The 144,179-nt window shown below is 35.6% G+C and overlaps 2 protein-coding genes across 3 annotated transcripts; one reads left to right on the forward strand and one right to left on the reverse strand.

Moving 5' to 3' along the window:
* The first annotated feature begins 11,916 nt into the window (after window positions 1-11,916).
* LOC127175112 (cytochrome P450 7A1) lies at window positions 11,917-14,833 on the forward strand. The gene is made up of 6 exons (XM_051125985.1): window positions 11,917-12,079; window positions 12,348-12,588; window positions 12,666-13,270; window positions 13,656-13,786; window positions 13,872-14,050; window positions 14,151-14,833. The coding sequence occupies exons 1-6, from the start codon at window positions 11,997-11,999 to the stop codon at window positions 14,448-14,450; spliced, it is 1,539 nt and encodes a 512-aa protein (XP_050981942.1). The 5' UTR covers window positions 11,917-11,996; the 3' UTR covers window positions 14,451-14,833.
* A 10,863-nt stretch (window positions 14,834-25,696) lies between these two features.
* Window positions 25,697-98,097, reverse strand: tox (thymocyte selection-associated high mobility group box). 2 transcript variants are annotated; one of them, XM_051134658.1, is made up of 10 exons: window positions 97,642-98,097; window positions 63,767-63,832; window positions 60,216-60,323; window positions 47,464-47,709; window positions 39,800-40,051; window positions 37,194-37,424; window positions 35,440-35,520; window positions 33,877-34,233; window positions 27,302-27,450; window positions 25,697-27,216 (listed from the first exon to the last, which is right to left on the reverse strand). In XM_051134658.1, exons 1-10 carry the CDS (start codon window positions 97,738-97,740, stop codon window positions 27,180-27,182), a joined length of 1,626 nt encoding a protein of 541 aa, XP_050990615.1. In that variant the 5' UTR covers window positions 97,741-98,097; the 3' UTR covers window positions 25,697-27,179. The 2 variants fall into 2 exon arrangements, with proteins under 2 accessions (XP_050990615.1, XP_050990607.1); XM_051134650.1 differs by having other exon boundaries at window positions 47,464-47,712.
* Between the last annotated feature and the right edge of the window lie 46,082 nt (window positions 98,098-144,179).

Below are 144,179 nucleotides of genomic sequence, written 5' to 3' on the forward strand. Positions count from 1 at the left end.
CTAATCGATATGTCCCGCCCTGTTTCAATTGAAATTATGTCACCACATAGAATAACGGTGCGTGTTTCAAGGCACTTCAGTGGACCTTTAAAGACATCTTATAGACGTCTATTTGACATCTGAGAGGAAATGTCACATAGATGTATTCCAGATGAGCAAACAAACACTAAAAAAAATACATCTTCCAGATATCTCTGTGATTTATGTATACTATCAGGGATATTACATTTCAAACAGTAAACTGTTGACAAACATGTTGCAGGGCAACAACTTACTGATGTAGGTCCATAAATGCAGTTGTGTTGTGCCCCTAAAATTCAAGATATTGAAGCGATAAAATGCCACGTATGAGTTTTTAAAAAGTACCACTAAAAAGTGGTATTTATTCATCTCCAGTTCAGTTCAGTTCAGTTCAATAACTGTGTAAAGTTCATTCATTATGAAACAAGTTCACGAATCGTGTGAACCAATGATTCGATAGCCATTCATGAAGAGAGCCATTTATGTAATTCCTGAATAAATCAGTCATTTGAATGAATTGAATGAAGAAATTAGTGATCCACTAATGGGGTGAAAAAACATTATTCAAAATATGTTATTTTGTGTTTCACAGAGGAAAGTAAGTGTAATGAAATAATTTTCATTCCTGGGTGAACTATTATTTTTATTTTATTTTTTTCTTCACTGCTGTTACTTTTATCATATTCATTTGTTTTAGATATAGGGTGCCCAAGTTTGGACCTGGAGGGCCTGTGTCCTGCAGAGTTTAGCCAAAACCAACAGAAGGCAAGCCTGCAACATTTAGCCAAAAAAAGCTTAACGCTAATGCAAACTCTTCCGGTTTGGGAAGAGTTGGTTTTTTTTTAATGGATGTAAATGGAGGAGAGGCTCCACTATGTTGAATAAACAGCTTTTTTTAGAGGAACAGCTTATCATTTATTGAATCGACAGCCTATTGGCTAAATTTCAACTTCAATAAAACTTTGGGGTTGAACTGAGTTTACAACGAAAAAAAAAATGCCGTTTTATAAGAGAAGTCAATAACTTTTTGCGACAGGTGGGATTCAGCTTACGCCATTTCCCATTCATTCCTATGGTATGCAGATTGAGTGTCGCACAGCTCTGACTGACTGAAACTCTGACGTCAAGGCTGTAATGTGATTGGTTATTAAGGCACACGCAATCCAAGTTGACCATTAGGCTTTCTCCAGGAGTAATGCTGCATTCAAGTCCACCTGGGACATTTACCTTTTCTACATAAACTTCAACTATTTTTTAAACTCTGCATCTACAAAATAATGAATAAAGAATGTGCATCATTGTGTTTTTGCTTTTTTCTGTTTTTATTCAATTTATGAAAGTGATGTAAACTGCATCATTATATATTCTATGGTAATTATACAATAATATAATATAATCCCCTTAGAATCATTTCTGTCCTTCCCACCATTATAATGACAGTCCTGCTGGAATGCAAGGGGATGTTGGCATGAAACTTTGCAGAGATTAAGCATGAACCATGTAACATCCAGAATGTGTATACTGTGTGCACAATTTATTAAGGCCTAGCCTTGACCTAAAGTGACAGATACACTAAAGTCTGTTGACTGATAATACTGTTGCTATAGGTAGCAATAAAAAATAATACAACACAGAGCAGCTATTAAGCTTATAAACAGTGTTTTTAACATTGGAATTACCACTCTGAAGGATGTCATACATTTTTGTTTAATTAAATACTTGTATTCTAATTCTCCTCTATTCAGTGCTCAAAAATGCATTTATGATCTTCTTGCCAACAGCTGGACTGTAAAATCAAAACACTATCATGAACGTCTGAGAAAATGAAAATTGCACATGACAGATGCAGTTTACTTTTAGATTTTAGCTCAAGATTGCGGTAAAGTGTGTCATGAGGGGTTCATTAATATAACCTGACAGCAACTGATGCATGATTGCAAATATCAGTAAAGTCGTCTGAGTTATCACTCATGTCCAAACTTGATTTAGCCCACAGACGAGTCAAGGAAACTTACAAAATAAAAATACAATCTGATAATTGCTGGGATGTGGCATGAGAAACACCAAAAATATTGGGATGTTCATATAATAATTATATAATAATTATCAGAATACGACAAGAAACCTTTACGTTTTGAGCTTTGAAGTTGAGTATTCTTTGAAAAGGTCAGGGTTTTCATTCACCTCTGTGCCTCATTTCATAGTTCAAACAGATAACAGTAGCCTGATGTATTTACTTGATCATGAAACCAACATACAACACTGGCCAGGAAAAATCAATGACTGGGCAGAAACTCAACTGTCTCTGTAGACTAGCGTGTCACAGAGTGCACTGAAATGCAAACTGACCTTAAACAGCTAAACATGACGTGGTCTGCACTAATAAAGAAAATTGTTTTTGAGGTGAAGTTTGTATTGGCGGTGCATTAAAAGTCTTTCTGTGCACGTGGCCACGCACTCAGAGACAGAGTGGAAAACAGATAAGCGAAGTATTCTATGGGCTTCCGCTGTGTGGCTAAACAGTCAAAAACACGCACAAAAATGTTAAAAAGCCGTTGTTGGTAAACATTAATGGAAACACAGTCGGTTGAGCGTAAACAGTTGGGAGATAATCACACGTGAGGTCTTAAAGTGACCGCATTCTAAATACCTGAAGCTGTCTATGTCATCTCAGTGTCCTTCTGCTGTCTGTCAATTGTGAAAATTCACTAATATCTGAAATGACTTATTGTGAAATAAGAATTTGGTCACATCAACCACCACTAATCGTATGATTTTGTCAGTAGCCAGTGTCAGCAGTGCACTGACAAACATCGCCATTCTCGCCATCCCAAGTTCGAATCCCAGCTTGAGGACCTTTCCCAATCCCGCCCCCCCTTGCTCTTCCACCTTACTTCCTGTCATCTCTACACTGTCCTATGCTACCTGATCTCATAACAAAAACATACCTGTGGGAACTTTTTTGCAAGACGCAAAATGCGTACCAATGAGTACATATGACTGCAGTTTCCACCAGAAATGAACACTAGAGGTGGTAAAACAGCGAGCAATTGTTTTTTTGTGTACAGTTATGATTACAGCTCCATTTATTTCACTTTCCAATGTTGTCCCCCGCCAGATTATTACCCCCTAGTATTGGTAGGTTTAGGATTAGGTGTGGATGAGGGGTTAGGATTAGGCAATCATATAGCAATTTCAACAAAAGAGGGTAATCATTTGGCAGGGAGTCGAAAATGGATGTTACTGGTCGGAACAAGCTGCTCGGTAGCACAGCCGGCACGGAACTGGACTTAAGCCGCCTTTCCACTGTCTCCGACATTTGAATACATTTGTTGCCTTTCTAGCGGCAGTCACACAGAACTTTCAAAGTGGTCGTGAAGCATCCATTACCCACCATGGTAAAATGAATGATTTTAATGAATATATCGACACAAAACAAATGACCCCCAAAGTAAAAACATAGTAGGTTTTAAGGGGTTAATCAACCTACATAATGATTTAATAATTATAAAATAATGATTTCTGTCATAATCATTCTAAAGCACCATTTTACAAATATAGTGTTTACAGAATAACATTAAAGTGGAAAAATATTGGTAACTCTGACTTCGTGCTTATAGTTTTGATTAGAATACATCACATCCGTTGCAGCTAATGCAAACGCTTCCAGTTTGGGAAAGGAGATCAGAGTTTTTTTAATGGATGTCAATGGAGGAGAGGCTACACTACGTTAAATAAACAGCTTTTGGGAACAGCTTATCATTTATTAAATCGACAGCCTTTTGGCTAAAGTTTATAATGAAAAAAATGCTTTTCTAAGAGAAGTCAATAACTTTTTGTGACAAGTGGGATTTAGCTCTGACTGACTGAAACTCTGATGTCAAGGCTGTAATGTCATAGGTTATTAAGCCACACGCAATCCAAGTTGACCGTAAATAATAGAGGGTATGCATTGACGTCACTTTCCCGCCGGGACACGCCCCCTCAGCCGGACTGAGTGGCAAAAGAGCCTTCACCGTGAATGGATTTAATAAGGAAGATGTGAAAACGCGATTAAAACAAACGATAATCAGTTTAAACTAAAAGTTGCTGAACTCGATATAATGTTCCTTACAACTTTAAATATCCAGTGTTAAATGGATATTGATTCAGCCAGGAATCATGTTTCTTAACATTTAATTGTGTCTGATTTTGACGTCGGGGAAAATAAATAAAGCAAATTTGCCTGTGAACTCATTTTGTAAATACAAAATAGATTGGTCTAAACCCCTGTGATCACTTATATCAATGTTATATATATCATCATATCGTCCAGCTGAAAAACGTATATAGTTTTTGTCAGTGTTTATTTAAAAACATCCAGTTATGCAGAATTTAAGATGGTAAATATTTAGTTGATGAGCTGTCAATACGATATACTATAATGCAATATATAGGATATGATTTTACTGCACTATTCAACATATTAACATGAAATGATAACTGCAAATCTGTGTTTCACTGCCTGGATTTGCCTTAATTTGCTTCTCGTTTCAGTAGCTTTCAGCAGTCTGTAAAAATATACCTCAGGTTTCTTGTCAAATCTATTTGTACAGTCAATTGCAAAGCTCGTTCTGCTTTTAGAGGTGTTTTGTGTGTTCTGTCGCAGCATTGACATTAAAACCAATGCTGCCACTCAGTGGGCGGAGCCGAAGACACTCCAGCTGACGGTGACGTCACCTGCATATCCTCTATAGAGACCATCTCATCTTCCAATAGTAAGACAGTCTATGGCTTAGCTCCAACCCCAATTAGACACACCTGAACCAGCTAATCAGGCTCTTACTAGGCAAACTTCCCAGCAGTTATAGCTCCATTAAAACTAGCTAAACTCAGTCACAAATAAGTCATCTATCATCTTCCATTCATTATATATATATTTTTACTTGTGTTGTAGCTTGCATTGTCTAATATTAATATAGCTTGTTTGATAAACTTATATCCTCCCCCCCTTTTTAAGATAAGGCAGACAAAGACAAGAGACAGACAAAACTCAAACCCAGGAGCAGTACGCTACCCACTGTGCCACAGTTCTGACAAACTCAAATGATTCTGCCTTCCTTCACCTCATCATATACAGAGCCTCAACTGTAGATTAGTTCTGTGTAAAGTAACATAAACATTGAATGAATTCTGCTGGATTCTACAGCACATCTAATGAAGTTGTGAATCCATTTATATTCCCACCACTATAAAGACAAAACCGCCATAAATAAATCTTTTAGTAAACGTGATTTTGATATTTCAAAATAATAGCGATTTTAAATTTTTGCTATAATAGAGCAGCCCTATATAATTTGCTGATGTATTAGTATGAAGAACAATAAGAGTGTTTACATTGGAAGTATCTTTTGGCTGTATTCGGCAGTGTATTTTAATAGACTGCAGTAAACAGCTGTCCTTTTATCTCTAAATTACCACTCCAGCTTCAAGGTTAGTTAAGAGTTTTGCTTTAATCTCATGATGTTTTTCTTTTATGGCACCGTGAGGGTCATAGTGCATTTGTGGATGCATGCTGACAGACACAAATGCCATAGTACATTAATATATATTCATCTGCCATATGCTTACATATCATATAAACTGATACTGATATTCAAGTAAGGCACAGAGGAAGCAACATATCATAAGAGCCAATGCAAGTTTAAAATATAAGATGATATAAAATGCATGAACTGAGAAAAAAAATATAGCTTAAATGCAATTTAAGTAACTTCGAATAAAAACATCTGCCAAATGCATAAATGTACATGCAAAAACATACAGGTGCTGGTCATATAATTAGAATATCTTTAAAAAGTTGATTTATTTCATTAATTCCATTCAAGAAGTGAAACTTGTATAATGTATACATTCATTCCACACAGACTGATATATTTCAAGTGTTTATTTCTTTTAATTTCGATGATTATAACTGACAACTAATGAAAACCCCAAATTCAGTATCTCAGAAAATTAGAATATTACTTAAGACCAATACAAAGAAAGGATTTTTAGAAATCTTGGCCAACTGAAAAGTATGAACATGAAAAGTATGAGCATGTACAGCACTCAATACTTAGTTGGGGCTCCTTTTGCCTGAATTACTGCAGCAACGCGGCGTGGCATGGAGTCGATCGGTCTGTGGCACTGCTCAGGTGTTATGAGAGCCCAGGCTGCTCTGATAGCGGCCTTCAGCTCTTCTGCATTGTTGGGTCTGGCATATCGCATCTTCCTCTTCACAATACCCCATAGATTTTCTATGGGGTTAAGGTCAGGCGAGTTTGCTGGCCAATTAAAAACAGGGATACCATGGTCCTTAAACCAGGTGCTGGTAGCTTTGGCACTGTGTGCAGGTGCCAAGTCCTGTTGGAAAATGAAATCTGCATCTCCATAAAGTTGGTCAGCAGCAGGAAGCATGAAGTGCTCTAAAACGTCCTGGTATACAGCTGCGTTGACCTTGGACCTCAGAAAACACAGTGCACCAACACCAGCAGATGACATGGCACCCCAAACCATCACTGACTGTGGAAACTTTACACTGGACCTCAAGCAACGTGGATTCTGTGCCTCTCCTCTCTTCCTCCAAACTCTGGGACCCTGATTTCCAAAGGAAATGCAAAATTTACTTTCATCAGAGAACATAACTTTGGACCACTCAGCAGCAGTCCAGTCCTTTTTGTCTTTAGCCCAGGCGAGACGCTTCTGACGCTGTCTGTTGTTCAAGAGTGGCTTGACACAAGGAATGCGACAGCTGAAACCCATGTCCCTGCATGGCAGTCATTCATTTAAAAGTGACCACGTTCAGAGTTTGTCTGGCTATCTCTCATCAAACACAGGTACAAAAGCTTATGCTTAGTACTAGGGGTGTGACGAGACACTAATCCCACGAGACTGGGTTCACGAGAACAAGAAGCGAAAAGATTTTTAAACTTTTCTTAAGAAATCCTCAATGATGACATATACAGGGAAAATAGTTTTTTATTCAATTGAAAAAGACAAAATGCAAATGTAGGTGCATTTTGAACTTTATGAACTTAAACTTTGAATTATATTCAGTAATAAACAACATTTAAACAAAAGCTAGATAGACTGAGATTCCCAGTTGTTTTTAATAAATTGGAGACCATGATTCAGGAGAAAAAAAGATTAGAAAACTAAACAAAATAATGTAATTTACTAGTGGTTCTAGCAAACTGTTAAAGTCTTTTAAAAACATATACTAATTCAAAAAAAAAAAAAAAAAAAAAAAAAGTCAGTGTCTCACCTCATTAAGACTTGTTTAACTATTGAAATCTCCTCATGCTCCACTGACACTCGCGATGTGAAACAATCCTAATAGACATAGCTAAATCGTTGTCATTCAGGAATAAGATCGCGTGGGTGTTTGAATGGAGATCTCGATATTTTAAGGATTAATCGTGCAGCTCTAATGCAAAAATGCAAAATGTTTTGGGAGGATATTGTCACGAGATCTCGCGAGACCAGTCGTATCTCGTCACATCCCTACTTGATACTAGAGAGACTTTGCTTTTTAGAAATATATTTTACGTGATTTCTTGCCCTATACATGCCACAAATAAAATTCAGATCACACTCTGCATGTAACTTCCGGTATATGAATAAATGTTTGTGCAAAACTACAGCAGACGTGTCATGCAGTAGTGTGTTATGCTTGTACCAGCTTGCACCAACTTAAGTTTGAACCAGTGGAATGTGTTTTTCCACACAAATTCAAAAGATGTTTCCGATGTATTATTTCCATCATTGTGTTCTCACTACTTCGCACTACTTTCTTGTCAGTTGCTGATTTGAATAGACATAGACTTCATGTTTGGGCCTGTATTTAAAAATACTGTATTAAAGCAATGTTTTATTCCAGGAAAGGCTTTACTTAGTCTTTGGGGTAATTTTATTTTCAAACAATCGCACAACTGGCACTACCAGAGGGATTTCACCCTTGTAGTTAATTTCTAATTGGTTAAAACAATGTTACAAATCATCTTGTTACAACACTCCCCAGTCTCTGGTTCATTGTCCCATGTTGTATAATGTTTGTGTATCCAGTCAAACTGCTTCGGAAAGTTGTTGCGACCCTCCTTTTTTTTTTCAATATGTAGGTAGAGAGCTTTTAGATGTTATATAACAAGATGTTTAAACAAGGCACCCTACTGATTCAGACAATATACATTCCTACATGGTCACAAATCACAAACCTGCATGAAATTTTAGGTCTTACCTCAAAGCAACTTTTTGTTCTGTGTTTTCCTTTTATATCGTTTTTTTAAATTTTATATTTTCACAAGAATCTTCCTTGTTGAAAAAACAGCATTTGCTATGTTTTAAAGCATGGCTGCTGGTTTAAGCTGGTTTAAGGTGGTCATGTGCTGGTCCTAAGCATCTAGCTCCTGCACAGGACCAGCTTAAACCAGCTAAGGACTAGTTTAAACCAGCTCAAATCAGCAGCCGTGCTTCAAAACATAAATATCCAGCATATGCTGTTTTTTTAAACAGGGTTATCTTCTAATCAAGTCAACTGTTTATTTTTATAGTGCTTTATACAAACAGATCATTTCAACACAGGTTCAACAGAAACAATGACGCAAATCTCAAAAATCATTCGTCTCAAATCAATGTTGATTCAGTTCAGTTCAATAACAGTGCTGTTGTTGCAAAATGAATTTATTATGGAAAAAAAGCTATAAAGCAGTAGTCTCTTATTCAGCTCTATTCAGTTTAAGTTTTGTTCTCATCCCACAGTGGTCAAATTAATGATGTTACTTATTATTAAATGTCATTTAAACCCCAACTAACAAGCCAACAGCAGCAAGAAGCCCAAACTTAGGTGACAGAAATGGTCACCTAAATGGGTAAACCAGGGGTTTTTAAACATTTCCTTATTTAACACAACTAGTTAAGGTCTCTTTTGAGTTTCTCAGTCAAAAGTTTTCTTTGCAAACTAATTAATTAAAATTGATTTTTAAAGTAGAAGTCCACTTCCAGAACAAAAATTTACAGATAATGTACTCACCCCCTTGTCATCCAAGATGTTCATGTCTTTCTTTCTTCAGTCGTAAAGAAATTATGTTTTTCAAAGAAAACATTTTAGGACTTTTCTCCATACAATGGACTGATATGATGCCCGAGTTTGAACTTCCAAAACGCAGTTTAAATGCGGCTTCATACGATCCCAAATGCGGTTTTAAACGATCCCAGCCGAAAAAGAAGGGTGTTATCTAGCGAAACGATCGGTTATTTTCTTAAAAAATTTAAATACTTTTTAATCTCAAATGAAATGATCTGTTATTTTCATTAAAAAAAATACAATTTAAATACTTATGCTCTGCCTGAACTCTGTGTTTTCTGAATCAAGACAGTTAGGGTATGTCGATTTTCTCCCTGAAAATCATTTCAAAATCATCCTACATTGCTGCAGAAGTATCGACCCAGTCTTTGCAAAGTGAACATGCAAAGAAGATTAAACACCCTTAACAAAAAAGGTAAAACAGTGATATAGGACGATTTTGAAGTTGAGGGAGAACATGAGATGGGAGTTTTTCGACATTCGACTGTCATGAACCGGAACAAAAACAGTGTTCAGACAGAGCAAGACAAGATAAGCGTTTGACATTAAAAAGTATATAAATTGTATTATTTTTCTGAAAATAACCGATCAATTTGCTAGATAAAACCCTTCTTCCTCGGCTGGGATCGTTTACAGCCGCATTTGGGATCGTTTGAAGACGCATTTAAACTACATTTTGGAAGTTCAAACTCGGGGCACCATATCAGTCCATTATATGGAGAAAAATGCTGAAATGTTTTCCTCAAAAAACATAATTTCTTTACGACTGAAGAAAGAAAGATATGAACATCTTGGATGACAAGAGGGTGAGTACATTATCTGTAAATTTTTGTTCTGGAAGTGGACTTCTCTTTTAATGGATTCGGCCTTATTAAACATCTATCAATTTCTTAAATAAAAAAATTAGTATTTTACCCTGTGTTCGTCCCCTTATAAGTGTTATACCATGGTATTTTTCAGGAAAAGTACGGTTTTAAAGGTATGTTTATTATGACCTTTTTGTATCATTCTTTATTCATATAAGATTGAGTATTTACCTAAAAATTTAAAGTCTTTTCAAGAATGTATTTCTTGGACAGTGTACTTTTATTGTTACCATTTCAGCAACACAAACTTTTAAAAAATCAAATCAAATCTTCAGATTTGAGTAACAGTAGAAAGACTATAAAAAGTTTTACAGTTACAGTTTGTTCTTCGAATGCATGTGAAAGTTACAGCAGCCATAAAACTTTATGAATACCTTTAGGGTGCTATAGGTGAACCCCCCTCACACATTTTATTGGCACGTCCATATGTTGCTAGATTTAACTTTTTTCAAATATTTTGTAACAGTTTGTGAGGTGAATAAACTATGTGGAAAGAGGCTTTTTGAGGATACAGTATAGAATGGTTTGATTGCAGCAGATTATTTGTTTTATCTGTAGTTTCAAGGTCAAATGAATGTCTTGCCATCACAGTGTTAATTATTAAAGTTGATGAACCTGGCCTTCATCTAAACCTTATCAATGGCGTTAACTCATTTCAGTAAGACACGTCACACGTATCGAGATTCAAACACCGCTATTGATAAGATCTGCAATAAATTGGTACTTAAAGCTGATTATTTATCCATTCAGTTGCGAATAGAATCTAAAAGAGCTTGTTGAATTAATTTTAAATCTAATTACATTGCACGGAAGTGTATTAAATTAAATGCCGAAAGGCAACAAAACAATGCTAGAAATTTCCATGTCTATGCTCGTGATTTGTGTGATGTATTTATTTATTTTTAAATCTTTTTTTAAAATGTTACTTATTCATGTCGGAGTTTCTAAACTGACTGAACTCACTGATTGCTTTTAGGTTTTGGCCAAAGCACCAGTTACCAGTGATCAATGACCATTTATCCAGAAGTGACCTTTCATATTCAGGTTAAAATAGTATAAACTTCTAGCAAATAAACACTTTGCCAATTCATACATGCTTTTGGACCTCTCCCCATCACGCAGTGAGGGAAATACTTAGAAAACCTCTGCTGAAAACATGACTAATCATTTGCTACGCTTGCTCATCTGACACAACGTACAGGATTTTGAATACAAAATAGTATTAAATATTATACAATAACTTTTGTTTAATATTCAAATAATGGATGCCGCTGGGTTTTTTTTTAAATTGTGACAATTCCAAATACTTCCCAGAATCCCTTTTTTGATGCTGATTGAACCTCAGCATTTTAGTCATCACTGTTTAGTCACTTTTAGAGATTTTGTCACAGTCAAAACATAATAAAGGTGCTTGTAGGGGGGTGCATTCATTGTTAAAGCCTAGTTTCATTTTGAGAAGTCTAAATGCTGCTGAAATATGAGTTGCCCCAGGTGCGTAATAAATTCATAGATAATACATACATAGTATAACTTTAGCATAAAAATCTACAGATAAAGGATAGGTCATTGTTTTTGTTTTTTTATAAATAAACATGCTTCAAATTTTTCAATGACTTTTTAGGGAGTTCAAACCCCCTACCCGCCCCCCAACCTAAAAATAATACATATCTAAGACCTTGAAGCTGTTTCCCAACTTTGCAATACTATCAAAGTACAGTCTACTGGTCGTCAGGTGGAGGTGTCCATGGACTCCGTTCAAGGACACACACATATACACACACACACTCACACACACACATACATATACCTATCCAGTTTTTTTTTTTTTAAAGGCATCTGGTACGTGTTCAGAAAAAAAATTGGGGGAGGAAGTCATTAGTTGTGGAGTTACGTCAAGGGATGTGGCTTGTGGTGAATCATATAAAAACTGCTAAAAGCACAATGAGTGCATCTTTAAGGATTACAGCCACGCTCTAGTTCCACCAGTTTTTGTCTCTCCAGCAGTCATGATCCTAAGCATTGCCCTCATTTGGGCCATAGTTGTTGGGCTATGTTGTTGTCTTTGGCTTGTCACAGGAATACGCAGCAGGTAAATACCCACAAATTTGACTAAAAGCTTCACAGGGATGATGGGATGATGGGATTGTAATGTTACAATAACTAATGATAAATGACTTATGTTACATCTTTTAAATTAAAGATGTATGATCTTTTTAGTTTTGTATGGTACTGATATGAATCTATAGTAATTTCTTTTGTTCTCTAAGAACTGAACTACATGACAGAACTTGTTTCTTGTTCTTAACGCCTGCTTTTACAAGCTGTTTTGTAACTGTTTGACACTGTGATTGTTTCAGACAACCTGGGGAACCTCCAGTAGAAAATGGCTGGATTCCTTACCTCGGATGTGCTCTTCAATTCGGGGCCAATCCTTTAGAGTTCCTTCGGAGTAGACAGAGAAAATACGGTCATATTTTTACATGCAAGATCGCTGGGCAGTATGTCCATTTCCTTTGTGATCCATTCTCCTACCACGCCGTCATCCGCCAGGGAAGGCATCTGGACTGGAAGAAATTTCACTTTGATGCCTCTGCGAAGGTAAATGAAATAGCTTTGATTATTCGAACAACACTTGAACAAAACTGGCATGTGATGACGTGTATGTGTTTTTGCAGGCATTTGGTCACGAGAGCTTGGATCCCAGTCAGGGTTACACCACCGAGAACATCCATCATACCTTCCTAAAGACCCTGCAAGGGGAGGCATTGTCTCCTCTCATTAAGACCATGATGGAAAACCTACAGAGCACCATGCTGCAGCCAGGTGTGCTCAAAGCCAAACCCTCTGAGTGGCAGAGTGATGGTATTTTTGCCTACTGCTACAAGATCATGTTTGAAGCAGGCTACCTGACCCTCTTTGGACAGGAATTGGATGGAGACCAGAGCATTGCACGGCAACAGGCCCAAAAAGCTCTGGTGCTCAATGCATTGGAGAACTTTAAAGAGTTTGATAAGATCTTTCCTGCTCTGATCGCCGGTCTCCCCATTCACGTTTTCAAGAGTGCCTACAGCGCTCGCGAAAACCTCGCCAAGACGATGCTCCACGAGAACCTCAGCAAGCGCGCCAATGTGTCTGACCTCATATGCTTGCGCATGCTCTTGAACGACACATTGTCTAATTTCAATGAGCTGAGCAAAGCCAGGACTCATGTGGCCATGCTGTGGGCTTCACAAGCCAACACCTTGCCTGCAACCTTCTGGACCTTGTTCTACATGATCAGGTACAACCAAGCAAGTGTAAAACTACACAGTAGTCACTCCCTAGGGTTATCAACCAACACAGATAAATATGTTAATTGTAGTGTTGGAGATAAGCATTACTTCAGTGTTCTTGGAAAAGTCTATGCTGTACCTGCATTTGGAAGCATTAAATTGTGAAATTGATCTACGCTATTGTAGAATGCCTTTCATTTACATTAAATTATAGTTTTCCTCTGATGCATCAGAGAATGCTAAGAAAGGGTGTAGAAATATTTTCACTCAAACATTTCTAGTGAATTTTGAAATGAATTACAAAGAAACAGCAAGTTCTGTATTTGCGTTATCTGTATTGATTCCCCCCATTGAACTTGTTCAACTGATGACACTACTTTTGCTTGTTTGCAGGTCGCCTGCAGCCATGAAAGCTGCTAGCGAGGAAGTGAGGCGAACATTTGAAAATTCTTATCAGCAAGTCGATCCCATGAATTCTCGACTTGTACTAACAAGGGAACAGTTGGACAACATGCCAATTCTAGGTGGGAAAATATTTAAACATTCATGTACTCAATATTATTATCATACCAAAATGACATGTTGACTAAAGCTTCCTTGTAATTTTAGACAGTATCATTAAAGAGGCGATGAGGCTGTCCAGTGCATCCCTGAATGTGAGAATAGCCAAGAGCAATTTCCTTCTTCACCTGGACAACAACGAGTCTTACCACATCCGGAAAGATGATGTAATAGCTCTGTACCCCCCGATGATTCACTTCGATCCTGAGATCTATGAAGATCCTCTGGTGAGTATTATGTTCTTTGCTGATGTTAAATCTGAATAAACGTATAAATTATGTGAGAATGTATCTCCTCATTAATATTTATGTGTCTTGCCACAAACAGACATATAAGTATGATAGATACCTCGACGAGAATGGACAAGAGAAGACCAGCTTTTACCGAAACGGACGCAAACTTCGTTACTACTACATGCCTTTCGGCTCTGGGGTGACCAAGTGTCCTGGCCGCTTCTTTGCCGTGCATGAGATCAAGCAGTTCCTGTCTCTGTTGCTAGCGTACTTTGAAATGGAACTTTTAGACCCTGATGTGAAAGAACCGCCGCTGGACCAGTCTCGAGCCGGACTGGGTGTTTTGCAGCCCACCTATGATGTTGACTTTCGATACAGACTCAAATCTCACTAGGAATCTCACACTTATTTATTGACTGTTGACTTAAACTGTAAATAATGTATATTTTGCATCATGACAAATGTGAATAGGTTTCAATTGTGTTTTCTTTCTACTCAGGTTGATTTGAGACAGGTCTCCTTTTAAAAAAATTCAGTAACATTTACTGCACTTATGCTATGTTTATACATAGTATTCTTCTTGGTTCTTAAAATATCTGGCAGTATTCTTGTACTTTCTTAGAAAATAATAATCACTGGTGGTTCACCGTTTTTGTAAAATGATATGTACTTTATAATTGTAAGTGAATTTTACTCTGAATGTACAGTGTAAATTTTTAAACAAAAGGTGCTTAAAGGTGCTGTAAGCAATTTTATATGGAATTAAATGCAGAAAACAATCCCTTTCCTTTAAAAATGTCAGTGTAATAATTGTCTTGATAAAGTATCATGCTGAACTCTGTAACAACCTCTTTAAACAATAGTCCTTTTTCACATTTCTGAGTTTCTTAGCAGCGGAAGTCGTCGTAGTTGGGTAAACTTCGAGAGCAGCGAACAGGTACTGTTCCACAAATATATTTTTTGCATTCCCATTTGCTAAAATAGCAAAAGATAAACTCCACATAGTGTTTTCACGACATTCAAAAAAAAAAAAATAAATAAATAAAAATTGTGAGAGACGGCAGTCAGAGTTTCCACCTTATTTTTCAATGCGGAAGTAAGCTGTTTTCTAATGTGTTAGATTTCCTGTTCATAATCTGCCATAGAGAAATAACGAGAAGGATATTGAAGTGCCGTAAACGGTAAAACAGTTTGCACTACAAACTATTGTGTTCATAGTTAAGATAATACATTAAAATAATATGGTAAGGCACATCAATTTGCAGTATTATAACAAAAGCAGCAAAACGAGCTGTTTTTTACAGATAAACATAGCTGGATGCGGATGAGACCGGAAGCCAGACAAACAGCCGCTCCCACTTTTACAGCAAAAATAAGGTGGATAGAATGATGTCTGTACGAAAGTTCAGTCCTTACCAAAATGAACCATGGTTTTTACTACAAATAAAGCCAAAAAAACATGGTTATATGTAGTTAAACCATGGTAACCACAAATTAACCATGGTCTTTATACACTAACTATAGTTTAAGCATGGTAGGCTATCTGTAGTAAAACTGATCTTATACAAATGGTAATCAATGTGCCAAAAAACATGGCTGCTATAATAAAACCATGGTTAATTTTTGTAACGAACATTTATCGTTGTGTTAAAAAACACCCTGGTATTAGTTAACTATTTTTTTTGTAATTTGATGCAAAGGTGACATAATACGAAGTATACTGTTATAATTGTACATACATTAAAAAAAAATCAAAATATAAAAAACTTTCGAGGATTTACGATACTGATGACCGTTAAAACGCATCGTCATTGTATTTTGAATTTTTGGTTTAGCCAATCAGAGGCGCCTAGTCCATATTTGGGAAGCCGGAAACTGAACGCGTGAAAGATGTATTTGCATCGCGTTTTTTTTTTTTTTTAAGTTTGGAAAAATTCGCGATTTATAGTAACGCGATTTCTGTTAATAACAGTGTACACAGCCAAACATCTTAAAGTTAATAGATGTACACCTAAAATAAAGAGACCAAAACTCGATGTGCACCAAAAAGAAGAAAAACAAGAGGCAACATTGCTAACAGTTACTCCTATTCGTCGTTAAGCGTTCAGCCCGTTTGAAAACAGACCCCGAGCTGGTTTGCTTCTGCTTGACAGGTAAAAATACGATGGTTACTAAAAAAAAAACACTTTTTAAACCAACATAAGCTGGTTTGGTTTGTCTGCCAACCCCCTGAGGATGGTTTTTTGGCTGGTTCAAGACCAACTTGTTTGGCCAACATCAAACATCAAAGTATATAATAGCTAACAGCAATGTTGTTGCAACAATTACAACAACAACTGTAACAACAATATTAATAATAATAACATAATCTTGCCGAAAGATTCAATCACAATCATATAATATATCATAAAATCATATAATATATATTCAATCACAATCATATAATGTATCATATAATCATATAATATATATTCAAAAGCCTACAATTCTTTTAGTAAGTCAATGTTTGTTACCCCCATTTACATTTTCCTTAACATCTGTTCATCACTGTCACTATCTAAGGATGCCAAATGGTCAAAAGTAATCCTGACAGACCTAAAAGTTGATAAACACATATATTGTGTCAGATAGATTGTGTCAAGGACACACGCTTAGCAACCACCTCTTCTGTTGATAAGCATGAGCACAAGGCAAGCAAATATTAAAGTGACTCTTAGTAAACCTGGGCAGCTGTCTTCACAATACAACGTGAAAGAGTGTACTCGTGTACACTGCTGTACACTTTGACCTTGAACTGTTCATGTAACAAACCTGCCAACATGAGCTACAATAGATCACTTGAGAAGTTTAGATTGAACTCAGCAAAAAATGTCTTAAATATTGAATTAACTGACGTACAGAAGTCTTTCGTAAAAGATATGATTCTATAATTCATAATAATGATTAACTTTCTTATAATTATGACTTGGTATCATTATATTGAGAACAATTTATAATGGTTTAGTATGAGAAAGTCAGTTATCTCATGATAATTTGAATTTTTCTTATAATAATCAGATAACGTCTTGTAATATTCTGTAAAAAATGTTAGATTTTTAATAATAATTGCAATTAAGAAAGCATCTTATGAGATACTGTAAGTCATTATTACATGAAAGTTTTTTATTATGAAAAAGTATCTCACTATTATTTAATATTATTTAAAAATTATTTTAATATTGTGAGATAAGTCTTTATTTTGAGATAGTATTTCATTAGCATGAGAAAATTAGTCATAATTACGAGACAGTTTTTCATTATTATCACAGTTATTGTTATGAAAAATGTTTTATGAGAAAGCTTCTCATTATTATGATGTCCAGAATCATATTTTTTACTCAGAAACGGATTTCCATACAGATCAGTGCATCAAAATCTTACGATAACTTTATGTGTCATATTTCAGATTGGGGTCGTCTCATATGTGATGCGCAGTAGTTAAATATGTGTTCAATTACATTTCTGAAGAACATTAGAGTTATATGCGGTTTAGTAAGGAACAGAGTCCAGTTGCATAAACTTAGCCTCTATGTTAAGACAGTGTCTTAAGTACTAGTCTGACCAACTAGCAGTTAACCAAAATGTAATCATTCTTATTCTTTGGATTCAACTTAGACTAATTGACATTTTTTTGTAACTGAATTTAAAAAATGATGACCAGTCTTACAGAAAAAAATAGCTGACTGACTTTTTAAGACTAGTCTAAACCTTTTATGTAGCCGGCCCCAGATGAGATAGATAAGAGTCAGGTTTTTTTTATTTTTGGGCCTTTTCCACAGAACCTGATCACAGTCAGGAAACAGATGCTGTTTGCCAGTGTAAATAATACATCTGAATTAGTTGTTTGCTTGTGAACTGGTTTGTCTTATCTTTTACATGATTGGAGTTGTTTGTGCAGGACAATAAAAGGGAAATGTCTGTCACAATATTGTAGATTATTGTAAGTCATGGTATAACTTGGTATGTTCCGTGTCAGCTTTAGGCATTTGGCTATACGATTTGGATGGAGTATCATTAATTGATATAAAAAGTATACGGCGGGTGTAATTGTAAAGTGAAGTAGTTCATTGCTTTATATTATCGTAACTGCTTCATAAAGATTATCTCAAGGCCATTGTCATTTAGGATATGGCATTCAGATATGAAAATGGACTATCTAGAAACAAAGTTTCTGCTGTAGCCCAAGGCTGGTGATTTTTTTTTTTTTTAATGGATTTACTCACCTCACTTTTTCAATGCCTGAAGTGACAGATAAATCATTAAGACTTAAACGGTCTGTGTGAAGTAGAATGTGTTGGAAAAAGGGATTTGAATGTTTGAGGAGAAATAGCAGTCTCTTCTGGCACTGGTACTGTTTAGAAAAAACAAGTATTTTAATTAGAACGCGTGAAAACAATGTTTTAATGACAATAGGTTACAGAATGGCAAAGAATATATTATTTGGTTTATGTTATGCTGACTATTATAGTCTGTTGTTACAGTTTTTATAGTATAACAAAAGTTACACAAAAGAAAACCTTTCACCTTGTCATTTGTCTTGTAACATCTAGAACTTGTATGAAAATCAGGTTTTGATTTTGATTGTTTTATAGGTCTAGATTAGATGTTAAATTAGTTCACCCAAAAATAAAAATTGTCATTAATGATTCACCCTTGTGTCGTTCCAAATCCATAAGACCTTTAATTTTAACTGAGATTTAAAACACAAATTAAGATATTTTTGATACAATCCAAAAGCTTTCTGACCCTGCATAGACAGCAATGCAACTACCACGTTCAAGGCCCAGAAAGGTAATAAGGACATTGTTAAAATAGTCCATGCGACATCAGTAGTTCAACTTTATTTTTATAAAGCTACGACAATATTTATGTTGCAAAGAAAACAACTTTATTCAACAATTTCTTCTCTTCCGTGTCAGTCTTCGCCGTGGGTTCATAAGAGTACCACAACACGTTCGTGGTGTGACTTTATGCTTGCTGAATGAAGCTGATACTGATACAGTCACACGATCCTTCAGAAATCAGTATGCTGATTTGCTTAAGAAACATGTTATTGATATCAATGTTGAAAACTGGTCTACTTGTGATACATGCCTTTTTTCAGGATGCTTTAATGAATAGTTTGAAAGAACAGCATTTATTTCATACTGTATGACTTAACAGGAAGTCCTCAAATGCAGTGTTTTTGATCATGTGGACTAATTGTTTTCACAATTAGTTTGCTATTTTCTTAATTTTAAAATTAAGTTTGTATCAATACCATAGGTTTACATATGCAGACTGTTTTTTTTTAATTTTCCATCTGTTGTATGTAATGATTGACAGGCAATGTTAAAAACCATGCTCATGTTCAGATTTATATTTAGTAAGAAAATACACAGCAAACTGCCATTTATCAGATGCTTTTATCTAGAGTGATGTTTATTACACTAATTACAGTGACAGGCCCCCTGGAGTAATCTAAGGGTTAGGTGCCTTTCTCACATTGGTTAATATTAGTGTTCATGAGTCCATCATCAGGAGCACACTTAACAACCATGGTATGAATGGCAGAGTTGCAAGAAGAAAGCCACACCTCTCCAAAAAACAAACAAACAACACAGCTGTCAGTCTGCAGTTTGCTAAAGATCATGTGAACAAGTATTGGTGAAATGTTTTGTGGATGGATGAGACCACAATAAAACTTGTTGGGTTTAAATGAGAAGTGTTATGTTTGAAAAAAGAAAAACACTTAATTCCAGCATAAGAACCTTATTCCATCTGTGAAACATGGTGGTAGTATCATGGTTTGGGCCTGCTTTGCTGCATCTTGGCCAGAATGGCTTGCCATCATTGATGGAACAATGAATTCTGAATTATACCAGCATATTCTAAAAGAAAATGTCAGGACATCTGTCCGAGAACTGAATCTTTTAGAAGAAAGTTGGTCATGCCACAAGACAATGACCACAAGCACACAAGTCATTATACCAAAAAAAAAAAAAAAAAATGGTTAAATAAAGGTAATATTTTGGAACGGCCTGAGTCAAAGTCTGGACCTTATTTCAATTTAAATGCTGTGGGAGGACCTGAAGGAAGCAGTTCTTAGGAGGAAACCCACCAATATCACAGGGTTCAAGTGTACTGAAGAATGGGCTAAAATTCCTACAAGCTGTTGCGCAGAACTGAGCAGTGGTTACAAAATACCTTACCAACAGTTATTGCTTCAGTAAGGGGTCACACCCATAGGCGGAGTTTCACTTTTATGCTTGGGGTGGGGCACCCCATATATGTTCTATATTTCATATATTCATGTAACAAAATTTATGTAATATATTCTACATTAGAATACATTTAGAATTAACAATGATTGCCGTACGAAAAGTTCAGATCAGATTTTATTTATCAGCGAGCAGAGTGACAAGCTGACTGACAAGGAGAGTGAGATCAGGCGAGACAGACAAGACGACGGTAGCAGTTTGGCAGTGTTTTTTATTTTTTTTATTTTTAAAAGCCTGTTGACACTTGCCATTTAAATTGTGGTTTTCGAAGTTTGTTTGAACATTCGTTTCTTATTTATTTAGTTCTACTGTGTTTGCTGATTTTTACTTTGTGTTCTTATTCGTTTTGCTAATAAACGTTCTACGTGTTTATCAATTTTCAGTTTTGTATGCTGTATGTAGGCCTAGCCTAAGTTATTTGCTATTTTATATTAGGCATAGCATGGTGTAAGCAATTTTTATTCGTTTTGTTAATAAAAGTTCCATGATTCATTTATAGGCTAAGTGAGTTTAACGTTGTATTTTGTTGTTGCTTGAATGGGATTGAAATTAAAATGTGCACTGCGCATTTACAAGCTATTTAAAAGCGAAGGAAAGCGAGTGAAAAGAGGAAAACTGAAGATATGTGCCACTGAAGTTCGAAACCAGTTTCTTACTTTCCTCATAACTGAGAAACTTGTTTCTGATGTAGCCAAACAGTTAACTTGCAAAAGCTGGAAAATGACGAAAATAGAGTCCTCTCTATCAAGACAAGTTGAGAATCATGAGTCGCAACTTGCGAGGATATGGGGCTTAAATTGAAATTAATTTATCCAAAATGTACTTATTCTGTCCACTAAAATAATAAGATAATATAAATAAAACAAAACAATATGAATTCTTTGATTTTTCATAGCTCAGAAAAAATCTTGATTGGCTCTCATCCAATGTTTATATATATATATATATATACACACTCACACGTACACACATCTAGCTGTGTAGATGAAAAGTAAATTCTATAATAATAGAAAATGTTATATTGTGGTACTGCTTATGAGTTAAGCTGACAGTGTTTTATTTCTAATAGTGGAAGTTGGTGCAAATGCTCTGATGAAGCAAGACATAAATGACTAAACATGCAGCTGCAAGCTCTGTTTTCACTTTTCAGTGCAATGACGAAAGTATTAATTGGGGAAGACACCAAGATAACAAAATGAGCAAGCTTAAACAGGTTGCTATGAGAAGATTCACCTATTGCAAAGCCAGTCAAGTAGAGGTCAGAACAATGGCTTTAGGTCTGTTTCTTTAAACATCAGACTCTGTTGACCTTGGCTGAATTGGTATTTTTAATTTCTAAACTACAGTACTCAGCAAAAGTCTTCTAGGCTACTAATATTTTCACTAGCTAAAAAATGATTTTAAGTCAGTTATTTTGATCCTTTTCAGTAGTGATAGTAGGAAATATCAGTTTACATTTCCAAACATACATTTTGCCATTAATTGTAATAATCCGGTGAGATTTTTGTTTGCACAAGGAGTCTGACAACAGCCAGTGCTCCACACAGAGATCTGATCTCATCATCATCCAGTCTGTCTGGAATGATGTGAAGAAACAGAACAAACTGAGACTAAATCCAGAAGAACCGTAACTGCAAGAAGAACTGCAAAGTTCTTCTCGTTTAAAAATGCTGTAAAATAAGGATGCTGCCAAAAATAATGTCGTAAACAGATTTTCTTTATCAATTAACTTTTATTAACTAAATTAAATCAACATTGGTGTGACCATCCTTTGCTTTTAAAATAGTTTTTGCCCTAGGTGCACTTGCGCATATTTTTTCAGGTAGCTTTGCAGGTAGGTTTCTTGAAGCAACTTGGAGATGTTGTCACAGTTCTTCTGGATTTAGTCAGTCTCAGTTTGTTCTGTTTCTTCATGTCATTCCAGACAGACTGGATGATGATGAGATCAGATGAAAAATCTCACTGGATTACAGTTAATGGCAAAACGTAAAAAAATGTAAACTGATATTTCCTTCTGATGCACTGCAGCGAAAGAGAAATAACTGACTTTAAACCATTTTTTTGTTGGCTGAAATACTAGTGGCCTAAGACTTTTGCACAGTACTATAGTTGTTTCTGCTACTGGAGTCGTGCAGCACTTCCAGAAACTCTGCTGGCTCGTTCTCCGAACACAGTACCATTTGTACTTTTAGGCTAATGATAGCTATTTTCATATAATTAACGCTAACCCTAAAGCACTACAGTAAAGTCTAGTAGTGTCATGTCTTTGGCATGTCTGTTATTCCCTTCATGGTTGAAGGTAATGCGAAATGTACTAGTAATGACCTTAATAAGGAATTATCATCTCAACACTATTGTGTAAATCTGTCACTGTGATTCTTTTTTTTCCTCAGAATTGTGATATAACAAATTGCTATACAGAGGCTCATAAAAACGTAAATAAACATTTAAATATAGTAAATATTGGTAAAGACTGTAAGACAAACATCTGTTTTGAAGGGAACAAAAGAAAATAATGCATTTTATTATGTGTAAGGTTAGGGAAAACATGATATTTTAATTTCAATAAATGCTAAATTAGCTACACTACTGTTCAAAAGTTTGTGCTCAGTAGGATTTTTTAATTGATACTTTTATTCAATAAGGATGCATTTAAAGGGAGTTCACTTCCAGAACAAAAATTTACATATAATTTACTCACCTCCTTGTCATCCAAGTTGTTCACGTCTTTTTTTTTTTTTTTTTTTTTTTTTTTTCACAATGTTTTTTGAGGACATCATTTCAGGATTTCAGGTGCCTGAGAGTTTGAACTTCCAAAATGCGGTTTAAATGCAGCTTCAAAGGGTTCTAAACAATCCGAGCCGAGGACGAAGAGTCTCATCTAGCGAAACAATTGTTTATTTATATATTTTTTTAATTAATAATTTTTTTTTTAATATACTTTTTAACCTCAAATGCTTGTCTTGTCTAGCTCTGCGTGTACTCTGTGTATTCCAGTTCAATACAGTTAGAGTAGGTAGAAAAACTCCCATCTCATTTTCTCCTCCAACTTCAAAATCGTCCTGCATTGCTGCAGAAGTACCGACCCAGTGTTTACAAAGTAAGCGTGCAAAGAAGATCAAACGCCCTTTACAAAAAAAGATAAAACAGGAAGATTTTGAACTTGGAGGAGAAAATGACATGGGAGTTTTTCGACCATACTGTTTTAGACCGGAATACACAGAGTTAAGATGCTAGACAAGACGAGCATTTGAGGTTAAAAAGTATATAAATTGCAATTTCTTTTAGAAAATGATTGTTCGTTTTGCCAAGACCCTTTAGAGCCTATTAATGCTGCATGTAAACTGCATTTTGGAAGTTCAAACTCACGGGCACCATAGCAGTCCACTATATGAGGAACATTCCTGAAATGTTTTCCTCAAAAAACACTTCTTTACGACTGAAGAAAGAAAGACATGAACATCTTGGATGACAAGGGGGTGAGTACATTATCTGTAAATTTTTGTTCTGGATGTGAACTTCTCCTTTAATTGCTCAAAAGTGACAATAAAGACAAGTAATCACACAGTAATTTTCTGTTTTGAATAAATGTGGTTCTTTCGAACATTCATTTAATCAAAGAAATCCTTAAAAATGGTTTCCGCAAGAATAATAAGCATTGATTTTAATTATGTCTTGAGCAGCAAATCAGCATATTAGAATGATTTCTGAAGGATCATGTGACACTAAAGACTGGAGTAATGATGCTGTAAATCTATCTTTTCCATCACAGGAATAAATTACATTTTAAAATATATTCAACAAGAAATCAGTTATTTTAAATTGTAATAATTTTCACAATAATACTGTTTTTGATCATGGTAAGGACATGAAAAACGTGAAAACCTTTACTGACCAAACTTTAGAATGATAGTGTATATATTTGTTCAGCATCCGATTAAATGTTTCCTGTTTGCTATATCAGTAAGTATGCAGGCACAAATGAATGTTTGCTGAATTTGCTGAAAAAATTAGGATTAATATGTCCAAAACTCTGATTGGGGGAGGTAATTATGGTTAGAACATACAGCTGCTCTTACTCCTTTTTTCTTTTTTTGGTGCTTAGACACTTTTTCAGCTGTTTTTGGATAGTAAGCAAGTAGGAAAGGGGGTGGTTTCAGGGCGAGGATTTCTGTTTTTCTTTTTTCACTCTTTGTTTTGGATGAAGCGATAAGGATCTGTACAATGGTAACATTAGTCACCTATTGCACCATCTGTTAACTCCGCATAGTCACCTTGGTAAATCACATTGTTACTCATAGAGACCATTTACCTGTCATATAAACAGGTTTACCTGAAATATGAATCATTTAATGGAAAAAAGAAAATCATATATGAATAATATTAGCTTTTGTCTGTCACGTCAACCAGTGTGATTCTTTTGTACACAGGCCATAGGCCTGCTGCTATTCTGCCTTTGGCCACTAGATGGCAATATTTTGCCATCACTAAAAATGAACTCAATGACAAGGAGCTGTAATTTTCAAAAACATCGAGGCAGTCAGAATAAAGATAGTCTATTAATCTGTCTTTAGCTTCTAGTGACACTCCAGTACAAAGTCCATTGAAGCTGGATATTGTCCAAATAGGGTTTTAGGTCAAAAGAAAGTTCCTTTCTGTTTACAAAACCAGACTTTAACCCCAAACTAACTAATAAAAAAACTATCAGCTGTTCATAATTGTTTTATGATTTTTCCTTCACAGTCCAGAAATTTTTAAATAAAGAACCCACTGTTTTAGGTCTGAGAGACCAACAATGAAAGATGGATGGATGATATTGTTGGGAGAGATGCTCACTCTTCTCATTATTCTACTGCAGTTTGCGTTGAGTATGCAGCAATAATGTTATATAGCTTGGGGAACATTGACATAAATTGGACAAAATTTAGATGTTCCTCTGTCATGCATAATGGAGAGTTTATAAAGACAGTTTGTGCCAGAAACCAGTGACTTAAATGACACTTAGGAAGCATTTAGAGGGAGATCAATATGTAAAACCCTTGGGTGAATCGGTCTGTGGCAGCTGTATGGCAGGGCAGGAATGTGCTCTTGACATTGGGAGGTTTATTTGTGCTGTGTTCATAGTTGGAAAATGGATTGTTATTATTACGCTCTGTATCAACAACACACTGTGACCCAGTTATGAGATATGAGTGAGGAAGAGAATTAGTGTTCATTATACATAAACTTAAGCTTGACCTTTTTCTGCCAGAGGAATTACGAGGTTATAAATGTCTCGCATAATATTCAATACAAATATTTAGCCCTGAATTCCTGGCAATGAAACACTCGTGACGCTGGCTGATTAATTACTGCACAAAAATGCAGGTTTGCCTTTATTTATTTTCAAACACAATAAAAACTAAATAAGAATTATTCACATTGTTGCCTGGATCAATTCTGTCAAAACAAATGAACAGAAAAACATCCCTGGAACTCTAACATAATTACTCAAAAAACACCTACAGTTATTTTTTTTTCCTTCATAAATAGGCGCAAACAAGTACCATAAAAAGATCTCATATAGACACAGTGTAGAGGAATAGTAAATGATCAGCCATATGCCAGGGTTATACAGCAACTCTCCAATCTGCCACTGTTTCTTCTAATTAACACCATATAAGCATCTGACAGTTTCATACACATAGTTTGGATGACATTAATCAATATGCCAGAAGTGATACAAAAGAAGTATTTTGCGTAATACAAAATAAACTTTTCTTTAGTACTTTCTTTAATGAATCGTTTCATGCTACCTCGCCGGTCGATGCCATCAACCTTCACGTTATTAAACTTGGGGGGAAAAAGAACACTATTTTAGTCTCTTTTGTCGGTCTAATCAACGGCGACGCCCGCTGCCAAGAAATTACCCCTCTTGGCTAATTATTCCGTTTTGAGTTTTAAACGAACTGGTGCGGTCCAATTCAAAATCACATTGTCACTAGAAAAAAAGTTGAATTCTTATACTCTAGGAGTAACACAGATTCTATTTACAGCTTGAAACGAGGGCTGCTTGAAACAAGCCGTCCGGCCGTTCATAACGTTCCTATGAGCGACTGTTTTATACTTACAACAGAACTCTGTTTCTAAGGCAGTTGAACTAGAAAAGAGTGATACGACGAAAAAGAGGAGTGGGGCGAGACGCAGGAGTCTGCATTCTTTTTTTTGTGGCTTTTTGTTTCTTTTTTCAGATTGCGATTTTCCTCTTTGTACAAAAAAAGAAGTTCTGTTTTGGTTTTCGTTCCGCCGCATTGTCAGCGAGAGCTTGGAGTCTCCGACACGTGGCGGTAAGTGCTTAGAAACCGATGGATTGACACGACCTTCCTGCGAGGCAAGTTGACCTACGCGACGTCTTAAAAACCACGAGCGATCTCCGATAAAACACACGTCTACAGGGGGTTTCCGTACACGGCCCCTTATTAGGTACGCGGCGGAACAATAGGAGGGCGTTAAAAGTCAATATCATTAGAGAGGTGATTGCATTTAAACAAATTTTAGCATACAATTTACATGTTCATGCTTGCGATGATTTCAACTCTATTTTAAAGATCCAAAATGTCTGAATGTCAGAAGCTAGAAGGAGATACAAATTCCAAAGCCACCACGGTAGGGTGCACTAAAGTGTGAGCCATGAGAAAGAAAACATTCAAACGTTGCTTTGCTGATGCGTGGATTGTGTCTAGTCTAAAAGAAGGCCTGAACAATCAGGCCCTGAATAGCTGTACTGGGATGAGGAACTGCCTTGGTCCTGTGAGCGTGAAGGAGCGGGAGGTCGGACATGTCGATCAGGTCAGGTACAGGGCTTTGTCCCTCTGCAGAGCTCTGTGATGGAAATATGAACATAAGGTCAAAATGGCTGCCACAGAAATCTGAGCGATGGTGATCGAGCTAGTTAGTGTCCGCTCACCCGTTGCCGCAGTAGTCAGGGGTCCAGTCCAGGCCCTGGGTCGGGCCGTTCCTGCAGCCGGTGCGGTAGTCCATTGAAGGGGACAGGCCGGGTCCGGCGGAGGATGTGACATTTACCATGCTCTGATACTCTGCCTGAAGGGGGAAACCCTGAGAGGGAGAGCAGATTACATATTAGATCATACATGCAGTAGGTCCCACAAAGTCAAGGCTTATAGTGAAGATAGGGATGCCCCTGAATAGTCGACTGACCGTCAATCAATGAGAAGAGGTCGACCAAAATTTTATTAGTCATTTAGTCACAGAAAAAAAAATTCCACAGGACGTGACGGACTGATCGTTAACGGCTGGTCTATGTGGTAATATAGTACATTGGGCAGGACACTCAAACTCAACTATCATTCATTGAATGGCTTTTCATCTGAAATATGTATGAAGAAACAACTTTACATAGTCGCTCAATCTAATAGTAACAGAAAAATGTGCGCTATTTAGCCTGAAGCTGAATAGAAGCGCACTCACTGCATGACAGATGGAGGCGCCGGTGCGATCATTTGCACTTAAAATACTCTGTCATTTTTGGTCATACAGATAAAAATTAATACATCTTTGAAATCTGTAAAGACTGTTTATTTGTGTGCATTCACAATAACAACGAAACATTGTGCTTTTGTAAAATAAAGCAAACAGGATGTACTTTCTGCCGTCTTGGTCTCTGTGTATAATTGCCTTACAGATAGGAAAAATATATCTATAGAGAGTGAAATGTCTACTTTTAAATGAAACAATTTAAATAGAAAACAAATATTCATACTGGCGCATCTACTACTGCGGAGATGATGAGTCAGTGTCGCAGACTTCATCTCTTAAGCCGAAAAAACAAAACAAGCGCTAGTTTATCGATAAAGTATTAAAACGTTAATGCAATTGTCTGCACTGATAGCCTTGTGGTTAGTGTGCCGACGTATATAGCGCAACTGTGCTTGTGGTGACCTGAGTTCGATTCCCGTCTCGAGGTCCTTTGCCGATCCATCCCTCTCTTGACCCAATACTTTCCTGTCTGTTCTCTACTGTCCTATCAAAAATAAAGGCAAAATCCCAAAAATATAACTTAATCCGCCCCCACCCCAAAAACGTTAAAATGTAGTCTACTTGCTGTTTTTCCCTGACACATTAAGAATTATTATATCTGCTGATGTGCTGTGGCAATCTTTTGTTGCATCCGTTTGAGCGCTTATGTAGGCAATTAAAGGCTCATTATGATTTATATGGTTTATTAATAAAAATGAGACTAATAGTCGACTAATGCTTAAAGAAACGACTACTAGTCGACCAGAAATATCTTTAGTTGAAGGTAGCCCTAATCTGTTATGTAATAATATAATTTGTGTGCCAGAATAAAGTATTGCAGCACAAAGGAATCATTCTGGCAAAAATGAAAACTCAAGCATCAGTTATTTATTTATTGTCATGCTGTTTTGTGGCATGCTGTTGTTTTTGTCAGGAAAACGCAAAAGTAGACATTTTTAGGTAATGGTTATGCAGCTCTTGTTGTATAAAACAGCTTGTAGTAACCAGTGGATGTTTAGGAGTTGTATTTACAGTGTTTTGAAGCCATACAATGGCTTTGTGTAGGGAACTTTAAATTTGTTATTCAAGTGGCTGAAAATTTAAGTAATATTAGGTTGTGCCAAAAAAAATCCAATGTAAAAATGCTGTTTTTGGGTCAGTAATACGTGTCGACCAATATGTGGAGTAGTAGTAGACCGATAACCGATATTTTGAAACGATATGTGCCTTGTGTAAAAATGATAATTAATGTCAAAATTAAGAATAACAAGGGCTCTGACAAAAACTTTTCTTTAAATTCTTTTAAGTTATTTTATCGACAAATCGTTTTTGAAAACGACCGATACCGATAACCATAAAAATGCTCATTATCGGCGCCGTCATTGACTACAAATATGCTTGGGATCGGGAGGACAGTAATATTGTGAAATATTATTACTCCAGTCTTCAGTGTCACACTTCATAAATCATTCTAATATGCTGATTTGCTGCTCAAGAAATATTTCTTGCTTAATATTTTTGTGAAATCCATGATACATTTTTATTTCAGGATTAGGAAAACTTTCCTACTGTAAATGTCTTTACTGTCACTTCTGATCAATATAATGCATATTTGCTGAATAAAAGTATTAATTTCTTGATCCCAAACTTGTGAACGGTAGTGTTAACTTAAAGGGAAGTGAATAAAGACTCAAATTTGTATCTATTCACACAAAAGAACACTTGTAATATAGTAAACAAATTGTATCGACTAATTTAATTCATTTGTCATTTTTGGTGCTTAACAAGTTGTACGGCAAGACCTCTGTAATGATTTTTCATAAATATTTACTTTTGAGTTCCACTCAGCAAATGGCTCTGGAACTACATAATTTTCTTTTCCGGGTGAACTGTCCCACTAAATAAATATTTTACCGCTGAGTTGTATTACAGTCTGGCATCAGAATGCTGAACTAGCCTTCCTGTTTTTTCTGAGAGAAACCAGAGCAAAGCAGCTCGTCCAATGTAATTCCAGCAAACATCCTACAGGATCTGAAGTGGACATGATGACAGTGTAACGCAAGCAGCCTCAAATGAGCATTAATGAGGAACTGCATTCGGTGGTCGGGGAGACCGGTGGGGGTAGGCGAAAAATAAACGAAGCAAGATATTCTAATTTGAAGACTTCTTCTCTGTTCTTAGCCTAAGAAAGACTGCATGTGAAAAGGAAGTTAATCTCAGTGGTACACAAGAGAATCTGCCTGAAAGAGCAAGACAGCAGGTGGCTGCGTTTTTTTTCCCCCTCCAGAGATTCTACCTATTCATGAATTGTTCCTCAAATTCTTCTCCTTCATTCGATCACAAAGGCTCCATCTGCCCCTTTGTGTCCCCCCTCCCCACCCCAACACCGCCTCACCTCCCCCCAGCCCGCCTCAGCTCACCGAAAAAGTTGAACCGCGCGGTTTTGTTTGCTCTCCACAAATATGCAAAAATGAACGAGGATTATTACTCCCCTTTGGATTTAAAAACTCTCCCATAAAGGCAGGATCTGCGGAACAGGCTTAAGAACTCCCCAAACGGAGGAGAGAAAAGCCAAGTTTAAGCATTCGTACTCTCCTCCAAAAGATTGACACAGCCATACAAGGAGCCCTGTGGTAATCTAAAATTGGACTTCAGACAAATTCACACTATAATCTGCATGAAAATTAGACACTTTTTTCGCCTTACGACGACGATCATCCACAGCAATAGTTAATTTTCCTGCCGAGGAGCGATAAAAAAAGAAGCACATGAAATTCAATCAAGTAGTTGCTCTTTTAAATACAACGTTTCCCAGAATTCCCAGCGGGCACAGGAAGAGAAACTTACAACAATAGGCCTTTCATATTCAGATGCGAACGGCGAACTTTTTTCTTCTTCGCCGCAACGTTTGAATCGGAAATATTTTTCAGTTTCTCCCCTGATGGAATCTATACGTCGCCGCGTTTCCTCCACGAATCCCACCGAAAACACAGCACGTCGCATCCCTCGGCGAAAGATCAAACCGCTGTCACTGGATAGCGTGTCACCTGTTCTCCTGACCACCTGATTCATCTCTCTTTATGAAGCTAATCCCTGTTTACCCCAAGACAATGCGATTCTCCGCCCTCTCCTTCTTTCCAGCCCCAGTCAGTCCTGCCTCCCAGCTGATGCTCATCTCTTAAAGAGCTTCCAGGCACAAGGGTGCTATTCATTAGGACCTCATTACAACCTCATCTCAATCCCACTGAAGTTCCAGGGCAACTCAAGGCTATTAAGACATGAAACGGATCAACACGGAACGTTTCTCGCCGTCGCCGCGAGTGCTTAAGGAGACTCGGGCTTCAAACCTCTCCTTAACCGCCTCTGTTTGAGATCTCTATTAGAGGAACGAGGGTTTAATTAGCACTGATGCTAATAATGAGGCTGAGTGTTAATGTAGGGCTGCGGTTCCTCCTCGCACGTTAAAGCAGGAGAGACGTTCTTTCGAAAGAGGTCGTTTTCTCTTTAATTAGATTTTTTGGGGGGTTTGAATGGGTAAAGGCTTTATTTGCTTTCTCTGCTTTGCTGTTGTCTACGTCCTCAAAAAGCAGCCTTCTCCTCCTATACGCTTTAGCGGAGAACTAATTTCATTTCCTTCGGCCCAGTCTGAAAAACTGTTTTCATCAGATAGCTGAGGCGTTTTGTCTTCCACACTGATGTATTCATCAATCTCAATGTGAGTTTTTTTGTGCAACCTTAAGTCACATCCAAATCCTAATGCATCTGTTTATTACAGAGAGAAAATTGAAAATCTGTCTGTGTGATACGCTGGGATTTTTTTTTTTTTTTGCACGGCATGGACATAAAACAAGCTGGCAGATATTAATGGTTCCTCTCTTGACCTCATTCGCCGGCGAGAGAGATAGGCTGAAGGGGCCGGAAATGATGAAAAATGAAACGGTGCTGCATCTGCTGCATAAACAGCACTTCCTCCACTCTCACATTCATATACACACACATATATATATGCTTTGCTATCTGCTCCACGATAATGTATAATGGAAATTGGAGAAGAATCAGACAAGGCGGGTTTTCCGAGAGGTTTATGGAAAATAGATTGGCGGGGGAGCGGATTCTTTAATTGGCCCGGCTTGGTGTCTGTCTTGCCTTTTTTTGCTCTAGTTTTAATAACAGTGAAAAGGCTGCTAATGTCTTGCTTGATTAAAGTCATCTTGAAATAGAGTTCACAATCCATTTTAGTTTTAGAATGTGGTAGATTTCACATTAAAAGAAGAAGAGGAATATAGGCAGAGGCTTGATGCTGTCCATTGGGAATTGATTGGATGGTGAAAAGTGCTTTCTGTAAAAGCAGGCTTTGGCTGGGAAGAATCGTTCACTTGAAGTCTAACAGAATATATTAAATAATTAAATGTAGGTCATCTTAGATTAATTACATTAAATTAGGCTGATTTCATGCTCATTTTAAGTTTGCGTAAAAGTATGAATTTAAATATGTATGGTTTTGGATGCAAGGACTAGTGGTCAGCTGATAAGGCACCGAATATTTTATGTATGTACAGTCATGAAAAATTAAATGAATATATTACATAAATATATTTTTGGTGCAATGGAATAAATATATACTGACCTCGAACTTTTGCAAGGCTGCGCTTATTTGATCAAAGTACAGTAAAAACATTACTAATGTGAAATATTTTTGTAATTTTAAATAATTGTTTCTTCTTTTATAATCTAAACTAAATTTACAGTCTTCAGTGAAATAAGATGCATCAGAAATCATTCTAATACGCTGATTTGCTGCTAAAAACATTTTTTGTTATTATCAATGTTTAACAACATGTCCTGCTTAATATTTTTTTGTGGAAGCAGTGCACTGTAAAAAAAAAAAAAAACTTAAAATAATTACCCTGGAGCCTTAAAATGTTAAGTTCAGTCAACTCAAATAAGTTTAGTCAACTTGAAATGTTAAGTTGTACAAAGTGAAAACTTAGAGATTTGAGTTGACTAAACAAACAATTTGGTTTGTAAAACTTGAAAACTGGGTTTGTTTCCCAGCTGCCTTAAAATTTTAAGTTGAATTAATTCAAATATCTAAGCTGTCACTTAGTAAAACTTAATTAATTAATGAATTAATCAAATGTATAAAAACACTGCATATTCTGCTATGTGTAAATTATATATTTTGTCTTATTAAAGGTACAAAAGTGATTTAGTCAAGAGCAGTGAGATTTTTTTTGTTGTTGTTTGATTAACATAAATGACAAAAGCAGGAATATTAGACTGCTGTCACTTTAAGAGCTGCTCGAATCCTGTATACTGTTACACGTGCTTTGTTTCTCAGCTGTTTGCTTACACTTAAAACCTAAATTACCGTGTTTATGAGGATACTTGCAAAGACAGGCATTTTGACACATAAAAGTGTGTGTATTTAACCATTTGAGGCCTATAAAGCGGCAAAAATAACTCAATCAATACTCCCACGCTGTCTACATGTGCCCCCACAAAACAGTCTGACAGCTCAGGCCTTGCGTGCATATAGTGAAATGAGTTCTCTTTCGCCGCTGATTGTGTTTCAGTGTCTTAAAATCACTTGTTTTTATACCACAATGGTTAACAACAAATGCAAACAGTAAGTTTTAGAGACCATGTAGCACAGCAACGTTATGTGCGTGTGTAACAGCAATACACTGTAAAAAACAAAAAAACACAATTTGTTGAGTCAACTTAAATTGAATCAACTCAAATATCTAAGTTGTCACTTAGTACAGCTTAACATTTCAAGTTGACTAAACTTTGAGTTGACTGAACTTAAAATTTTAAGGCAGTCGGGTAACAAATTATTTTAAGTTGACTCAAGAAGTAGTTTTTTACAGTGTAAAGACGTGTAAAATCTCAACCGGTTAACAAATTTCTACCAGTTAAGTCTACTGGTATATTGCCCACCCTTACTATTTAAAAAGCAAAATGTGCATTATTTATTGTGAAAACTATCAGTAGATGTCTCACCTGGGCCATGGATGGGGAATGCAGGGGCAGCGGGTGGCTGCTGAGCTGCTGTTGTTGCTGGTGGAGACTGAGGTGCTGGTGTAAGGGGGGGCTGATCTGCAGTGGAGGTGGGGATGAGCCCGTCATGCTACCCATGCTCACCGCTCCTGGCATAGGCGCGCTGGGCCGGGATGCACCACCTCGGGCTAGGCCCGGCTGCATCGGGGGCAGGTGGGGACTAAGTCCTGGCTGCTGGTGGTATGGAGGAGCCATGTAGAGACCTGGGTGAGACTGGCCTGCTCCAGAGAAAACTGGTGGCTTGGGTCCGAGCATCTGAGAGGCCTGTGATGCCTTCACGTCGCCAGGGTCATTGTAGCTCTAGAGAAAGTTAGAAAAGGGTTTTAGTTGTTGGTTGCATAAATGTGACGCTGGACCACAAAACAGGGTCAGTTTCTTGAAACTGAGATTAATAAGCTTTCTGACTAAGCTGAAAGCTAAATAAGGTTGCTATTGATGTATGGTTTGTTAGGATAGGAGAATATTTGGCTGAGATACAACTATTTGAAAATCTGGAATCTGATGGTGTAAAAAAAAAAAAGCTGAATATTTCAAATACCTTAAAGTTGTCCAAATGAAGTTCTTAGCAATAAATATTACTAATCAAAAATTATGTCTCGATATATTTACGGTAGGAAATTTGCAGTTTTTACATAATATTCTAATATTTTTTGGCATTTTTGACCCATACAATGTATTGTTGGCTATTGCTACAAATATACCTGTGATACTTATGACTGGTTTTGTGATCCATTAATCAAGTGGGGGTTATGACTGGTTATGTTCGGCTGTGATTGGTTTATATGATAAATCGCACCTCTTGTGCGTGTTCTGCGTTTGTGAATCAGTCTGAATAACCAATATAATGACATTAAGAATAATTTAAAATAAGTAAACAACTCACACACTTAGATATAACCACTTTGTTTACGTCAAAATAAGACTTAAAATGACATGAAAACATGATCTGTGGGAGTTTTTACTGAGTAATCAGCTTGGTAAAATGTAAAGTAAATCTCTATGTCTGACTGATGATCAGAAAAATTCAAAAATAGTTAAATTACTATTAAAAAGAATAGATGAACATAAGTTAACAAATAAAAAATATTGTTTAAATTGTTACTATCTTGAGTCATTTTTTTTCGAATAAGTGTATAAAATGCTTAAAGTTAGATAAAATATGTAAAATACAAATATATATTTTAATTTTGGATTTCTCTCTATATTATTTCTCTCTATATTCTCTTGCAGCATTTCCATTCAGGTTGTATAATGTAGATATTAAATATTGGATTTCTCGCAGGCTACGAAAATGTGAAATTTTTTTTTTTTTTTTTTTTTTTTTTTTTTTTTTCCACGCTCTCTTCTTAATATTTCCAGTTAGGTGTGTGAAGGGAGTTTTTGTTTATTACTCAAGCTGTCTCAAAAACATCTCTAAACTGCCAAACAGGAACATGTCGAAATGTCCCTTCTTAAACGTCAGCGTTTTAAAGCATGTACGCATCTCAATAGCCCAAAGTCATTTACCTGAGACACGAGGCTCGCTCTGTACGCGGCCAGCTGTTTGAGGTACTCCTTCTTTGCGGTTTCTGTTTTTTTCTTGTACACCTGCCATGATAAAACAAACAAACAAAGAAAAAAATATATTAAGAGGCCAAAGCTGTTCTTCATGTTCCTGTGCACAATTATTCTTAGAAATGGGATCTAATGGCAGTCCATTTATGAGCCATAATGCGTAATTGTTGTTGGAGCACTGAAATGGTGCTTGAGTGCAGCCCACTTTATCCATCGCTTGTTCTTCTGCCTTTATGGACTGTCCATATTTCCCCTTTCAGTTGGGGCATATGTGTAATTATTTGCCCATCAATACATCTGTGCTGTTATTACCTCAACCAATAGACCTCTACTAAAAAGACAAGAGCAGAAGAGAGATAGAGAAAGAAAAAAAACACACACAAACAGCAGAGAGACATGATGTTCTTTTATCAGGCAAACATCCTCTCCTGAGTAAAAGTACTTTTAAGTGTTTTCATCAGCCTCACCGGCTGAGTGTTTTACATAGTGAAAAGAGCACAAAATAAACGACTACACAAAAAATAAAACAGCTTTTTATGACTGTAGATGCTGTCTGGTGGCTTTGGTGAGAGAAATGGGTACTTTCAGTTCTGTTTATTCTGAAATCAGAACAGCTCTCGTATCGTGTCATTCTTCAAAACCTAAATTCACACCCTAAAAAACACTCTAGGTGTGAGCATAAGTGCTAATCCTTTTCATCGTCACTGCTTTCAATCTTAAAAGCCACCTTAATGAGGATATTAAACATTTACAAGGTACTACACAAGCTCTAATATAACACTTTGATATACACATTTGTTGTAATGCAGAGCAAATAAAAAGTAATTGTTATTTGACTGCATGATCTAATGTGTATCTTCAAAGTACTCAAACTGAAATCCTTGTGCGTTCCAGCATTTATTAATCTTAGCTAATGTTAATTTCGGCATTTACTGATACATCATTAATATCACAAGTTGTGTTTGTTAGTTAATGCACTGTGAACTAACATGAACAAGCAATGAATGACTTATTTATATTAACTAATGTTAACAAAGATCAATAAAAAGTGTAATGTATTGTTCACTGTTTGTTCATGTTAGTTAATACATTAACAAATCTTATTGTAAAGTCAGAATGCACTTTTGTATTAGTTTCTGGAAATGTTTTAAGTACTAGTTTGAGATCAAATAGTATTTTCAAGTACTTTTAAACTAGATCAGAATGCAGTGAAGTACAAAATGCGGTTGTGTACTATAATATAGACTGTATTTATGTCAAATGTGTACCGAAACTTGATAAAGTGATTAGTAGACCCCACAAAACCTTTGTTTGTTATGTTCCAATAAAAAAAAAATCATCTCACATATTGCACTGTTTTCACACCTGACTTTAAGACTTCCCCTACATGCACAACTGATGTTAGACCACAGCACCACCGCGGAGGCACTGTTATTCTCTGATTGCACAAGGGGAAATCAACAAATGTTCTGACCAACATGTGCGTCATCGCATCTGCTGTCATAACACATCGTTATGTGGATATACTATTGTATATATTCTAGATAATACCTTAGATAATAAACAAAACATGTGGTTTGTGTATAGAAATACACACTAATCCAATTCCTAAGGCATTACCTCAGTCTTTATGAGTCAGTTGCAAGATCGCAACAAGATAAAGGAACTTTTCATGTTTGCACGAGCAAAAGAGAGAAAAAAATCACCTGTTTCTGTTCCTCGCCCAGGCCGTCCCACATGGACGCCACTATTTTAGAAACCTCCCCAAATGTGGCATTCGGATTTTGGCCTTTGATAGCTGCCTGCGTGTCTCTGAAGAACAGGGCGTAGGCTGACACTGGCTTCTGAGGCTCGTTGGGGTCTTTCTTCTTCTTTTTCTTGGGGGTTTTGGGCTTCTTGGCCATGTCTGTGGCTGCTCTCTTCTCTGCACCGTTCATCTGAAAAGAAAGGGGCTCATTATTGTAAACAATAGATATCCAATTAGATTAAGCAATAATAACAGCTTTATGAATGAATCATCTTCCTAAAGCTAGTTAGTGAGCCTTGTCTCCAAAGCCTGGAGCTACTTTTTAAATTTTAATGACTTGTCGTGCATTATTCCTATATACCGGGTTCCCACGCATTTTCACCAATAATTTTCCATGACGTTTGCAGTTGTTTGTGATCACCAGATAACTATTTCTATAAAGACTGCAGTTGTGAGGAACAGACCTTTTCTAGACAGTGAAATATTCATTTTAACATAGAACATCTATAGGGCGTTGTGATTATGACATAATCGCCTGTTCACAGTTACTAATTTGTTCATTGATCTGTACACTTTAAAGGGCAATCAGATATGCTTTACTAAATAAGGGAATTTGAATTGCATGAAGAAATACCATAAAATGCACACTTGTAATTTTAGTATAGCAAATAGTCATTTTGCATTAAAAATGACAAGATATTTTAGTAACACTTTACAATAAAGTGTCATGTATTAACTAACAAACAATTAACAGTACATTAATTAATTAAACTGTAGTTAATAAAAATAGTTGTTTATGTTAGTTTACAGTGCATTTTAACAAACACAACTTGTGATATTAATAATGCATTAGTAAATGTTGAAATTAATATTAACTAAGATTAATAAATGCTGTGGATGTATTGTTCATGCTTAGTTCATGTTAACTAAAGTTGTTAACCAAGGTTAACTAATGAAACCTTATTCTAAAGTGTTACCAATGTTTTATTATATATATATATATATATATATATATATATATATATATATATATATATAGATATAGATATATATGTATATGTATTTTAACTATTATATGTGTCATTATTTATATCTAAATTAGTGCTGTCACATCAATTACTTGCGTGTATGTATGTGTATATATACATATATATATATATATATATATGTGTATATGTATGTATGTATGTGTATGTGTATATATATATATATATATATATACACACACACACAGTACACACATATATGTACACACATATATGTAAACTTTTATTTTGGATGCAATTAATCACGATTAATCGATTTGACAGCATAAATATAATTGTATATTACATATATTTCTTAAATATATACTTGTGTGTGTGTGTATTTATTACACATATATTATGTAAACTTTTATTCTGGATGCGATTAATCGTGATTAATTGATTTTACAGCATAAATATAAATACATATTATGTATATTTTTTATATATACTTTGTGTGTGTGTGTGTGTGTGTGTGTGTATTTATACATATAAATATACACAGTACACACATTATGCAAACTTTTATTTTGGATTAAATTAATTGCGATTAGTCGATTTGACAGCATAAATATAAATATATATTACATATATTTCTTAAATATAAACTTTTGTTTGTGTGTGTGTGTGTGTGTGTGTGCGTGTGTGTGTGCGTGTATATATATAAATAAACACACACACACACACACATATATAATGTCAACTCTTATTTTGGGTGCAATTAATCACAATTAATCGATTTAACAGCATAAATATAGAAATATATTACATTTATTTCTTAATTGTATACTTGTAATACTTGTAATATTTAGATTAGTGTCCTCAGATCAATTAATCGCGATAAACTGATTTGAGGACACTAATCTAAATATTAGGTTTTTTTTAGAAAGCCTTAACAGAAATCATAAAATTTATTTAATTTCCAAGTTCAGTGGAAAAAAAATATATATATACATTTCTTAAGGTGCATTTGTTGAGTTTCCACTTTAACACTGTAACTGTTAAATGATCTAAACAGACAGTTAATTAAATTACTTGTATGACAATTAGTCACCAGCTGAAAGCTTTATAATCATAACAGTCCTAACTATAAAAATTTCCTTGACATTTTAATTTAAGTGACTGCAATATCAGACTGTGACACTGTATATAAACACGAGTAGCTCGTAATCATGTATGTATAGAACTCTTGACTTTTTAATGCTGAACTGTGTCTTGTCTGTTAGGAAACAAGACACAAAAATATCTTAGCCGAGCACATAAACCACCAAACTTTCCAGAGGATGATTATTGATGTCGGTTTTGGAGAAAATGTGCTGTTTTTTGGCTGTGAAGAACAAACTTGAGACAGATCAGTGTCTTAGCAAATCTATGTTTAAGGAAACATGGCAGTACAACTTGCTGAAAGGTCAGCAGTGACTCATTCCTTTTAATACACTCTGTTTTGCCACAGTGCATAAAATAGTGTGAGAGGAAGATAAGCTTTTATATTCATGAGATCATAGAATGGTAACACTCTCGCTCTCTCTCTCTCTCTCACCTTGGCAGCATCATCTGCATCGTCCTCATGCACGGAGCTGGAGGGGGAGGGTGTGGCTGACTTGCTCTCTGGTGGAGATGGGGATCCATGGGTGCCATTGTTGTTATTCAGACCCAGCTGAGTATTGAGTTGTGACTGGTTGATCGTGGTCAGCTGACCTTGAGGAACCATGCCAGGTTGGACCCTGTGTCTGAGCGTGTCCACCTGAGGATGGCCACCGTAACGTGAGTCTGAGTTGACCATTTGCTGCATCTGGAAGATTAAAATAAAACGTTTAAAACAAAAATACATAGTGAATCTTTCAAATAAACTGAACCTCAAGGCATTCTGTGGGTTGCAAATTACAGGGGTAGTTCACCCAAAAATGAAAATTCTGTCAATAATTATTCACCCTCATGTCGTTCCAAACCAGTAAGACCTTCGTTCATCTTCTCAACACAATTTAAAATATTTTTAATGAAATCCAAGAGCTTTCTGACCCTGCATAGACAGCAGTGCAACTGACACGTTCAAGGTCCAGAAAGGAAGTAAGGACATTGTTAAAATAGTCCATGTGACATCAGTGGTTCAACCGTAATGTTACAAAATTACAAAAAAAAACACGAAAACAGCTGCTTTATTCAACAATTTGTTTTTTTCTGTGTCAATCTTCGACGTGCATACACATTTGACTATTTCAACAATGTCCTTACTACCTTTCCGGGCACTGAACGTGTCAGTTGCATCTATGCAGAGTCAGAAAGCTTTCAGATTTAATAAAAAATATCTCAATTTGAGATCTGAAGATGAACGAAGGTCTTACGGGTTTGGAATTACTTGAGGGTGAGTAATTAATGACAGAATTTTCATTTTCAGGTGAACTATCCCTTTTGTAGCACAGTGCTGTAGCAAAGTCAGAATGAATACTGCTTTATTTAAAAACAAAAAATAGAAAAAAAAAAACAAACAAACAAAAAATTAAAAAAATATATATATAAATATAAATGTATTTATTTATTTTTTTTTGTTTGTTAAAACTGCATTGTAGCTGTCAAAAACCAGTCATAAGGGTCAAGGGTCATAATTAAATTTAATCTATACAAAAATGTATACATAAGAATAAATAAGCTTTCCATTGATGTATGGTTTGTTAGGACAGGATAATATTTGGCTGAGATACAACTTTGATATTTGAATACCTGGAATCTGATAGTGCAAAAAAATCTAAATATTGAGAAAATCACCTTTGAAGTTGTCCAAATGAAGTTCTTATCAATGCGTATTACTAATAAAAAAATAAGTTTTGATATATTTACAGTAGAAAATATCTTCATGGAAATATCTTCATGGAACATGATGTTTACTTAATATCCTAATGATTTTGGCATCAAAGAAAAATTGATCATTTTGACTCATGCTGTGTATATACATATATACTTGTGCTACTGAACACTAGTTTTGTGGTTCAGAGTCACATTTTAGAGTTTATGAAACTGTCATGTTGATTGTAACTTTTCACTAAAGGGTTAGTGAATTGTGATTTCTTCACATTAGGATCATACTGTTTTTTCCTTGTGCCTATACTATTGAAATATTCACTTTTATTGTGACTCACTGTAATCCTTTTCAAATGATTCTAAAGACAAACTGAAATTATTATTTTTATTATTTTGTGGTAATTAACATTTCATTAATTTAAAATGTAAAAGGTACTAGTCTTAGTCAGTTGAACAAAACCGTTACAATAGAAATCCCCTAAAGCTCTACCTATACATACGAGCACTAGCACTAATGTCTCCATCCATATTTTATACATGCATGTTTGGATTTTCACCATCCTGCTGCTGTGAGTGCTAGTGGGTAGCAGGGTGTAGAAACATGGCTTTTGTACACTGTATCTGGGGGATAAATCACTTCCGACAAGGACAAGCCCTGTAGCTGTAGTCACCCGATACTGTCTGAAGCAACAGGTGACCTGAAATGTACCCCACGCCCACCATTGTACGCAACACAATGCCCCCGACAGGTGGAGCTTTGGGGTTAGAGGCCACGGGCATTTCTCTGAAGGACAGGTGACTCTGTGTCTCCCTCCCCGCATAAACACTTCAGACACACCGGACCCTCATTACTCAAAACACACTGAAATTGCTTTCTAACATCTCTTGTTTCCAAAAGAGCCTGTGAGAGCACTGCATAATGCTAATGCAAAGATTTCACATATTTCATACTGTCAGACGCTGACAGTCACACAGAAAAAACGTAGTGTGAGTAATATTTAAAAATGCATTACATGTTGTGCCATGCACACAATATGTAATGCATTTTTGAGTGGTGCTTGTCCATGCAAAAGTCACTGCCTTTGCGGTGTTACGGATGGTTGCCAGGTCTTTTTTACATTTCAACTAAGTGAAATATACTGTATATATTTTTAAATATATCTAATATTTTTATATGCTTAACTTGATTAATCAATTATTATGTCACGTCACAGAGGATCGGAAAGACTATTGATTTACGAGAATTCAGCACGTATCTGAAAGCAGTTCATTGGATGTACAAGACTAATGACTTGACAACATTACATAGCAATAGCAAGGAAATTCTCCAATCTGTGCGGTTTTAGCGGTTAACTGACTAATCATAAACCGACACCGGTTGAAAATGTCAAGTTCTCATGAAATGGCTGGAAAAAAAGATTGCAGTGGAAAACTGTTCAACTTTTCAGGGGGTTTAACCATTACAATGTTAATGGATAGAAGGAAGTTTCATTTTTCAACAAAATGCATTCACCTTCGTACACACCTCATTAATAAGCAGCGTTTTCAGTATTATACCACTTCCCACTCGATTTCTTGTGAAACATCTGTATTTTCTCGAGGGGGACTTTTCCGCTATTTAACCAGACAATACCCACCTTGTGTGGGTAATAAGACAATGTGGTCAGTACGTTTCAACTTAAAACCACGCATGCTGATAAAGGTCACCTTTCTATTTCTTGGTAAAACAAAACTTAAGAGGCAGGACAAGCATTCTAGCAGTAACTGAGAGTGAAATCAAAGTCGGACTGTTTAATCATACTGCAATAACTAGCGAAATTTCCCGACGAGTAAAAGTTAGCGGCGAACGGATCAACACGGCAGCTGAGAAAAACTCGAATTCGCGTTTGTCAGAGCGAGGTTGTGATGGTATTTATCATCTGAGCTCACCATTAATCTCCACTACACGGAGGACAAAGGCTTGCAGGGGATGAATAGAGGTCACGTGACGAGGTCACAGACAAAAGCCCTAAAGGTTGCCTGTTCTGCACTTTTTAAGTTTTAAATAACAAATGGCTGCCTGGGCTGGCTGTTTTTTCATCAGATCCACTGACCCGTGCTGCAGAGGAGGTCATACTCATTTGATATCAATTTCCTTTAAATCACAGGGCAAATTGTAATCACACGTACAGTAGGAGACTATTTGCATGCTTATCTTCCTATAGCGCGCGACAGAGACGTATGAAAGGGCCGAGAGAAGCCCAGCTTTCCATGGAGTCCAATGACATTTTAAAGGGAGGAAAATAATGTCTACTTTACTCCGGCTGTCACTTCAGGGGCACTTTCATGTCCTTCTGTTTCCATTAAAAAGGTATAAATAGCTTAAGTGCTGGACTAGATCAGAGCCAATTGTTTGCTCAGGGTAATAAAACCACAGCCCAATGATAAGGACTTTTTTCAGGCAGAGTAATGAGAGTGTATTTCATGTCCTTGTGTTACTGTAGATCTTTATAAGCTAAAAGACACGCTGGCTTTTTTGTTTACCCTTTTGATCATTTGAAATATATTCGGGCATAATCTCGGCTATTAATTTCTTAGCTCTCCAGTTAATCCGCTTCAAAATCGCTGTTATTTTTTGGCCAATAATAGCTTGTCAGAGTCTACATGAAGGGAAACACCCAATATTTATGACATGCAGTGAGGTAATTTGGAGTATAAAAGCTTAAAGCCGTATTACACCATCTGTCATTTGGACATGCCAGAGTTTAATTGCTCTCGCTCGAATTTTACACGAGCGCACGCAAATACCTGTCTCTTATTAAACTTGACTGTAAATGATCTATGCAAAAGCAGCCTAATAGAAGCGGCCTGTCTCGCTGCACTTTCAAGGTCTCCAGTGTGGCCGTTTTGCAAAGTGCTGCAAACTGTAGGCTTTGCTGCAAATTTACAATAAATGGAGATTTATGTCCATTACTGTTCCTTTTTTTTATTTAGGCCACTGCTGGATGAGGATTTAGTGGCTTTTGCGCTGATGATGGACGATCTCGCTGCTTTTTACTGCTCACGCCCTCTCTCTCTCCTCCGCTGTCAGCTCTGTTTAGATTTGCACATTTTACACACATCAACTTGTGCTTATTTAAGCGGACATGTGGCTTTCTGGAAAGCAAACCTTACCTGAGCGTTTCCAATAAATTCGTCACGTTTTACGCGAATCACCGAGCTCATCAGAACGGCCCGATGAGATCTCATCTCCCACATTATATGTTTAAAACCGAGCCTTCGCCGTTTCTCAGAACGAGGGGATCCATTTAGCCGTTCGGCGGCATTTACCTTCATTCTTTTTAATGGAACGAGCAGCGACGCTGAAACCTTATGAGATAATTTTCCTTTTAATCTAATACTTTTTAAGGTGAAGCACATTTCACTCAACTATCTCTGCTGGCTAAACAATGCAAGCTCTGAGACCTATAAAATGAATGCAAAATGTAAGAGGCACATAAATGCACTCTCTGTTCCACCAGAGAAGGCAGCTCCAACAGGCTAATGCCGAGAGAAAATTAATTCCATCAGCTAGCTCTTTCATTCTCCACTGCAGCTACAAGCTCTCTGTCCCGTTGCCTGGCAACCATAATTCATAGCCGCTCTAAATGGATGTTCTCCAAGCACTGAGAACATTAAGGTGAAAAGAACAAATGCCTTTGTGAATCTCAATATCTTTCAGTGTGCATGTCACTCTGTGTGTGAGTGTGTTTCTTTTTTAGCCACCCATGTGTATGTTAGTCTTTAAAAATCTTTTTGATGTAAGTTTAAGAGGGGCACTACGAAGGCACTGCATTTTTCTCAAAAGAGCAACAAAGGATTCAAAAATATTGTGTATACCAGTACTTCTCTTACAGCTGTCGTCGTTTCGCCTTCACACGCTCATTTCCGATAAAAAAGATGGAGAGTTTGTGCTTATATAATCGAACAAAGGTCAAGAAACAAAGTGTAATTAAGCAGGGTTCATCACACAAAAATAACGCTCAATATTCAGGTTTGTCCCCAAACATGGAGTATGTGGAAAACAATAGGTGAGAGATGAAGGGGAGAAGTTTCAGTTTGACTCAAGCGTCAGATTGCACATCTCGCATTCATCTTCAACCGCAGTTAGTCACAGCTCACCAGCACTTCATATGTGTCATAATCACATTATGAGGTTTCTTGCACTTAACCAAAATTTAAGGGTTGAGTTTCATTTCTCCAGAAGTAGTGGCGATTTGTAGATATTTGTGATCAATATTGACGTTTTAGAAAGCTAAGAGAAGGATAAAGTAATAATTAAAACAATAAGTTAACAAAAATATATGTATACATTTATTTGTTAATTCTTTACAATAAGGTGTTTTTTGTTAACGTTAATGTATTAACTAACATGAATGAACAATACATTTATTACACTATTTGTTAATCTTTGTTAATATTAGTTAATAAAAATACAGTCAGTCATTGTGCATGTTAGTTCACAGTGCATTAAATAATGTTAACAAATGCATTAGGAAAGGCTTAAATTAACATAAACTAAGATTTTTCTTAGTTCATGTTAACTAATATAGTTAACTAATGCAGCTTATTGCAAAATGTTATCTTATGTTTTTTGTTATCTTATGTTTATTTCGATTTGTTTTAAAGATTCAGTTGTAACATTTATTTTTAGTTTGCCCTTTGCTTTATTTTTTTCTATGATTCAAAAGTTTTTAAAATGCATCTACATTTTCTGAATGTACTGTACAACTATCTAGTACAGCTACATGGCAAGCAGAACGCATTAGGAGGAGTGCCTCGATGCTAAATTATATTTAATTAACTTAATCCAATGGGGAATTTGGCATTGTTTCACTGTGCGTTAAATCACATTAGCTCTCATTTGCTGGGTGCTATCTCAATCATTCTATATGCCGCTCCAACCTCTTATAATCTCTGTTGAGGTGTTTCATTTGTGTCAATTAAATCATTGTTTGGGCACTGAAACGACTTCAGTGTTGCATAATTCCGTCATGCGAAATGCATTAGTGACATCTCAAAGGAGAGCATGTGCGTCTTAAAGCGAACTTTCTTCCACGCAGAAAGAAACTGGGTTTCTGATAATTTTTCATACTAGATTATAGATTATATGGAAGCACATTTCTGTCTGTAACTGCAATTTTTGTCTCTCACAATATGACTCATTCCCAGACTGCAACTTTGTTTCAACCTTGAAGTCAAAAGTTTACATACACCCTGCAGAATCTGCAAAATGTTAATTATTTTACAAAATAAGAGGGATCATACAATATGCATGTTATTTTTTTATTTAGTACTGACCTGAATAAGATACTTCATATAAAAGATGTTTACATGTAGTCCACAAGAGTAAATAATATTTGAATTTATAAAAGGGACCACATTCAAAAGATTACATAAACTTCACATCCTTCAGGTCTCACAAATTCTTTGTTTTTTCAGCATTTTTGTGTATTTGAACCCTTTCCAACAATAACTGTATGGTTTTGAGATCCACTGAGGACAACTGAGGGACTCATATGCAACTATTACAGACGGTTCAAACACTCACTGATGCTTCAGAAGGAAGCACAAAGCATTAAGAGCCAGGGGTGAAAACTTTTGGAATTTGAAGATCAGGGTAAATTTAACTTATTTTGTCTTCTGTAGCTTCCGAAGGCCAATACTGGATGAGAAAAGTATGATATCTAGGCAAAATAAGAAAAATGTACACATCTTCACTCTGTTCAAAAGTTTACACGCCCTGGGTCTTAATGTATTGTGTTTCCTTCTGAAGCATCAGTGAGTGTTTGAACCTTCAGTAATAACTGCATACGAGTCCCTCAGTTGTCCTCCAAGTGAAAAAATTGATCTCAAAATCATACAGTCATTGTTGGAAAGGGTTCAAATACAAAAATAGCTGAAAAACCAAATAATTTGTGCGACCTGAATGATTTTCCTGAAAAACAGCGGGCAGTTTAACTGTGCAGGACAAACGAAAGACTCATGAACAACCATCATTAAACAAAAAAACACAGCTGTGGATCATTCATGTAACAACACAGTATTAAGAATCAAATGTATGTAAACTTTTGAACTGGGTCATTTTTATAAATTCAACTATTATTTTCTCTTGTGGACTATATGTAAATGTCTTATATGTGAGGTCAGTACTAAATAAAAAAAATAACATGCATTTTGTATGATCCCTCTTATTTTGGTAAAAAACATTTTGCACATTCTGCAAGGTGTATGAAAATTTTTGACTTCAACTGTGCAATTTCACAATTGCTGCTTTGTATCTTACAGTATCATTTTATAACTTAATATCTCACAATATTATATCCCATAATTAGTTGGAAACAGGTTTCCATCAGCCTTAGGTCTTAGACAGAGAGCACCAGTACTCACCACTGAGAGGGAGTTGGTGAGCAGGCTGCCATCTTGACCCAACATGTTGGGGACCGACATGCCCTGCAGGTCCATTCCTTGCAGGTGAAAGGGGTGCAGTCCATTCTGGGACACAGGGGGGCACAGAGGATGGTACGTTCCAGACTCAGACTCGGGCAAGTGTGCCAGCATGTGTTCGGGCAGGGTAGGGGGAGTGATAGGCGGGATGTTGAAGTCTTCGTCCCCAAGACTGGGCACGGGGTAGGACTGCTGGGATGAACAGAGACACAGAGGTTACGTGACCCGTCAGAACTCCAATCGGCTGATTACATAAGTGTGGCTGCATGACAAAACAGTGTTTTTTCAAAAGATGATTCATGACAGACTAGTCATTAGCGATGATGAATACGATGCTTTTTTCTCATCTATTATCAGAGGTAAATACAATAGAGTGAAAACCTCACAACAAAAAAGCACATTTCAACTTAAAATGAAAACGCGAGTGAATAGATGGTGAAATGCAATGAGCGTTCTTGTCAGAGCATCTCCAAAGGCAGCATGAAAAGGCTTTCCAAACAGTTAGTTTGAAATACTGCACAATGGGGGGTGAACCGTAGGCTAGAACAAGGACAGACTGTCCATTTGATACTTATAAATAAGAGAATGAAACGGGTTACGGCACGAACAGAAAAATCTTGTTGAAAACCAACATTCTTTGATGTTCTATATTCGGCCATCCAGCGACGGCCATGATTCACGCTGTATCAATAACAGAAAAAAGACTAATCACAACTATATACGCAGCAAATGAAATGCTGAATAAAGTACATCAAAGTGCGCTGCACATTACAGTGATTCATTCCTACTATTTGAGCCTTTGAGGAAGTAAAATTATATGCAAATGGTCAATCAATCTCATTAGACTATAACAAAAGGCTGCTTTTATGAGGCTGAACAGTCACTTGCGCTTGGCTGTGAAGTTTGCTTTGGCTGCTTTAAAACAGCCCGTCCCGCGCGCTGCCTCCTCCAGCCCCTGTCAGTTTAGACTGTGATGAAAAAGATGTAAAGCAGATAAGGAGATGAAAGGCTGTACAAATCCAAGCAAAATCATAAATTATTCTGTAAACACTCCCTTGGAGTAACATACTGTAGAAAAATATATACAGTTATCAGAAGGCAGAGAGTTTATTATGTGCGCATGTCGTGGTGAACGCTTCACGAAACGCTAACCACCAATATGCCTCAGCCTCTGATTCGACTCGAAACGACTCGAACGATCCCGCTCTCTCTCTCTTTTTTTTTTTATTTTTTTTTACCTTCAAAGGGGCTCCTCTTTTCTGCTGCTTTATTATCTCTAATACATAGCTTTTATTTGCAGCAAACTAAATGAACCTGTCAGACAGCCAACTACAGGCAATTAGGTATGAAATTGGTTCCAAATTCAAACTCAACTCAAATAACGGTCCAACTGTTACTTTTAAGGATTGCAATAATCGTTTTAATGAGCTTCCTACTTCTGCCTCTAAAAGCCAATGTATCATGCTCATTTGCATATTTGATTGTGTTGTGCCTCACAGATGTCTGCGTTTGTTTGCGGGAAATATGCTGGCATAATTCATACAGTAAGGCCCTTAGAGGAATGATTTTACTGCCAAATTAAAAAAAATAAATCACATAAAACAAGACGACTGTTTGCGGCGGCTTACATTGCTGTTGATACATGCGAGCAGTGTACTTATTCGTGTAATTATCGTCGAAAGAAGAGGAAGAAAAGGAAATTATTACATTCAGGTGAAAATTAGACAAATAAATAAGAGCAGGAACGGTTTTGTGCGGCCATTATGTTTATGTGCTCTAACGGTTATATACGTGATGTTTCTTAGTATCCTGTCTTTCTTTTTTTACACGTTCCTTTTTTTGTGACACTGAGATGCATAAACAGGCAGCCAAGAAAGAGAACACAGGAAATAAATAAGCCTGTGCTGTGGTGTGTGGCTCTGAAAAAAAAAAAGTTTTTTTTTTAAGTGCATTGCAAACATTTCCTACATCTGTGTGTTTTTGTCGACTTTAGATGAGGCCAAACGTATCAAAACATTGTGACATCTGATGCAGACCTACTTATTTTACTAGAAACTGCTAAAATGTTCCAGCTAATCTGAATAAATACATTTTCTGAAGGTATATGTGCTATGAGTCAGATCATTTTTCCAATTACGATCTCTAGAATTACATACATTTAAAAAAAAAAGAAAAATCTTTCATTTCATTTCATCTTTTCTATCTGGAGTCATTGGTAATTGAAATATTTTTGTATCATCTTGAAAATGAAAAAAACCTCCAGGATCAGAAAGTTCTGATTTGAATCACGTAATATGAAATGAAGTAAATGAACTTTATGTATACATTGAGTCAGGGCTGTGGGAAATTACCCTCACAATATCTGTACCTTCAGTGTTTACTGTTCATAATCCAGTTACATTCAGATCGCTACGTATAATTTTAACATAATTTAGGTGTGCGGTTTTCCTTGAAAAGCATAGCTTTTCATTTAGCAATAAATGAAACATGGAAGAAAAACTACAATTTCTGTGTAAATCAGGACTTTGGATGACACATAGTTTCCCTCGTTCGCACTGCACGCAAAGGAAGGGAATTGAAAAAAAAAAAAAAACGACAGGTTTTGAGATCCACAACGTGACATCATTTCAACTGGACAACAAATCTCTCAGGGAGGTGATTGCCTGTCAAATAGCACAAGGGTAATGGGACTGGTGGGAGATGAATGGCAAATGAGCAGGAGAGTCATTTAAATCTACTATCAATTACTGATGATGGTCATGATGGCTGTATGGAATCATTGTCTATGGGCGACTTCACAGTCAGCAGTCAATCAAAGCTTCACAGTGGACGGGGAGAGGGGAATAAACCGGGGGAATAGTCATGTATCTGATGTGGTTTACACTGACAATAAGGAAAAACTGCGAGAGAGAGAGTGGAAAGATATGAGAAGAACGCTTGTGTTTTGAACATGGTGTAGTGAGTGAGTGGCAGAAATGCTTCAGCAGCAGAAATTACGCATTAAATTACTGCAGCCTCACAATGGAGATGTAGATTGTTTATAAGCCTTCCATCTTGACAGGCGTAAATCAGCTCGTCATTATAAAAGAAGTGCGCACATACTGAGATATGAGGTGGATGAGGAAACGTGCATTTTGAGATAAGAGATACGCCCCATCATTATGAAGCAAAATGCATTAAAACAAATTTAGGAGAGCTTTCTGGTAGAAAAACAATTTAGAAGATGTATCTCAGTAAAAGCTGTATCTCAGTAGCTATAAGGTTTTAAATCAAACGTGTTTTCATCTGTAGCTGTGGTTTGTATGTTCATTTCAAACAACTAGTTCAGAACCCTCTTCAGTTTTTAACAATTGTAGTAATACATTTCTAAACATGATAAATAAAAAAGAAAATACATAATAGAATAATAAATGTATTCTTCGTTTTTCATTATTCTTAATTATCTTAATAACATTACATTTTTAATTATTACTATTAATAGTAATCATTTTGAATCATTTTGAGGCAAGTTGTCACATGCTTTTTTTAAAGGGACATTGATTATTCAGTCATGTCCTTCGTTCATCTTCAGAACACAAATTAAGATATTTTTGATGAAATCTGAGAGCTTTCTGACTCTGCATAGCAAGCGTTGCACCTAACATGTTCAAGCCCCAGAAAGGTAGTAAGGACATCGTCAAAATAGTCCATGTGACATCATTGGTTCAACGTTAATTTTACGAAGCTACGAAAATACTTTTGTGCGTGAAGAAAACAAAAATAACGACTTCATTCAACAATTTCTTCTCTTCCGTGTCAGTTTTCGCCACTCCTTACTAGGGCTGGGAGATATGGCCAAATAATTATCGCGATAATATCAGTCAATATTGATAATTATCACAGTAAATGTTACATTTTTATTTCTTTAAAAGCAGATTTTTCTTTAGTGTGAAAGTTGTAAAACCAGACGGTTAATTGTGGCTTTAAACTATTTGTCACGCTCAGAACATGACAAACACTTCATGTTTTTTGAATTCTTTACACTTTTTTCAGTCATTTTTCTTTAACAAAATAAATCTTAATAGAAAAAAAAAATTCTTAGTTCTGCATGTTTTAATGAGTAATATCGTTTCAAATCAGGAAAAAGGTTTGTGTTGCCTGATAATATTAATAATAATAATAATATAACATTTTGTTATCTAGGTTTTGTCACCTAACCTTGAGTTAGAATGCAGAGGTAGATTTATGTTCATTATCAAAATCAGTAATATCTGTAAAAATTGTAGCAACCTCATTTTTATATGGTGAAATTTAATTATTCTGGTTGAGTTTTATTTTTTTAATTAACCATTGCTCTTCCATAGTGTCATCCATAGATCATGATAATAACAGTTAAAACCACACATGTAGCACCTCAATACCATGGTGGAAATATAATATGGTTTCTAGGTATTTGTATGGAAAACAACAAATACATGTCTATATACATTTAGTATAAATGCATAAACACTATAGCTTAATTCCAAAAAAAAAACCCCTGTGATTATATTCCATTACTCCTCCTTTAATGCATTTAATACATCTACATAAATAATATAATAAAATTTGACACAAATATATCCACATTTTTGACACAATAACACTGTGCAGTTAGTCCCACTACAGATGGTGATTTGTAGATTTAAAAAGCCTACTGATTTTATCGTTGCGCACACTGTAAAAACCAATTTGTTGATTCAACTTAAAATAATTTGTTACCCGGCTACCTTAAATTTTTAAGTTCAGCCAACTCAAAGTTTAATCAACTTAAACTTTAAAAAAGGTTAATTTGTACCTAGTGACAAGTTTTCACTAAGTACAACTTAACATTTCAAGTTGACTAAACTTATTTGAGTTGACTGAACTTAAAATTTTAAGTCTGCAGGGTGACAAATTATTTTAAGTTGACTCAACAAATTGTTTTTTTGTTTGTTTTTTGCAGTGCACAGTGTTTCTTCTGTTTGTTAGCATATTTTCATCTGGCTTTAAACTGATTGATTGGTGTTCTTCACTGAATTCAAGTGCTTCACACTGGATCTCACACTGCTGTTAATTTCTGTTATCGATTTATCGCACAGCCCTACTCCTTACTACCTTTCTGGACCTTGAACATGGTAGTTGTGTTGCTGTCTATGCAAGGTCAGAAAGCTCATAGATTTCATCAAAAATATCTTAATTTGTTTTCTGAAGATGAATGAAGGTCTTACCGGTTTGGAACAACATGAGGGTGGGTAATTAATGACAGAATTTGCATTTTCATTGTGAAAATTTACCCCATAGAGTGTGACAACCGTTTCAGTTTTGGGGCAAAAATGTCAATGAGTGTTAAACGAGCTGTGTCTTTCTTCTTAGCCATTAACAGTGCAACTCTTCAAAAGGTTTTTTTTCCTAGGCAACACTTTAAGGTATTTGCCTTTGCAGAAATTGACTTTCAGAAATAAACCTACTCTATTTAAATGATCACTCCAGGATTGGCTGTGGATCATTACCCAGAGCTCCATGCGGCACGAGGAGCGCTCCAACATGTTGTCATGCCCTTCCACCAATTAAATTGCCAAAGAACAGCAAAAGGAAGCGTAAACAACGGTAACCTGCGCCTGCAGATGAGGCGGCTTTTTCATAACGTAATTTTGAATAATGAAGATGTCAGGTTAAATGCTACAGTAGTTAAACTTAATAAGGTGCCCTGTTTTGTTTTTTTCAGCCAGCTTTTCATTTGCCATCTAGGCTGGGATTGTGTGCGAGAGGCAACGAAAGCAATTCAGCCTGTAATGAATACCTTTGGGACCCAGGGGCGGTGATCATTTGAATGCAACATTCTTTGGCCGGGCCCCCAAAACAACCTCGGACCCGCTGAGCTGCCGATTACTGTTGAGAGCTTCTGGATAAATGCAGAAGGGCTTGTCTGTCTTGTGCTAGCATCAAGGTCAAGCATTCTGGAGGAGGCTTTTACTTTGTCTAATGGAAGGGACACGAGGGCGTGTGAAGCCTCGTCTGACCTGGCGCGTCTTATAAACCGAACGGGATCAAAGCATACTGCCGCGGCCCACGAGCGACCACTCCCTGTCCGGCACGCTGCATCCTTAAGGCTCATGCATGCATGAATATGCAATTCATGAATATGTGAATAATGCATATTATGAGAAAAACAATGCTAGAAATAGTATTTAAGATCTGTTGAAATATGTTGTATATGAACATGGGTTTGGCTCAAGAGAACATTTTTTTTCTGTACCTGAAATACACTCAGAAACACATGTAAGAACGGGCCTCTTCGGTCCCAGGAGAGAGCACAAGGTTAGTTTATGCATGTTTAAAATGCACAGCTTTCTCCTGGTCCCACAAGAGCTCTGCAACATCTGGGGGGAAGGGGGTGGGGGATAGATACCAGCACCTCTATATAAACCCACACAGAAATCTGACAATCTGACTATATACATGTCAAACCATCACAGTGTGCAAATACATTCTGTGCAAGAAATAAATAACATATTGTATCTGTGTTGCTCTTATAGTATTAACATCAAATGCTCTGCCTGCATTGCATCTTCTATAACTGTATGTGATGTTAAACATCAGTCTTATCAGGTTTAAACGAAAACCAACAGTTGTTCGGTGAACATTGCTTGCTCTGTGAGTCAAAGCGGGCACTTTCACAAGTAGTGTCTTTGAGCGTAGTCCAGAAATATGAGAAGTGTGTATATTTTTAGTGTTCAGTGAGTGTATGCCTGTAGTCGGCTTTATCTAGCATCGCTGGCACACTCTACTTCATCTTGCTGCTGCATTAAAATAAATAAACGTTGATATAGAGCGCTTGTGGGCTTACATGCGCTCAGCACTCCGCCATTTTGGGTTAATAAATGTGGCTTTTATTTAATGGCCAAGAAACACATGGTTTGGGTTGGAAGAAGGAGGAATGAGACGAGATGGTAAGATAGGAGAGAACCTGTGTGCGGACAGACAGTGCTGAGGTGATGAATGCTCTGGGTATTTTAACATCTCATTGATTCAGTCTTTTTTTTTTTTCCTTCGTAGGCTGTTATTATTGTTATGTCTTTTAGAGAGGAATGGATCTCCACGTTCAGAGATGCTCAGATGGATAACAGTATCACATTTTGTCACTTCAAGCAGCTACGAGGCTTTCAAAAGTGTTGTCAGTCAGTGGGAATGTTTTGATGGCGAAAAGTCAGGCAGATTTCAACCAAGAGATTAACGGATGCTTTTAAATGTCATTTTAACACATGCCACACGTTTCCTTTAGAAAAAGTCCCTCTCATCACCAGCTCAGTTTGTAAGTTAAATTTCCGTAATATGAATAATTTCAGTAAATTCTGTCCTCCAAACTGAGAGTGAAGATACAAACACAATAAAACCATTGTCAAGCAGTCTGACAAGATTTAACTATATACTGAAGGTGGATTTTAACAGAAATTTTTAACTGTGTTCTTAATCCAAGGGTATATTCCATAAATAATATGGAAGGTGTCACATAATTTCAATTTAAAATTAATTTTAAAAGTAGTATTATTATGGTAATACTTTACAATGAGGTTCATTAATTGACTACTTTAGTTAACATGAATTAAAATGAACAATACTTTTACAGCATTTATTAATCTTTTAAGTTTAAGTTCAAATTATTTTTTAACATTTACTAATGCATTATTAAAATCACAAGTTGTGTTTAACATTAGTTAATGCACTGTGAATTAACATGAACTAACAATGAATGACGGAATTTTCATGATCTACGATTAATAAATAATGTAGTAAATGTTAATACAGCTAACATTAACTAATGGAACTTTATTGTAAAGTGCTACCATTATTATTATTATTATTATTATTATTATTTATTTATTATTATTATTAGTTCCTTTTAGTTTTATGCCTAATAACATCTGGCATAGGGACTACCAATGAAAATTAGCCTTTAGGCTAACGTGAGTACATTAACATTGATGAATGTTGATTAATGTACACTGTCCCTTAAATAAATAAATAAATAAATACATATTTTAAAATAAATACAATTTATTCACAGTTGTTTAGTTACTTTTTTCATGTTACCTTTTGCATTATTGCTGTTTCATTAATTGTTTTCATGATTTTTTTTTTTTATTACTGTTTCTGTTTTGCCGAACAGCATATAATTGGGCATTTAATGGCATATTCCATTGTGACAACTTACCCCATGTTTTGTGACAACATTGCCAACTATTGCACGATGAACTATACCTTTTTTCTGGGCAAAATCAAATTGTTTATTTATTTATTGTAAACTGAGACTTAAGTAATGTTTGAATACAAAAACTGACTTATTATTGACGACTAGGGCTGTCACTAACGATTATTTTGGTAATAAAGTAATCTGTCGATTATCTGACGATTAATCGAGTAATCGGATGATTATAATTTCTTTGTAGTAATAAAAACAGACCTAAGTGAGCAATACCTTTTAAAATGACATAAAATACATCTATAATAGTAATGAGACAGTAATACTTAGTTCAAATAAAGTGTCAAAAGCAAGTAATCATATGATTTTTTTGAACAAAACTGTGAAAATACATAATATATTAGAAACAATAAAGCTAACATACATTACGCATTATTACAAATGACTGCCGAGGGTGCCAACGGCCTGACAATTTTCTTTTACACTTTAATGCATGATCTAATCCTTGTTTAATATTGACTAAACAACATTCAAGTCAAATGTCCACTTAATCTTTAATATTTGGCCATTTCTTTATAACAGAAATGCTACAGCTACTGTAATTTGTGTGGACATCAAAACATGCAAACTCAGAATGAGGGTTTGAGCTTTTATTTTAAAATCGCGATGAACAGTTAGCATATTGAAAAAGATATTGATGTATTCTCTTGTGTTTGCGTAGGTTTATAAATGATTTACCTTATAAATCTCAAGAAATCGCGTTGTTAAGTCAACTTAAAATAATTTGTTATCCGGCTGCCTTAAAATTGTACGTTCAGTCAACTCAAAAAAAAGTTTATTGAACTTGAAATGTTAAGTTGTACTAAGTGACAACTTAAAATTTTAAGTTGAATCAACTCAAATATCTAAGGCAGCTGGGCTACTTACTCAGCTTTTAAGTTTAACAAACACAAATATCTAAGTTGTCACTTAGTACAACTTAACATTTCAAGTTGACTTTACTTATTTGAGTTGACTGAACTTAAAAATGTAAGGCAGCAGGGTAACACATTATTTTAAGCTGACTCCACAAATTGTGTTTTTTGTTTTTTACAGTGTAGATGAAGGATATAATAAACCCAAACTCAACAATATACAGAAATGGAGTTTGAGACGCTCCACATATAAATGATGAACAGTTTATTTGGAGCAGCATTTGGTTTTTCAGATTTATCAAGTACTCAAGAGTAAAACTGAAACTGGGCCAGAATGGTGTTTCACCACATTTGAAAGCAAAGAAAAACGGTTAAGCAGTTTATTTGTCTATCCATTCTATTTTTAATGATGATCCAATCTAGTTTTGGCCTGGTGCACTACACACATTTTGGCTCCATTTAGTAAGAGCAAAATAGCTCGTTCAAGTTCATTACAAAATCTTACGGTTCCCCCACCCTCCTCCAAAATCCCAATTTAAAAAATACTGTCCATGATGTTTTGCTCTTTCAACTGCAACCATCTGAAGAGCCACCTCTAGTTTCACTATCTCTGCACATAAATTACATCTGTAACGGTACACTCAACATCATTGATCTCACCAATCACTCTGAGGACGGCTTATGAAAGTAACGGTGTTGTCCACACCAGACAACGGGAGCCTTTACATCTTTAAAATCAACCTAAAAACGATCAGATCAAATCAAAAGTACTTCTCTAAGCATTCATATAAAAGCCATGATCCTAACACTTAGCCTTGGCCGCTCTCCAGGTTGCCTTTGGTTTGTATTATAAAGCTGATTAAAAGACACTATTGCAGTACATGTTTTGCCTTTAGCGCTGGAGCTGCGGACGCTTTTCAGCTTCAGTTTTAGCTTCCTGAGTGTGAAGTTTAAAATAGGCACAGGGGTACACTTCTCTCTAATTCGGTTAATGTGTGTTTAAAAGCAGGAGAAAGCTTTGTGGCTATGTACCACACACTGAGGTCAAGGTGAATTCAACTGTTGTTGCCAATAAAAGTAATTACCTGTTCCCAACAGAGAGAAAGAGAGAAGTCGAGAAAGAAAAAGAGAGAGAGAGAGAGAGAGAGAGATGCACGAAAACAGCAGAATGTAGAGACTGCAGCTCATAAGCAAGAGGAAGTAATATCTACAAAGGGAGTTTTAAGATTCAAAGGGAAACATAAAAGTAGTGCTAGACTCAAAGCAGCTCTAAGATTACAGCAATCCTATTCATACATGTGAAGTCAATGTGGAGCTCAATGGCAAATAAAAGTGTGATCTACACAACAATGGAGTGCAGGATGCAAGGACAGACATTGTCTAAAGACTGTATACAGCACAATGGACCCTTTTCACTTTTTCACTAGCTTTTTTTTTCCTCTCTCTTAATGTATAATTTAATGTATGTTTATGTGAGTGCCCTGTGTTAAATTACCTTGGAATTCATTTTAAAAAATCTAGCTAAGTAGTCTTAGGGCGTCGCTACACAACATTCTCTAAATTAGCATTAGCAATCAAGATTACTGATAACATTTCAATTGTAAAATAGATGGGTATGTTCCTTTACAAGACACTTCTCTTTAGTTAGTTAGCTAGCTAGTTTGTTTCATATTCATGTTGTGTAACTGTTAATATGCTAATATGCCATGTTATAGCATCATCACATACAGTTTTAAATACAGGAAGTTTCAAAAACATACCTACTCACTCTCATGTTGTTCCAAATCTGTATGACCAAATAAATATATTTTTGAAATCCAAGAGCTTTCTGACTCTGCATAGACAGCAACGCAACTACCACATTCAAGGCCCAGAAAGGTAGTTAAAATAGAATGTAAATACTGTTTGTATTCGCAGAAGAAATTGTTCAATAAAATTGTTATTTTTGTTTTCTTTGTGCACAAAAAGTATTCTCGTAGCTTCATAAAATTACGGTTGAACCACTGATGTCACATGGACCATTTTAACGATGTCCTTACTACGTTTCTGGGCCTTGAACATGGTAGTTGCAATACTGTCTATGCAGACTTCATCAAAAATATCTTAATTAGTGTTCCGAAGATTAAACAAAGGTCTTACTGATTTAGAAAACACAAGGGTGAGTAATTATGACATAATTTTCATATTTTAGTGAAAATCCATTTAAATCTTTTAGAAACTCAAGTATTAAAAAAATTTTCTATTGTGTTTGAAGTAGGGCTGTCACTAACGATTATTTTGATAATCGAGTAATCGGTAGATTATTCTGGCGATTAATCGAGTAATTGGATAATTATAATTATTTTTTTATAGTAATAAAAACAGAACTAAGTGAACAACAGCCTTTAAAATGACTTAAAATACATATATAATAGCAATGAAGCAGATAATTAGTTATTAGTTGAATAATTAGTTCAAATAAAGTATCGAAAGCAAAGAATCATATCGTTTTATGATTTAACAAAACTGTTGAAGTACATAATGTATTATAAACAATAGAGCTACCATACATTACGCATTATAAGAAATGCCTGCAGAGGGCGCAAACAGCCTAACGATTGTTTTTACACTTTATTGCGCAATCTAATTCTTGTTTAATATTGACTAAACAACATTTAATTCAAATGTCCACTTAATCTTTAACATTTGGCCATTTCTTTATGACAGAAATGCTACAACCACTGTCATTTTTTAAATATGTGGACACGAAAACGTGTAAACTCAGAGCGAGGCTTTAAAATTTTATTTTGAAATCGCAATGAACAGTTAGCATATTGACACTAATGTATTCTCCTGTGTTTGGGTAAGTTTATAAATTATTTACCTTATAAATCTGATGAAACGGTGCATGTTGTGTTTCCAGATGAATATTATAATAAACCCAAACTCATAGCAATATGCAGAGATGGAGTTTGAGATAAAAGATAAATGACACCTGTTTGTGTGGAGCAGCATTTATTGTGAACACAGGCACTCTGTATGTAACCTACATGCATGTAAATAATTGAAAGTGCATATATTAAACCTGCATCGCATATATTTATTAAATTAAATTGTAGCTGCAAAATGATCAGTTGTGATTAATCGTTTCAAAATAAGTTTGTCTCCATACTATATGTGTGTGTACATTTATTATGTGTATACAAATACACACATATACATGTGTTAAGGAATATGTTAGATTTATTTATATCATGACTGATCGTTTTGTAGCTGTATATTTAAATGGGTTTAATATGTCATGCAGCCTTGGAAAAGGGTCTAATAATGCATTTCATAGATTCTCGTCTGGGGAATACACCAAATCTGGTATTTTTCCATTAATCGCATGGGCAAAATGCAATCAAGGATTTTTTTAAATCGAGTAGTTGAACTGAATTAAAGAATCATGACACTGAAAGTGTTAGAGTTACATTAATAGTGTTAAAAATGTAAAAAGAGTCCATATGGATGAGACACACATACAGCACATAACACAAATAATGTAGGTTGGCGTTATTTTGCACTGATGGACGTCTGCTCGGCGTAGGTGTGGGGTTATTTACCCATGTCAGACGGGGGCCGTCCGTGTGTGTAGGGGTGTCTCTTTTCCAGTGGCCGCCGGCCTGTTTGTTGCTGTGCTGCGTCTGGCTGGGACTGGCAGGCACGCGGAACTACAGTGGGATGCAAGGCCAAGGGGTCAACTGACAGAGCAGGGTAACAAGAAACGATAGTACATGCAAGACTCCATTCAACTTTCATCACTCGTCAATCCTTTTTTTTTTTTTTTTTTTTTTGCTGCTTTAGATTCTCAATGCATCTTTCATCTCCACCAACATTAAAGCTGCAGCAAACATGCAGCGTGAGCACCTTAAACACAGTGGCTGGGAATGTACAATGCAGACAATGCACATTGTAAATCAATTTCAGGCTATGTAATGGGTGGCACAATAGGACTGTATGCAGCTTTTCCTGTTTAAAGAGGTATAAACTCCATGAAACAAAACAAGTGACCTGTAATTTAGTGCACTTTCCTTTACATTCTCCTGAATGCATTTGCTACAGTGCGCTGAATAATACATGAGTCAAATATCATTTATTTATTTTTCCTCTTGCTATTGAGAGTTGTAACGCCACTGGGCTTACTCTCTATAGCCTACAGGTTAGACTGTAATTCTCACTAATTCTCTATATCTCAACGCACTGTGAATGCTTACAGAAGAGCTTTTAGGACTCACATATGATTATGTATAGGTAATGTGTTTCTATGTATTTCAAGCACATAACCCAGAGTGAATCATGTGACTTCAACATGACATCATAATGACAGGCATTTGCATTTAAAACTGTGACTAGTTACAGTAGTTAAAGTAACAGCCTTTACTTTCTAAATTTATTGTCCACTGACATCTTACATTAAATCAGATTATGTTAGATTCGACTGAACAGTTTATATATATATATATATATATATATATATATATATATATATATATATATATATATTAGATTAGATTATAATAGATTATGTTAAATTAGATTAAATTAGACTGACTAGTTTCTTTTTTAAAAAAACAGTAATACTCTGACTGGCTAGTTGCTATGTTAAAAATAATACTAATGATGATAATAATGATAATAATAATAATTTATTGATGCTGTTGCTTATAATATATTAATTATATTATATTATGTTAGAATAATAGATTATAGATTAATAGATTATATTAATTTAAATGGTATATTTTCTGTTTTTATTGACCTTTTTATGACTATTTAATACTCTGGCTAGTTGCAATGTTAATAATAATAACAAAAATAATAGTAACAATAGTAATCATAATAGTAACAATAGTAATAATTTATTGTTGCTTATATTATATTTATTATATTACATATTATATTTCATTATATAATGAAAAATGTAGTTTGACTAATTTATTATATTATATTACATTATAATAGATTATAATTCTAGTCTAATTAGGTAAGATTGACTGATTTCTTTTTTGTATACATTATATTATATTATATTATATTATATTATATTATATTATATTATATTATATTGTATTATATGGTATTATATTAGATTAGATTAGATTAGATTAGATATTATGATATATTTCATTACATAATCCAAAAATGTAGTTTGACTAATTTATTAGATTATATTAGATTACATTATAATATATTAAATTAGATTAGACAGACTGATTTCTTTTTTGTATTATTATATTATATTATATTATATTATATTATATGGTATTAGATTAGATTAGATTAGATTAGATATTATGATATATTTCATTATATAATGAAAAAATGTGGTTTGACTAATTTATTAGATTATATTAAATTAGATTACATTATAATATATTATATTAAATTAGCTTAGACTGACTGATTTCTTTTTTGTATTATTATATTATATATTATATTATATTAATTATATTAGTTTATATTACATAAGACTAGTTTCTTTTTTTAATCAGTAATACTCTGATTGGCTAGTTGCAGTGTAAAATGTAATAATAATAATAATAATAATAATAATGTATTGTTGCTGTTGCTTATACTAGATTAGATAGTATTATGATAGACTTCATTATATTATGAAAAAAGTTTGTTTGACTAAATGACCTAATTAGTCAATTGATTGACATTCAAGAGCCATGTTTGACCAGGTCTGTCTCCTCTAACAAACTTTAAGATACTCGTGTCAGGTGCACAAAGAGCTACAACTTTGTCAAACCACAAGTGAATGTGTTCATGATTAAGTTTAAATATACAATTTTCGACATGCGTGAGAAAGGTGTGAATTGCACCTTCACACATTTCAGCAGACTGGAGACCTGTTAAACGTTACTTATGTCAAATCAAAAGACAGGAGATGTTTTGAGCAGGCTGCCAAACCATATGGACAGTTTTTTTTTTTTTTTTTTTTTTTTTTTTCTTCAAACGTGTTTCATTATTAAATTTACTTTTGCAAATGGAATAATTATTCATAACACTTTTTTAACTCATAATAAGAAAAACACAAGTGAGATAAGGAGGGAGGGGGTTATTTTAGAGCGGGAGCTGTTGCACATTACATCGTACATGTCTTACATTAAAGGCCAAACTCTGTGATCCACAAACAGATTGAATTCAGCGCATTCATTGTGTTTACTGCGTCAAGGCACTTCACAAGAAAACTTGTTTTTAACCTTGAGTAATATTTCAGCATCCTATTGTGTATAGCATTCAAAGTTTGAAATGTCAAAATGTAGCTTGCTTAAATTTCATGGAATGCAAGCACATAGTTCAGATCAATGCGTCTATAAAAACAGGCCAAACCCAAACAGCCCATGACAAAAGCAGGAAGGAAATGTTTTAATAGAGCAGCAACATCATATATAGCCTGCTGCAGGCTGATAAAAATTGCAGGGAGAAATACTGCGGGAAAAAATCCTGGTTACAATTTTGCACATGCACACTTGAACGGTCCGTCTACGGTGCGCCGGGCCGCCTGTCACATTCATTTCCATAAAGCAGAATGTGGCAGGTGTCCTGAGGGGCGCTAATTAACCTGTACCCTTAATTCATTAGCCAAACATGTAAAAGGTCCCCTAAGACGACCTGCTCTCCTCAAGCAAGCATGTTAACCCTTGACCTTAATGCACCGAATTGCATGCTTTACTTTAAAAATTTAATCAAGCTGTGCTTTTTATAGAACTATCTAGCTTGAGTCACTGATGAAACAGCCTTTTATCTCAGTTGTTCGAAGAAGCACAAGCATCCTGAAATAAACTTCCCTCGGTGAGTAACGGCCGTAACTAGAGGAGCATTGCTCAGAAACGCTGCAGCCTGCCTTTTATAGACCCGTGGCCTTGTTTGCAGTCCATACTGTGTTTAGTTTTTAATGAAAGTGTAAATGGAGGAAATGAAAGCCTACGACAATATGCATTAAAGCTTCATTTCATTAAGCTGAGACAAAGCTTTAAATGCTTTGTTTACATGTTATAATAGCCCCTGATTATGGTGGCGACTGATAGCGGCTCTAATTTGCGATGCGCTGGCTTAAATTTGTTTAATTACGACTTAAAACAAAAGGAGTGAGCAGTAATTAACCCACCTGGTTCCCTGGCACAAAGTCCTGGCTGGGCTCTGGCATACTCATGAACATGTTTTCACTGTCGTACTGCAAACAGACACAGAGAGGAGAAAAAAAAGCGATAAATAAACAGTCAGAAATGTTCAGTTGACACACAATATGAGCCACAGAACGTAACATGCGGTTGGTATTTCTGTTCAGTGCTTTCTTCCCAAAACGCAGGGCTCAAAGACAATTAGGCTTTGAAGTCCCTGCCGTATCAGATGGAGATGTCAGTGATTTGATGTAATTAGTACAGTGGTAATTAAAGTTGCTGGTTGAGGGGGATGAATGAAATGCTTTCATGTGCGCAGTGGAATAAAACAGAGGGAGCCGTGTGAGTTTGATGAGCCCACACAAGGATAGACCTGAGACTGCAGGACAGGCCCAGGTATCTCACCACAGATAGAAACTCCCAAAAACCTGTTAAATCTATGTATTTTACCATCAAAGGACCATTCAATCAGTGTGAAATGTGCTCACAGTATTGGCTGACAATTAAAAGGTACAAAGCTGTCACAGGGGTGGTTCAAAAGCTACATCTCTGCACCTTTTTTTTAACCTCTAAATGGAACATATTAGTACCTTTTGAAAGTGCATCACCACAGTTGCAGTTTTATAGCTTTTTTTTCAGATTTTATTATTGGCTAACCACAATCAGAATAAAATGAAGTGTGTCATTTTCTATACCACTAACACAGTGGTGTGTGGTGGTGTTCTGAAATGAGAAGGGAATTTTAAGAGGTAAATCAAATGTAAATTCATGCCCCAGTCACATTTTCTTGGTTAAATAAACATTACGTAAACTATCAGTAAAAACACACTGTTTTATATTTTTTATATTAACAATGTAATCAATATTCTACTACTTAAAGCCAAGTATGAATCTCATCAAGGTAGTGGAAACAGTGTTGGGAAAAGTTACTTTTAAAAATAATGCATAACAATATTGTGTCACTCCCTAAAAAAGTAACTAATTATGGTAGTTTTTATGGAAAGTAATGCGTTACATTACTTTTGCGTTACTTTCACAATACTTTTTAAATCTGGGCAGGGCTTGCTTGTTTTTAATATAAAATAATAGTTTAAATTTTAGCAAATGTAAAAGCCCTTTTACACCAAAAAGTGAAATTAATAAACCTCAGATTGAAGGAAAAGCAAATTCACATCTGTAGAACACAGAAGAAGAAAGTTCAACACTCTTCAGTAATAAAAAAAAACAATGAAGCACAAATGTTAGTTTATCTAAAGTCATTTTTCTTATTAGTATGGTTGAACTGGATCATCAAGAAATCGTTTTTTTTGTTTTGTTTTTTTGCAAGTGAGATGAATTTATGCATGTTCACATTTAGTTCTAGAACTACAGTAACATTATGTTTATGTTTCTGTACTTCCGATTTCTCTCAACATGAGGACAAGAGACTTGTCAGTCAATAAATTGGCAAACTTATTTGAAAAAGTAACTCAGATTTTTTTTTTTAAATTAAAAAGTAATGCGTTACTTTACTAGTTACTTGAAAAAAGGAACCTGATTACGTAACTCACGTTACTTGTAATGTGTTACCCCCAACACTGCAGAGATTTACTTTAAAATTCAAAAACCAAGCTGATTACTCACTAAAAACTCACACAGATCATGTTTTCATGCCATTTTAAGTCTTATTTTGAGCAAAGTGGTTATATCTAAATGTGCGAGTTATTTACTTACTTTTTAAAATTAGTTTCCCATTAACTGTTTAATAACAACTTGTTATATTGTTCATTCAGATTGATTCGCAAATGTGCAAGAACACAAGAGGCGGGATTTATTTGCATGAACCAATCACAGGCGAACATAATCAGTCATATCCAATCATATCCCCCATTTACTCTCAATTATTCTCAAACTCACGGCACGCTTTAGGGGGTCTGTTAAAACTCAACAGGCTCAGGGGAGCCAGGAGATACGCGGACACCTGCTGTAACTTTACCTACTGGTGTCGCTGCTGGACAATGTTTCTGTAGAAAAATGGGTTTGTACACTTTTTAACATTGGCTTTTTTCCTTCCAGCAATCTGGCTCTATTCTAGCATTTAACCTGCATGTAAATGAATTCCAGATGGATAAAATCAAGCTCATTGAATATCCTGTTTCACTCAGAAATACGTCAGATTACAGAAGTAAAATGGGTTGCACATGGTATTTCATGTTGACTTTAAAGTTTTAAGAAAAAATGTTTATGAAACCAGAACTGTTCATGCATCTACTCGACCTGCGTGACGAACAGAAATCCATCAGATCAGAAGCAGGGTGTCTTTTACAGTAAACATGCAGCTTGTGCATTCACCTGCTGAAGATGCTCAAAACAGCTTCAGCTGAGTCAGTGCAGGTTAACTGTGTGATGAAGGAGAATGAGCCTGTGACCCAGCTGTGCAGCACACCTGGGAAATTACAGCAGCCCACACTGGCTGCCTACTACAGTCCACTCAGCAACACACACACACACACACACACACACACACACACAGAGATTCTGCTGACACGCCTGCCTGACAAATACCCGACAATTTACATCTGCTCCACTTCCTTAAAAACCCATGAAAAATGACTGATTAATATCAAAAGCAGAAATCAGATATGTTTTAAGTTGTGGCTGTGAGAGAATGGCTTTCTCAGCAATCGGTCCTGGACAGGGTTGTCATTAACACAGATCCATGACACTTATTTGAGTGTTACGAAAGAATGAGAGAGGGTGTCGCGAAGGAGAAGAGACCGAGTGAGTGAGAGAGAGAGAAACTCGCGGCTGACGCCTGTCACTGGCTGAATGTTTGTATTTCTGTTCATCCGAGCAGCACATCTCATTTCATTATGCCTGCTCGAGATAATTCTATGGAAATGAAATGGCAATAATCCTAATGAAAGCCTATCACATTGCGACCTTTTAAGTGTGCGAGTTGATGGGCCGATCTGATTGGTTTTTGCACACGGATGACAGTTAATTTCATGCTAGCTTATTGATTGTGATTAATGTGATCAGGCTGATCTAAGATGTGGCTATTCTTAAACTATGAAATGTGCTGTTTTCTCAAACACCACTACAACCTTTAAACCCTTATTCATAATGAGAAAATGTTGAAAAAGCATATAATTTTTCAGCTATGCTGCAGATATTGGTTTTAGATTTAGTAAGTCCTGCCTTCTAATTTAAAGAGCCAAATGCCAATTGAAATCCCATAGAAATAGTCAGTGTCCTGAGACTTGCACTTTGCTTTGCATATGCACCGACTTGAAAAATATGCTTTTTGAGCATAAAAACAACATATGAGACCCTGGACTACAAAACCAGTCATAAGGGTCAATTTTTTTTAAATTGAGATTTATACGCCATCTGAAAGCTGAAATAAATAAGCTTTCCATTGATGTATGGTATGTTAGGATAGAACAATATTTGGCCAAGACACAACTAAATTTGGAATCTGAAGGTGCAAAAAAATCTAAATATTGAGAAAATTGCCTTGTTCAAGTGAAGTTCTTAACAATGCATATTATTAATCAAAACTTAAGTTTTGATATATTTATGGTAGGGCATTTACAAAATATCTTTATTAAACATGATATTTACTTAGTATCCTATAGAAATATTGATAATTTTGACCCATACAATGTATTGTTGGCTATTGCTACAAATATACCCATGTTACTTATGACTGTTGTTTTGGTCCAGGGTCACATTTATGGACGGTTCATGTCAGATTTTATAAGCAGTTTTGAGATTTCAGTATGTTTCTATTCTCAGTACTCTAATAAGCATAAAAGTAAAAAATGTAAGTAAAAATACAGGTATAGGTACTTTTTGCAGTGCATTATGGGATTAGATTTGGGCCAAAAAAAAATATTTTTTTAGATACACTTTCATATCAGTATAGTGTGCCTTGAAATGCTGCCTAAATAGGGAGCTCGCTAGGTTTTAGAACACAACCAACATCTCTCAGGCACAGAACAGCATTAGAACAAGTGCATGATTTTGAAACACTAAGCTTAACAGTAAATACAGCTGGCAAAACTGCTTGTGTCTGGTTCTACTCCTGCTTATGTTGATTAATAAAACTTCATTCCTCATTTCAACACCACTGTCTCCCACTCACATGGCGGCCCGTTATTTATAACAGAAGGTTCTAGACGCAGTCGTTCACACCATATCCGTTTTTCTAAAGATTCTCTCTAGTTTGTCACTGCCGTGACCTTTCACATGTCTCTCTCGGTGTCCGTGCGCTGTTCTATCTGCTTAGCTCTTACCCTCTATCAGACACTATTTGCATATGAATGTGCCAGTGGAAAGTGTGAGGCGGCCTTAGCTGAAAAAGTGAAACCTCAGAGCTAAACCCATCAAACTGACACCAAATCCATCCAGCAACAGTTGGCCAACACCCTCCCTAACCTACACGCCGAAAGCGCTTTCAGAGCAAAACCCCGAATGTGCGAACTCTATTTCGCGAACCGTACGGGCCGATTACGACTGAGGTTTTCCTTAATTTGTGTGAACTAGCGTTTCTCAATCTTGTGGCAAGCTGGGAGCCATTTTGTGTCACTGTAGCTTTTCTTTCAGAGCCTGAGGTGCCATTACATGACCAATAAAACCACAGCCAGTGTAGATTGCTTTTCCAAAATCTGACAGCTCGACTGCATACGCTACTCACGCAAATGATTGCATTATTAGCAAAAAAACGCCACAAGAGTCCATCATCAAACTACAGGGCCACAGGCATGAGCTACATCCTAAAATAAACAACCGTTTCAGTGTGAAAAGCAAGAAAGTATCTGTGCAAGCAGGTCAACAAACGACTACAATGTGCGTTCGGCAGCTGCCGCGCTGATGCAAATGAGCTATCAAATAACAAAAACAACAAAAACAAAACAGGGCCTAATGGCTGCGGGACTGTAAATCGATCCCTTCCACACTCCGCCCCGAGCGTCTGGCAGCTTCATAGGAAGCTTAGGTAAAAGAAATTGATCCCAACTGACATGACCACATGCTAACAAATTCCTCATTATGATTAATAGGAAGTGTTCCTCAGGGGGAGGAGGGTAATGACATGCTAGTGTTCTCCCAGAATAATATTAGAAAGTCTGTGGCAACACTTATTAGCTCTGTAATTAAACTGTTCATCCTTAAATGACTCCCCTGGTTCAGAACGACGAGGCCTACGGGCCAAAGTGTGTGTGCGGGGACTGAACTGTGGCCAGGGATGTGTTCATTCGCTAATGCCCATATTTATCTTACAAGGGGTTTTCTGTTAATTTATTCTAATTAGTGTCACTCCGGGGTCTCTGCGTTGACGCTCGATCAGAACGAGGTGTTTAAGAGAGCTGCGTTTGATTCCAATCTGACACTAGCTTCAAAGTTTCCTCGATCAATTAGCGTGTGTGATTTAGGCCAACATGAGCATTTTATGTGTTAATTTCACATGAATTCGTACAAATTTTGCAAAAAATGATTTTTAGGGAAAAGTTAAATATAGAAGGCCCACACCTAACCCACTCTTAAAGGGATAGCTCATCTATAAATGAAAATTCTGTCATTAATTACTCACCCTCATTTCATTCCAAACCTGTAAGACCGTCGTTCATCTTCAGAACACAAATTAAGATATTTTTAATGAAATCCGAGAGCTTTCTGAGCTTCTTTTGTGTGCAAAGAAAACAATACAACTACTTTATTCAGCAATTTCTTCTCTTCTGTATCAGTCTCTGCCATGCTGACACAGACAACAGAACGTCCATCTCTCTTAGTTCATCGTCTGTATATTCTGGTTCAAATAAGTAAGGCTGGGCAAAAAAATGCAAGTCATCCTCTCTGTTGACATCTTCAAACATGTTTACGGAGACTGTTTAATGTACAGCATGTGTCTTTTTCTGCTTGTAAACATGGTGCAGAGCATCCGGGCCAGAATGCTGGTTCACGTAAGATAAGACAAGATAAGATTTTTTAATAAAATCATTATTTATTTATTATTTTGGCACACATAGACTATTTTAACAATGTCCTTACTACCTTTCTGGGCCTTGAAGATGTGAGTTTTGTTGCTGTCTATGCAGGGTCAGAAAGCTGTCAGATTTCATCAAAAATATCCTAATTTGTGTTGAACAAAGGTCTTACAGGTTTGGAACAACATGAGGGTGAGTAATTAATGAATTTTCATTTTTGGGTGAACTATCACTTTAAGCATGGAGCATAAGCAGACTGTACAGAAACATACAAATGAACCACCAATTTGCTGAATTGCTATGAAATTGTGCTAATTAGGTTGTTTCAGAAATAGTGCAAGGTTGGCATTCTTATTCAGAACTGGCTTTATTTTTTTTTTTATTTAAATACCAAAACTAAGTACCACAAGTGGTTTCTCTGTTAGTAAAACTGCTAATGTGGTCAGGTCACAGTACTAAAACACTCAGCTGGTGTATCTCAATCAGCTCATGAATCAACATGACTTTGTAAAGGACCCTGGCAAACTACACATTGGGATAGTGATCACATAGTTTCCAGTGATGTGACAACTCACTCGCATTGTAAAATGTCACCACTATTTACATGTTCATTCAGCAGAAGTATTTATCCAAAGCGACTTAGTGACTATAGATGACCGTAAGCAATTGTTCACAGAGCAAACAAAATTTGCAGTATACAATAATTGTTAGATTGGTAGATTAGGAAACAAGCTAAAGCAGAGAAGAAATGCATAGAAGAGAAATAAAATGCTTAGTTTTTTGTTTTTTTTTTACAAGTAAACTGCTGGTGTATCTTCAGCTGCTTCTTAAAGGTTAAGTTCACCCAAAAATACAAATTAGCCCATTATTTACTCACACTCATGGCATCCTATACATATATGACTTCCTTCTTTAAGACAAATCCAAATGGAGTTATGTTAAAAAATGTCCTGGCTCTTTCAAGTTTTATCAGGGCAATAGGCAAGTGCTTCTCTTCAACAGGTCAAAACAAGTCCAATACAGTGCATCCATCCATAATAAAAAGTGCCTCACACAGCTCCAGGGGGTGAATAAAGGCCTCCTGTAGGGAATCGATGCATTTTTGTAAGAAAAATATCCATATTTAAACTGCAATAATCACTTTAATCTAGCTTGAGCTCACTGTTGTACATGAAAGCAGCTCCGGGCGGATGACGTAGGACATCGGCGTTGCGCACACGCCACTCAAAAGTGACGAACGCGGACGCGCAGTGGAGACCAAAACAAAATAACCATCACAAATTAGCTTCCTTTGCTCCTGTAAACAAACGTTGGTTTTCACAAGACTCACAGGCGCATCGCTGACATCCTACGTCATCTGCTCGGAGCTGCTTCCATGTACAACAGTGAGCACAAGCTAAATTAAAATGATTATTATGTTTTAAATATGGATATTTTTTCTTACAAAAATGCATCGATTCACTACAGGAGGCCTTTATTCAGCCCCCGGAGCCGTGTGGAGCACTTTTTATTATGGATGGATGCACTTCATTGGACTTGTTTTGACCTGTTGATGAGAAACACCTGTCTATGCCATTCTAAAGCTTGGATAATTTTTAATATAACTCTGATTGCATTTGTCTGAAAGAAGGAAGTCATATACACCTCGGACGCCATGAGGGTGAGTAAATAATGGGCTAATTTTCATTTTTGGGTGAACTAACCCTTTAAACAATCTATCTATATCTTTCTAGCTTCATTTTTGTTTAAAAAAACATTTAAAAGATAATAAAGATGGATATATAGATACTCCCATGTTTTTGGTTTATTGTGGGGTTTTTTTGTAGAAAGTGGACGTTCTAGTGCAAGGATTTTGCGATTGTCGCAGCTCTTAAAATGGCTGACTTCCTAGTGAGTACTATGATTACTGACCTAGGAAGCTGATTAAACTTCCACCGTTGTTGAATCTACAAAAAATTATGCTAAATTATTCTTCAGCTTAGCTGAATTGAATAATAATAAAGCAAAATAACACACTGATGAATGTCACGGTGGCTCAAATGAATTATATTTAATAAATGAATCACAAACTTAAAATGATTCATCAAAAACGAAAGAGTTACTATTGTTTATGTACCTACGGTTCATGCACTGATTATTCACATGACAATGTATAGGTAAAAATACACTTTAGGTTTTGTCTAAACGAAATGACAATGTAATTAGGATCAATTATCTGGTGCTTCCTCAACGGTATTAAGAAACCGGAATCATTAAGCGAAATCGGAACCAGAATCGTTAAATCCTGAGATTCCCATCCGTAATCAAGAGAGTAATAGCTTTCAGCACCTGCAGTCTTGAGAGCAGCTCATATCAGTGCATTGCTCTCTGAGCTCTCCAGAGGTCAGCAGGATTTCTGCACAGCCCCCCTGCCTGGCCTCATCATCCCACTGTGTACACAGATAAAATGGAAACGTTCTGGCTAAACCTATATAACCCCCACTCCCTAGTTCTCCCCCTCCAAACTCCTTTTCCCTGGCATGCACTGTTATATAAGACTACCAGCTATTGAGGAGGAAGGTACCAGGGCACCCTGCCAACCCCAACCGGCTCTGAACAACTCTCTATTAAAATATATGAGGAACTTCTGTTCCTCTAATCTTAAGTGTTTGCCACTTAGTCGGGCCGGGACGGACTTCTGAAAGGTTCTGGGATGAAAACAAGCTGCGAAGCCGGGATGATGTTAAACCCTTATGTTTTATGTTAGGACCAGTCTGTACCCTTGAGCGAAGTACTTGGCCACTCCAGCTAATTATATTGTACTGCACTGACAAAAAAACTCCTCAAACATCCATATTTGACAGCGCGCCACTGTTTTTCCAAAAGTAGAATTATGGGCTGCAATATCAACATGATACGCTATTGATTTATGCGCAGCTACAATTTGAAAAGCAGACACAAATGAAGGCCTTGCAAATATTGCATTTTGGCAAAACTGCATTTGGTGTGTTTCCATACTGCGTATGATTTAATAAAAGCTATGAAATGTTCCGTTCGTTACATGAGCAAAATACATCTTGGGTGAGGATTTGTAAATGAGCGTATTATGCAAAAGAAGGTGCAAAATATATGCATGTGTGGAATTATGAAACGACTTCATTTTGAAAGTGCTAATGATGATAAAGGTCTTTCTGAAAAGTCATTCTGACTGAAATGTGTCTAAAATTTCCAGCTATTAAAATCTGATTGTAAGGTGTTGAATTCCAACTTAAGTATCATAAATTTCACATTGGAGGCAATTTTATGTAACTCAAAACTAATCTTTCTCACCACAAATGAACCCAATAAATCAAACGGTGAAAGAAACGCTCCCTCTCCCTCAACGAGAACCATAATTTTATGCAAATGTTATACAATAATCTGTATTCTATATCTGAGCATGGTAATGAGATTGGTTGCTCTACATTATTCATATTGTACAGATCCAATATAAACAGATATCATAAGAAGGGGGGAAGGGAGCCGAGGAAAGACACATGATGCCGCAGACATATTGGTGACAGAACAGATTACAAACAAAGGACATTTCGAGGCCTTTTCGGTGAAGCTGCACAGATTATCGTGCACTTCCTGTGGAACCGGAGGCCGGTGGCGCTCTCTTGTTTCTCTCTGCTGTAGCGGCACCCAATCAAAATGGCCGCCGTTCAGGAAGAAAGGTAATGAGATATGAGTCCAATGGAACGCTTTGCGCCGAACATAATCATGCAAGTTGCGTGCAATCAATGAGCCCCACATCATCTCTGGTGATTGCCTGTTGTACAGACGCGGCTAACGTTTCACCGCAGACGCGGCGGGCGTACTTTTCACCGCCATGCATCACGTTTGACTTCTACGACTTTGTAAATGGCAAAAATATAAAATGATCCAAGAAACAAATAAGAAAAGAGGAGCCAATTGAATATATTTGTTGAACAGTGGGGCCATTATTTTGATGTTTATAGCTCTTGGCAGATCTTGTAGATTTCTTTTTTATTGGATGCTGTATATTGACCCCTTTGTCAAATTGGCTTTATGCATTTGCTTCTCTGGCACTGGATGATATGTCTAGAAGTGACATCTCTCCTGCTCAGTGATACATACTGTAATCAAATAGAACGAATCCTATTTCTGGCGTTGCACCTGTGCTCAGACTTTATTGCTGCGCTGTACTCATCATTTCATGTGACGCAGATGTGAATGGCATCATGTTGTTTTTTTTTCACAAATGTTTTAGTGCGGTACAGCTTTCAGTCATTAAATGCAGTTGTTTGGCAGGAATGCCGAATAGGCCTTGATTGTTAGTACGACAGTTTGTCGCATTGTCTGAAAGTATGGAACCATTTTTGCTGCACCGACTAGGACGTTTTGAGCATGTGTGTGTGTGTCTGTGTCTCTCTCTCTCTTTCTCTCTCTCTCAGATGTCCAGATGTGAATCAGAGCTTTTTTTCGCGAGACTGGAACCAATTTCATTCCTCATCAGTTTCTTATGGAAGGTCAGAGTATGGGAAAATCAAACTGCGAGTGTGTATTCTTTCCACACCCTGTGGTTTAAATGCACTCACTACTCAGCACCATGCTCATTTTCGTCCCCTTTTATGTTGGACCCAGAGATGCTGGAATATATGGGCCCCCTAAAATATCTATTATAAAACCTCTTGAACTGACAGAAATGGATATAATGCATTTTTCAATGCTAATGTACCTCTTGTGAAATACTTCACGCCTGTGTTTTATCTCCAGCTTTTATTTTATTTTGAACATCTAATGTTCAGATTGTGTTTTATTAAATAATAAATAATTAAAATCAAATCAATTAATGGTAAAACTGAAATTTGTTTAGTTAGTGTTAGATGAACTGCAATAAATTTATATTTCTGTTTCATTTTGGACAAACTAGAATCCACATAAATGTGAAATAAGATTATAAAATGCTTACGAATGAATTTATATTAATATATAAGTATATATGTTTTGAGTCGTGGTCATAGCATATATTGTTTTTTCTGTGCTAAAACAAACGGAAAACTGCTTTTTAAATTTAATTCATCCACACTTATTCCCTACCCACATTCATAAGATGACACATCAAATATCAAATAAATTAATGGTAAAACTTAGATTTGTTTAGTTAGTTACAAACTACATTATAAAATACTCCCAAATTTATTTTTTTTAAAAAAGTTATTTTTAATAATTCATTTATTTTTCCTTTTTTGAGACTATATATATATATATATATATGCAGAGAAAAATGCAAATGTAAACAAACAAACATAAAACTGCTCTTTACATTTAACTGCAATAAATTAGTATTTCTGTTTCATTCTGGACAAACTGCAATGCAGGTAGATGTATAATAAGATTATAAAATACTCCCAAATAAAAAAAAATAATAATAATAGTTATTTGCTGTAGTTTAGAAAATGGTAATAAAATGACAATATCTCAGAGTCAAACTGTGTCAGAACAAACTTATGATAATGTCAGATAACTTCGATAGAAAGGTATGTAATAGATTACATTCATCCAAAAATTCACACAACTGTTAATATTTACATTATTATTATACATTATTATAACTATTAATACTTTGTTGACAAATCACCAAGCAATGCTTCATTTTGTTGAGTCTGTGTCGCATTAGCAATTAAAGAAAAAAAAACATTTAAGTAAAACATGGTCAAAGTGTCTGAATATTTTTTGCTCCCAAATTTGTATCATGTTTACTGGTAGTCCACTGTATGAAGAATTTCTGGGTATAATACATGTCGCAGTTTATTTTATTTTGCTATCCTCACTTAAATGAACTAATGAACTATAGTGTCCTGCACCCACTAGTAAAAAAAAATATATCAATATGTTTTCCCCTTTTTTGAGATTTTATACAAAACCCTAAGTTTAAAAACAGGCAGGGCAGAGAAAATGCAAATGTAAAACAAAAAATGATTTTTGAGTCATGGTCATAACATATATTGTTTTGTCTGTGCTAAAACAAACATTAGACTGCTCTTTAAATTCAGTTCATCTCCACTCTTTCCCCACTCGTTTTCCAAAACATTCATGAGTTGATATATTATATAAATACATTTTGCTCCATCTGTATATACATGACCGCATAAGAGACTGTTGGCAGATTGAGGGAAATAATTAATCCCGTCATCTTGTTATCAGCCGCTCCGTATCAACTAGGTACATCTGGCCTTTCAGACCTTCTGCCGACCTCCCTATGTCAACATGTGCGGACCCTTAAAAGCAGCAGTATGTCAGGTAATAAAATATATTCCTCTGGCTTCGTGCAAGATGCTAATGCTGTCTTGGAGACATGCCAGAAATGCTCTCCGTTTCATTTCTGATCAGCAGATGCTCGAGTGACGAATAGTATCAACATCCAAATGTACACCTTTGGTTTCCCCCGTGTAATTAGTCAGCGGTGAAACTTCACTTTCTAAACATGTCAACGTTTATAAAACACAGAGAGGGCAAGAAAAATGCGAGCGTAATGGCAGGAGGGACGTATGGGCGAAAAGGAAAGGTTTTCTCGTGGTTTCATTTCAGCTGAAATCTAAAGGTCAAACGCTGTTACTAAAAGCAGTAGTTCCGCGTGAGGCGTGCGCTCGAACGCTTCCCGTGCAGAAGATTTCAGCTTATTCCCCAGATGTGAGTACATTATGATTTCTTTTATATTAAAATAAAGAAATAAAAAATTACTCGATACGAGCCGCTGTCGATAGCAACCACTTCTCGGAGAGGAACACGCAGGGGTTTGTTGTCAAACCAAATTACACACATTCTTTCCATGGATAAACCGTAGCCTGAATAATAAGCAGCCACAAAAAGTGGGTCAGGGTCGTCATGGAGAGAAATAGAGGCAAAGGGAGAAAAGAGAGAGAGAGAGAGAGAGAGAAGGGGGGAGTGTTTCTCTCTTTGCTCCCTAGCATTCAATATCAAGAGTGGCAGTCATCTTTGACTTCAAATCATTCCTCTGATGAATAACCTTTGTCTGTACTGCATTACGGCACAAAGTGATTTCTTTTTCCACCCCCCCTCCTCAAAATGGCAATTTTCTGAGAGCCTGAAGCTGAACTGAAAGCGTCTTCATTCGTGTTCCACCACTGTAATTTATTACAGTGAGCTAGAGTGACTTTCATGACTACCTATAGAGGCACTCTGATATTAGGCCCAGAGATGAGGATGAAGTATAAATCACTGCCTGGCTCTTATTGAATTGGTACGATTTCATGTCGAGCCGAGAAACCGTGTTGGGCTTTTCCCCTCTGCGCTTTGCCTCCAAGCCGTCGCGCGGATTTATTTCGGAATATATGGCAACGTAATGCACGTATTCATTTCTATCAGTTGATTGGTGAAAGCCCCACGCTGAGAGCTAAACCAGCCTCCTATGTTACAATTATCTTCACAATGGCCCGACTTAGATATGTGAAGAATGGCAATTTGCGTTTGGAGGGGGGTGGGGATGGAAACGCCATGACGCAGCTGTACTGAGGCAGCCGAGCTTCGGGGAAACATTTTGAATTTATTGGTTTAATGATTCATGAATGATGACATATTCTTCTTTTCTCCCAACGCTCCTCGGCCGTATTGTTGGCGTGAAACGCTTTATCGGTTCCCGCGGCTCGTGGTTTTTGGTCACTGGTGTCGGCGCAATTAGCTTAAATTAAACCATTAGCGGAGTCTAATGTCAGCTTCCCCTAACCGAGTCGTCAGATATGCTTCGACACTGACTGAATCTCATCTAAAACAGAGCTGACCTGAAAAAAGACGGGGGACGGGGGATAAAAATGATTAAGTTTCAGAGTGAGCAGCCAGTGGCTTGTTAAATATCCTTTCAGAGTGAGACAAAATTACAGTGTATCATAATTTACTGCCTCAGGAATCCCGACGGAGGTAAATGAAGGCATATTTCACTGGAGACCAATAGATGGTGACATGACCACTTAATTGCTTTATTTTACGATTGGTTGAGGGGAAAATTTGGTTTGATAAGGCTGTTTGAACAAGTGTTTTCCAGCACCGAAAGCCCAAAGACAACATTTATTCTCCTTGTTTGTCTTCGGTGTCTGTTTCGTTTCTGTATTTTGATAAATGGTGCAGATTTTGGTGCAGCTGTGCGGGGTCAACGGTGTTTAACTCGTGTGGGAGAGTGTTTAAGTGTATCTGCTCACTTGAGGATGTTTGCAGCTGAAAGGTAGGTCACGTTATTTTTATCTCAACAGGAGTGGGGTGTGTGTATGTGTGTGTGTGCTACTTTTGGTGTTTGGGATACAGTCCGACATATGTCTACACCAATGTCCCACAATGCATTTCAACCACAGAACAGCTAGTTGAAGACATGAAACCTTCCGCATGACATGGTGACCCCTTACAAACAACCACATGAGAGCACTCTCACCAACACAGAGCGTTACACAACACATTTACAGTGTTGTAGTGCAACTTCCTCGTCATTATATTGCGAATATGTATAGATATACACAACTAGACATGTAGGTCACGCTTAAAAAATGATTGCTGATTAAATACAAAATATCAGTAACACTTTACAGTAAGGTTCATTAGTTAACTACTTGAACAATACTTAATTTTAACATTTACTAATGCATTATTAAAATCAAATGTTGCGCTTGTTAACATTAGTTAATGCACTCTGAATTAACACGAACTAACAATGAGCAACTGTTTTTTTGCATTAACTAACATTAATAAAGATAAATAAATGCTGTAATAAATGTATTGTTTATTGTTTGTTCATGTAAAGTTCATGTTAAAAAAAATCTATAATATATATAAATTTTGAAATATTTTTACAATTTCAAAAACAATTATATTTTAATTATATTTTTTCAATTATATTTTATTTATAATTTAAATTTTCTTTTTGTGATGCAAAGCTGATTTTACAGCAGTCATTACTCCAGTCTTCAGTGTCACATGATCTGCCAGAAATCAGTATAATATGTGACCCTGGACCACAAAACCAGTCTTAAGTAGCACCAGTCTTAATTTTGTATGGGTCAAAATTATAGATATTTCTTTTATGCCAAAAATCATTAGGATATTAAGTAAAGATCATGATCCATGCAGATATTTTGAACATTTCCTATATATATATATATATATATATATATATATATCAAAACTTAATTTTTGATTGGTAATATGCATTGCTAAGAACTTCATTTGGACAACTTTAATGGCGATTTTCTCAGTATTAAGATTTTTTTTTTGCACCCTCAGATTTCCAAATAGTTGCATCTCGCCCAAATATTGTACTATCGTAACAAATTTATTTAGCAACTTATTTATTCAGCTTTCAGATGAGGTATAAATCTCAAAAATGGACCCTTATGACTGGTTTTGTGGTCCAGGGTCACATATGCTGATTTGATTCTCAAGAAACATTTATTATTTTCATCAACGCTGAAAATTCTTGTACTAATTCATCTTTTTTGTGGAAATCCTGACTCTTTAGTATTCTTTGATTAATAGAAAGTTCAAAAGAACAGCTTTTTGAAATAGAAATCACTTAATGGATCCTTGCTAAATAAAAGTATTATTTAGTATTATTTAACTTTTGAATGTATATAATGTACTGTATATACAAGTACATGTTTCCCAATTTGGTAACACTTTACAATAAGGTCCATTAGTTAACCTAAGTTAAGAATTATTAGCCTTAGTTAATTATAATTTCAGCATTTACTAATGCTTTATTAAAATCACAAGTTGTGTTTGTTAACATTAGTTAATGCACTGTGGACTAACATGAATAAACAATGAACGACTGTATTTTTATTAACTAACATTAACAAAGATGAATAAATAGTGTAATAAATGGATTGTTTATTGTTCATTCATAATGTTAACACATGACACCTTATTATATAAGTGTTACCACAAGTGACTAAAGTGTCCAAATCTTGTTTGTGGCCACTACATATATCCAGTATATAATTAGTACCACCTTGTAATTGATAATTTTCATATTTTGTATTGCTGATTTCACCACATCAACGTTTGAACAGGCAAATGGCTGATATGTTCCAGCACTGGCAGCCGGTCCCTGTGCCCATGAGAGACGAGCATGAGTAATTTATGTAGGGTAGTGTTTCTGAGACAAGGACCCTTGAGAAATCTAATCACTCTCAACAGACTCGAAGAATTTGTCCTGGTGCATCAGGAAAATGGACACAAACCCCCACCCAAAACCCTCAGGCCGTCCTTGTTGCGGGGAGGTAAGCTACACTAAATCACGCTAATCGCAAAACCGATAGACCCCAAAAATGTCAACAGGTGCGACGCACTGAAAGGATTAACATTTTTCTGCCTGTATCTTTATACAGAGGGGGGAAAAAAGAGACAACAAGAAGCAGGAGCCAGGATGACCTGGGTGGACGGCTGCCAGCAGCCAGCTGAAAGGGCTGCAATTTCAGCTATTGTGCGAGGAGAAAAAAACTGTGCCAAGTCCCATTACGTGAAATTGAATTTAACCTCCAACGCGATTAATTCAGATGTTGGGTGGTTTTTTTCTTACCCCATGGCTGAATGCCATGCACGGTGGCTTATTAAAATATGAATCTGCCTTCTTTTAAATTAGGAAGTGCCCTCGTCACACCTGATTGACATGGAGAAGGTAACTCAGTGCATTCGGGCACAATTAACCAGCTATTTTTATCAACAGCAAGAGCTTGTAAATGAAAATTTAATGAACTCTGCTGTTTACATTAATTTAAGTCCACCTTACAGTTGTAATCAATAGCAGAGCTCTTGCCATCTGGTGAAAACACGGAAAGCCACAAAGAGAGTTGTGTTCAGTCATTTTCCTGCTAATTTGCAAAACACGAAAGACAATTAAGCGGAATATCCGGGAAATCAATCCGCTAATCCATCATTTACCCTGACACTACGTTGACGGAAGGGCGACGTGCGACTCGTCGCGGGCGCCGATAGCAAATCAAAAGGGCCATGTTCATTACGACAGGCCCCTCCCCGAATCTCCCACAGAAACGTCCGTATTTAGGGGGAAAAAGCGACACCCTTGAGCGGGCTACTCGGCTTGACAAAAGCTCCCAGCAGGAGCTGACCGAACTCACACATCAGGCTCTGTATCTGAACGCAGTACAATGGGCCACTGTGTTCTCATCCTCGGCTCGGCTTCAGTCAACAGCACAGCAGTGCTTCACGTCGCCAGCGCTGCCCGGCTTATTACAGCGACACGACACGACACGACACGACACGAGAGAACGGGAATGCTATCAGCAGTGGACATACATAGAGAAAAAAAGTCCCAAGCATCCCCTCCACATTTGTTCCATTCAATCTGCGACTCAGGCTTTGAATTCAAACCACTGCACTATTGTATTCTGTTTGTGTGAGTGTCAATAAAGCAATAAGGCACAAAAGAAAAGTGTGTTACAGTGATTTTACCAGGGCTGACAGGTAGAGATCTAGCAGTATAACCTTTTCTTCAACAATTGTTTTATTTATTTATTTATTTTTTACCACCACCACTACCACCACAAAAAAAAAAAATAATAATAATAATAATAATAATAATAATAACAGTTTGACATTTAATATATTATTTGAGTCAAAATTATTATTAATATCAATAATAATGAATGATATTTATAATATATAATTTCAAATAGAAATTAGAATTAGAATTAAATTAGAATATAGATTATTATTGGAATTTACATTAATAACAATAATATTAATTTATATTCATATATTTAAAATTAACCAATATTGTCATTAATAATAATTATTATATATTGATATTTAATATATTATTTGTATATAAATTAATATTACTATTAATGTTAATAATAACAAACTGATATTTATAATATGTTACTTGAATATAAATGATCATAATTCACAGTAATACCATATATTAAATATTAATCAATATTATTAATAATAATACTAATAGCAGTGGTACTAGAAGTTTGACATTTAATATATTATTTGAGTATAAATTATGCTGATTAATGTAATAAATAATAGATTGATATTTATAAAATAGAATATAAATTAAGAATATAAATTACTATCATACTAAATTAATAAATTAAAATTGTCAATAATGATATATTTATATTCAAATATTATATATATTAATCAATATTATTAATAATAATACTAATAATAATAACAGCAGTAGTAGAAGTTTAACATTTAATGTATATTTGAATATAAATTATGATTATTAATGTCAATCATATAATAGACTGATATTTATAATATAGAATAAATTTTTTCATATAAATTACTATTAGAATTGACATTAATAACAATAATAATAGATTAATATATATTATTTGAATATAAATTATTCATTAAATTACTATTAATATAATTACTATTAATGTTAATAATAAATTAGCATTTGTGTTATTTGAATATAAATTATTATAATAACATTAATATTAATTAATATTTATATTATACATGAAATATAATATTCATAATATAAAATCAATATTATCATTAATAATAATAATAACAGATTAATGATATACTATCTAAATATAAATTATAACTATAATGTTAATAATAATAAAAAAAAATGTATATTTATAATATGTTATTTGAATATCAGTCATTATAACTGACAGTAATAACAACACATATATATATATATATATATGGTTTGTTTTTTTTTCTCTCCAGTGACTTTTTATGAAACTGTGGCATCACTGTTCATCAGTGTTCATCAATGTCAGTTTTATTATTCAAATCATAAACTATTTTTCTTCCAAGTAATATATTTCACTATACCAGCTCGCCACATAAATATATTATCTGCAGTCATTTACAGTCATTTAACAACACGCTTTGAACATAGATTTAACAGAATTTAGAATCAGAAATATCCATTTTATATTGCATCTGCACAACTACGAATGAAAATTGTCAAATGGGCGATTTCCCATCCCTATTTTGTGCGGAGCTGAACCTGAGACATTTTTTTGTACGCTTCAGACTGAATTCTCCTCTCTTGGGCTGTTGCTATGGTGCTATGTACTTCCTCCGCAGCTGCCGCCCTGGTGTGGTGGGTGATAAGCATCAGGGATGCTGGGACACAAGCTCTCTTATCTGGACGCATGACCACAATCACTTCCTGTTCATTACCTCTCCTGCTAGGAAAACACATAGGAATTAATGCGGCCTGACCAATGAGCCGCTGCTAAAAACATACACGGAAAAACAAGCTCGGACACTACCGGGCACAAACATCCCATTATGTGTCAATCATCAAAGCTGCTTGTCTGCTTTGATACATTAACGGCCCAACTTATGGGTTAGCTAAACCTAGTTTGACCGCAGCGTTTATGCCACGACGCAATAACAGCCCCTCTATTAGAATGCAGGTCTCGTTCCCTGTCAGGAAATAAAGATTGCTTTATTGATACATGCTGTTGCCATGACAAGCATCCACCAGATCCATTCAGAGCAAGATTTCGGCATCATTTTGTACAAATCTGGCCTGGCTAATGAGTTTCAGCCTGATCAGCATCACATGGGTCTCTATGGCATCCTCAGATGTGCACAGCGCCTGCATCGCTATTTGCCTATTGCCGATTGTAGTTTTTTACATAAAGCTATTGATTAAGGACTAAACCTGAGAACATGTATGTCTCATTCTTCTCTTACTTGGATAATGGTGCCTTGGAAGTTATCTCTCCAACTCTAGTCTCAAGCATATTTGCTAAGAGGACAAAAATATCTCTATCATATTACAGTATTGATTGCGGGAGAACCTGAGCTGCAAATTTACTTTGAAGTTTCCTAAGGAAAACATGACATGTAATGATATTAATCAAATAGAGTGATGCTACACATGGACTTTATGAGGGTACAAAGACTAAAAATACCTTGATGATATGATATTCATACTTGCTCCATTACAATCACAACCATAATGAAGGCAAAAGTAAATTAGTGCAAGCACTTTCATCTTTCAAGTACAATAGATTTTTTTACAGTACAGTTCACCAAAAAAAAAAAGATTCAGTCATTGGTTTTCCTATCTCATCTTGTTTTAAACTGACATTTTTGACTCTTTATAGAGACAAAACAGACAAAACAAATAAAGAAATTCCAAAAAGGTTTCATAAAAGTAGTCCATATGGTCTGTATAACTTTGATTTTGGTCTGTTTCCTACATAAACGTATTATGTGGGTTCAAAAGACATATATATCAAACAAGTCATAAAAATCACTTTTATGGTTGTTTTATGATGTTTTTTCCCTTTTTGAAACTTAACAGATGTGGTTAAAAAATTCCACTGGAAAAAAAAATAATAATAACCTCACAAGTGTTTGGAACAATATGAGAAAATAATTTAAAACATATTCCTTTTTGCAAACCTATCTTTTTAATCTCATTTATAGTTAATAATCGGTAAACGGTAAAACATTACAATAAGGTTCGTCAGTTAACATTACTTAACTACATTAACCACTAGTTGACCACATTTCACAAAAAGTTGCATGTGAAAATGCACTGTAAACTAAGATGAACAAACAATGAATGACTGTGTTTTTATTAACTTAACATTATTAACTTAACATTAACAAAGATAAATAAATAGCGTAATAAATGTAGGGTACAACAGGGCTAAAGGCATACATTAAGAAAAAACGTTTACTGCGCCTAAAATGTATAATTGCAGACAAAATATATACGTTTGTATTGAACATTTATGAAGCAACATATTTTGTGTGACAATAAATACAAAATGCATACAAGTCGTTTATCTTAAAATCTTATAATTGTATAAGGTGACACACGGGATAAAAGGCTCATCAGCATGATGGCAAAAGCCATACCGTATTGATATAAATACTTTAGCTAAAATAATGTGTTTTTTTTTAATAATTTCTAAGTTAATACTTGTTCAAAACAATCACTTTAGCCCTGACAGCAGGGATGCTTTTTACCCCAAAAACCGTAATTTTACATATTCTTTCATTATTTAAAAACTGTTGCTTTAATTATCTTAAACAAAACTGAAAATCATTAAGAAGACGTGTCTCAAAATTAGGGCCGTCAAACGATTAATCGCAATTAATCGCATACAAAAAAATGTTGAGTTTGCCTAATATATGTGTGTGTACTTTGTGCATTTATTATGTGTGTGTGTGTATATATATATATATATATACACACACACACACACACACAAATTAATGTATATATTTCAGAGAAATGTTATTTATGTGCAAAATGTTTTTATTTATATATAATTTATATACAAATTTAAATAAATACATAAACTTGTAAATATTTCTTAAATGTATACATGAATGTGTTTGTATTTACATAATAATTACACACATATATTAGGCAAACTCAAACTTTTATTTTGTTTGTGATTAATCACGATTAATCGTTTGACAGCCCAACTCAAAATATACGCATCCATTTTACTCATACAAATTAAATCTACAACATTTTAAAAAACATTAAATATTAAATCAAATAAGCAAAGAATTAACTTTGCGGTGCTGCCTGCGATTGCGTCAAGGATCAGACAAATTTGCATGTGCATCTTGAAATGTGAATGTTTTAGAAAGTGCTACGCCATGTTTTTGTGCAATCTAGTGGTTTAGTGGAAAATAATATCAAAAGTGCCTTTAACCCAGGGTGCCTTTAGCCCTGTTGTACCCTATTTTTCATTGTTCGTTCATGTTAGTTAATACATTAACTAATGCTACCACAAAAACACACCTTATTGTAAAGTGTTAGTCAGTAAATGACAAACAACACAATTAACAACTGTGGAAATATTTGATTGCTGTTTTTCTTGTGTAATGTATTCATATTATCACATTAGTGTGATGTTTTAAAATAATATTTGGCTTAATCTCACTACAGCTGAGCACCGTGAGTTTCCACCCAGTGAAACGTGTCAAATGCGAGTGTGGCTGCCTGATCTCCGTTAACAGCACTAAAAGCATTAACTTCCTATCTGACAAATTTAAAGGTGCTTCATTTGTCTTCCAAGAAGCAATTTTGTGTTTTAACCACCTGTAGGAAGCTTTGTGACTCTCTCTCCCTCTCTCTCTCTCCCTCTCTCTCTCCCCTTAATGTGCCTCAGGACCTACGGCTGTGAGGTTCATTTGTTTGTGTAGTTTTCTTTGCCCATGTTTAATTACAATGGTGCAGCTGTTCCTCATTTACACTGGGGTCATATATTTGAATGTGTGTGTGTGTGTATGTGTGTGTGCATATCTCTCTCACTCTCTCTTTTTCTCTCTCTCTCTCTCTCTCTCTCTCTCTCTCTCTCACTCTTCAGGGCCTTGTTTGCAGAGAGCAAAAACACAAAGTGTCCACTGCTATCAAACTCAGTGGACTGAAACAGGGATGATTTTGTGGTTGGACTTATAAGCCTCGACCGTTTGAATTGCAATTTTGAAAAAAGAATCTCGTTATTAAAATGACAAAGGAACTATTTCCATCTTTTAAAACACACATAACACCTGTGTAATGCTAATTTGCATTTACACTAACAGGGAAGGCATGAAACCGAATGCCTGGGGGCTTCGAAAAAGCCATGAATTGTTTTATACATCAGGTGTAATATTTGTGATGACAGACTCATTTGCACTCTTATCCAGAATAGGGTAGAAAACTTGCCCTTCCGGACAGATTTTAATATAGTTTGCCTTTTCGTCTTGCGCAGTGAAATCGTGTTGTACTAAATCAGGACTGCAACACGTTATTTTAATTGAAAGGTATGCAGAAATGAATGTTTTAAATGACTTTAAAGCTCACGTTTAATGATGTTTAGAGTAATAGTAGTGGATGAAAGGCTGTGTTAAAGGCAGACAGTCTCATATCCCAGCTAATCTGATGCTAAGCCCCAACCGCAAAACTTTTCAAAGTGTTTCTATAAAACAAATGGGTTTGGAACCATTTTTGACTCCATTTTCTATCCTTTCAGCGGGAAACCGCGAAGAAGGTATGACTAATACAAAACAAAATTGAGTATGACTTTCTGCTGGTTTCCTGTTGAAATGAGCTCCTTGTTTTCTCTGTCCACCGCCTTTCATTTCCATTTCACTTGTAGCTGTCCTGATAAGGTTTAAGTCTCTTTGAATTACCTTCTCTTTTGCTTATGAACGGCGTACACACTTGCCGCACGGAAATTAATTGCTCTCTTGTGCGCCGCAGTCAGAGTAACGCATATTTTCATGCCTAATTTTAGGCTCACAAGTCGAGTTGAGTTGGCTGAGTGTGTCCTCTAAAAGCCTGAATGTGTAAACACCCAAAATATGGAACATCGATCAGCCTCAACCCCTCAAATAATAACTTGGGTAAATGACTTGCTTCAAAGCTTTTCACCAGACCATGAACAAGCACTGAGGGGAGTTTCTCTGAAAGTCAAGCGTGCAATTATAACTTTAAGTCTGTTATTTTGGGTCGATTTTGACCTCAAACACAGCTGCTCGCAGTGAGGACAAAAAATAAAAAATAAAAGGGATGTTTGTTGAAAACATCTTTTTCTTCTTGCTCTTAAATTTTGCATGTAGAGGAAACGTCTAAAAACTTTCAAGTACAGTATACACATGAAGCCACATGAAGCTAACTTCTTATATTTAAAAAACATCTATCTATCTATCTATCTATCTATCTATCTATCTATCCATCTGTCTATCTATCTATCTATCTATCTATCTATCTGTCTGTCTATCTATCTATCTATCTATCTATCTATCTATCTATCTATCTATCTATCTTTCTATCTCCATCTGTCTGTCTATTTATCTATCTATCTATCTGTCTGTCTATCTATCTATCTATCTATCTATCTATCTATGTCTATCTGTCTGTCTATTTATCTGTCTGTCTCCGTCTGTCTGTCTGTCTGTCTGTCTGTCTGTCTATTGATCTCCTTCCTTCTGTCTGTCTATCTATCTATCTATCTATCTGTCTGTCTATCTATCTCCATCTGTCTGTCTATTTATCTGTCTGTCTGTCTGTCTCCGTCTGTCTGTCTGTCTATTGATCTGTCTCCTTCTGTCTGTCTGGCGATCTATCTATCTATCTATCTATCTATCTATCTATCTATCTATCTATCTATCTATCTATCTCATCTATCTATCTCCATCTATCTGTCTATCTATCTGTAGTCTCTCTGTCTGTCTCCGTCTGTCTGTCCTTATTTTATTTTATTTTATTTGTATTCTGTTTCTACTTTCAAATGAAAATTGCACCGAAAATAGCTGTTAGTTATGTCAATTAATATTCAATTCAAATTCAGGATTGGAACTCAATTTACAATCCATTATCAGTTTTTACATTTTAATTTTCAATTCATTTTCAATCTTAAAAATTCTACAAAACAGAAACTTTTTCCGGAAAAATTTCATATTAATATTTTTGTGGAAAATGTGACTTTATTTCCAGGATTCTTTGATGAACAGAAAGAAAAAAAAAAAAAAAAAAACAGTTTCATCAAGTTCATCAAGTATTACTATTTTCCAAAAAATTCATATGATTCCAAATATATGAACAGTTGTGTTCATCAGTACTATTTAATCACGTAAACCAAGGGATCAGAATGCTCACATCATGCTGAAACAACATCACGATTAGTGCAGTATTGATGTTTTGCACGCCACCCTACTTTTTGCGCTTATAGGTTTTGATTACAGCTAATGATAAGCCTCAGAGCGTGGAGTCCATTTTGATGATTATGTTCCAGAGGAGAAAGGTGTGGGGCCCACCTGTTCTAGTGCTGCTGAAACACGATCCCACACTTGTCACAAGACAGCGATCGGGAACTTGCAACGTGTCCTTCCTGATCGCAGGAGAACAGAGGACCAGGCATCAAAAGGCTGACAGGTGCCACTTAAACACCAAAGACTGAGCTGAATGAGGGGAAACGCAACAGGCCATTAGTTCACCTACAGATGGGCCCACAAAGGCCAGGGTGTGCTCCTTCACAAAGCTGCCGTGTGCGTATTGGTCCTGACGTGTTGCTAGAAGTCCCTCCACACAATGGAGAGGCTGGCACTATTATTGCGGTCAGAATAACACACCAAGCATGCAAACAAACACTTGAATGTGTGTTTAACAGATGCTGGATTCATTGAAACCGCACAGATGCCATAAAACAAAACGGAAAACTTTGGGAATTAAATAAACGGTGAATTATGTCGCCTTGTGTGTTGATGACACACGCACTCAAAAACTACAAACAACGGAAAATGAATTATTATGCTGAGAGTCCTTTGAAGATATCAGCAATTAGACCGATGGCAAAAGAGGATGTTTGGGATATTTTCAGGCTGCTCTAAAAATCCTGGATCCGCACCATAACTTTCATTACATTCTGTGAAAAAAAAAAAAGCCTTTATGTGAAAATGATTGCAATATGTTTCATAGTGAGATTAAACCAAACAATTAAGCTATTCTGGATTGGTTTTCACAAAGCCATCTGTTTGGATGTTTCCTCAAACTGGGAGCCTAATCAGCTATTCATATGTAGACTGTCATTGGGCAAAGCAGACCCAAAAAATGAGATGCCTCCAATGAATCGCAATCACAGATTTGTGCCAGAGTTTTCTCGACGCGCGTGGCGGCCCGGAAAAAAAAAACCCATTCCCCCAGCCAAAATAAAGCGAACACATGTCCAGATTTTATGATCATTATGTTCAGCTACTTAATGAGTTGATCTTTTGGCATTTTCTGCATCACACTGCACTGGCTGATATGCTAGCAGAGATGGAAGCTAATTATATTGAGAAAATAATCTTATTCTGTAACAAACATGGCTGCAACGCTATGTCACATTTGTTTGAATTACACGCGAGGCAGACTCAAAGATTGGAGAGGGCTGAACTGGGACTGACTACTAGCATCGTAAACACAGATGCAGACGACGTAAACATGTCACTAAAATTCGAGGCCGTAAAATGCAACTGAACGCTGTCTTTCTCACAGGAATGCTCGTGTTTACGGCCTTGCATTTTCCACAGTGACAAAGACAAAAATGGAACATACCAAGCAAGCAAAATTCCCTCTTTTTATCCCCCCACACACAAAGTGACGCCTTAGCACTTCGGCACAGGTTTCTTCTCACTGACTGCGGCAAGCTCTTTTCACTTCTTTACAACATGCTTAACTTATGCAGATCTTTCTTTGTCATTTTCGCATTTAAATGCACCACTGATAGATTTCCCAAACCACCTAGGCTGATTGCAGATACCACATTATTTTCCTTGAATCTGTTTTGCAGGTTTGTCCCTCTGGGTCTGTGAAACAAGCAGTGACAACAATAATCATTCTTCCAGCATAATTAACAACACTTCTGTAGGCTTGGAGATCATGACCGGCAATCATTCTGGACTAGAGGTGCGCTGATTACACTTTTTCTTTCCAGATACAGAGTAACGATTCAGTGCCAGTGCTCTTTTATTCACTGTACACCTCACTGGTGAACTGACTAGGGCTACACAAGCACGTAACTGCATTAAATAAGAAAAATAACTATTTTTTAATTAAACAAATAAACAAATCAGGCTTTTTTTAACTTTTTCATGCTGCAGGTTTTGTTTAGAAACCCTATATTAGTGTGGGGCGGTTTGACAGTTTGTCACGTTTTTTCCCTGACTGTGCCTTTATATGAATCAGAATGCATGAAACAGTTGTGAAACAACTGCATTTTAAAATCACGATCCAGAAAAACATGTTACATAGCGTGAGCATTTTTTGATGTAAATCAGAGGGTATCGTTTCAAAATTTAAAGCAAAAACATCTGAACAGAAACAAAAACAGCACACAGACTGAATTGAAAATGCAAATTCACCCTCTGACAGCAGGTGGCGCTTATGGAACAGCAGTGATACAGCATTTCCTTGGTTACCACTGTAAACAAATAAGTGCTGTGCCTTTAAATACGCAATTAATATTCATTATCCAACGGTAAGATGAAAAGAAAATACTATCTAAACTTTTCTAAAGACATATCTCTCTCAGAGATACATCCATAAACCCTTCACTATTTAGGATTTTCTTCCTATATTTAGCGCATTGTGAACAGTGAGCTCAATCTTTCTGCTACAGGATTTTCTCCTCTTTTTTTTGTCCTTTTTGCGTAATTCAAACTGGTTTACCGCTTGAAGCGGTATATCGCACAACACCACTCCATAGGTAGCTATATATTTGATATAGTTTGAAGTACGATATTAAAAGTTAAATACGTTTATATTGTCATTTTACTAAAGGCAAAAAATAATAATTTAAATATTTAACAATAATTAAAAATTCTTTGTATAGCACTCTTACAATAAATATTGGTCCCAAACCCTGAATTAAACTACTGGATTATGCAGCATTAACAGTAGCCGGATTTCCATCCAAAGTTGCTAATTTAACGTATGCGCAAAACTGGAATATCGCATAAAACGTTTGTGAATAAGCGCCGTTTCCATTCAACAAGTCAAAGAAAACAAAATCATCACTTCCTGATAAACTTGCACTAAATATCACTAAGAATAATAGAAGCCACTGAATGTAATAATTTTCATGTAATAAATTACAGACGAAACACAATAAACGTGGTCGTTGCTTTCGGAGGTGGAATCCTACTGTTTGGGAATGCAGTCGTTTAAGACAGTACTGGGAGGCAATTATACAAAAATACTTTGACAGACTTTCCTCGGCATTTCAGAATGACAATAACGTCAAAGTCACATGACTTCTTTGATGCGCATGGAGGAATTTATATGGAAAATGCGTTTCCATCCATTATTCGCATTAACCCTTTTTTGTGCATTAAGGGATTTTTAATCTAAATGTGGCATTTCCATCACTCTTTTCTCATGCAGTACTTCAAAATGCACATAAAAACAGGATGATAGAGCTAAAAACTGAAAATCTTCAGTCTGGCAATTATCTTTGCTAAATCCAAAATATATGAAAACCCGTTTATTGGAAACCTGGCTGAATTCAAAACCAAATGTGACACACCAACTTGAATATGCAGAATTAAGAGGAACGAATAATTTTCTGTAAATAACAACTTCACTGTTAGTCTGTTCCTCCCAAAGCTATCAAATGACTGTGAATATAGCTCAGAAGTCACATGACTGCATTCATTATACTTTTATGGTATTTTTATTTATTTTTAAGGAGAATGATCAGTCAGGTCTGGTATCCAGGTATTGGATGCCAAAAGAAATGTGGCGTTTCGTGATAGAGCAATAGAGAGTTACTGATAGAGAGCGTCATTTATGATGTGCAAATAAACTGGTGCTGTGCTACAGTTCCTGTGTGAGTGTTTGGACAGTATATTATATATTTAATATCCACATATGGGAAAATTATACATGGATATGTCCGTGAAGTCAAAGCAAACAAACCGAGCAGATTTTCTACCACATAATGGAAGGAAGTGTGATGAAACAAGCCCTCACGTAATGGTCTTATATAATGAGTGTGTGTTTGTGTTTATGATTGTGTAGTTGAGCTGTATGTTGACCTGTAGAGTCGTAATGAACAGTAGCCTGAGCCACAGAGCCTGTCTCTTTAGATATGCACACATGATATGCAATTAAAAACTCTATTCACATTCCAGTGAGGCTGTCAATCAGAAGCAAATCCTTTTTGACAGTAGCCAGTGAACCGTGCCAGCTAGCCACTGAACAGGAACTCAAACAGTAATGGCTTTTGTTACCAGCAAAACCAAATTTGGATGCAATTAAGTTGACCTTAAATGAGAATATATAGATATTGCAGAGACGAGACAATAATTGGATCTCGCTGTGTTCGTTGTTTCTTTCAGCAAGTGTACATTTTAGTTTATTAACTGACAATTGGTTTAGAAGCTGCTGCAAAGATAACAGTAAGAAGCTACTAGAAATATTAAATGTAAAGACCTAACAATACACATTAAAAAACGTCAATCTTTTGCAAAGATATCTGCCAAGTGTAGCTGGAGATGTCATCATACAGAAAAGTATGAGGAAAACAATGTCTTTGTGCTGTTGTGCTTGGAGCTTGACCTAGGCACAACATGAGCAAAGATCACAGCCTATGTCAACATTTCGCATTTATGACAATCCACCCATGTGTGGCCGGCCGGTGTAATGTTGACATTTGCTGTTGACATAGGAAAAACTCCCAGATATCCGTCAGTGGAAGGACATCTCTGTTTAAAGGGAGAGAGCAAGCCGCTTTGGGAGTTACAGCACAATGCTTTCAAAACTATTCAAACATGAAGGTGTTAAAGCCCTAAATGCTACACTTAACACCTGTCTAGGCATACTGACATCCCACATAACTTTTAATAATGCATATACAGTTGAAGTCAAAAGTTTACCTTGCAGAATCTACAAAATGTTATTTATTTTTACCAAAACAAAACAAAACAAAACAAACAAAAAAAAAGCATTAAGAGCCGGAGGTGAAAACTTTTGGAATTTGAAGATCAGGGTAAATTGAACTTATTTTGTCTTCTGGGGAACACGTAAGTATCTTCTGTAGCTTCTGAAGGGCAGTACTAAATGAAAAAACTATCATATTTAGGCAAAATAAGAAAAATGTACACATTCTCATTCCGTTCAAAAGTTTACACCCCTGGCTCCTAATGCATCATTTTTCCTTCTGGAGCATCAGTGAGTGTTTGAACCTTCTGTAATAGTTGCAAATGAGTCCTTCAGTTATCCTCAGTGTGAAAAGATGTATCTCAAAATCATGCAGTCATTGTTGGAAAGGGTTCAAATACACAAAAATGCTAAAAAAACAAAGAATCTGTGGGACCTGAAAGATTTTTCTGAAGAACAGCAGGCAGTTTAACTGTTCACGACAAACAAGGGACTCATGAACAACTATCACTAAACAAAAAAATAAAACACAGTTGTGGATCATTTAGGTAACAACACAGTATTAAGAATCAAGTGTATGTAAACATCTTTTATGTGAAATCTTATTTTTTTATCTTATTTCTTATTCAGGTCAGTAATAAATTAAGAAATTTTGGCTTTCATGTATATTTCATAACAATATATGGCACTTTCATAAACAGAGCCTGAAACTCTTTTTAAATTTTTTTAAACAAATGATCAGTGAAAAGATGCGCTTAACTTTCAGAAAGAAACAAACAAACAAATAAAGATAAATTAATTCAGGACATTCGATGGGAAAACGACTTCTCATGCTAGGTTAATTTTATGTTAGTTTACCAAACATATCTAAAAGTTCTTATGCATGTCTCTAATGATTAAAACTGCCAGGAAACAGTAAAAACTGTATATTTAATTAACTCATAACATTCATACCAACCTAGTGAAGTATTAGAAATCTGTTTTATACCTTTATAATATACTGACAGCCAAAGTTTACCGCAAGATTTTTCCACAAGCTGAGGTAAATACAAAGTGCATAGTGTCATTCACACAAATACCATCCTGGTAACATGGAAAGTGCCACATGATTTATATTTATAAGCTTCAGTCTGAAGAAGAGCCAAGAACAAAAACAATTTTTGGATTTTTGTGCACCAAACCACTTACCAGTATGACATCACGTGAACGATACAACATCAAATACAAACAAGACTGCTGCACGCATTGATTTCCTCTCACATTTAGGAGTGTGGTTTGATCAGCGCTCTAAAGGCCGAGGCTGGAGGGGGGCACGAATGAAATGCCCACTCAGTCTCACCCTGTCATCACATCACTCTTTCTGAGAAGCAGTGACCTGGTAAACAGAGATTACCAGTGCTAGCTCCTCTCTGAGTCAAATCAGCTTCTACTTTCAGTAAAGCCCGTTAGCTCCTTTGTTTAAAATGCACATTCATGTAATGATCATTGCAGTTTGAGTAGTAGAAAGTACTTTCTGGGGGGGGTTTGAGTACTGCTCTTGACTAACAAACACAAAAGACAGCGTATAATGTCAGGGTCGACATCCCGGGACCCTCTGACATCCAGGACCACCAAAGATCTCAGTAATTTCTACTTAATTGAAAATGCCTGTGGCTAAGACACGCACACAGCAGACTTTATATTACGGAGCACGGCCCATGACAGCAATACATATTTGAGATATCTAATTTCTCATCCGTTTTTAATGCAATCGCCTTAAGAGCAGGAATGTACTAACATTTTTACAAAGACTTCAAAACCACAGACAGATGACTTAGGAGACTTTTGTCCGTAATTGTAATCAAAAGAGCCTGAGTTTAATTTTGCAGGTTTTCCACTGACAAATGTTTATAGGTGTCTGTCTTGAGAGAGAAAATGTAAAAACTAAAGCCATATGTTTGCTGGGTATTAAAATGCACGTCAATAAAAATTCACAGGCCTGTTCTGCTCACCAACTCTACTGTTTGCACAGGCAATTCAATCCTTTTGTATAAGCCAAATTCATTCACTGAAACAAATTAAACATGAAATTTGAATCTGAAAAACTGAAATAGTATTTCCATCACTTGAACATCATTCAAACCTTGCCCAAATAGTTCGACTGGACTTCTGCTGTTCCAAGTCTTGACAGCGCACAAGATTGCAGACTGTAAACAAGCAAAACCTGTGAAATCTGGGAACGTACAAGCTCTCGCCATTCCTTAAAACCACATCAACGACGGACTTACAAGACAATGAGTCATGCGTAGTGTTAACAGCTTGCTTGCATTATCTCATTGGCTGTAATAACTTCGAGCCTGCAAACTCCATTAAAGCAACGACTTGAGCACCAGCTGAAAGTCATTAGGCATGAAATAAATCATTGACTTTGATATAGGTCGGCTTCGGCGGAGTAGTTTTGTTGGCCATTAATGGTCAGGGGCTGCATCTTTGCCGGTTTTTATAATCCTAAACAGACTGTAATCCAATCCTACCCATGATGCCACACTCTCCCGCTCACTCTCTCTCCAGAGTACCCCTCAAGACCACTCTTGACTTCCTTAACAGCAGCGCTCGTGTATTAAAGCACACATCCAAGGTGCAGATTCACATTCAAAGAGTCCTCTACGGGGTCTTCAAATTCAAATTTAATTGCTTTTGCATTTATTTGCTTGCCAAACGCTTTCCAAGCAAACCTGTGTCCTGTGACAAAAATGCCAGAGTAGGTAGAACGATAAGCATAGGGCGATAAGCGTGGCGCAGGAAGTGCGGAGCATTAGTGTGTTCAAAGTTGCCCGTTTTTTTTTTTTTAGACAAACGTGTACCTTTCACTGCACAAAAAGCATCGCGCTAGGCAAACACAGACTTTCCTGCATTTACAGGTTTTGCTGAACTGCAGAAAATCCACAACAAAGTGCTCTGCAACTGAAAGTCTTAAACCAGCATACGTCTCAAGGCTCGGAACGAAAATCCATAGCGTGTGAATAAAGATACACTGCTTGTTTTTATATCTTTCTGTCCACATCAAACAGAAAGAGTGCGGGCCGCAGTCTTCTGGGATCTGAGGAGAGCAGGTAGGGAGGAAGGTAATCAGATGGGGGGCTTTGTGCACAGACTGAATCAGTCCCACTGGCAGCGTGACCCCCGTTTAGCCACATACCATCAATTTCTGTCTATTTGTTCTGTAGATACCACACACCACTGTCACAATCTCACTTGTTTGCTCTGCTGTGTGTCCCCCCACCACCGTCACCCCCTCTCTCTCTTTCTCACTCCTCCAACTCCAGCTCCCCTCCTCCCTCTCTTTTCTGAATTGCTAAGATGAAAAATCTCGAGTGGAGTTGATATAGGCTGACTTGCCTCTGCAGTAAAATTACACTATATAGATTATATCTGAAAGCCCTTCCCCTCCTTTCCCTCCCTCTTCCTCTTCTCCCTACCCCCGTCAACCTCTTTTCTCTCCTCTCTGGTTTTATAAACTCAGCAAAGATATTAACAATTTACTGCTGCACATCAAAATTACATCTAACGAATGAATCACTGAAACAATGCAATGAAATTGTGCTTTCAAGGTTTTTTTTTTTTTTTTTAAAAAATAGGGTCTGACACTAAAAATCATCATGATACATCCATAAAACATTTCACTCTGTATGTGACTGCACTTAGACATGGATATGAGACCTATGGCAGTGAATCAAGAAGCATTGAAAGGAATAATACAACCCCAACCCCCACTATATCACCCCACAGTAACCCTACCCCCTCCTCATTCACACACACACACACACACACACACACTCCCTCTCTTTTCCCCATCTCTCTTTATCCTGCGCACATGCAGTGCACACACACAGTAACAGCACCATCATTAGGAGAAATAGAGGAATACAAACCCCACATATCTCTGTTGTTCCTCAGGGACTTGGAGGATAAATTAATGCCGTTGGTAGAAAGTATAAAACATAAATATGATGTGAACCGCGTTAATGAATATACGCACTACACGCACTATTTGTTGTGCAAAGCACAGTTTGTTGATGTCCATGAGTTTGGGGTTGTGATGGTGAGCAGGTGTATTTAAGTAAGCGCGCTACTTCTTGGTACCAACCTAAATAGTGCGTTTTATTATTATTGTTGTTGTTGTTGTTTGCGTCTTATTTACCATCCGCGCGCGGTTTCTATGACAACCCGTAACGGCGTTTTTAAGTTGGCGACGTAAAAGACACGTGAAATGCTGATGTGCGCATTTAAGAGTTAAACAAATAAACATTTATAGTGAGGAAAAAACAAGCAGATGATAAACAAAGTCACCCGGTTTGGATACGCGCTCAATCGCTCCTACTTTCTCCGACTCTCTGTGACAGTCGAGTGAAGTACAAACTTTGAACAAGTCCTCAGCAGTCTTCCTTCAAGTTGAGCCAGGCGAAACTCAAACAAAACACGTTCATGAGGATCCACATCGTAAAAGATCATGCATCGTAAAATGAAGCTTTACCTTATTGCAATACGGTGAGTCCGAATAGTGTGACTGTCCCAGTCGGGAAGGATCTGTTGCTGATGGTGGTGGAGGTTGTGGATAAAATCTCACGTCCATTTCAGTAAAAACATCAACCGGTTCCTATTGCCTTTCCACTAGAAAGCGTGTTCCTCGCTTACTCAGAAATCGCGACGCAAATAAGAGAAGAAGGTGCAAAGTGAGGGCTGAAAGAGGCTCTCTATTGCGCCTCACATCCGTTCCGCGGTTTTCGCAAAAACTTTTATATGAACCTCTACCTCAGTCGCCTTACAATAGAGAGATACCGCGGAAACAAGCGCTCAGGTTTGGAGAGAACAAGAGCATCTGGTGAGTCTGTGTTGACTGCTGTGAGTAGAGATGTGTATCTTCTTGGTGCAGCTGTGGCTCAGTGTAACTGCTCTATGGAGAGAAGCGAGCGCTTTGCCAATGTTCACACACAAAAGACTCGCAAGACACGCGGCGGTACCGCTGAGCGGCCACAGGGGGCGCTGCGATGTGCGCTCCTGCTTCAGGATTTGCATCACTTTGCCTATGATACTGTCTGAACATATGGTGACGGAAGATTCCGTTTAGCTGTGCCAGTATCGCTCTTCGATACGAACATATTTCTGACAGGAGTGTCTTTAGAATATATCAAAATGGCATGATAAACAAGAGGCTACAGCAGTGGTTCAAACCTGTTGGACTGGGTGCATTAGGTGGCTACAGCAAACTTCTAAAGTGCTCGCCAATATTTGTTTACTAATTTATTTAAAGCGATCTTTTAATCTTTTGTCTTTCAGCTTCATTCAGTGTACAAGGAGTAGCCTAAAGCTGGAATCATGTTTTTGTTTTAATTAAAGAACATGCAGTTCTAAAAAGTTATGGAATCATCCAGTTAATCACAGTTAATTGTTTTGAAATGTATCAACAACACTATGAGGAAAGTCAAAAAGTAGTCTAAAAACACAGGTCTACAGTCTACTGACAGCTATGGCAATCCTAAATAAAGAAAACTGTATGTTTAAGATTTTAACCTTTATGAAAGGAATATGTGACCCTGGACCACAAAACCAGTCTTAAGTAGCATGGGTATATTTGTAGCAATAGTTGGGTATGGGTCAAAATGATTGATTTTTTTCTTTAATGGCAAAAATCATATTAAGTAAAGATCATGTTCCATGAAGATATTTTGTAAATTTTCTACCGTAAATATAGCAAAACTTAATTTTGGATTAGTAATATGCATTGCTAACTTTAAAGCCGATTTTTCTCAATAATTAGATTTTTTTTTAGTTTTGTTTTTGCACCCTCAGATTCTAGATTTTCAAATAGTTGTATTTTGACCAAATATTATCATAACAAAGAATACATCAATGGAAAGCTTATTTATTCAGCTTTCAGATGATGTATATATCTCTATTAAAAATAAAAGACCCTTATGACTGGTTTTGTGGTCCAGGGTCACATATGTTGAATAATACACAGCTGAGCCCTTCATACAAACATAAACCTCCACTCCTGGTTTTTCATTTCTCCCTCCCCATTTGCCGCTCCTCCACTCTGCGCCACTCACAGCAAGAAAATTATTAGATGGCGTATGTTTTGAAAAGTGTATTCTTAATACTGATACTGATACTGATTTTAATTTTAATTCTAATTTGTTAACAGTATGTAAACAACTCACTGCTGGGTGAGTTGTTCTGATTAAATGTTTAACCCAGCCTTCTGGGTAGCTTTATTTAACTTAACTATTGCTTAAAAATACTATATTTTTGGCTTAAAAATTAACCCAAAATAGGTTGGAATTTAACATGTATTAATATGTTCAGTGAATTAACATTATTTAATAAGTTGAATAAATAATAATTAAATAATAGTGCTAAACATTTTTTAAATTGCTTAATAAATGTTCACATTTTGATTATTGCTGATGTCTCTATATATAGTAACTTTTAAACAATAGTTGAGTTAAATAAAACTACCCAGAAGGTTAATTAAAAAATTGAATGGGTTGTTTTTAACCCAGCATTATTTAGAGTATATAGATATATACACAGTAAAAAAAGATTTCACTGCTTGTCCAAGAATCTATTTTCTCAAAGGCTTGGGAAGTTTGTTGACATTTTACATTGCTCTGTTTTGATAAAGATAAGGCAGTTGATTCTCACTTAATAGCCAACATTCAAAACGTGCATAGACTTTTTAAATGTTTTTAGTTTTAAATTGTAACAAATTGCTGTAAAAATTACAGCAATATTTTACAGCAGCGGGCTGTTTTCTAATAATACAATATATTGCTGTAAACAGCAATGCATTTTGGTGTCACATGGTGGTTTGATGTAAATGTACAGCCTTGTTGTTTGGCCATGTTGGACTGTTCATGAAGAGGTGGAAATTCATCAGTGTCTTTAGAACTGTTTAATTATGACCATATTGGTTAACTTAATGCTGGTTAAACTCTGGTTAAATGTTGGTTAAACTTAAAGTTATGCAGGGTAATGTGTTTCAAGTAATTTAAAAACATTTAATTTCATGTCCAGTTTATATTGGAATTCATAGTAAAACTAAATACACGTTTTTATGTAAATTTCTTTCATGTAAATTTAAGTGTTATATATTAAATGTTGACTGTTTTTCAATATTAAGAAGTGTCATTAAATGTTGACTGTTTTTCAATATTAAGAAGTGTCAAATTATTATTATTTTTTGTTTTGTAAAATAATACATGAACTAATTTTTACACTATACAACACTTTATGTAGTTAAATATTGTTTAAAGCTTATGCAGTTAATGAATAGTTTAAATTTAAAATTCAGCTGCCAGTCATTATTATTCAGCAATCAGGAAAATTAAAGTAGTTTACTGTAAAAATCAGGAAATACAGGAAATGCTGTATGCTGCTGTAAAAATTACAGTAACCGACTGGCAACCCAGCTGCCAGTATTTTACTGTAAACAGTACACTTTTACAGTACACTTATTAATTAATTTTTATTTTTTAATGTATAAATATAGGGCAGCTGCCTTCCCTAAACAGAGAGCAGTAATAGCTTCTGAAATCATTTGTTCCACTGTACCAAAAACAACATCTCAAATGCCAGGCAACCATAAGAAACATGTATAATCAATGAAGATGAACCTAGTCATTTCTTAGCAGCTACAACCAAAGCTGCTTTTACAGAATTAAAATAGAGAGCTGACAGGCTTCACTACTCGCTACAGACCTCAGCACACAGTCTATTAAGCAGCTCTGTGCACAGACACAAGATAGGCTTGAGCTATTCAGGATTCTAGTTTTACTCGTAGAATTCAAGATATGCATACTTTGAGACATTGTGTGCTGGGTCATGTTGCAAAATTGCACCAGATGAAAACGGCTATTTGGAAGATTTCAGGGGTAAAACAGAGATGATAGATGATATTCTTATCTATCTATCTATCTATCTATCTGTGTCATTTTTCCTCACTCTCATTTGTTTGGGAACTAGATTATCAAAGCTTGAGAGAAGCACAAAAACAATGCCATCCATGACAGAGCATAATGTTTTCGGCGGGAAATGAGTAGGCCATGTTTTCCTCAGACAAATGGAAATGAAGGAGGTGCAGGTGGTCCTATTTCTTGTCAATTACATTGGAGAAACTGGCATTATTCATCATTTCTCATCGATGATTATGATGATGATGGTGAGGTTGATGATGATAGAGATACACAGTGCTGCCGTTGGTATAATGTTTTTGGCGACAAATGCACCAAATCAGAATGTATCATTACAGTGGTCTTTCTGCATCAAAAGTCACAGTAAAAAAAGAGTCCGCTCTGGTTCTGTTTGGATACGGCCCGTTGAATGTTGAATGCTAGTGCACACAACAGCTCGCCTTTTTGTGGTCAAAGTCATGTCAGCATTTTTTTTTCAAAGGCTGTTAATCTCTGAACAATGTGTGACTGGCAGCCAAAAAAAAAAATGGCTTCATGTCATTCTCAGCCATAAAACTTTATTCTTTTATTATTGAAAACTATACAATACCCAGGCATCTGGTTCCAAGAGACGAAAGTTGAGTTTAACAGTTGTTACTTCTGTATGAATCTCGTGCGAAGTTCTGTACATACAGAGAACAGGTAGCCTGATGAAAGTGGCGGACAAATTCAGAGCTGAAGAAATTTTAGAAATCATTAACATTTGAGTTATGCTGACATTTTGTTAAAGAACAATATGGTGCCCACATCGGGTGAATAAATGTACAATGAGGTTTCTATTCCATTAACCTTTGAGTATCAGCTGGCATTTGAAGCATTGTGTTGGCAGACTAACACTCCGCTAGCACATCATGAGAGAGCTCATAAATAGACTTATTTCAATTGGCTGACACAGTGTTAATTTATCAAATGTAGAACAAGAGGTGAACAATGCAGGATGACTACGATATTAGTTGAAGGATTTGTTCAATTTTACTCCCCCGAACACTGCCGAACTATTTGTGGATGAGGCTTTCGGTTGAGAAGGGTGTTTGGTTGGAGGTTGTGTCCATGGGGAAGTTCCATTTTAGTCGATATGTTATTTCAACGGATGTACACAGAACCAAAAATCAATGGGATTTCACAATGTGAAACATCTGATAGCTACAAATATAACCAGCAGTGTTAAACCAACTTCCTCACTGCTGAAGTTCATCAGAGTTCAGCGGTTCAGGTTATTTTTTTTTTTAAGCACATGTTCATTAAGAGTCACGTGTGCTGGAGTTTGGGTTTGAACAGTGGTTGAACAAAGATTCAGATCCTTTTTTTGCAGTAGCAAACGAGTATGTTCATAAGTAGTTGTGTTTGTCAGGAGGATTTTTTTTTCTAATTGTATGAGCAACGGTTACTCTGATTGCCTATTGTTTTGTCTCTTGTGTACTGGAGAGAAAGTGAGCACGTGCTAGTGCTAGGTACTTGGAATCATAACTTTACCTCAGAAACAGGCATCTCCTGAATGTCAACTTCCCATCCCCCACCGTATTACCTATTAAGTACATTCAAACAACCCCCTCACACACGCACCCTTCCCCCATAGAAATGTACAACCTTCCCCCATGCACTGTGCGGTTTGATTTGGGTGAATATATGTATATAGTCACAAATCTATATCTAGCACACTGAGCACACACACTCACACTCAGTGGATTTGTGTGGTTTTTACCTTAAAGAGTTATTTTTACTCTATCAAAGCTTTAAAATGATTTTCAATGTAATGTGAAGTATTCAGACTGCATGATCGGTCATATTAAGTAATATTTTTGGCTCAAATGAAACCAGTTACTTTAAAAGTTAATGCGTGAAGCACATTTTTTAGGTTGCCTGACAAAACATTTTTACAGTGCACCTGCTGTCTTAAACTGTACATATAATATCTTGCAAGCTCATTCGCTCACATACTTACAAAAACATTTTTTAATGAATCATAAACATTCACACATAGATATGTTTCGCATATCTATTCGATATTAAAAAGCAGCAGATTTTCAACAAATTCTTTTTATGAAATCTTATTTTTTAAATAGTGAGAAGCAAAGAAAAGTATTAAAAATTCATTGGTGCTGCCTGGAAAATGACAGAAAACCCTAGAAAGAAGGTAAAATAGTAAAATAAATGATTTCAGGAGCTTGTATCTGTTCTCTGCAAGTGTTTTTTGTTAAGTATATGGATAATAAATATACACATTTTATACACACACATATGTAGACCAATTATGGGTTTGTAAACATTCTGGATGCATGCGCATCATGGTTGCAGAAAACCCAGGAGAGATAGCCTTTACGGCTAGAGACTTACATGGATACAGTACAAAATAGTTACATTTTAAAAGATTATAGATTTGTCACCCAGCGATAAGCACTGTTATTCAATTAAATTGACGTTAGATATTGGGATAGTCTTACAGATCCGAAATAGGAATGATGTTTTTTTTGTGGGCAGAGCCTATCTGGTGACAGAAAATGACAGTTTTCAAGTGGCAGTCTATAGAGCCATGGAATGAAAGAAAAAAGGTACATTTGATTTTATATTTTAAAATTCTGACTTTATTCTTGCAATTTCAAGATTATATCTCACAATTCTAATGAGGAAAAACAACTCGTCATTCTCTCTTTTCCCCTCTGCTCAGAACAGGAGTTTATTTTCCAAACTTCTGGCTTTTTTCCCCTCAAAATTGACAAACTCACTATAGAGTTATAAAGTCTGAACTAGGAGATATAAACTTGCATTTGCGAGAAAAAAAAAAGTCAGAATTGTGAGATAAAATAAATAAATATGTAAAAATGTTAATAGTAATGTGTTTAAATAATACGTTATGCTATAACTGTAGGGCTAATACAATACGTCCCCTTTGAACAACATATGTGAATATTATGTAGACCTATTGTTTAAATCAAATTTATGCTTCAAAAGTAGAGTAATCATAGCAGTTTTCATCCACAGTATGACATTTAAACGTATGCGTTTAGCTACAAATGTTTTTTTCCCCACAGTATTTTATAAAAATTAAAAAAAAAAAATTCTCTTATTCCATGGATTTTACCCATTTACCTCCACTTGTTACCAGTGTTTTTCTGCAACCACTATGCTCGCGCAGCTGCAAGTGACGTAACTGTGACGTCTACTCCAAATTGGTCTATATATCAGGGGTATTTCAAAGCCACTAGATGGCAAGTCTGCAACCATTAGCCAGAAAAAGTGTAACGGCTAAAGCTAATGCTTCCGGATTGGGAAAGGAGACCACAGGCCGTTTTCTTTGAATGGATGTCAATGGAAGACAGGCTTTACTACTCTGAATAAACAGCTTTTTAGAGGAATTGACAGCCTATCAGCTAATCTTCAACATGTTTTACACTAAACAATACTTTTGGATTGAACTATTTTTAGATTTTACCACGAAAAAAATGCTGTTTTATAAGAGAAGTCACTGACTTTTTGCAACAGGTGGGATTCAGCTCACAGCACTTCTCATTCATTCCTATGGTATCCGAGTGTTGCACAACTCTAACTGAAATTCAATTACGTCAAGTCTGTAATGTGATTGGTTATTAAGGAACACGTGATCCAAGTTATCCATTACGCTTTCTCCAATAGTAATACAGAAATACAGACCCTCTTATCTCCCTATAGTATAATTTGTACGCCAATTGTACAAAATATAGCATTAAAAGTGTATCACTCGGTTTTCCAAAGTAAAAGTGTCCAACAGCGACACCAGCAGGTGAAGTTACAACAGGAGTACCCATCACTCTTGCCTCCCCTGAGCCCACTGAGTTGTAACAGGCAATGCCTCCATCGCGATATGATTGGATATGACTGGTTATGTTCGGCTGTGATAATCCTGCCTCTTGTGTTTGTGTGCGTTCCGCATTCGCGAATGAGTCTGAATGGGAATGGGAAGACTAATTTTAAAAGTAAGTAAACAACTCACACACTTAGATATAACCACTTTGTTACGTGAAAATAAGACTTAAAATGGCATGAAAACGTGATCTGTGGGCGTTTTTATTGAGTAATCAGCTTGGTGAAATTTAAAGTAAATCTCCTTGTGTGTGACTAGTGTTTACCCAGCTTTAATGACTGATGATCCGAAAAAAATCAATCCGAACAGCCTTAGCCATCTTCAAGAATCGGCTAAAAACACATCTCTTCCATTTTTATTTGACCCTCTAATTCTAGCACTCTCTATTCTAATTCTATTCTTTAAAAAAGCCTAGACTTATACTCTATTCATTTACTTACTGCTTGTTTTCTCAAAAATAAATAAATAAATAACACTAGCTTTTCTGTTCTTTTTGTAAGGCGTCTAACACTAGCTTGCTTCTTCTTTTTCTATTCTGTTTCTTTTTATTTATTATATAATTTTTTAAAAACCTTGCTACGTGTACTGCGTTAGATTAACTGAGACTTGTCATAGCACTTGCATGTTATTGCTCTTCTGTTGATTTTGTAAGTCGCTTTGGATAAAAGCATCTGCTAAATGTCTAAATGTAAATGTAAAAAGAATAGATGAACATAAGTTCACAAATAAAATACATTAAGTTGTTGCTGCCTTGAGTTATTAATTTGGAATAAATGTAAAATGCTTAAAAATACTAACTTGACTATTTGGCTTTGATAAATAGAATATTGATTACATTGTTAATAAAAAATATAAAATAGAATTGTATGCATGTAAGTGCATTGTTAATCATGGCCATTATACCAGGGCATACAGACATAATATTCAGATTGGCAGTCAATCAATATGTAATTTTTAACGACTTCTTTTTCAAATTAAAGAAGTTACCTTTAGTTATCCCCCCAGTAATGAATATTGGACTAGATCCATGCTTTATACACTCCACCGACTTTTAAAGTGAGCATTAAGCATTGCTTATGAATTCTTCCAGTGTCTTTGAGCAGAATTAGCAGGATCAGCATTTTAGCGCTCAATCACTGACAGCCGAAATTTCACCATGAAATTGCAGAATGCCCGCATGCTGCCGCAGAGACATTATGTAGGGTCATGTTTTCACACTGACAGCGTCTTAATCCAGTGAAACATTGTATGCATCTCACCTGCAGGCTGTGGGTGAGGTATCATCACTGCATCAGGCTGAATACATCATATCATACATTCAAATTTATTCTCTCCTTCCTTTTTCTTCTGTTTCACCCTCTTCCTATTTTTGATGAGCTCTGTTACATCAAAAAAATGTATCTAACACCAAATGTAATCATCCCCCACCGCTCAACCACCCACACATAAAAATACACTTTCTCTCTCTCTCTCTCTCTCTCTCTCTCTCTCTCACACACACACACACACACTTGCATGGTGATCTGTCTGTCTTTCAATAGATGAATGTCAAGTAGTGTACATTGAATACATTTGCACTTTCATTGCTCAGGGGCCATTCTGCATTCAGGGTTTCTTCCATTTTCCTTCTCCATAAATCTCATCATTATTTAATGCATTTGTTGCCAGTACATTTTCTCGTAAATTCAGGGATGCATTTACATCATATTGGTCTAAGCTTGATTTGGTCCATTTCCTGAACGCTTTCGTTAACTTGCTGAATATCCTGTTAGTGCTACACCAATTCTCTCATTCAGAGCTGCTAAATGCATATGAGCCTTGTATTGTGTTTGAGGCCGTGGGAGAAATTCCTGACAAAATGATGTATTATTTTTTTTTGGTGACGATTAATTTTTGTTTCTATCAACATCAGTTTTGCTTTGCATGCAGCCCATGTGTTCTACATGCATGTTTATGTGTGTGTGTGTGTGTGCAGTGTGTCAGATAAAAACTGATTGTGCCAGGAATGACAGCCTGTCCAGTTCTCTGTTGATATCAACCCTTTTTGACTCCCCTGCTTCTGATTTTCACATCCGTCACCAAGACAACCAGATTATTTTGAATCTATCAGATCAAATTCAATTTTGCTTTTGATTTTGGATCGGGAAGTCTCTTGCCTGTCACATAGTGTAGACTGGAGATACTGCCTGGAGACTTAAGAATTTGACAAGGCTGCTATTTTACACTAGGGCGGGAAGTTCATTTCTGGGGTCCTCTTGTTTTTCCAAAACCTGAGGCTTGGAACAGTAATATATACAGAGTTAATGGTTTTCTAAAATAATTCAAAACAGCAGGAAGGAAGCGGAATGTGAAGAGTTTGACTTCAGCTATTTACTACGCCATATGTTTGCAATATTTTTGTGATTACTGCTAGGTTCCACTACATTCCTGTTGTCGTGTTTGACTTCATATTAATAGATGTTGCTCAGATGTCACTTTAAAGCTCATGAGACTTACTTTGTGCCACGGCATTATGTCACTGACAGTTTTTGGTGGCTGACTTATGTGTGCACAGCTGTCTGCACAAACTGCATTGTGTGTGTAAGTGAGTGGATGCGTGTACATGTCCGTCTGTGTGCCTGCTTAAGAACGTGTGTATTTTTGAGTGGGGTTTGTGTATGTACCTCTCAACTCATCTTTGTTCCACATCCCATTCCTGTATCAGAAATGTAATATACAGTTTGATAGGACAGCAAATTAAATGAATTTTTATAAGATAATATCATACAGGCCTAATTTCTTTATTAAAGGAGAGCTCCACTTCCAGAACAACAATTTACAAATAATTCACTCACCCCCTTGTCATCCAAGATGTTCATGTCTTTCTTTCTTCAGCTGTAAAGAAATTATGTTTTTTGAGGAAAACATTTCAGCATTTTTCTCCATATAATGGACCGAGAAAGAAGGGCCTTATTTAGCATAACAATTGGTTATTTTAATAAAAATAATACAATTTATATACTTTTTAATGTCAAGTGCTCGTCTTGTCTTATGCTGCCTGAACTCTGTTTTTGTTCCGGTTCATGACAGTTAGGGTATGTCGAAAAACTCCCATGTCATGTTCCCCCTCAACTTCAAAATCGTCCTGTATCGCTGTTTTACTTTTTTGTTAAGGGTGATTGATCTTCTTTGCATGTTCACTTTGCAAAGACTGGGTCGGTACTTCTGCAGCGATGTAGGATGATTTTGAAATCATTTTTGAAGTTGAGGGGGAAAATACGATCAGAGTTTTTCGACATACCCGAACTGTCTTGAGCCAGAATACACAGAGTTCAGGGAGAGAAAGTCAAGACAAGCGTTTGAGATTAAAAAGTATTTAAATTGTATTTTTTTTTTTTTAATGAAAATAACTAATCATTTCGCTAGATAAGACCCTTCTTCCTCAGCTGGGATCGTTTACAACCACATTTGGGATCGTTTGAAGCTGCATTTAAACTGCCTTTGGAAGTTCAAAATCGGGGCACTATATCAGTCCATTATATGGAGAAAAATGCTGAAATGATTTCCTCAAAAAACATAATTTCTTTAAGACTGAAAGAAATACATGAACATCTTGGATGACAAGGGGGTGAGTACATTATATGTGAATCTTTGTTTTGGAAGTGGACTTCCCCTTTAAGGACATTTATGTTATATTATATTATATTACTTTATAATCACACAGCTACATAGAATACTCGATTCTGATTGGTCAGTCACCACATTTCGAGGTATGTTATTTATGATAACAACTCAATCACAACTCAAAACAACTCAAATCAATATTCTGTGTACAATTATTTAATTATGTCATCCTGGTATCGCATATCCACTCTCACGTTTCATACAAACGCAACTGCTGCAATTTTATGACGACTATAATGGGTTGTACAGGGTTCCCACAGTCCATGAAATCCTTTAAAGTTTGTGAATCTGAAAAAATAAAAAATAAAAAATTCAAGGCCCTGGAAAGTTTTTTGAAAATAAACATGCATAGCTACAGGTCCTTGAAAGTGCTTGAATTTATTTTGTGCAAGAAGTTTTCTGGAAAAAATCCATATTATTCCCTCCGGTCCACTAATGTGCTATTTCACCAACACTTCGTGGCCTATGCATACTAGCTTGCTTGATTTACGTTAGTTATGCGCATTTATGCGTTACCTTAAGTGTTCACACACGCACAAAACTACTACAATGGAAACTAAATGTTTTACAGACACACCGTTAAAACATTGAAAAAATAGGCTGTGAAGTTTGGATAAAATGCTTTTCTTGCATAGTTGTGTTTAACACATGAAAACTGTAACAATGTATCTTACAAGGTAACACAGGTAACCTTGCTCTCACTTGAAATGTGTCCCCACATTAAGTCCTTAAATTTGAGGGTATTGGATCTGGAAATTACTTGAAGGGTCCTTGAATTTGAAGTTAACCAAGGTATGGGAACCCTGATTGTATGATAACCAACAAACTGGTAAGATTTTAAACAGTTTCATCTTAAATCAATGTCTTGTATTGCCATAATTGTGTTGAAAAATGGGGTTAAAATGCCATTTAGTTTATACTTGCCACTTGCCACTAGCAACTGCTTTTTTCACAGAAGTTTTGCGTTCAAATATTTAAACTCAAATCAGTATTTTATGTCTAATTATTTAGTGTTGTGGCACGTAGCCATGTAATAAGTGGGATAATGTACATGGTAAGGGCTTTATTCTGTGATAACAACTGGCTGGATGTACATTATCCCTTACCTATATTATATTATATTATATTATATTATATTATATTATATTATATTATATTATATTATATTATATGGACCCTTTTCACAGACCGATGATGCTATTGACTGTATTATTTATTTTATATTTGTATTTATATATAATATGTAATATAATTTATCACCTTGGCATTAAATTACAGAAAACTAGTTCATGTCTTCATGAGACATAGGAATTGTGGATTTTATGTCTTCAGCTATAAAGATGCAAATTTTACATTTCTCTCTCCGTAATTGTAATCTCTCTTTTGCTACTGAAACAAATGGGAGAGCAAAAAAATATATCTGTTGTTATTTCCATTCACGAATACCCGTCTGCCTGTCTATGATGATTTTCATTTCTAAAACCCAAGAAATGTGAAAAGGGTCTATTCTATTCTATTCTATTCTATTCTATTCTATTCTATTCTATTCTATTAATTTGCTGCCATTTCAAAGGAAAATTAGGATATATTTTACTATATGCTACTGTATAATCCAGGACATATTACACTAAAAATCACACATTATTATCAGTATTGGGTAGTAACTAGTTACTATTTAAAATGCTAACAATTACCAAAAAAAGCTAGGATATGTTAAATAATATAGTTTTTTTGCTTTGCCTGTTTTTGATGTGCACAATGTCTCCTGCCATTTAAAGGCTGTTTAGTAAAGTGATGCTATTCTGATGCATTTGATTGGTTCTCTTGTTTGAATTTGCAGCACACCAAGTGTGCCAATTACATCAGTCCACATTGCAGCTGAAAGCTTTAGGCTGCAACCTGTGTGAGTTTCCACCATGTTGAGTGATAAAACCGCATTCCAGTGCTTTAAAAGTGCATTCCATTGCTGTGCTTTAAAATCAAATTATTATAATGTTACTTCAACTGATGAAGGATTTTGAAAGTCTGACAGTAATCAGTTTTGAGTCTTACTGTAGCGTTACCCTGTCTGGTATTAAATGCTTGAAAATGATTAACAATTTAAAATATTCATTAGAAATGTAGAAAAGTAATCAAAAAGGAATGTAATCAGTTACATTACTTCCCTAGGAAAATAAATATACTAAAATCTATTTACAATACATTTATTTTATACTAAGCATACTACAAATACATTTACATATTATGTACTTTTAATATACTAAACTGGTATATTTAAAGTCTGCTAAATTGGAACAACTAATTTTGTACTTAACGCATTTTAATTGTGCAGAAGTAGTGCTGAAGTATATTTAATTGTGCTAAATTGGAACTATTGCAAGTATACTTTAGGTACACTTTAAATATTTTGCATTTAAAGTCATCAACAGCAACATTAAAACATATTTTAGGCTTATTATTAAGAAATGTGCATAGTGCACAAGTACCAAATAGATTTTAATTACAATTTTTATATCAGCAAGTCTCAAGCGATTTGTCAGTAAATATGTTAATAGACTTGAAGTATACTTAGTATAAAATAAATGCATTTTAAATCTATAAATTTTCTACTAGGGTTTACTAAAGTTAATGAAATACTCACACTAGTTATTAGATTTTAAATCATTTTTAGCATAAGAGTGGATGCAAGCATTAACCTGAATGTGCAAAGGCTTCTGGTGACTTATTTTCCGGTTACTTTAAGCTGTACAAAACAGCCTGTTATGCTTTTTGATACTGCAAACAGGTATTTTCTTTGATAGTATTTTAATATATGTCAGAACTGCAAACACACCAGTTTACCATAATAGTTTTACCATTTACTACACTTTCCTATTCTTCCAGTTATACATATAGCGGCTAATGAATCAGAAGTCTCGCACATTCACAGAAAATAGCTGCGTTGCGCAAAAAGGTGAAAAGAGGTTTGCGTTTTTTACATATGGCAATATTGTGAATTGTACAGCAGCTTCACACATTAAGCCTGAAACCCAGCAGAGCACCCTATGCTTTCTAACTGGAGCTGAAGTTTGTCATTGGTTCATTAGTTCTTATTAGAGAGAGCGCATTATCAGCCATCGCTCTCTCTGGTAGGTCCTTACTCATATGTATTCATAAAAGCCCTGAATATGTCGACATAACTAAGCTAATTTGGTATTCTTGATGTGATTTATCTTTTTTCTAAAGATATCTCACAATGAAAAGACAATGAAAGTATGCATGAGGTGTGGGTTTAGCTAGTATTGATGTATTATAGCCAGTGTTTGAGTTATACGGTGCGGGGGGAGGGGGAGCGCGGCCTCATCAGCAGTTTGTTCCACTGGGTTTCATTCCATTCTCTACAGACTGATTTGACCCCATTGTCACACTCACACACATACACACACACAATAAAATGAACATAGCACACACAAACCCACACTTACACCACAAACATCAAACCGCACCTCATATAGTCATGCATGCACAAACGCACACATACACACAAACGCAGTGTGAAATTATTGTACTACACACATGTAGACACACAAATAAATGAACATGGTACACACCACACCACACACACACTCAACGCTTGAGCGCTCTAACACAATGACACAATGAGATTGATTCAGCCTCTTAAAGCGGGCACATCATCATTAAATTAAATAATGTCACAGGGACTCATGGAAAATAGATTCTCTCTGGCATCCTCTCTTCATCATTCACAGTCTCAAACCAAATACATTCCAGTCCTCTCGGTGGGCTTCTCCTCATCTTCAACTGGAAAACCTTCCCAGTGAAGCACAAAATTCAGCGTAATGTGCAGTCAAATTCAGAAAGGGGTCATTTAATAAAATGGACCATTTCTTCTTCGATAAACAGATTTTTGTAATATTTGAGTGGTTCTATCAGAAAAATAAAGCATTTCAGAAATGGCACTGAGCTATTTCAAGCTAAATTTAGACATTTGGATGTATGCTGGGATGTAATTATGCCTCCATTAGGTTATAGGGTTGATGGGAGGAGGGTTGACAGTTTTGCAGTTTAATTTGACATTACAAGCCTTGTACTTAACGTTATAAAACTACATTTAAAGCTGGAATTTTTACAAATACCTATTTTTCAATTATCACTTGTTTACTATGTTAACAGTGTTGACATTTTAAAATCACCACCTGCTTAAATTGAAGACGATAACAGGCTTGACGCACAACCTTTTCTCGTTTTCACTAAAATATGTCTTTAAAAACAAAACAAACAAACAAAAAAAACGTTAAATGTTTAGTCTATAATGGTTTTAAAAATTTGTCTATATTGACACAGTGTTGGCTTAGACGTATTAGAAGTAACTCCAGTTACGTAATCTGATTACTTAAAGGAGAGCTCCACTTCCCCCTTGGCATCCAAGATGTTCATGTCTTTCTGTCTTCAGTCGTGAAGAAGTTATGGTTTTTGAGGAAAGCATTTCAGGAATTTTCTCCATATAATGAATATATATAACATATATTGAACGTCCAAAATGTAGTTTAAATGCAGCTTCAAAGGGCTCTAAATGATCCCAGCCGAGGAAGAAGGGTCTTATCTAGTGAAACGATTTGTCATTTTTTTCTAAAAAAAAAAAAATTTGTGTACTTTTTAAGCACAAAAGCTCGTGTAGCACAGGCTCTGAGATGCGCATCCACGACACTACGTACTATTGAATCACGTCAGAAGGTCACACAGACCCAGTGTTTACAAAGCGAACATGCAAAGACTAAGGAAGTGCAAGAAAGTCAAACGCTGTTTACAGACAAAAAGGTACAACGATGTCGGACGATTCTGAAGTTGTACGAGAAAATAAGATGGAGTTTTTCATCATACTCTACCTTTTTGAGCCGGAGTACACAGATGATGAACTTAGACGTGATTCGTAGTGTCGTGGACGTGCATTCCAGAGCCTGTGCTACACAAGCTTTTGTGCTTAAAAAGTATAAAAAAAATAATTAAAAAAAAAAAAATGGCTGATCGTTTCGCTAGATAAGACCCTTTTTCCTCGGCTGGGATCATTTAGAGCCCTTTGAAACTGCATTTAAACTACATTTTGGACGTTCAAAATCAGGGCATCAGTGAAGTCCATTATATGGAGAAAAATCCTGAAATGCTTTCTCAAAAGCCATAATTTCTTCACGACTGAAGAAAGACATGAACATCTTGGATGACAAGGGGGTGAATAAATTATTTGTAACTTCTTGTTCTGGAAGTGGAGTTCTACTTTAAAGTAATGCATTACTTTTTAACTGACAAAACATCTGAGTTACTTTTTCAAAAAAGTAACGCAGTTACTTTGTTTTCCCATTGACTGACTAACAGACTAACAGTAAGTGCAGAGGCGTTGTGTACAGTGTAAACATGATGGTTACTGTAGTTCTTGACTAAATGTCAACATGCATTTACTCATGTCACGTGGACAAAAACAGATTCAGTATTTCTCAGAATGAATAAAAACAGTGAAATGCAAAACTCAGAATATAACACAAACCTGCAATATTTAAATGTTAAGTAACAGAAATATCGTTTATGTACTTAAAGGGATAGTTCACCCAAAAATGAAAATTTTGTCATTAATTACTCACCCTCATGTCGGTCCAAATTCGTAACACCTTCATTCATCTTCCAAACACAAATGAAGATATTTTTGATGAAATGAGCTGACCCTGCATTGCTGACAGCAACTCAACTGACACGTTCAAGGCCCAGAAAGGTAGTAAGAACATCTTTAAAATAATCCATGTGACATCAGTGGTACAACTTTAATGTTATGAAGCTATGACAATACTTTTCGTGCGCAGAGAAAAGAAAAATAAAAAATTTTTTTCAACAATTTTTTTTCTTCCATATCAGTCTTCAACACGCATTTACGAACGTATCACGACACATACAATCCAAGAATGGCCTTCTACTGTACTGACATAAATTTAACATTTCTTTCAGCCTGAGGTGTATTCATTTCACTTTTGGTGGGAAAGGGCTTTTACATTTGACAAAAGCAGAGCTTGTTTTATTTTAAAAACAAACAAGCAAGCCCAGCCCAGATGAGAAAATTATGTAATACATTACTTTTAAAAGTAACTTTCCCCAGGCCCACACATAGTAGAAATTGGCATCATTATTCATTGTTTACAATTTTTCACACATGTATGAGGGACACAGGTGGCATTGATTTTGTAGAGTTGCCCAAATAATGATAGATCATTGCATGCATCTTGAAGGGATACTTCACCCAGTCAAAGACTGACATAAATGAGAAGAAATTGTTAAATAAAGTTGTTATTTTTGTTGTCTTTGTACCTATTCTCTTAGCTTCATAACATTACAGTTGAACCACTGATTTCTGTGTTAACAATGTTCTTGCCTTTCTGGGCCTTGAACATGTCAGTTGTGTTGCTGTCTGTGCAGGCTCAGAAAACTCTTGGATTTCATCAGAAATATCTTTTTTTGTGTTCTGAAGATGAACGAAGGTCTTCCTGGTTTCGAACGACATGAGGGTAAGCAATTAATGACAGAAAATTCATTTTTGGGTGAACTTTAATCATCCCTTTAACCATTAAAAGACCTTATGTAGAAGTCTAAAATTCTGGATATGTTAGATGGAGAAGACTCTTAAGCGATCATGTGAGATTTTATTATAAGATATCAAAGGGTAGATGTTTAGGGGGGAAAAACTACAGTTCAGTTTAAACTCTAAACTCTGTTCATTGTCTACAGAAAATCTGATATTATGCTATAGAAGATAAAGGCAATTTAATAAAGTTTATGCAAGTACTTAGACCCAGCAAGCTGGGATAACTGATGATGTGATCATGCACCGGCAAAAATTAAATAAATAAAAATATGTTATTTGTTTATCGATGTTCACACACATCCATCTGGTCTTGAAGTAATTACAATATGCGTTCCAGATTCCACTGTTTTATCAAATCCATATATAATCTAAATACCATGAACTGACAGGTAATAAGTCCAATTATAATCAAAGTAGAGTTAATCCAACTACAATGTACAGAAACACAATTCAGGAAAAAAGAAGAGCAAATAGTAAGCATATGGGCACTGAATTTTACTCTTGAAGATGTACACATGCAAGGTTTCACAAAGAACGAGAAAGTAACTAATTAAACATAACAAGCAACATCTGTAACCAATACCTGAAACCATCAAGCCGTACAGCTCATGGGCTTAATGACCTCTGAAGTCAAACTTGAATTTACCCCAGGGCCGGCTCCAGAAGCCAATCTCTCGCCATAACAAGACCTGCCTCTAGGCCAAAGACAGTCTGGGTGGTCACGATGGATGCTGTTAAAAAAGTCTAGGATGTCTGGGCCACTTGATCTTTACACTGTGGTCAGCTTGATGTGACATTTTCTTGTGGATAGACAGAAATCTAGGGCTACTGATAACCCAGCTAATCTCCATCCAAAATTCACCACTGAAATTCAAGTTCAACATCACTGGCTGGTTTTATGCATTTCAGAAAGTCAGAGTGCACAGGTTTGCTGGCAAACAAAGTTGATGGCTTCTACAATGACCTTAACAGGAAGAACTTGTACTGGATTTGTTTTAAGTTAACAAAGAATTTTGTTTAAGGCACTTATTAGTTGAGACCAACTCCATGATGTTCAGCAAAAAATGATTAGAAACACAGTCAGGGCAAAGAAGCTGAGAAATGTATGTAATGTAGAATGTAAATACACAAAGATGCAATTATCCTTAAAACAGGAAAAGGCTCAGTGATGCAGCGATAACACATAAGACAAACAGCATGAAGACTAAAGTAATACAGCATAACAAGAAACAGGTGTGGCCAGTACCAGAAATAATGGCAGCATATAACCAATTTCAGTTTAGTTGAGCATGCTATCAACACGGCACGTTTCCATTCCACTCACCAAAAATATGTGTGTAATTATAAAGTAAAAAATCTCATATTTAATTCAACCACATGGAATTATACTCCAACAGACTAGCTACTCTATTCTTAGTGGTTTAGCCTTGGTGCTAAAACATTATCTTTCTGAACTATGATATTTAGTCATAACGCACATGAGGTCTTCAACTCATGCTCCTTAAAGGAGAAGTTCACTTCCAGAATGAAAATTTCCTGATAATTTACTCACCCCCATCATGTTGTCCAAGATGTTCATGTCTTTCTTTCTTCAGTCACAAAGAAAAGTTTTTGGGAAAACATTTCAGGATTTTTCTCCATATAATGGACTTCAATGATGGCCAATGGGTTGAAAGTGCAAAATGCAGTTTCAATGCAGCTACAAAGAGCTCTATATGATCCCAGACGAAGAATAAGGATCTAGCAAAACGATCAGTCATTCTTAAAAAAAAAAAAAAAAGTGTATGCATATATATTATGCATATATTACGAAATGCGTGTATGTATATCATTGGACATCGTTGTTTTACCTTTTTTGACTTTCTTTGCACGTTCACTTTGTAAACACTGAGCGAGCTAGTGTAAGACGAGCATTTGTGGTTAAAAAGTATTTCTCTTATGACAACTCTCGGAGGGATTGGCATGGTAATGTACATAACAATGTTAGTGTATTTGGTCTGCTACACTGCTGCTGTACCGAGACTTGCTACTGCCAATACATCCACAACATGCTGCTGTAAGCATGTAAGAAATACTGCTGCTGCACATGTAACATATATGAACAACCCTCATATAGCATACATGAATCACCCCATAGCAGATTTATACAGGTGGAGCTGGGGAAGGTGGAGGATTTCTGAAGTGCGCTGCAAACTGCTACAGCAAACAAAAGCCAGGTACTAAGCAGTAAACTCATTGGCTACCGATACAGGAGAGAACCAATCAGCTGCCATGTGACAATGATGTCACTAGGTCAGATTGAGCTAGACTCCACAATCTAGAGTTTCATGCCGGAAGTCTGTATATAAATTTGTATTTTCTTCACCAAAAATGACAGATCGTTTCACTAGATAAGACCCTTATCCTCGTCTGTAATCATGTAGAGCGCTTTGAAGCTTGAAACTGCAATTTGGACCTTCAGCTACCATTTAAGTCCACCATATGGAGAAAATTCCTGGAATGTTTATCTCAAAAACCTTCATTCTTTTCGACTGAAGACAGAAAGACATGAACATCTTGGATGACATGAGGGTGGTAAATTATCAGGAACTTCTCCTTTTAAGTTAAAAAAAGCCAGTAGTTTCAAAATTACATTTGGGGTATTAATGTAAATATAGCAGACTTTGCTTTTAATTCCTTTCTTTTACAGTCAGTTTTTGAATTATGTCTTTTTAGTTGAGGAGACTCTTGATAGTCTCTCAAATCCATTTTTCAGAAATGCTTTTTATGTTGCAATGCATGTCTCTGCATTTTTTTCTTCCATTTTGTTATGAAGGTTTAAAGAACGCAGCTTTAAACTCAGCTTCAACATTCTCTGCATATGATCCATATAGTGCTGAAAAAAACAACTGCCTCATGTCTGTGGAATGCACAAATGCGCTCTATGGCTCCATCGTCAATGCAAAGAAAAACGCTATGAAAATTACATCAACAAAAGCACTGCATTTTCTGAATTGCATATAAATATACTGAATGCAAAGCACATACAGGTGTTGATTTGCTCAGAAGAATCTCATTTTGATCTTTTCAAATGGCACATTTGTGTAAGGAAACAGTCTTGTGGATTTTATCTGTGCCATCAAACTGTTACTCTGGTGCTGTACGTAAAATGGAAATTCTGTCATTATTTACATGCATTTACATGCCATTGACTCTCACGTGTCACATGACCAAGCCTAAATGTATCTTTTTGAATGAAACTATTGCATTGTATTGCTCTGTCTCTTGGCTATTTTACCAGTTACTATATGGCTCATGTGTTGCAAACACACTACTTCACACCAGATTGGATCATGTTTCACTACTAACTAAACCACATTTAGGCTACATATTTTTTTCCTCATTCAAATATTTTACATAAAAAATATATTACATGCATTTTAACATATATTTAAAATGACACTTATATGCACATGACAAATTGTGACACATCAAGCTTGAATGAAACAAATTCTATACTGCTCTATATTTCCTGAATATTCATTTTATTATTATTAGTTCTTTATGTATGTTTTTGTAGCACGTTTTTAGTGGATGACATCCTGATTTTCTCACTGTTCCTCACAGAAAAACAAATCTATCATTTGGTTTAAGAAGATTTGGGATGTGCCATATGGAGTACTTTATGGTGGCTGTTATGTTTTTTAATTGGTATACCATATGCTCAGCGCTCACGTGTTTGCGTTTTGCATTATGCGCTAGATATGAAATTCATACCTAAACTGAACTGAAGACAGATAGAAGCATTTGGCCTTGCTTCTGCTTCATGCGAGGTGTTCTTGCTCCTAAAACCAAGAGGATATTTAATAATGTTGGTATAATACTGGCATAATGCTGAAAGAACCATCTGTTCTTTTATATCTCAGCTCCCACAGTTCACCCAACAAATACGTATCTAATTACTGTACGACTTACAAAGTTACAGCGGCGCACTTACAAATAACTAATTCTAGCACGTATTCACTATGTAAACCTATTTCAAGTTGATCAGATTTTCATTACGGAGAGGAATGGAGTTTTATTTGCGAAGAATAACCGTCTGCTGAATTATTGTCAGAGTAATTGGGTGTCACACTTTTAACATCGTTCATGAACAAATAGTGGCAACTCATTCTGTGTCTGTTATTTTCGTTTCTGCCCAAAAGCCCTATCTCGCTGACATTTATGTGTGACCTGGATGCTAATAGACAGCAAAATTGTTTACCCAGGATGCAACTGGAAAATGTGTTTGAGAAAGATGAATCCATTGATGTTTGTTTTATACCCAAAGAGTATGTAAACAGAAAATGTGGCATGTTATTAAGCAGGAGAACTTGGTTATTTCCTTTGCAACAACATCTCATAAACTATTCTGACAGACTAATAAACTATATGAAGCTGCTGTGGAGCAGAAAAAAGGGAAAAAAAACACAGGCTTTGAATCTTACAGCCATACAAAGGGGAAAACGCAAAAGAAAACATCAATCATGGGGATTATTATTTCAGTTGCCATGGAAACATCCCTCCAAACCCAATATCTCCATGTCTCCACTGCTTATTATCATCTGGTTTGATTGTACATCATTGAAACTATAGTGATTACACTCTTAGGATGAAAAAATGCATGCTGTCATGGCAACACAGTACAATGTTCTTAATCATTTCACCTCCTCAATCTGAAATGTAATAGGCTGTCAGCCATAATGGCTTGTGAAGGATGCTTCTGTGAAATGGTTATCTTCTTAACTATCTTGCAAAATTATTCCTCCTGTCCTGGAGACAGCCAAGACACTACAGGGCAGCTTTTATATCTGCAGTACTGCTCTATATCTCTGACTATTCATTTTATTACTAATAGTTCTTTATGGCTCGTGTGGCGCAAACGCACTACTTCACCCCAGTTTGTGTGTGACCACGTTTCGCTACTTACTAAACCATATTTACAGATTTTTAAAAACATTTTACACAAAAATACAGACTTTTTAAATGCTTAAACTGATGTTCACTCACATAGGATAATAAAATACAAACTAAGAAAAGCCTTAGTTTACATTTCAGCAATAGGAAACGAGTAGCTGTGATGCCAGGCATATCTAATCTGATGAAAAGTATGAAAATAATATACATTTTATAATCAATATTTCTGGATAAATATAAATGTATACACATTTTAGAAACATTATACTATGGGAGCCATGCAGTGATAAACAGGTATTCCATATCATAGCTGTTACCAGTGTGTTACCAAGTAACTAGTAAAGTAACGCATTACTTTTTAATTAACAAGAGTTACTTCACTGTAAAAAAACAAAAACACAATATGTTGCGTCATCTTAAAATAATTTGTTACCCTGCTGCCTTATAATTTTAAGTTCAGTCAACTCAAATAAGTTTAGTCAACTTGAAATGTTAAGTTGTACTAAGTAACAACTTAGATATTTGTGTTCGTTAAACTTAAAAGCTGGGTAACCCAGCTGCCTTAAAATTTTAAGTTGAATCAACTCATCTAAGTTGTCACTTAGCATAACTTAACATTTCAAGTTAAATGAACTTTTATGGAGCTGACTGAACTTAAAATTTTAAGGCAGCCAGGTAACAAATTATTTTAAGTTGACTCAACAAATAGTTTTTTACAGTGTTACACCAGTTACTTTTCCCCCCATTTATTGATTAAAATCTCTTCTGTCCCTTCTGTTGAGAGAAATCGGGAGTAAGATGTTAGTTCTAGAATAAATGTGAACATGCATTAATTCATCTCACTCACAAAAAAACAGATTCAGTATTTCTCAAAATGAATAAAAACTGTGAAATTCAACTCAGAATATGACGCAAACCTGCAATAATTAAATATGTTAAATAATACAAATATCCTTTTTCCTTTTTAATCCCATTTTGTTAACCGACCTTCAATGATCCAGTTCAAACTGCAAACTGTTGTCCCACAACCAAAAAACTAAGATCCTTCTATTATCTATTGAAACCCACATTAATATTTAAAATATCAGTAAGCTTAATTTATATAAAATCATTATTTACTGGGTAGTTTCAAGTGGAAGGTGGCTGTCCCCGAACCCTAACCCCTACATTTATTTATTAAACTTATGAAAACAATATTTTTTAAGCAAAAAATTTGCATTTTATTCCATTGTTGTTTCTTAAAATATCTTTTTTGATTTTCTAAAAAGAAAGTTAAAAAAAATATATATTTTATATTTTCTCGAAACTTTATGTAAAAAAAAAATGTGAGTTAAAATTCTGTAATGTGATGTGATGTCGCTACCAAAACATTAGTCACTACCAAGAATGTGCTGTCACAACCGAAAACATGGGATGCTTTGTCAAAAATAAAGTATACTGAATTATCAACTAAGATGTTATGATAGTGTTTGGTTCAATGTATATTCAAACTAATGAATCCTTAACTTTGAAATCAGTATGATCAACTTTTGCCTTCTATGAAGAACAACTGTATTCAAAATACAACAAAACTCATAAATTACACTTGAGATATTGTTAAAATTTTAATTGTTATTGGTTTATGTCTAAAAACTTTTACAAGGTAGATGTAAACAAAATCTTAATAGGTCTTATATATTACTGTGTTTCAGTAGTGACAAATTTGGTGAGTGGAAAAATTATCCAAAACTTTCTGAAAATACAATATGAGAATTAACTGCACAATTACTAGAAATGTGTACCTTGGATATTATACAGTCTGCATGCATACATACAAAAAAAAAATCGATTTTTCCCAATACTGTTGAATGCCTCATATAATGTGTTTTAGCACTGGAACACTGTATTGACTAAGCAGCAACCACAAGTAGAATTCTGCATTTTTAAAAAACATATAAAGTGGGCAGAAAGCAAGCTTTAACAAATGTCAACACATGCAAGGAGCTGCAGTCAGACAGTTTCTGGTAACAGAACAACTGGACATTAATAGCCAATATGATGAATTGCAGTAGAGGTGTGCTGAGAACTATTTTCTCATCAATAGGGCAGCCACATGCTCTCACTTTTATTGACCATCTAAACAAACACACAGGTTCATGTGATGCACTTAGTTTTTATTGCGAGAGGTCGATATTTATTTATATTTCTCATAACAAAAAGAGGCAATTCTACTTGTATAAATTGTCTAGCTTCAGGCTTCTGTATCACTGCAGTTGTATTGCATAAATTAGATAGAAGTACACAAAGACAAAACAGAAACAAGAGAAGAGAAGAGAAGAGAAGAGAAGAGAAGAGAAGAGAAGAGAAGAGAAGAGAAGAGAAGAGAAGAGAAGACTGACATTCATTTTCTTCTATTCATTATGACAGACATAAATTGCCCGTGGCAAGAATGTCCTCATAAGTCAGGGGTACTGTCTTTAAAAACATGAAATAAACTGAGAGCACTCCCACAGTACAGAGCGTTAGAAGTAAGTCATTACTAAGCCACAAAAACACTCAAATTACCATATCACCATTTCGTGGAGAAGTGTAAAAACAGAAATGCAAGACATTTACAAATTTTAATAAGTTCAGGAACTATATTTTACATCATTAACAGATCTAGTGAGAAATGTTTCCCTCAGGATACGCAACAGCTTTTGTGTTTACTTTGTGGCATGCATTTAAAATGAGTTCACAACATCATCTTTCTCTAAACCAGCTTCCACTATAACATCACAGTTTAATAAACTGGCGGTGGTGCAGCGGTGGAGATTTTTAAGTGTTTTTTTTTTCCTGTAGGTTATATCATTATGCCAGTAAGTGGCGTCAAGTGACTGTCTTTATGAGTCATTGAATCATTTATTCAACTGATTCAGGACCTAAACACAATGGTTCATTGTGATCTATAATTTGTGATTCAGTCGTGACTTTGTGTACCAATTTGGACTGAACTAGCTATTAGGGACTTTAAAGAAATAGTTCACCCAAAAATGAAAATTCTGTCATTAAGGACTCACTCTCATGTCGTTTCTAACCCGTAAGACCTTCGTTCATCTTCAGAAAACAAGTTAAGATATTTTTGATGAAATCCGAGAGCTTTCCGACCCTGCATAGACAGCAACGCAACTGACGCATTCAAGGCCTAGAAAGGTAGTAAAGACATTATTAAAATAGTCCATTTGACATCAGTCGTTCAACCTTAATGTTATGAAGCTACGAGAATACTTTTTGTGCACAAAGAAAGCAAAAATAACAGGTTTATTCTCTTGCGTGTCAGTTAACGCATATTCACAGTACCACTGTGGTACTCTCATGAATGTGTGGCAGAGACTGATATGGAAGAGAGGAAATTGTTGAATAAAGTCGTTATTTTTGTTTTCTTTGTGCACAAAAAGTGTCCATGTCACATGGTCTATTTTAATGATGTTCTCATTAACTTTCTAGGCTTTCAACATGATAGCTCCATTGCTGTCTATGCAGGGTCAGAAAGCTTTCAGATTTCATTAAAAATATCTTAATTTGTGTTTTGAAGATGAACAAAGGTCTTACGGGTTTGGAGCGACATGAGGGTGTGTAATTAATGACAGAATTTTCTTTTTAGGGTGAACTAACCCATTTAAACAACAACAGCTGATGGAACAGCAACAGAGACTTGACATAAACTATTAGCTGCCATAGCCAAAGAACATAAAAATCACTAAGCAACAGTAAAGAGGATGGCATAATAAATCATTTAATCATTTGGCAAAATTACAAAAAAAAATAATTTAAAAAAGGAAGTGAAGGGTTGATGGCATTAAATTATAAACAAATTAAATTAAAATACCACATGAAACATTTACTTATGGCAAATCAGCTATTCTTCAATGAAGATGGCTACAGTACAGCATCACAAAGTAGCGGTTAAAGTTGCACATTCTGTCCTTAAAACTTTTTTGTTTAAAAACGATCCAAAATCAATTATTAAGCAAGTACATAACAATCAGTGTTGAAAACTGCCTCCTTACTTTAGCCTGATTCACAACGGTAAGTTTATAATTAGGGCCCGAGCACCGGTGGTGCAAAGACCCTATTGGAATTGCTCATTTTTGAGGACCTAAACATGCTTAAAAAATTTCAATGAAGTGCCCCCGAGCTATGTTTCACAAAAAATCAGTAGACACATGTAACACACCAATACCTATAAAAAAAGTCAACTAAAGTGAAGTCCGAAACTCAACAGAAGGTCTGTTATTCTGAATTTTCTCTGCAAGTTTTGTGCAGTTTTTGCCATTTTCAGGCGCTTTACTTAAACAAACTCCTCTTTAAACAGATTTAAACAGATCCACAACAAACTTAGTCAGTGTAATTTAAAGCCCTTTGTGAGGTTAAATCGTGAAAATCTTGAGTTTTCGTTGAAGGGCGTGTCTGTGGCAGCCTGACACGGAATTCACAGAATAGACATGTTTGATAGGAGTCCTGTCCTGAGCACATGCCCATTACCATATTCAGTTATATTCGTAGCACCACCTGCTGGCAACAGGAAGTGACGTGCAACATCTTAATGAATCCTCCTAGAGATTTAATGACAACAACATTATATTTGGTCGGGTCTAAACTAAAGGTCTTTGTGATGTTAAATTGTTAAATTTTTAGGAATATGTATCTATGTTTGCTATTGTCCACCATGTTACCTTTACAGGGTAACACAGTTGACAAGTAACTTAGTTGACATTTGTAGTGTTTTGGGCCTATACTCAACATGGAAGCCTAGAACTACTGAGCATATGGTATGTTTAGAAATATATTTTCATAAACAAAACATAAGTTTAGTTAAATTGTCTTGTTAAAATTTATTACACAAAATATTTGTGTAACACTTCTGACAGTCATTTAACCCACTCTTGGCACAGGTTTGCTAATTTAACCAATATTAGGGGAAAGAGAGAGAACATCTTCTAGTGTTTCATCCATGTGCTTCTAGAGGAAATATCATCATACTGTGCACTTACAATGCGCAACTTTACAAAATTGGACAGCTGAATACCAGGGTTGTATGTGATATGAACATCATTTTTGAACAAAAGATATGGCTTTTTCAACATATTGTGATTGGGAAAAATATAATTGTGTACTAGAAAATTAACCATTGTGGCTTTACATTGATAAAAATATATTAAAAATATACTTCACGGACATGAGATGTACCCACAATTATAGAATGACCCATATGTTTAAGTCCTAGCCTGAAGACATCTACATGCCAATATTCACTTACAGATATAGCGCCACCAGCTTGCAGCAGGAAGTTTGGCACATATAACTGACTTTTTGACGTTTTATAATTTGACGAGGTTTAGGTCGTTTGTGTTTACGTCATGTCTCTATACATAAAGAAGACTAGCAAGTAGGCTAGTATTGTGTGTGTGGATGCTGCAGTTGCTGGATCATTTGTAGCCTTAGGGTTAGTTCTTACAGCAGCTGGAATGATTAAACTTGTCATTTTAGAATGAGTTTTACTCACATTACTTTTTTCCTTTTTTGTGGTTAAAAGTGCAATTCTTTCATTTTCAAATGCTATGACAATTAGAGATTAAACTGAAATCTACAGATAATGCCAATACACACTAAATACACTCAGTCACACAATGTTGATGTTGTTAATATTAACAATTTGAGATATAAGTATAACAATAATAATCATGGTTTGACAAGATCTGAGCAAACTAGAGCATTAGATTTAATCACCATTGTTAACCTGATTTATTGTAAAACTTTTTTCAGTTGGTCAGAACAAAACTAGCAGACATGTTACTTGTTCAGATGACATTGTCGGGTGAAAATTCTTATTTTGGATGTACTTCTAAGACGTAATATCTGTAAATCCAAAATACAGTGAATATCCACACTGACAGCCCACACATAGACCTCAAAACGTGAGATTCACCCGTGCTGAGGAGCCGTGCCGATGCACAACCAACATAAAGATGATGATTCCGCAAATAAATGCAATTGTAGGTTTCAAACAGAGATGGCACCAAAGAGGCAAAACCTATGTAATGCAGCTGTAAACTCTCTATTGGCGACATGGTAGGTCATGTTATGAGAATCTATATACTAAATTAACATAGGCGATGAAATGAACATGTAATAAGACTTGCAAATATGAACAATTACCATTATGTATAGAATTAATTAATTAAGAGTCAAATTAATTAAGGTATAATCTTTACCTTACACTGCCCTTTTTAAACTCAAACTGTAAAAAGGTGGAGTAAACGTGGAAGAATCTGTTCATCACAAGAAGCAACTGAAGCTATGTTAGTCAACAAAGGTTGCAATAAATTAGGAGAAGTGAAGTGGAAAAAAACATTGCACCAGTCCAGGGACTGGATTATGACTTGTGAAAATAAGTATTTTGCTCTGTATTTTTTATCAGGGTTATGTGATGTTAAAAAAAGGTGACTAAAAACAAGTCAGACACCTTCAACATTTCTCACATTATTACAGTTTATTTGCTATACTTTAAAAAATGGTAATAAAATATGACTCAGTTAAACTGTGGCAGAACAAATTCGTCTTGATAATGTCAGATCACTTTGATAGAAAAGGTATGTAATGGATTACAATCAATTTGTATGACAATTTTTACACAACTATCATTCTTTATTGACCAGTTACCAAGCAATGCTTATTTTTGTTCAGTCTGTGGTGTAAAAAGTATGGAAGCCCGTTTCCACCACTGAATAAAATTAAAAAAAAAGGTTATTGTGACTTGTTATCTCACAATATGATACAAACTGTCAATTCTGACTTTTTTTCTCAGAATTGTGAGATATAAAATCAAAATATTGAGTTATAAAGTCAGAATTGTGAGATATAAACTTGCAATTCTCTGAACATATCAGTCTTTTTTTTCTCCTCATAACTGGACTTTCTAACTCGGAATTGCGAGTTTGTATCTCATAATTCTGAGAAAAATAGTCAGAATTGTGAGATGCAAACTCGCAATTGTGAGAAAAAATGTCAGAATTGCGAGTTCATATCTTGCAATTCTGACTTTATTTCTTGCAATTGTAAGTTTATATCCCACAGTTCTGACTTTATTTCTCGCGAATCTGACCTTATATTTCACAATTCTGAGGAAAAAAGTCAGAATTGCGAGTTTGTATTATGCAATTCTGAGAAAAAAAGTCAGAATTGTGAGATAAAAAGTCGCAATTACCTTTTTATTTTTTATTCATTGGCAGAAACAGGCTTCCATAAAAAAGGTTGCATTACCAATTAAAGCAAAACCACTTAAGCAAAGCATGGTCAGGTCAAAGTGTCTGAATAATTTTTAGTCCCAAATTTGTATCAATTTTACTGGTAGTCCAGTGTTTGAATAATTTTTGAGTATAATAGGTCACAGTTTACTTTATTTGGCTATCCTCACTTACATAAATGAACTATAGTGTCCCGCACCAACTAGTAAAAAAATATCAAAAATTATATCTGGTGTCTAAATAATGTTTGGTTTGACTGCTGTAATTAGGCCTATCAGCGGTAGTCAGTTGGTGGCCTCCTACATGTTATCACTTAATGTGTCTTCATTATTAAATATATGTTTTCAGTGCATAAATATACATTACATTTTCAGCATTTTCACTCTGCCAGTAATATAGTCATAAACACAGCCTGTATTAAAAGGAACACATAAAAGTCAGGGGGGGAGGGGGACAAAACGGTGACTTCATATGAATATAATATGTTTAAAGAGGAAAAAGAACATCGGCAGTATAATCAATAGCACATGAATGAAGCTTCCCCATAATCCAAATGGCAATCATCCACATTCCCTCTTCAAAACTCGACCACAAAATTGGATTTGAGAAATTCACGAATGGTCGCTTCATTACTTCAACGGGATTTATTCTGGCAGTGTATTTTGCTTTTTAATTGATTTCTGTCTTGATGGTGTGCTGTTTATAACCATGAAATGGCTTTTTTTCTCTATTTAAATTCTTCTGGTAAACATCAAGGAGTTATTTTCAACTTTCTGAACTCTTGAAAAAGCTACAAGACATGTTTATAATGTCTGTGGGCCCTGGGATCCTGCATGCTTTGCAGTTATGAATGTTAAAGAAACTTGGCCTTGATAGTATCAGTCATATTTCTGTAGGCTGCTTCATTCTTTTCTAAATTTAGACAGAAACGGGGAACTACCACAGCATTTGCTTTCTACATCCAGAAAGGGCCAGGTTTGTTATTAACCATCAACAGTTTTGTGTTTTGATGTGCCCTTATCGATTGTGCTTTAACATGCAAGAAAACAGTAGTTATTCCAGTGTACCAGTGTTGTTCTGGATCATCCGCAGTGTTAAAAGATGAAAAGAAGAATCTAGGATGAACTGTGAAACTCATCCTCCTCTCAATCTATTCCATCTGTCAGTAGCAATGAATTGTAGTTTGAATTTTCGTGTTGGCAGCAGTCATGTCATTACAGAGAGCTCTGAATTGTCGAACGCCCTGGGCGAAATTTCATGGCTGTTAAAACTAGTCTGCGCATTAACCCTCATTTACTGAAGTCACCACTTTCAACTTACACATCTCACTACAGTAAATCTTCAAAGAATTAAGAGTGATATTCGAACGCCGAGATTTCAGACTGATCGCCGCTTGGATTCAGAGCGAAGGAGAACAATAAAAGAGAGAAGGCGCCGAGCGAATCTAGTCGACCTGTTGTCGACAGGCTAATTTTGGTTTCTCATTCGTTCTTTTTTTTCTCTCGTTCCTTCCTCTCAGACAACACATTTAGATAAAAAATTGAGATAGATGTTTCCTGTGCGGGGTGTCGGCGCGCTTGAACCCCAGACAGGGATGTTATTTGAACGATCCACCTTCATCAGTGCATATATATTGTTTGCTGAGTCCTGGGTTAAGATGGGCTCCTCAGTTTGTTGTGTCGTGTTTTTTGGAGAGGAACGGCTGTAATGCAGTCCTTGTCCCTGAAATAGGATACACTGGCTGTACGTGTCAGAGATTTCACATTCACGAATCGGTTTGTTCTTTGATCAATGACGCTAACCTCCCTGTGCAGCCTCCAGGTGTGTTCAAATGAGGTGCATTCCACCCCGGTTCTCTGAATAAAAAAGCAATCCTCCCTGTCACTCTTTTTCATTAGAGTGCATTGTGGCACTAAAAGAGAATATTCTGAGTCTGCTGGAAGATGTAAGGAATAAAGATGACTACATTGCAAAGAGTTGATGTTTTATTAATACAGCCCCTCTCAATATGATAAAAATTCAGCTTTTTTTCTCCCGAAAAAGGAAGGGCTATGTGAAGTTAGAATTTGCATTGATAAATAATTAATTGCATTTAGAGGTAATGAGGATGCACGCTCACTTCTGCTTTGCCTCTTCCTGTACTCCTTATTCGAAGGGTTAAACCGCCAGCACATTCAACCTGCACATGCTACTGCCAGTCATCCTGCAGATTAGCTCTTTAAGCCCATACAAACACAGCTTAACATTAATGTTGTTAAAGCAGTTTTTAGCAACATCTGTTGGCGATGCCAATAATGAAGGATGCAACTGCAGAGTCCGTAAAGCTGTTTATGGTGATGTTTTGAAACTAATGTCATGTTATTTAAATGTTATTATAAGTACCAGCATTTACTTTGCATCTCTCCAATAAAAAGCATTGTACTGAAAAGGTATTAGATACACTACATTTTTTATTATGTTTTAATTCTTATTTTTCTGTATCAGACATCTATTTTCTATGACTGTATCATTGTGCTTTCCAAATTAAATTTAAATTGATAACACTTTATTCATAATGTACATTATAATGCATTATATACAGTAGAAGTCAAAAGTTTACACACACCTTGCAGAATCTGCACAATGTTAATTATTTTACCATAACAAGAGGGATCATACAAAATGTATTTTCTTCTTTATTTAGTACTCACCTGAATAAGATATTTCACATATAGTCCACAAGAGAAAATAATAGTTGAATTTATAAAAATGAACCCGTTGATTCTTAATACTGTGTTGTTACCTGAATGATCCACATCTGTGTTTTTTTGTTTAGTGAACGTTGTTCATGAGTCCCTTGTTTGTCCTGAACAGTTAAACTGCCTGTTGTTCTTCAGAAAAATCCTACAAATCCCACAAATTCTTTGGTTTTTCAGCATTTTTGTGTATTTGAACCCTTTCCATGATTTTGAGATGCATCTTTTCACATTAAGGACAATTAAGGGACTCATATGCAACTATTACAGAAGGTTCAAAGGCAAAATAAGAAAAATGTACACATCTTCATTCTGTTCAAAAGTTTACACCCCCGGCTTTTAATGCATCATGTTTCCTTCTGGAGCATCAGTGAGCGTTTGAACCTTCTGTAATAGTTGCATATGAATCTCTCAGTTGTCCTCAGTGTGAAAAGATGGATCTCAAAATCATACAGTCATTGTTGGAAAGGGTTCAAATACACAAATATGCTGAAAAACCAAAGAACTTGAGAAACCTCAAGTATTTTTTCTGAAAAACAGCAGGCAGTTTAACTGTTCAGGACAAACAAGAAACTCATGAACTAAACAAACTCATATCACTAAACAAACAAACGAACAAAAACACAGCTGTTGATCATTCAGGTAACAACACAGTATTCAACACAGAATCAAGTGTATGTAAACTTTTGAACGGGGTAATTTTTATAAATTTAACCATTATTTTCTCTTGTAGACCATATATAAATGTCTTTTAGGTAAAATATCTTATTCAGGTCAGTACTAAATAAAAAATAACATGCATTTTTTATGATCCCTCTTATTTTGGTAAAATAATTAACGTTTTGTGGATTCTGTAAACTTTTGACTTCAACTCTATCTTTTTATAAATAATTGTAACCAAAGTTAAAATGCTTTATAATATTTGCAAATACCTTGCCGCCTTTAAAATTGGTTGTTGTCATGTGCATTATACTTTCTAAAGGTTTGAATAGATAAAAATTATAATCTATTATAACTGTGGTTATAATTGATTAAGAGATTATACAGTGCATAATAAGACGTGTTACCAGGCATAATCAATACGTTAAAATACTTTTATAATGCAGAGCTGGGTTGATTAATTGTAGTCCATTACTGACTACAAATTTAATTACAAAAAATTTAGTTAGTAATATAATCAATTACATTTCCCCCTTTTGGTAATATAATCTAACTACTTTTAGATTATGTTTGACCTAACTCATTTATCACATTTATTTAAATAGGATAATCTGGTACCATATTGATATAAATATACACAGAGAACGAAAATATATTCCACTCATTTTTAATAACAACATGAAGTGCATTAAACATTATGTCGAGGTTTTCCAAACTTAGGTTTGTGAGTTTGATGAAAAGCTAATAATTAATGAAATTAAAAAATATAAAACTAAAAGAAATCATTTTAAAATAACATCAAAATATTTTAATTGTTTATCGGCATGCCATATGACCATTACCCAACATCATAGAAATATGATACTTAATTATTAAAGTATTTATTTTAAAATCTCAGAGTTGCTTCAAGTAAATATATTATGTGAAAGATGTTCAGATGACAAAAAAGTATGGGAATCCCTGCATTACCTGACTTTCTGAATGAATATACGTGGGAGGCTATTTTAGAAAGAAACATTTAAAAGATGAAAAAGAGGAATTATGGAGTTTTTTTCTATTTTACGAGTAACATGTAATCGTGTAATCAATACAAAAGTAACTGTTGTCTGATTACAAGTATTTCAAAATGTAATCTAATTACAGATTACATGTAATCAGTTACTACCCAGTTCTCTGTGCATTATAAATGAAGGCTTCAAGTGAAGTGTCACCCTATATCCCCTGTATGAATAAGTATAAATCATACATAATGAATGAATGAATAAATAAATAAATAAATAAATACGTAAATTTCCTTAAACCTAAAACTTTTTTTTTTTTTTAAACAGCACTTTTTTCTTCAAGAGTCATAACCCAGTTTGTCTTTTTTACAAATAGTCAATGCACTAGAGTACTAGCACAGGAGGACAGGAAATATAGTGTCCAAACACATCCTAAATGACCACTGTGAAATATCTGAGGTCTGTATTTATGTTCAAAGGCCTTCACAGTTTTTCAAGTACCTTGTACCTTTCCAATCAGAGAGTTGTAATCCTAATTCTTTCTCTTTTTCAAACAGACAGAAAGAGAAACTGTGTGGTTTCACATTCCTCCAGGATTTCTAATAGCACAGTGCACTGCCAAAACCAAAATTGGTGCTTTACTTACATGCCATTGGGTTCAGCTCAAATGATGTCCAAAGGCTGTCCTATATACCTCACTGTATCCTGCAATTACCAAAGATTAATATATGACTTCATTTTCCTCCTTTCTTTCTCAGTAATTCTGGGACCGGAGCCAGCAGCACAGTTTCCTTTTGACTCAAAGACATCATTCAGTCTCTGTTTACACTTGTTTTATAAGGGAAAAAACCTTCTCAAAGCAACCATCTCTCTCTGCATTTTTCCCTGCTCTCTAACATAATTAATAGAAAATTGCCTCTATCTATCATTTAAATGTAATCACATTTGCGAGGGAATTTTTATGAAGATAAATACAGAAATAATTCACAGTTGATCCCAAGGTCAGTCAAAATGACTTGGAGAAAACTTTGCAGGCAGGTGAAATTGTCCTTAATTTGCTGTTGTGCTTTGAGAGCTTTCTCTCATGGTCATTTTCAGTAGCCACACGTGTGATATTATTACAGTAGACAGAAACATTATGGCCGTGGAGACTTGTAATTGTATACGGCAGGGTGTGTTTGTAACACAAGCTTACTTTGCATTAGCCGAAATCAAAGCAGACAGCTAAAGGTGACTCATTTGCAACCAGTGAGACACAGACTGTCACTGACTACTGAATCTGCCACATTTTTACACAATAATTGGATGAATGTGAAGAGATCACAGATTTTTACAATGCTAATGATGTCCCTGTATATATGATTACAGAACACATCGGCAATCAGCTGTTTACATATGCAAAAGTGCCAGATAAAGTGATGCCAGCATTAACAATAAACTACTTTTAATGTTGAACAATGTAAACTGTGAACAAAAATGGCCATGTTAACAGTTTTTCATAAAAAGAGGCCTACCACAGCTGCTATAATTATTTTTACAACTGTAAAACCATAATAAAAGGTCATGGGGAATGTAAATTCAGTCACATTTTCTTGGTTACATAAACATTGCTTACACTATGAGAAAAAAAAATTCATATATTTACATTAACAATATTATATCAGTCATGAAAGCTCACAGACACGATTTACTTGAAATTTCACCAAGTTGATTACTCACTAAAAACTCCCACAGATTATGTTTTCATGCTGTTTTAAGTCTTATTTTGACGTTACAAATGGGTTTTATCTATTTGTCTGAGTTGTTTACTTACCTTTTAGTCTTCCAATTAACGCCATTATATTATTCATTCAGACTGATTCTCGATCGCGAAACGCACACGCGTACAAGAGGCGAGACTTATCGTATGAACCAATCACAGCCTATCATAAACAGTCCTATTCAATCATATCGCGATGGAGGCATTGCCTGTGTCGCTATTGGACAAAGTTTCTTTAGAATAACGAGTGATTTCTACGTTAGATTTTGTACTATTGCCGTTGTTTATGTTTATGTACTATGATTTATTTTCTCGTTCAGTATTTTGAGGAGACGCTCCCTCCCTTGCTTCCTTGGAGGAAACGCATATATGCCTCACGTCCAATATCCGACCTTTTCTTACACAGTATGAGGCTTAATACATGAAAAATGTAAAGCTGCCTTTATATTTTTGGAAGTGGTCTAACACACTGTGGAGACTCTGGTTACCATGGTAATTTCCTCGTAATGGCTGCAACCCCACCTTGTACTTCAAAATGAATTGTGTGGCATAAGAAATCAAATCTGTTATATTTTCAGGTTTCATTGTGTGTTTGACTTCATCAATAGTTCATCAACATCAGCAAAAACACTCAAAGGCTCATTCTGATCAAACTTCTAAAAACAAAAGCTGCAGTTTTGTGTCGTTGCTTCTTTGGGGGTAAAATTAGCTCTAGGGTAAGAATAAAAGACTCTCTGTATGGACTCATTTCATAAAGTGTGCTCTGCTTGGAATGAGTAGAATGTATGGTTAAGCAGTTTCTGAATGAGGCACAGAGACTGAAAGGTCATGTGCACATGTCACTGATTCATTTCAAAACGGCTTTTTATTTGCACGGTCTTATATGTTCTTTTATTAACTGATCATATAGGAAATGATTTTTCTTGAGTTCTTGAGTTCCCTCTACAGTTTTGTTTAACAGCACATGGTTAGTGTACTCAGACTATGATTCAGTCTTTTGTTTGTTGTTTAGTGAAACATTAATGGCTTCAGACTGTAATTCCAACTAAAAGATAGTTTTACCATTACAATAAAAAAATTCAGAGCCAGCATTCAGACAGCTGTTATTGTGAGCTGTCAAAGGTCTTAGTTTTACTCTCCTCTCTTATACATTCTCTCTAGCTCTGTCTCTCTTTACCACTCTCAAAAAAAAAAAACTACTGCATACTGATGTATGCGCACATGCATATATCATCTCAGCCTTTGAATAGGCTTAGTCAGAAATGGAAATGAGTGAGTCAGCATTGTGCAAGAAGCTGTTTTCTGCCAAAGCTTTTTGAATATCAGTGAAGAGCGATATAAAGAACATTAGCATGTTGATGGAACTTTGCATCTTGTCTGAACAGACTGGATCTGTTGAAAACAGAGAAGGACAAACTGAAATGCGGCTAGGGTCACTGCAGTTTTATAGAGTTCTGTAACTTTTGATGAAAAATGAATATATTTGTGTTATGATGTAGGAAAGTATCTCTATAAAAAGGCTGTAGCTGTCAGACTTCCAGAAGTATGCTCTGGTCAAGCTCCAGGGCCTACAGTTTATTAATTATAACTTGATTATTTACACAAAAGCAAAATGGCAAGAAAATGAACAGGATGTCTTTCAGTCTGGAAGTTAACAGGATATAACAGAGCTAAAGTTAGCTATAGTTCACTGGGGGACTGAGAGTTAACTTAACATGAGGGTGCCAAATTGAAGTTCATTTTTATATATATATTTTTTTTACTTAATCTTTGGACATTTTAAACATATAAGTTTCTAGAAATACAAAGTGAGAAGGAATGATTTACAGTGAGACAAACATCTACAACTACAACAAAACCTAACAGAACCCATGAAATTTGAAAATATGATGTAATTTCCTATAGAATGTCAATAACAGATTTAAAACAATCCCTATATTCACCTAATTTTGATTACAAATTCAAAGACTTTACACTGTTAAATGTTATTTCAGTCATTCTAATATACTAATTTAGTGGTTAAAATGAAACCTATTATCTATTTCAAAAACAGCGCTACATAAAAAAGAAAATTACATCATTCATTACTCATCCTCATGTTGTTCCAAACCTGTAAGACCTTTGTTCATCTTCGGATCACAAAATAAAGGAGAAGTTCACTTCCAGAACAACAATTTACAGATGATGTACTCACCCCCTTGTCATCTAAGATGTTCATGTCTTTCTTTCTTCAGTCGTGAAGAAATTATGTTTTTTAAAGAAAACATTTCAGGATTTTTCTCCATATAATGGACTGATATGGTGCCCCGAGTTTTAATGTCCAAAATGCTGTTTAAATGCAGCTTCAAACGATCCCAGCCGAGGAAGAAGGGTCTTATTGAGCTAAATGGTTGGTTATTTTTATTAAAAAAAATACAATTTAAATACTTTTTAATCTTAAATGCTCATCTTGTCTTGTTCTCCCTAAACTCTGTGTATTCTGGCTCAAGGGAATGTCGAAAAACTCAGATCGTATTTTCTCCCTCAACTTCAAAAATCATTTCAAAATCATCCTACATCACTACAGAAGTTCCGACCCAGTCTTTGCAAAGTGAACATGCAAAGAAGATCAAACACCCTTAACAAAAAAGGTAAAACAGTGATATAGGATGATTTTGAAGTTGAGGGAGAAAATACGATCTAAGTTTTCAACATACGTTTTCAACAACTGTCTTGAGCCAGAATACACAGAGTTCAGGGAGAGCGAGACAAGACAAGTGTGTGACATTAAAAAGTATATAAATTGTACTATTTTTATGAAAATAACCTATTGTTTCGCTAGATAAGACCCTTCTTCATTGGCTAGGATCGTTTACAACCACATTTGGGATCGTTTGAAGCCACACTTAAAATGCATTTTGGAAGTTCAAACTCGGGGCACCATAGCAGTCCATTATATAGAGAAAAATGCTGAAATGTTTTCCTCAAAAAAACAATTTCTTTACGACTGAAAAAAGAAAGACATGAACATCTTGGAGGAAGGGGGTGAGTACATTATCTGTAAACTGTTGTTCCGGAAGTGGACTTCTCCTTTAAGATATTTTTGGTGAAATCTGAGAGCTTTCTGACCCTGCATAGACAGCAACACAACTGACACATTTAAGGCCCAGAAAAGACATTGTTAAAATTATTTAGAATGTGGTATCAAAAATATCTTAATTTGTGTTTTGCAGATGAACAAAGGTCTTACAGCTTTGGAACGACATGAAGGTGAGTAACTAATGACAGAATTTTCATTTTTGGGTGAACTAACCCTTAAATATATTTGAAACCTTGATATTTTTTTTCTTTAATGAATAGAATGTACAAAACAGGCATTTATTTGAAGTGGAAATCTTCTGTAACATTATAAATGTCTACTGACGCTTTTGATGAATTCCATGCGTCCTTGCTGAATAAAATTAACTTCTTATAAAAAATCTTACCCTGGATTTTGAATGGTAGAATGTATTTATAAATATTAGGACATGTCTGAAAGGGAAACATGTATGTGTTCAGCCAATATGTGATTTTTGGAAAAGGAATTCTTTCAAACATACCAAAACATGTATTTATGTCAGCATTTTTACTATAGGTAGAGAGAGAGAGAGACGGTAATAGAGGGCCAGAATTGCCTCAAGGAAGTTTGCACATGTTTGCAAGTAACAGAAACCTGAGCATATGTACAAAAGTAAACAGTGTAGTTAGATCAGTATGCCTGGTTTCTGTCTGTCAGTAAGGTACTCAGCTCTTGCTATATTGTGAAGTGCAGGTGTTGCTGGGCATCTTGAGTGCAGAATAGTCCCATTAACACATTCTAGCAATTGCATGATGCATTTATGGTAAAAAGAACAATTTGTGTAACAAATTTAGAAAACAAAAATAGCTGAGACCAAAGTATTAGCATAACATTTTATGTCTTTGCTGTTTCAAAGCATATTTGGTTTGCTTTAATAACAGCAGTTCTTGAGCCGCATGAACTCCAGACGTTTGTGTCAATCTTGTGCTTCAGTGGACTCAAGAACATCTGACCTTTTGAGTTCACATCAGCTGATGTCAGGGTCACAGATTTGCTTAAATTTGCTTAGTGACCTAGAAATAAGAATCTTTTCATTTGACGTCATAGCTTTTCACATTTTCACTATCTTAAACTTTGCTTATTACTAGGTTTAAATGGGGGGGGACTACATTGTGGGGGGGAGACCACATTGTGGTCTCAGACTTTTGGGCCTCGCTGTATATAATTTGTGCAAGTCCATGTGGCAGTGGAGTTGTATCTTATCACTCGACAGCTACGAAGTGATGAGATCATAGCAAATGACCTATATTGTGTTGCCGGTGTAGTTTGTACCACATTCATTTAGCACACATCCATCCTCGTAAAGCTCCGGGGAATAAAAGCTACAGCCTTTGCGTCTCACCTTATTAGAAGTGCTGTGTACGCGGCATCTGTACTGGAATCTGCTTAAAAAAATGAAGTTGAGAGAGTGCTGAGCTGACGGCACTGCGAATCTGTAAACACCAATGTAAATCAATTACAAGGGGAAAAACACAGTCCCATGTATAATTTGATCTGATTATGCTGTTGACAGCAGCGGCGTAATGATTACTTCCACACAACAGACGCAAGGCATGTTGCTGGCTCCGAGATGTGAATGTATTGTATTATCAGGCTAGAAAATCTTTGATTTGATTTGTCAAGTTGTTAGGGCAGCACTAGAAATTCGATTTGATATTAATTAAAGGGAAATGGAGAAGGGGGAAAAATGAATGTGGTAATAGCCTGTGACGACTTCAGAAAAAGAGTTCAGGTGCGTGTGCTTTTTATGTTGGAGATCAATATTAGTGTGCTCGTTTTGATGAGAAGAAACAGTGTGATTTGATCAGTGTAGACCTCAATCTCTTCAGCTCTTTATTGCTTCTGGAGTGATTGCACTCCCACTCCACCTGGGCTCACTCTGCCCATGCATCTGATATCCTCTGTTCGGAATGTTATAGAGCAAACAATGTAAGATGAGTTTTTGGATTTCAATTTTTATCTTTTTTTTTTCTTCAGTGTGTGGCTGTGATGGAGGGGGTGGGGTGGAGTCGCTATGCGCGGCGGTTGGATAATAGAAAATGAGTAAAGATCAGACAGGCTAAATTTTGATGAAGGAATGATTTGCCGAGATGTTTTGTGTTGTGCTCAGACCAGGTGTAGTGAAATAGCATATTTCACTTATCAACAGCGAGTCTATTATATAAAACATTTTTAATCTTTTGTCAATTTAATCTTGTGTTGGTGCAGCTCAGCCTAAAAAAGGGATAAACAATGCAGTAAGTAACTTCTCTCTCTCTCTCTCTCTCTCTCTCTCTCTCTCTCCCTCTCTCTCTCAAAACAAACAAACAAAAAAGCTTATTCTTCATGGTTTGTTCTTCATGAAGCAGATCACCTCATGGGGGCGACATACTGAAATACAAGTTTGTTTATATAGTGCTTATCAAAATTCATATTGTTTTAAAGCAGCTTTACAGAAAATGCTTGTTTCATTGTTACCCCTGTTTTAAAAAAAAAAATAGAAACCATCACAGAATTTGTAATGGTTTTAGTGGTTATAATGGGATTGTATTGATTTTAATGTGTATTAAACTGTAATGGACCCTGTGGGTTTCTACTGGTATTTGGTCGCCTTCTTTTGGTGGCATGTTATAACCACTAAATGCTAATGGAATATATCCCAAAACACACAACAGAAACCCATTTTTTTAATGGTTAAAAGTTGATGGTTTGTAATGTTTGTAATGGTATTTGTAGTGGAAACTATTAGAATTTCTGTGATGCTTCCTTTTTTTTTCAAAGGGAATTTGGAATTATTCTGTTATTGCCAGAGATAAGTCCGTAAGTAATATAGAGCTATAATATAATATACTGTATGTGTGGATAGATCACATCATGTACTTAAGCAGACACAGTTCATGTATTGGGCAGCAATTATACCTTTTTAGGATGTCCTGGCTGAGATATGCCAAGGTAACGGTTGCTGCATAACCAATTTGAAAGTTCTATGTGATTGCAAGTAGAGGGAGAAATGCAACAATCGAATCCAAATGTGTGAGACAGCAGGAAGGCGGCTTTTGATTTCCCAATTTGTATACGTATTTTACGAGGTGGCTAATTCATACAAATTCGTACAACCTCACTCAGATGATTTTGTACAATTTGTCTAGACCCCAGTGACAGGAAGGTTTAGGGGTGGGATTAGGCGTATGTCATTTGTACGAATTCATACGAATTGGGGAACTCGTAAAATACGTACGATTTAGCAAAAATCGAACAATTTCTTATAACCTCACTCAGAAGATTTTGTACGATTTGTCTAGACCACAGTGATGGGTAGGTTTACGGAGAGGATTAGGTGTAGGTCATTTGTACGAATTTATACGAATTAGGGAACTCGTAAAATACGTACTATTTTGCACAAATCGAACAATTTCTTACAACCTCACTCGGGTAATTTTGTACGATTTGTCTAGACCCTAGTGATGGGAACTTTTACGGACAGGATTAGATGTAGGTCATTTGTACGAATTCATACGAACTGGGGAACTCATTTAATGATCAGTAAAAAAAATGGCTAAAATTGTTTGTGTTTTTAGTGGTTTATAAATCCAAACAGGTGGCAGAAATCTTCCATTTAAGCATGGAACATTTTCCATTTATTATCTCCATGAATTTAAAAAAAAAAAAATAATAAAATGTTTATATATATTGTTCTAATTTTAGATAAAATATACAAAAAATAACAGCTTACTCTGAAAAGTGTTTTTCTACAATGTCATCAATAACTGAAGACGTTACCTGCTTCTGCTTTGGTGTCATTTTACACCCACAGCACTAGGTGTCAGAGTAAGTTCAAGATAGCGACATATTGGAACATAAACAAAAAATACAGAGCTTCCATGTAAGCGCACTTTCTAAGAAAAATATGGAATTCAGAACACTAGCATATAACTACTTCTGACACAGGGCAAAAATAGAACGAGTAGTATGCTAGTATGCTGTTACAAATTTAGCCACGGTCTTGAGGCTTCCAAACCCAGACGTGCCTATATCTGAAACATCCTTTCAACGGATGCACATCTAATTATGTGTTGTGGTCTTTCAACTTCTTTCAAATTTTCAGACTAAGAAGAAACATTGTTGAGCACACAGTAGTTTAACCAAACAATATAAACATTCCATGAATGGATTTGTTTTCATGAACTTTATGACCTAGATTCTGCCAAATCTCATTTCTATCTTAAATATTTATCTTCACACAGTGAAACCAGCTTGTTGTATTCACTGAAAACTACATTCTTGCATATCACTCAGTTTTCAAAAAGCTTTATGTTATTGTTACTGAGATAGCATTGACATTTATAGACTGAAAGAGTGGAGAACAAGCAAACAGTATAATTTTTGATAAATGAGGAACGTCATACATAACCGTTTTAATGATCATTATTTACTAGCGAACAGAGAGCCAAGACTAAATCCAAACTATGATGAATTGCTGATCAATACATTGATGACAAGCCACCAGAGCCTCGGAGTGTAATGGGAGATTGTGTCTGAACTGAATATGTTCAATCAAGCTGTTGTCTCGCAGTAAATGTTACTATACAATGCATGTTATTTGACTTGGCACAGCGAGCCCAGTGTGGCATGTGGTTTGCAAAACACAAGGAGGGTTTTATAAGGGGCAGCTGTGATTACATTCCTCTCCTCCATTCCTTCTCATTATGAATGTGAAACAGAATACAGCCCAAGCATAACTTACAGCACTTACAGGAGGTGTGAAACTCCACTAAGGTACAAACCACACCAAATAAAATATACATAATGCTGGTGGAGTTTCATAGTCTGCCTCTCCCGTGTCCAAAGGACTTGTGCTGACTTCTCAAAATGAAAGGAGAGTCTGTTACTGTGAAGCCATGTAAATAAACATGAACATTTCACAACTTTGACTTTTTAAGAGGCAGAGAGCTCTGTGAAGGACATGACAACCTAGATAGGCCGACATGCGCCCACCGTCTAAAAGACAAAATCATAAAGGGCTTTGTTGTACGAAAGCCCATTTCAACCACATAAGAAAATAAATGCATTATTAAATAAAAAGCTGAAAGTACTGACAAGAATACTGACACACACCTTGGGCCACAAAACCAGTCTTAGGTAGCATGGGTATATTTGTAGCAATAACCAAAAAATACATGTATGGGTTAAAATTAAAATTGGGTTAAAAATCATTAGGATATTAAGTAAAGATATTTTGTAATTTTCCTACCGTAAATATATCAAAACTTAATATACATTGTAATATGCATTGCTAAGAATTTCATTTGGACCATTTTAAAGGTGATTTTCTCAACATTTTGATTTTTTTATTTTTTATTTTTGCACCCTGAGATTCCAGACTTTCAAATAGTTGTATCTCGGCCAAATATGGTCCTATCCTAACAAACCATACATCAATAGAAAGCTTATTTATTCAACTTTCATATGATTCGTATGGATTTGTGGTCCAGGACCACATACGTCCTGAGCAGTCTCACTATTGATCATTAACAATTACTTTTTAATTAAATTAATTTTTAAACATTTTTTTTAATAGGACTGTCTGTCCAGTGTTATTTTATGATTTACATGATTCTCAGTTCTACTAGCGTAAAATACTCTAAATGTACAGTGAATAACCACTAATATCAGATTCTTGACCAAGTCAATCTTTTAGAGAATTAAAAAACATAGAGGGTGACCAGCAAAGTCCTATCCCCAAGCAATTCTCTTATGAACATGTTCTTTTTAATGAATCACAAGCACATGAATCAATATTTATTACAGAACCCAAGTCATTAATTTCTTTGTGTCCGACTACATGAATCAACTGATACTGTGTTATGTTATACTTAAGACTAGTGATACCTAATTGGTGTACCTAGTTACTGGTTGTTTATAATATGTAGTTAAAAATACACATGATGAGTTTTGTCAGTGGTATAAAGGAATGAATGAAATATGCAATCGTGTTCAGTTTGTTTTGTTGTTGCTTTATATTTATTAGTGGAATAACTGCATAATCTGGGATTTCTGTTACATTCCTTAAAGTGAAAAGAATAATTAATGGAACAAATAAAGACCAGAATAGGGATATTTATTAATAGGGATATTTATCAAAGGTATAGATCACCCAAAAAAGAAAATTCTGTCATTAATTACTCACCCTCATGTTGTTCCAAATAAAATAAAATATATACCCATAAAATCCTTCGTTTATCTTCAGAACACAAATTAGGATATTTTTAATGAAATCTGAGAGCTTTCTGAACCTACATAGACAGCAACACAAATACCACATTCAAGGCCCAAAAAGGTAGTAAAGACATTTTTAATTTTTTTTTTCATTGTTATTTTTGTTTACTTAGTGCACAAAAAGTATTCTCATAGCTTCATAACATTACGGTTAAACCACTGATGTCACATGGACTATTTTAACAATGTCCTTACTACCTTTCAAGATCTTGAACGTGTCAGTTGCATTGCTGTCTATGCAGGGTCAGAAAGCTCTCAGATTTCATCAAAAATATCCTAATTTGTGTTCTGAAGATGAACACAATTATATATAGGGGTACATTTCATGTCAGCCCAAAAGTCAGGAAATCAGTATTCTTTTTTTGATAAATAAACTAGGTGGTTGAATAATATATCCTCTTAATGTGCTAAATTAATTATTTGGCAAGCTTAAGCTCTAATGACTTTTTAAATATGTTAATGAAAATTAACATTTGATTCATTATTTTGTCAGCTGTGTTATGGACAAATGCTGTGTCAAATGAAACATGAATAAAGGACCACATGTTTGATAACGCATTCGTTTGAAGGTTTTTGAGTCTATTAGCCAGAGTTTTTGAGGTTATCTGTCTAACTGATTTAAAAATATGAATTTGGGGCTTTATAATGGGCATTCTGTGGGATGCTATCATGAATAATGGAACTTTTCTTTAACATAAATCCACAGTATGCTAAATTTAGTGTTATTCACCATCCTTACCCAAGACCTCCATCTCCAGAGATATCCCCATCTTTTTGTCTGACGATTTAGTTCACATTTAAAAGTCCACTTCCAAAACAAAGATTCACATATAATGTGCTCACCCCCTTGTCATCCAAGATGTTCATGTCTTTCTTTCTTCAGTGGTAAAGAAATTATGCTTTTTGAGTAAAACATTTCAGCATTTTTCTCCATATAATGGACTGATATGGTGCCCCAATTTTGAACTTCCAAAATGCAGTTTAAATGTGGTTGTAAACGATCCCAGCCGAGAAAGAAGCGTAACTTATCTAGCATAACAATCGGTTATTTTCATGAAAATAATACAATTTATATACTTTTTATTGTCAAATACTCATCTTGTCTCTGCCTGGACTGGTTTTTTTTTCCGTTTCAAGATAGTTAGGGTATGTCAAAAAATCTCATGTTCTCCCTCAACTTCAAAATCTTCCTATATCGCTGTTTTACCTTTTTTGTTAAGGGTGTTTGAT

This window comes from Labeo rohita, chromosome 2, assembly GCF_022985175.1.
Source record: "Labeo rohita strain BAU-BD-2019 chromosome 2, IGBB_LRoh.1.0, whole genome shotgun sequence".
Classification (NCBI taxonomy): Eukaryota; Metazoa; Chordata; class Actinopteri; order Cypriniformes; family Cyprinidae; genus Labeo; species Labeo rohita.

Coding starts and splice junctions, on each gene's coding strand:
- LOC127175112 (XM_051125985.1), top strand. CDS start 11,997: ATGATCCTAAGCATTGCCCTCATTTGGGCCATAGTTGTTGGGCTATGT. Junction 12,080..12,347: donor GTCACAGGAATACGCAGCAG/GTAAATACCCAC, acceptor TGATTGTTTCAG/ACAACCTGGGGAACCTCCAG. Junction 13,271..13,655: donor ACCTTGTTCTACATGATCAG/GTACAACCAAGC, acceptor GCTTGTTTGCAG/GTCGCCTGCAGCCATGAAAG.
- tox (XM_051134650.1), bottom strand. CDS start 97,740: ATGGACGTGAGATTTTATCCACAACCTCCACCACCATCAGCAACAGAT. Junction 47,713..60,215: donor ACGGCCCCCGTCTGACATGG/GTAAATAACCCC, acceptor TGTTCATCCCAG/CAGTCCTACCCCGTGCCCAG. Junction 34,234..35,439: donor GAGCGAGCCTCGTGTCTCAG/GTAAATGACTTT, acceptor AACTTTCTCTAG/AGCTACAATGACCCTGGCGA.